The sequence below is a fragment of the Macaca fascicularis genome, chromosome 1 (genome assembly GCF_037993035.2).
Source record: "Macaca fascicularis isolate 582-1 chromosome 1, T2T-MFA8v1.1".
Lineage (NCBI taxonomy): Eukaryota > Metazoa > Chordata > Mammalia > Primates > Cercopithecidae > Macaca > Macaca fascicularis.
Window position 1 is genome coordinate 152330997 of NC_088375.1, and position 144179 is coordinate 152475175.

The window sequence follows — 144179 nt, forward strand, 5'->3', positions numbered from 1 at the left end:
TAACATATACAAACGCCCATGAAAACGAAGAGGAAAATTTCTTAATTACATAAGAGCATTTAAATAAGAAAAACTATCATATAAAGAGTTTGTTAAAAATGTAACCACCAGAAAAGTGCATAATAAAATTCCTTCCTACTAATTCTAGTAGTAGATGTAGTAGCCAGTGATGTTGCTATGGGATGAAATGTACGCCCAAAATGCATATGCTGAAGTCTAACACTCAGTAACTCTAAATATGGCTATATTTGAAGAGAAGGACTTTAAACATTTGATTAAATTAAAATGAGGCCATTGAGGTGGGTCCTAAGCCCATCTGACTGCGGTTCTTATAGGAAGACAAAATTTGGACAAACAAATAAAGACCAGGGATGTACACACACAGAAGAGCATGTGAGGATACAATGAACAGACAGCCATCTACATGGCAAGGAAAGAGGCCTCTGGAGAAAACAAACCTGCTGAATCCTTGATCTTGGACTTCCAGGCTCCAGAACTGTGAGAAAATATACTTCTGTAGTTTAAACTACCCAGTCTATAATTTCTTCTTATGGCAGCCCAAGCAGACTATAATAGGTGATTATGAGATGACAGGTCTGATTCAAAACTTAAGGTTTCAAAGCCAAATAGGCACCATAAAGTATTTACTAAAAGACTTAAAAGTATTTTTGCAATTAAAAAGGCCAGTAAACAACTGAGTATCATCAAAAGAGCTGTAACACAACAATTCATTTGGACATAATGCTAGAAATTTTTACAATATTGCTGAAATTATATATTTTAAAAATTTATAGCCTATTTAGAATACAGAATGCAAATTCTTATAGAAAAAGTAATATTAGGGAGTTCATAATACAAAATGTTTCATTTACCAGGAAGCTAAAAAGTTTATTAATTTGTATTCACCTAAATGCATAAATACATATATGTAATGCAAAATATGACATAAGTGAAAGAAGAAATCACAAACATGAACACATAATTATAAAAGAAGATTTTAATACATCTCTCTCAATACTTGATAAGAAAAACACACAAAGTCATTGAAATCACAGATCTGCAAAATATGACTCACAAACTTGAACTAATTGCTATCTATAGAACACTGCATCCTGCAATTACAGAACATTTTCAGCATTGATCATACACCAGGATATAAAGCAAGTTTAACACATTTCAAATAATTGAGACTATACATATTTTGTTTTGAACACAATGACATTAAGCTAGAAAACAATTTTTAAAATGTAGAAAAGCCCCAGATGTTTGGAAATTAAGAACTATAATTCCAAATAGCTCATGAGTCAAAGAAGAAATCTCAATGAAAAATTAGATATTTGTAACGAAATTAAAATCTAAAGTAATTTAAATCTGAAATATACATATTTAAATAAAAAATGGTTGATAATAAATTATTTATGTCAATATTTTCATTCATTTTGTGTTGCTATAACAGAATACCAAAGACTGGTTAATTAATAAGTGAAAGAAATGTATTTTTTAGAGTTCTGGAGACTGGAAAATCCAAGGTTAAGAGGCCTATATCTGCTGAGGGCCTTGTGGTTGTGTCATCCCATGATGGAAGGTGGAAGGGCAAGAGAACACAAGAAAGCCCAAGAGAGACCAAATTCTCTCATATAATGAATCCATCTCATGATGACAAACCCACTCCTGCAGTAATAGCAAGAGCCTATGCATGAGGGTAGCCCATTCACAAGGGTAGATTCCTCATGACTTAATCACCTCTTAAAGATCCTGTTAAGGTTGCTGCAGTGGGAATTAACTTTCCAACACACAGACTTTGAGTAAAACATTCAAACCATGGCAGTATCCATTTCCAGAAGGTTAGTGAATAAACAGTTAGTTAAGCCCAAAGATAACAGAATGAAGGAAATTAAGAAGGAAAAAAATGTGGAAATTAATTAAAAAAAAAAATCTCAATAGAAAAAAAAAAAAAAGGGAAACCAAAAGTTTGCCTTTGAAAGGGCAAATTACCCTAGCAAAACCTTAGCAAAAAAAAAAGCGAGATTGAAATATTAATAAATAATAAGATACAAATGATAAATACTAGGAATAAAAAAGAGGCATCACTTCAGAATTTATAGAGATTTTAAAAAATAGCCATTATAAACAACTATATGCCAAAATATGTGCAAATTCGGATGACAAGACAGGTAACTACAACAACGTAACTTAGCAAAACTGATGAGAAAAAAACAGAAATCTAAATAGTCTTATGTGTTTAAGACATTAAACTTGGGATGAAAACCTGCTTCATTAGCCACAGACAAATATGAATTAAAACTAAAATAAGTGCTATCCACATCCACTAGAACTGTTAAAGTTAAATATAGAAAATAATAAGGATTGTCGTGATGTGAAACTACTGGAATGTTCATATACCCCGTGACTACAAATTGGTGCAACCGCTTCATACATGAAAAAACAGGGAATCTCATATGTAAGGTTGAACAGAAGAGGAATGACACAAAATTCACACCATATGATTCAATTTATACTATGTTCAGAAATAAGCAAAACTAATCTATATTCCCTTGTGGAGAAGAGGTGTGGTAGGTAGTAGGATGTTTGAAAGAGACTCTTAGGGTGCATATACAGTCATCCCTCAGTATCCGCTGGGGATTGGTTCCAGGACCCCTGCAAATACCAAAATCCACAACTGTTCAAGTCTCTTTTATAAAATGACATAGCATTTGCATATAACCTAGGTACTTCTTCCAGTACACTTTATCATCCCTAAAATACTTACAATATCTAATACTATGTAAATACTATATAAATAGTCATTATACTGTACTTTTTATATATTACACTGAATATTTTCAATTCATGGTCGGTTGAATCTGTGAATGCAGAATTTGCAGACATGGAGGGCTGACTGTAATGTTCAATTCACTGACCTGACTGATGATAGAGGTGGTATGTTCATTTTTATCACACTAATTACTTATTTTTTGTGTACTTCAATAAAATGTCTATAAAACCATCACAGATATGATAATTATTCAACATGTACTGGGCTCCATTATGAAATTCTCCAGTCTCTTTATTATAAAGTAAACAAGGTATAATTACCTGGATAGAACAAGGCCATTGTGAATTAATCACAAACACATGAAACACTAAAATAGCCAAAACAACAACAAAAAAGAAGCTCACAATTTCAGCTGAAGAAAACTTATTTCAAGTTTATTCCAAAAACAGAAAAAAATATATATATATTTATACATATGTATTTAACAGAGAAAGAAACAGGGAAGAAAAAACAGAAGCAAATATTGAAGAAGATGTTTTGCACAACTAACATAAAAACTGTGCAGAATTTGATTCCTCTAAAAGACGGTAAGAATAGAACTTGTAAATTTGAAAAAATGATTTGAGACATTGTTGTTCTTGCTAATTAACAAAAAGTGTTGATGTGACATTTAACACTTAGATTCTGACTACTGAACAGATGAAAATAAACTGGGAAAGCCTGGCCCCAAACTGTAAAGACTGTAGGAAACATGTAGATACAATAATTTATCGTTCTGCCACATTGCCCATCTGGGCGACTTAACCAACCACTTCCAGCCCCAAGCTCAGATCTCATTTAGCTATTTAGACTGGGGCCAGATCCAGGAAGTAAGTTTTGATTAGTTCAATGTAATAATGGACAGTAGTTTGATTCTCCTGGCTAGTAAATAGGTTTAGAAAAGATTGTGTTGCCTAATTTTCACCAGTGAGAGTGCTTCATAGAAAGGTACAGAAAATAAGGAGGATTCAGCCTTTCTTTTTCCTCCTCACTCTGAACACTGTTGCCCTCTGTGATGCTACAAACAGCTTGCTCTATGCGGAGAGAGAAACCCTATTTCTGAGAATAAAGAATGATGTGAGTATTGAAATAGAAAATTAACCAGCCATTGAAACATCCTACCACCCTTCACTGGAAGATAATAAATCTCTAAATTGTTTATTCCAGTAATTCTCAACGTGTGCCTTCCAGATCAGCAGCAGCGCCATCACCTGGGAACTTGTCAGGAATGCAAATTCTCAGACACCACCCCAATACTACAGAATGAGAAACTCTGGGCAGGGGATCTTGATGGCCCCATAAAGTTTGAGGACCACTGGAAAGAGTCATTTTGAATTGGGTTCTGTTACTTTTGGCCAAAACTTTTTATTTGAAACCATAAATGGTAAGGAGTAAGATAAGATAAAAGTAAATGGTGATTATGAAAAAAAAAAAAAAAGACAGAGAGAAACAAATTTGGAAAACCAACAGATAATACAAAGCTAGAACCTGGTACATTTTCTCGCTTATAAATTATAACTCAATAAAGAAGAACGTACTCACATACACCAAAGGCTAAGATTGAGTTTATTTTTCAAATTCTATGCTGCATACCTTAAGCATCTCTGTATTTGATAGCAGTTTCATAAACTACGAATACCTCAGGGTCTCAGCATCCCCCGTGTTAATCTTTGTATTAGTTAAGATTCATCATACTTCCTTAGCCCTCCCGTATTAAGAAGCCAAAGAATACAGCAGAGTACTTACAGCTCTGTCTTTCTGCCCATAAAAATCCCTCAAAAACACTAACTGAAGAAATAGAAATACAAATTATTTTACCTTTCCAAAATTACAGGGCACTCTAACCCTAAACCTCAAAATTTATGGAAGAACTGCAAAATGTAGCAAAGACTAGACAGGTGTGGGAAAACGTCAAATGTGAAAACCTGTAGATCTCAAGCAAAGCCAGCAGAACATAGTCATCCTTAAGTAGGCATTGCATCCTCAGAAGCCAAAGAAATAACAGTTTTTGTTTAAAATATTTTCTGTTTAAAACAAAGGAAATAGAACACCCAGGCTGGTGGAAAAAGCTCCACGAGATGTCATTTGGTACCATGGTGTATCAGGAATTCCACAAGGAAACAGACATACATGACATTATTGAAGAGACTCGAGACAGATTGGAGTGGAAAAACTGAGGAGGAGTTTGGAGCCTCTTATAGCTGTTCACCTCTCCTGGCCATGTAAAAGTCATGGTTTAAATAAATAAATAAATAAATAAATAAATAAATAAATGGTGTCATCCAAGGTGACACCTTGAGTAGCCTCCAAGATGAATTCCTACTAGCTGACATGCACTTCCTTGATCTCTCACACAAACCTTTTGCACAGAGCCAGTCCAGGAAGAGCTCATCTTATTTAAACAATCAAACTTAACCAGTCCCGGATCTCCCCCTAAATACTACAAAGTAAAAGATGAAGGCTACAAAGAACAACAGAAACAATTACAATATCAAATCTATTATTATGAAATTTTAAAAATTTAGTAAAATAGCCAAAGGGTTCAAAGCAAATACACAGCGCTTGAGGAAATACATAATAGTGCAAAGAAATAGAAGCTTAGGGAAACTATTGAGTAGAAAACAAAAGAGTTATTGAAGCTTCACTGATGACAATGCTAAGGAAAACCCACTGCTAAAAACACGAAACAAGTAAATGGAGGTCAAGTATGAGGCAAAAAATGAGCAATGCTCATTCAAACAATGAGTTTTAAAAGCAGTGACCATAATTAGAATGGAAACATTTTCAAATATGTAAATCAAAATTATTTTCTAGAAATATAACTCAGCTACAGAATAAAAGAGAAAATTGTCCGGGAAAAGTGTCCAGGAAAAATTGATACAGAATGATCAGCCTAAAATATACATGGGTAGGGTTAGCGGTCTTCTAAAAACAAAACAAAAGAAAAAAACTCTGTTTGGCATCAAGTTCACAAAGATAAAGTCACCATTGGAGGAAGATTCAGGCTAGCCTTGGAGACTTCTGTTCAGAACTTTCTAACAGTAGAATGGATTGGATTGCCAAATGCCTACAATATTTTCAGAGAAAGAAATCGTAACACGAAAAGCTTTATAATCAGGAATCTAGATGCAAACCAAAGCAGAAGACAGACATTTTCACATGTGTAGGAATTCTAATTCCCATAAGCCTTTTTTAAGAAAACTAATAGAGCCAACCAAAAGACAAATAGAGAAACTGTAAGGGATTGGTTAGAGTATTGAATTCATTTAACTCCAAGACTGAGACCAAAGTGCTGATAAACTTATGGTTAGAAAATCAAAAGAAAATATTGCAAACCATAAAAATAAGTCAAAAACATATTACCCAAAATGTGGATACAAAAGGAAGAGAAAAATGGAAAGTGGTATAAGTACTGTATTTCCTCATCTTGAGTAGCTAGTGATTAAAATATATTTTTAAAGACTGATATAAATGTAATAGAGATACCATTTTTAAAAAGTGTATAATGGAACAAAGTAGTAAAGCTAAGAAAAAGACTGTGTTCATCTGTAATTTCATGGTAGAAATAAAAAGAAAAGATTGGGAAATTATAACAATTTTGTTATTGCACAAAATGGAGATTTAATAGTTACTGCCTAATGACGAAGAGTAGTAGTCAGTATATTACATAAAATTATGATATAAATGTAATCACTGAAAGAACCAAAGAGGCAAACTTCCAAATTATCTGAAAACATCCACGCACACAGGAGAAAACTAAGAAAAGAACCCATAATAATGCGAGAAAGAAAATCAAAGAAAAGGGGTCTCAGGCTGAACAAAGCAAAAGTCTACTTTTTTAAACTTGCTATAAAAAGACACAAAGTCGAAACAAACAAACAAAAAAAGCTAGGGAAAGGTATACAAGACACATATAAACAAAAAGAAGGCAAGATTAGGAATCTTAATAGCAGACAATGTTGGATTCATGCCAAAAAGAAAAAGAGAGTAAGTGTGACTATACAAAATACAAAAATTTTTTAAATGGCAAAATAAGCAAAGATACTAAAAAACCTAAGATATTCCCAAGATATGAATTTAATCAACTCACAGAAAGTCAATTTGAAAATCTAGGTGAAATTAATGATTTATTTTTAGAAAAAGTCATATGTAGTTTTGGAATTATTAATCAAAGTAATTGTTTATTTAAAAAGAGATATGCAATGTTAAGTTTATAATGCTAAAATCACAAATGTTAATGCAGACAAAAGTTTTATCTATGTACCAAATACCATAGCAACTACCTTCATAAAGCAAAAACTACAAGATATTCAGGGAACAATAGGCAGAAACATACTAATAGGAGACTTTAACAAACAAGTATCTGATCAAATTTGGTCAAGTGAACAAAGATATGTATGAAGATACAGATGGACTAAACAACATAATCCTAATGAAGTATATCACATGAATACCTTATGTAATGTTGCACTCTGATAATAGAAAACATACTTGATTGTAGATAAAACATGAAGCATACACAAAAATGTTCTGCGTAATCACTAGGCACAAAGAAAGTCTCAATAATTTTAGCATATTCCATAAGCGAGATTCTCTGATCACTAGGCAATGAAAGTAGAAAGTAACAAACAAACAAACAAAAATTAAGACCTGTCCACCTGGAAATTTTTTAAGTTTCTATTACACAAATCTTAGGTAAAAGAGTAAATACAACTTAAATTGTGGTATTTCTCAAAAAGTAGTAATAAAAACACTGCCTTGAAGAATTCATGGAATACATTTAAAGCAATAATTAGAAGACATTCCATGTATTTAATGCCCAATAAAAATGCTTCCATAAGAAGGTAAATGAATGGGATAAAATGCAATTGACATAAAGGACAAAATATAAAATAGGAAAACAATAAAACTGACAAATACATGAAAATATTGGTTCTTTGAAAAAGTAAACAAAAATGAACAAATCATTAGCTGACCTAATTCAGAAAAAACACTGAAAAAGCTAAGATACACAAAATAAGAATTTTTCTCCTCCAGTTACTATTTCATTAATATAAAATTTAAAAGGGGAAATTGTAAAACCCCAAAGAGATTACTTCATATTGTTCTATGTAATAAAACTGAAAACCTAGATGACATCAACATTTTCCTCAAAAAATCATTTTACCAGAATTCACCTCAGTTGAAACAGCAAGTTGAAACAGACAGATGTGCCAGGTGCGGTGGCTGACGCCTGTAATCCCAGCATTTTGGGAGGATGAGGAAAGCTGATCACCTGAGGTCAGGAGTTCGAGGCCAACCTGGCCAACATGGTGAAACCCCGTCTCTACTAAAAATACAAAAATTAGCCAGATGTGGTGGCACGTGCCTGTTATCCCAGATACTAAGGAGGCTGAGGCAGGTGAATCGCTTGAACCTGGGAGGCAGAGGCAGAGGTTGCAGTGAGCCGAGATCATGCCACCACACTCCAGTGACTCAGTCTCAAATGAAAACAAAACAGAAAAACAGACATATGTCCACAGAAGAAATACAAGTATTTACAAAAGGACTATCACACATCTAAAAATAAAAAATAAACAGTAAAATCAATGGGCCAAGATGGAGTCACAGATAAATTTTACCAAACCTGTAAGGCCATGTAACACCAACACTACATAAATTGTTCCAGGGCATACAGAAAAGAAAGAGAAAAAGCTTGCAAACTTTGTATCAAGTGTAACAATAGAACATAAACATGACAAAGTACAAGAAAAACTAAAAACACAATCTCATATCAAAGCAAATATTCTAAATAAAATGTTAGCATATAGAATTCAATACCAAATTAAGAAAATAATACATCATAACCAGGTGGGAATTGATTTAGGAATAAAAGGATAATTTGATAACAGGAAATCATTAAAGAACTATTACATAATTTTTAAAAAATTTATGATTTTGGCAGGGCGCAGTGGCTCAAGCCTGTAATCCCAGCACTTTGGGAGGCCAAGACGGGAGGATCACGAGGTCAGGAGATCCAGACCATCCTGGCTAACACGGTGAAACCCCGTCTCTACTAAAAAAAATACAAAAAACTAGCCAGGCGAGGTGGTGGGCGCCTGTAGTCCCAGCTACTCGGGAGGCTGAGGCAGGAGAATGGCGTAAACCCGGGAGGCGGAGCTTGCAGTGAGCTGAGATCCGGCCACTGCACTCCAGCCTGGGTGACAAAGCAAGACTCCGTCTCAAAAAAAAAAATTTATGATTTCCCCTCGATGCTGAAAATGTTTTGACAAAATACCCATTCCTGATAAAATACTCAATCAAAATAGGCTGCTATATTAATAGATACTTTCTCAGCATGATTACCAAGATAGATGAGTAATTCAGATAGATTAGATAGATAGATTGATAGGTAGATAGATCAATATCTCTCTGTATGTATCCATTGTATATCGCAATCAGCTATCTATCTAGACATATATAGAAAAATACATTATTTAACCCTAAAGCCAACATTCTTGTTAAATAGTTTAATAATAATAAAGACATTCTCACTAATGTTATGAACAAGATAAGAATTCCAAAAAGTCATCACTATTCTTTAACATTTTACTTCAGGCAAGAACCAATGCAATAAGAAAACTGAAAACTATTGGAATCATACGAACTAGAAAAACTCATAAATTTTCTCTATTAACAAGTGATACGACAGTATCCCTAGAAAACCCATGAGAGCAATAATGAAAGTAGGTCAGAGAAGAAAATAATTTATTAAGATGATAAGATTAAAATCAATATGTGACTATTATACATTAACAGACATTAGTAATGAATAGAATAACCAATCAAAGATACAGTGAAAGAGAAAACCCATTTATAATAACAACACACACACACACACACACACAAAAATTTAGGAGTCAGCTTAATAAGAAATGTGGAAAAAGAGGAAACTTTAAAAACATTCCTGAAAGATACAAAAGTAGATTTGGACAGATAAAAAGCATTTTCACCTGGAAAAGATTACTCCTGATATTCGTTTTCTCAAAAGAATATAAATTTAATATGATCTCAAAAATATATCAACAGCTATTTTTCTGGAGCTAGACAAATTTATTATAAAAATCATACAAGAAAAAATGCAAGAAATTCTAGTAAAAATAAAACCTAATGAAGAAGAATCCTACTGCTACTTCACTTTCACTAGATGAGCTAAAATTAAAAACGACTTACAACGTCAAAGTTGAAGCAACTGGAACTTGCATTTATTAGATAAAAGAATGGTAGTTCCCTATTGAACTAAACATTCACCTACCCTGTACCCCAATAATTCTACTTTTAGATATTTACCCAAGAAAAATGAAAACATACATCCACAAAATAGTTATTCAAGTGTGTTCATAACAGCTTAATGCATAATAGACCCTAACTGGAAACAGCTCAAGTGTCCATCAGTAAGCAATAAAGTATAGTTTATTTATACAACGGAATACCACTCAGCAATTAAGAGAAATGACACACACACACGACATGGATGACTATAAAAACGTACTACTAACCGAATGAAAGAAACTTTACACAAGAGTGTACTTACCTAGTGTATGACTCCATTTACATGAAGTCCTAAAACAAGTCAAACTAATTTATGATAAGAAAAACAAATGAAAACAGCATTTGCCTTTGGACAGGAGTATAAGTGAAGATTTACTGGGAAAAAGAACTTTACTGGAGTCAGAGAGTGTTCAGATTTCTCAAAACTCATTGAATACTACATTTAAGATTTGTGAGTTTCATTACAAACAAATTTATCCCAAGAAAATAGAGAATGCTAACAAATGTTTAACTCTATTTGATGTTACGCATACTGAAGTATTTGGGAGGGCGATAGTGATGTCCTCAATTTACTTTAAAATGTATCCAAAAATGAGATGAACTGAGGGAGGGATGGATAGATGGATGAGTATTCACTGTAAAAAAAAGAAAAGCAGTAAAAGAGCATTAGCCCTACTAGAAGTGAAAACATATTTTAATACTCCTAAAATTTAACAAGAAATGTGTGATTATTGGAAGAATACATAAGCCAGTGAAACAGAATAGAGTGTCCAGAAATTGACTCATATACAGATGAAAATTTTGTGTATCATAAAGATGACCTCTCATATCACTGAGAAGATAGAGACTCTTTATTATTATTATTATTATTATTATTATTATTATTATTATTGAGATGGATCTCTCTCTATTGCCCAGGCTGGAGTGCAGTGGCTCAATCTGAGCTCACTGCAACCTCCACCTCCCGGGTTCAAGTGACTGCCCCGCCTCAGCCTCCTGAGTAGCTGGGCTACAGGCGCACGCCACCACGCCTGGCTAATTTTTGTATTATTAGTAGAGACGGGGTTTCACCATATTGGCCAGACTGGTCTCGAACTCCTGACCTTGTGATCCGCCTACCTCAGCCTCCCAAAGTTCTGGGATTGCCCAGCCAGAGATAGACATTTTAATAAGTAGTGTTGACACACTGAATACCCTTTTGGATTACAGGTAAAATGGGATTCATACCTCACACCATGCATGAAAACAAATTCCAAATGGATAAGGTATGCATATCAGTCAGGGTTCTCCAGAAAAACAGAACCAACTGAATATGTATATACAAATATAGAGAGGTTTGTTTTAAGGAATTGGATCATGCAATTGTGGAGGCTTACCAAGTCCAAAATCTGATGAGGTAGTCTGGCAGGTTGGAGCCTCAGGAAGAGTTTCAGTTTGAGTTAAAAGGCAACCTACTGGTAGAATTCCTTCTTGCTAAGAGAAGTTCAGTTTTTGCTCTATTAAAGCCTTCAAATGATTGCATGAGGCCCATTTGTATCATGTTGGGTAACCTGCTTTACTCAAAGTCTATTGATTTAAGTGTTAATCTCACCCAAAAAACACCTTCACAGAAACTTCCAGAAAAATGTTTGACCTAATATCTGGGCACAATAGCTCAGCCAAATTGATGCATAAAATTAATCATCACAATATATAAGTGTACCAAAAAACTGAAATCACATACCTGAAGAAAATTTGATTGAATTCATTTATACTCAAAATCCAAATGTAATACGAGTAAACTGTTAATAATTTTGACTATTTAAAAATCTTGCAGAGCAAAACAAGACATTATAACAAATTCAAAAGGCAAAGGACCAACAGAAATGAACATTTGCAATGTGTATAGCAAATATTCAATGTTTATATATCAATAAAGTATCTGATACATAAATAGCTTCTAAAAGTTGAGGAGAAAAAAGCTAAAACCCAAAAGAAAATGGATGAACTTACATGCCTTCTGATGCAATGCACCGAGGACACAGCATCACGTATGTAGTATTATTCCCCCAAATGTTGCTTATGAACCTAATCATGAAGAAACAAGCAGGCAAATCCAGATTATATGACATTCCACAAAACAACTGTCCTGAACTATTAAAAATGTCAGTATCGCACATGATTTTTTCTTTCCAAAAAAGGTGGAGAAATTGATGTAGATTGAAGAAGACTAAAGAGACAAATGTAGTATTTGATTTATTGATGAATTTTCAGTGGGGGGGAATCAGCCATAAAAGGCATTGGGATAACTGGGAATATTAACATATGAGTTAATATGTAAGATGATTGTATATTATCAATGCTCTATCCCTTGAGAGTCACAATATTACTGTGACTATGCAGGAGAACATCCTCATTTTTAGAAAATACATGCTTATGTATTTCAGAGTGGTGCATCACAATGCCTGAAATTAAAAGTTTTGCAATGCACAGATGTGCACATACAGAGACAGACACAGCACAGATGATAACCGGGTGAATTTAAGTGAAGGTTATATTTTCTCTTATCTCTTCACAGACCACCCTAGAACTACATGGCCCTTCAAAATTACCCCAAATTGAGCTGAGGTGGCCATGCCATTATGTCCCTCCACTCGCATTGATCAGTCATCTGATGCTGGCTGCTGCCTGGAAAGCTTGCCCTTGGGCAGGACCACTCTCTGAAGCTAAGGCAATCCTGGAAGAGGCTGACAGCCAAAAGCTTTCCTCTACAGCACTCCCAGCAGCTGGACCAACACGTGATCCTTATAGACGCATCTAGGCAGCACATCACAATGTCCACTATAGGATACTTCAAGATGCATAAAGACATTTCAGAAGTTATTGCTAGAGAGGACATTATTTCTCCAGTCAGAGAAAAACAAATAAGACGGCAGATGTCCCACGTCAATGCAGCTCTTGATAAGCACACCACATTCTATCCTACTATTGTTATTGCTGCTAAGGATTTATTTTTGTGGCTTTTTAAACCAACTCATGTTTAAGTGACTCTGAAAAAAACGGCTCTTTTCACCCTGAAATTATGTGCCTGATTTAGCTGAAAGAAATACGGTAATACATAATCTTAACTGAAACACAGTATAGCAATTTCCCTGAGAAGGTCAGGGTTAACCTTCAATGCCCTTACTCATAAGGGAAACATCTTTAACTTGAATCAGCATATTTTCATTAAGTTCGCATTGCCCTTCAAGGTGCAAAAATGGCTTTCATCTCCAAGCAGGCAACAACTAATTAGAAATAAAGTTGCAAGGAAGGCACGGATTAAGCTGTGAGAATGGCACAGCCATTGCAGGCAAGGCATTCCAAAGAATCCAAAAATCACTTAGAAGTGCAAAATAGAAACCAGAAACGGGGCTGTTTGACATAAGACATTTCAAGGGTGCAATGGGCCTTTAAGTCAGAATTCTAACATTCATAAAGCTGTAAGCGTATACATACACATGCTAATCTAAAGGACATTGTTCCCGGTGGCTCACAGGAAGGCAGTCCAGAAATTTCAGCTTGTGTAGGAAAGTCACAATTGCAACTGTTTTATCCTTTTATTCTGTAGCATCAACTATTATTCTTTCTGGAAATTCCAAGTTTGATATTCAGAATACAACTATCACAGAGTATCTGTAACCTGAAAATTAACTGATTTGTAGTTCATTGCATATTTAAAGGTTGGAAATTATAAGTGACATACAGGAAAATGCAAGACTATGGCAACTGTACAATGATCCAGTGTGAGCCTGTGTCCAGTTTTGTTTTAATTTAGAAAAACAGCACAATGCCTGACACATGATAGGCACATAATATGTATTCATTGTGTAAATTTTAATGTTTTCCCAACAGAGAAAACCTGTCATCTTTTAGGTAACAGAAATAATAGTACCTATTTAACTGTTCTATATGTTCTGAGCAATTTTAATGGGTAGAATCTCTTAAAGATAACTTTATTTAACTACTGATGTGTCATTTTTCATACGATCTGCCAAAAAAAAATTGCCTAGTTTTTGGGAAAATATTGTCGACATTTGCTTAGCAAAATATAGTTTCTAAAACTCAACAAGCACATTGCCTGCTTCATATTTTGGTTCAGTGAGTTTGTGTGCTATTTTCTTATCAGGAGACCCATTTAGGAGATGCAGTACCTACTAATATATTTTTCCCTAATTCTTTTTCCTGAAAAACCCATGGGGGCAGGAGGAAAGTTTTCTGATTATTTTTCAGCCCGATATCAAGTATACATAAGATCACACTTAGGAGTTGTTAAATTAAATCAATTTGCCCAGTTAACCTTAAAATAGCGATTTATATAAATTGAATAAATGTGTCCACATAGGAATAAAAAGGATAAAAGGTAGAAAAAGTCAACTGATTGGAAAATTCCTAGTCATCCATGTCTTAAAATGAGTTACAAAAGCTATTGAAAGATGGCCAGGAACGGTGGCTCATGTCTGTAATCACAGCATTCTGGGAGGTCGAGGCGGGCGGATCAACTGGGGTCAGGAGCTCGAGACCAGCCTGGCCAACATGGTGAAATCTTGTCTCTACTAAAAATACAAAAATTAGCTGGGTGTGGTGGCACACGCCTGTAATCCTAGCTGCTTGGGAGGCTGAGCCAGGAGAATCACTTGAACCCGGGAGGCGGAGGTTGTGTTGAGCTGAGGTCACACCACTGGACTCCAGCCTGGACGACAGAGCAAGACTCCATTTCAAAAAAAAAAAAAAGCTGTTGAAAGGTTGGTATTTGTGGGGTGGCTACACTTTCAATCATGCTTTCTAGAACTACTGAGGTTGACGAAACAGCCTGAGAGCAATTTGAGTTATTACTATTTAATTTTTAAATTTATCTGTAGTAGTCTTGACAAGAAATAAAAGATGAGTTGTTTGAGCTTGAATACAAAAGTCTGTTTCCTATCAATTAAATTTGCTCCTTTTCCCACACTTAAAGTATTTCCCAATATGATACTTGTGCTGGTGTGCTTGATTTTATTTTGAAATGAGTTTTTTGTAACTTCTGTTTTGTTTTCTTTCCTTTCTGAGATATTCATTCTGAATCTCTGTGTCAGGAAACAGAAATGTTATCTCTAAATGAGAAGTGTATGCAAGAAACTCTGCCATTATTGAATTTCAATGAACTTGGTGGTTCTAATGACATGAAACTCTGTCAAATGTTAACAGAAATTATAGGTAGAATTCTTCAGGAAGCTTTCAAATCATAGCCTCTTCTGTCAGCATTTCATAATAACCTACCATCTATAATCTACCAAGGTACTGAAGTATCCCTGAGGAAAAATCATGACTTTCTTAGGCCAATTTAATAACAAAATGCATTTCCAATTTCAAGTACTTCTAGATCTTCTAATTGTGTTTTTCGGATCTACTGCTTGGCAGATAGAAAACATAATGGCCAATGAAAACATTCATTCATTTGATACTTGGGACTATTTCTGATTAAAATGATTGTGTAGTCATTTAACAGCTCTCTCTTTTCCCATTTTAACCAAAGAATGAGTATGAAAAATTGTATAGGCCTTTCTTTTTCCAAATGTTCTAAATGGAGGCATAATAAATATTATTTAGCAGATCAACCAAAGCATTAGATACAATTTTTAAAGTCCTTTCCATTTTTTCTGTCCACATTATTACATTTTTCTAAAGACAAGAATGTGACGTAGATAATGTTGCTTGCCTTAAGTTAGTCTACACTTTTTTTTTAAATGATGCAAAAGTCTATGGAAATCAAGAGGCAAGGGGCAGTGGAGATCTTGGAATTCTTACCACAGTTGATGTGTCCAAAGGGATGTCACTTTTAAATTAACTAATACTACCTCCCATTTGCTGTCTTCCTGCTTCAACTAATATCGCCTACATTCCTGAATATTCGAAGCTGGAGAGGTATACCTATGAACAGAGATTTGGAAACAATACCAATCCAAAGAGAACCCTAGACCTACCTTTCTTCCTACCTTTTTGGGCCTGATAACAATTGATTGCATGATGGCTGATCTTGGTCCAGGCCAATACTTACCCCACTGTAAGACAAGATTTGGGACACAGAGTAGCTACCTTCAACAAGACACCATGCAGATGATGGAATTAACAAATTGAGTTACAATGGCTTCTTCTACACACACAGCTGCAAGCAAAAGGTCTTGTCCTCGTAGTGTAGGGAAAAAGTTTGTGGAGCGGTAGTTTTAGGCATGTTCATGAAATATATATGCTGGCAAGGAATATCCGAAGGAAATGAAAACACTGTTTCAGAGAGATATCTGCACTCCCATGTTCATTGCAGCATTATTCACAGTAACCAAGACATAGAAACAACTGAAGTGTCTGTCAACAGATGAATAAAGAAACTATGATACACACACACACACACACATATCTTACACTATATATATTTATGTCTATATACATATAGAGAGATATGTATGTACACACACCCAACGGAGTATTATTCAGCCTTAAAAAAGCAGAAAATCCTGCTACTTAGGACAGCATGAATGGAAGTGTAGAATATTACACTAAGTGAAATAAGCCAGACACAGAAAGACAAATGCTATATCACCTCACTTAAATGTGAAATCTAAAATATAAAATTCATAAGAATGGCAATGGTGGTTACCAGGGGCCTGAGGTGGCAGAAATGGGGAGATGGTAGTCAAAGGCTACAAACTTTCCGTTGTGAGATGAATGTGTTCTGGACAGCAATATGTGGTGCAGTGGTCATAATTAGTAAGGATGCATTGTATACTTAAAATGTGCTAAGAGAATAGATGTTGTATTTTCACACACACACACACAAAAGTGTGTGAGATGAGGTAACGGATATGTTAATTAGCTTTATTGTGGTAATCATTTTGTAATGTACAGCAAATCCTTACCTTTTATACCTTAAATATACAATATACAATATTTAAGGTATAAAAATGTACAAAAATATACAATTTTTTTATTTGTTAATCATGCCTCAATGAAGCTGGGGAGACAAAACCAAAGTAGATAGACTGTAAGCTGAGGAAGGACAGGCTCGTGTCACTTCTGTTCATGGCTGTTTTCTATATTCACTGCACTTAGCACAGCCTTTGAAATGGAAGATAGATGCTCAAAGATACAGTAGATATACGCTCAAAGAATGAATTTGCCAAAGCTCGAGAATCAATATTAACCAGCTATATGGGTTTCCCCTTCCTTGATAGCCTTGCCAATTCCCTGGAGCCAACCATAATAAGTATACTTACCTAAGGTAGATATAACCATGTGTGTGTGTGTGTGTGTGTGTGTGTGTGTGTGTGTGTGTGTGTGTGTTAGTACTGTGAATGAGATACAAGTGCGATGAATATCTTCACCAAGAATAGGAACTAACATTTTTTGATAATGCTTTACAACATAGCTGTTAAAATTATGCCATTTGAATTCAAAAGCAGAAAATAATGTCACGTTTAGAAAGTCAAGTTTTGCCAGATTTGAGTTATTACTGGGGTAATTCAAAATTTGTAAACTCCATTGCTAGTTAACAGAGATTTAGGCTTTAGTCTTAGACTAACTGGAACACTTGGAAAATTAAGGGAGCCAAAATAATAATTAGATTTTAAAAGACTTTAAGTTGAAAATCAAATCATAAATTAAAATTTAAATCAGAGAGAATAAAAATATATAAATACAACAGAAACAAATCTTTTTAATACAATGTATTTGGTAAATCACAATATAAATATAATTTGTTCTTTATTGAGGGCATTGACTCAAATTCACAAATAGAGTTATATTTGAATTACATTTCATATATCTACCAATAAGAGGAAGAAATTGTCTTCCTCTCTTCTTATTTTTAATGGCAATACTTCTGACTTACTATTGGTAGTTTTTCCAATGTCTTCTTACTTTGTATTAATAGAGATAATTTAATTTACTCTCATAGCTCTAACTGCAAACTTGCTCATGTTCTAAATAATTTTAAACTGCCAAGATGTCTTTTCTGAGATTCAGGCTTATATCTCATATATATATTATATCGATTCAAACATGCCCATTTAGATATTCTACCAGCCCCAAGTTCACCATGTCAAAGCTGGTCATATCATCTCCTGTCTAATTCCTAATTTCCAGTATTTTTTCCTTATTGCTTATCTCACTTGGTTACTCTAAATAGCAAAATCTTAACATCAATAATTTCCCGGTCTTTATTCTCTTTACACAACTAATCAATTCTTATCAATTCTACCTCCTGCAATTCTTCCAGATCTATCCACTTCTGATGCAAGCCACCAATGTCACTGGCCTGGCCAACTGCCACACTCTTACTCTTTCTGTGTCTGATCTTGCCTCTGTCACTGACCCCACCTCTATTCATCCTTCACCCTGCAACCAGAATGATCCTGATGAAGTGCAAATTTGATCACAGTAGGCCATTGGACAGACCCTTAAATGACTCACCAGTGCCCTATGATTTATTAACTTTAGATAGATAGCTTGACATTCAAGTGTTTCACAAATTTCTCTTCCTTTATTCACTGACTAGACTTAAATGATGTCGAACTGCTGAAATAAGCTCATTACTTTCTGTTATGGACTGAACTATTTCCTCTTCAAATACATATGTTGAAGTCCTAACCACCACCCCCCCACCCCCCGCCCATGTAACTGTTTGCAGATAGAGCTTTTAAAGAGATAAGGAAAGTTAAATGAAGTCATAAAAGTGGGGCCTTACTCCCCTCATTTGAAGGCCTTACTCCCCTTATAAGGGCTGGTGTCCTTACAAGAAAAGTCAGAGACACCAGGAGTGCATGGACACGGTAGAAAGACCCTCTGAGGATACAGCAAGAAAGTAGCCATCTGCAAGGCAAGAAAAGAGGTCTCACCAGAAACAATCTGCTAGCACCTTGATCTTGGCCTTCCAGCCTCCAAAACTGTGAAAAAATACATTTCTGTTGTTTAAGCCACTAAGTCTTTCATAATCTGTCATAGCAGCCATAGAAAACGAATACATCTTCCTTCCATTCCAAGCCTAGGAATACATCACCCCTCTCTTTTTTCATACCTTTCTCACTCCTCCATTGGATGAACTAATTCCTGCTGGTCTTTGATGCCTCAACCAAATTATGAGTACCTCTAACAACTCAACCCCTCCTACAAGCAATACTGGATTAGTTGCTCCTCATAGGAGACAGACCCTATAGCCCCTTGTTATCATATTTTAATGGTCTAGATTTTAAATTCCACATCATTATAAATTATTTGGGGGCAGGGACTATATCTTATACAGTCTTTTATTCCCAGAGGTAGGACAGGCACTCAAGTAATATTTGTTGAACAAATGAACAAAGAGTATCTGATACACAGTAGATGTTCAGTAACTGATAAATAACAGGTAGAAAGCTATGCTAAAAGCTTTTACTAAAATTGAGGAGAATTCAATGGATGATAATTAAAGAGCTAGGAGTAACTGCAATAGTGCAGTAAAAGAGCAAGTCCAGGAAAACAAAGCACTTTAGTTTGATGTCAAGACCTATGAGTAGCACAGGATACATAAATAATAACAAGAAACATGGCAAAGCGCATATCAAATAGCATATTTGAAATAGATTTAGGCACAAGTAATTGTTCCACATCAAATAACCTTATGCATTTGTGTACAAGAGTACAAATTTCATCTCCTTGGTTTCTTTTTCCTCCACATATGCCTTTAGAAAAAATGGTTATAAAATAAACCTTTTAAGATTTCATGAGATATTTCATGTTTTGTCCCTCTAATGGTTCTATTAAGTCTCTTCAAACAGGCACTTTTCTACCAGAGCAAACTTGAAAGAACAGAACATTTATTCCAAAAGCAATTTCCTTCCCCAGTTATTTTCTGTATTCCCTTGGCAGTGTTTTTCGACAGTTTTACTTGAATAAGAGCTTATTTGGTCCCAAACCAGCTTCTCCTGCTGCTTGAACCTGCAGTCAAGTCTTAGACCTTTCCTGTGTGACCTCCCAATTTGCTACCATGGAAATGATTACAATCACACAAGTATATCTTTTATTGCACGATGAGTTCAGATGTTTATTTTTAAAAATTAAAGAAAACTCTTGCAAAACATATTTAGAAATACATTGTATGTCTTTCTTTAAATCCAGTCAAAGAAATTGAACAGGTTCCCAAATGGAACCTTTGATGTTTACAGGAAATTGTTGAAAATAAAGAGATAATGGCGATGATGATTATGATGATGATAATAAGCATTTCTTATAATTTCATACAATTGTAAAGTTTGCAACAGGCTAATGGTTTACAACCACCCGGGGGGAAAAAGGATGGATTTTAATATCCCCATTTTACAGACAAGAAAACAGTCTCGGAGAGGTTATTTTACTTAAAACTGTAAAGTTTTTCCAACCAGAAGAGGCATTATGGGTTATCTGTTGCCAGTACTCTTGTTTTGCAAATAAGGGATCTTAGGTAGGTTACTTTCCTGGGACGAATTTTCCACTAAGTGGTAAGCCTCTCACGACTGCTGTGTAGACAGTAGGAGACACAGCAGCTGAATTCTTCTGAGCACTAGCTCCATTCCAGGAATAAAGCCAGTGCCTCAGGACAAGTGTATGTGTTATTTTTTGGCTTCTATTTGTAAGAGTTGAATGTAAACAAGTGGCCCCAAGTAGCCCTAGGTATTAATAAAAAGAACCTTTCTGGGAAGTTTGAACAGCAATTAACAAAAATAATGTATATGGGATTGCGACCTTCGATGGCCTTTTGAGACCTATCTGGTGTCACTCCTACCTGATTGTCAACTCTCTCCTGCTCATCCATCTCCTGGGATGTCCCTCCAGGAGAGGAGCACATCTACTACCCATGAGTTTTCAATTGCACCAGCTTTGCCTCTTCACTGTCTCACTGCCTCATCACAGCTCCTACTGGAGATTCAGAAAAAGCTTGCTGGAAAAAATAAAAATAAAAATAAAAAACTGGACTCCTCATTAAAAATTGGTCATGGATTCATGGTATCAGAAGGTTGTTTGAGTGCAACTAAATTTGGCAAGCACCCACGGATTACAGAAGTATTTTAAACGATGCCACAGTAAGCCTGACAGAAAACAAGAAGTGTAATATTTTTTTCCAAGCAGGTAGCTATAAGATGGTTTATCTCTGTTTAAATCAAATTGCAAATTTGTTCTTGTAACCCTTTAGTTTTCTCTGATCTCCCACTCAAATCCTCTCCTCATTTTCAGAACTTGTGTTGAATCCCAAGCGTCTACCTTCAAATCAGGAATCTTCCATTGAGGGGGGCAAGAGTAATCACTGTAGCCCTTTCCTGGTACCTCCCTAGATAGTTAGATTACTTTATCAGCTTAACAAATTGTTTTCTCTCTTTCTAAACAACCACTTCTACCAAAGTACCTGGATCTCTTCAGGTGGGAAGAATGATCATTTTGTTCTCTTAATACACATTTCACGTACCACTCAGCAGATTCCACCTGCCCTGTAGTCATGAATTCTGGGGAGGAAATGAGGGCTTTTTCCATACTTCCAGCTCCTTGGTAATACTGTCTTTTAGGAAAGGACAACACAGGTACTTTTCACTACAAGATTCCTCATCCAAAGTCAGCCCCAGCCTTCACATCTTCTTCCTCAATTACTCTTCCTACCTTACCCTGCCCCTTTGCCCCACACCTCTGCACACTGCGTTGCCCTTTCTTCAGCCCTTTCCAACAGTGCTGAGAATATCTGTATTCTGAATGATGTTTTAAGGTTGCAGTCCCCAGATGTCTCCGCTAAAATTCCTAGGGCAGAGAACATTTATAGTTCAGTGCATGCTTTCATAGTCAATGGGAAAAAAATCCTCTTCTACTCCTAATGAACTTCTTCAGTAACACACTTCCCCTGGATGTGTGGGAGACTGACGTTGCCAGAATATTTCTTTTTTATGGCTTTTGTTGCTTTGACAGCTTTGATTTTATGGCAATTTTAATCATGTGTGTCCTATTCCTTCACCTCTGGCATTTTGCAAATATTCGATTTCTCTATCGCTACTACCATAATGGCCTTCAACAAACTGTGATTCATCAAGCTGTTTCCCCCAAGTTCTTCCGCCTCATCCACAGGCGAAACCCCAAAGGGAACTGCATCAGGCAAACAAGGCGATGCTAAATGCTCATGAGTGAGAAAATCTATTAATTAAAAAGGGGAGGAGAGAAGGAAGAGGAAGGAAGAAAAATTACACGTATAAGTTAATGCAGCCCCAAGACACCACTGGCAGTAACTTATGCACTGACACTTTAAACAGGCTTTATGAGTCTGTTTACTCTATTCACAATTATTCATGAAAAAATGTGCTATCAAATATAACAACACAAAGTACATGTGCTATCTTAAAGATACAGTGAGTCAATAAATCATGCCTGAGCTTTAACAATATTATATTTCCCTTTCTTGTATATTCATAGAACAATGGAAGTGGAAATAAAAAGGAGCTAGAGATGGAAAAGACCAAATGGGTTATCCATTTAATCTTGTTCTGACAGAGGATCGGTCTAGAGCAATACGTCTTAGGATTTGTCGTTTAGAAATTAGTGCCTCTTTTGTGTCATAGCTTTTGGTCACTTTTCTTCACAGTTTATTTCTGAATAGCCGAGTTCCAGTTCTTTTCCCTGAAAAGCAGAAGTAAAATTTGATTTTGCTAATTTGCTCACCTTTTTCCTCATTCTAATTCCCTAGACCCTGTATAAAAATTTCCTCTGCTGTGGATATTTATACTATTTTAATATGCCTTCAATTATTCTCTGGTTCCTATTACTCATCTAGAATAAATCCCATGGCCAGCTCCCTTTCTTTCCTGAGAGGCTGCCCTCAGGAAATATAGCACCTCTTCCCATGCAAAATGTTTTGTGTGCAATATTTCCCCAGGAGAGTGAGATTAGGATAATGTCCTGAAGAGCTTTGTAAACTAAAATGCCTCTCTTTAGCTATTCTTCTCCTAGCAATCTCTAAACTAAGGCGAGATTTGCCCGTAAGTCCTGCAGCCCTCTCTCTGCCTCAGCAGCCATTACTGCCTATTGTATACCTGTGTTTGTCTCACTTTACACTTAAATCTCACTAAGCTGCAAGCCCTATTCATGCTCCAACACCGTGTGGTCCCTTTTTTCTGTTTCTTCTTTTCTTACAAATAAAGACATTGTTTCCAAATTTCATTGAAACGCTATTTACTTTTTTACAGAGATTATTAAAGATTTTTTGTGTGAGTCATATTAATGCTACAGTTGACTAACTACCTCTCCAAATTGATCAATTTGTAGCCATTTTTTCAAAGCACTGTGATGCTTTGGTTACAAAAACTAAGTAGGTTTTCAATATTTTCACTTTGAGGCCACTCCTCACTCCCACTTTCCTACCAAAGAAAACAAGAAGATATGATGCTACCAAATATTTTATAGAAGTCATTATAATTATCAGAAATACACAAATGTCCCAAGAATGTGTACAGTTTGTAATATTGATGCAAAACAATATGGATTAAAGTGTCAATAGTTTATTCACTTTTTACCTCCAGATTACTTTTAGATCTGGCATAGATTGTCAATAAATATACAAACATTTGAAAGTGTATATTTAGACAATACATCATTTCCTCAGAACCAAAATATTTTAACTATGTTAATTTTGCTACACAAAAGACTTAGATTTAACTTACAAACACGAAATCAAGGGTTAGCAAATGTCTGTGTAGATGCCCAGAAGTTGTGTTGTGCATTTCACATGTATTTAGTCCAACCCTGAAAAGATTCCCACAAGTCAAAGGGACAGGCTAAAGTGCAGAGAGGTATTTTGCATAAAATCACACACACGAAAAAGATTAAGGAACTGTATCAGTCAGAGTTCTCCAGAGAAACAGAAGCAATAGGATATGTGTGTGTGTGTGTGTGTGTGTGTGTGTGTGTGTGTATTATATTTATTATGGTAATTGACTTACATGGTTATGGAGGACCAGAAGTCCCACAGGCTGGAGAATGAGGAAAGACAGTAGCATAATTCAGTCTGAGTGTGAAAGTCCAAGAATTAGGAACTTCAAAGTATGAGGACAAAAGATGCCTCAACTTAAGAAGAGAGAGAGAATTTGCCCTTCCTCTGCCTTTTTGTTCTCTTTGAGCCATCAATGAATTCAATGATACTCACCCACTCTGGTGGAGGTGGGTCTTTTTACTCAGTCTACTTATTCAAATGCTAATCTCTTCCAGACACACCCCCACTGAAATACCCAGAAATAATGTTTCACCAACTATCTGGGCATCCCTTAGCCCAGTCATGTTAATACACAAAATTAACCTTCACAGGGACTTAGAATTAGAACACAAGTGTATCGGCTGGGCGCAGTGGCTTACACCTGTAATCCCAGCACTTTGAGAGGCCAAGGTGGGCGGATCACTTGAGGTCATGAGTGATGAGAAGTTTGAGACCAACCTGGCCAACATGGTGAAACCCCGCCTCTACTAAAAATACAAAAATTAGCCGGGCATGGTGGCATGTGCATATAATCCCAGCCACTTGGGAGGCTGAGACAGGATAATCACTTGAACCCAGGAGAAGGAGGTTGCAGTGAGCTGAGATCCATCCAGCAGAGTGAGACATTGCCAAAAAAAAGAAAGAAGGAAGGAAGGAAGGAATGAAATGAAGGAAAGGAAGGAAAGGAAGGAAAGGAAGGAAAGGAAGGAAGGAAGGAAGGAAGGAAGGAAAGAAGGAAGGAAGGAAAGAAAAAAGAAAGGGAGGAAGGAAAGGAAGGAAGGAAGGAGAAAGAGAAAGAGAGAGAGAGAGAAAGGAAGAAAGAAAGAAAGAGAAAAAGAAAGAAAGAAAAAGAAAGAAAGAAAGAAAGAAAGAAAGAAAGAAAGAAAGAAAGAAAGAAAGAAAGAAAGAAAGAGAAAGAAAGAAAGAAAAGGAAGGAAGGAAGGAAGGAAGGAAGGAAGGAAGGAAGGAAGGAAGGAAGGAAGGAAGGAAGGAAGGAAGACAAGTATATCTCCACAACATCAGGCAGGATGTGCAAATATTGATTGAAAGAAGAAAAGACCAGAGCTGGGAATCAAATAAAGGAACTCTGTCTGTAGGATAGTTATGTACAATGGTACAGAAGCATGAAATAGTGTAAAATGTATTGGGAACTTGCTAAATTGAAGATGGATCTAAAAGGATTTGCAGTGATTACAATGGGGGAAGTCAGTTACAAATCAGCTCATAGGGACCTTGCTCTTGATTTGCTGCCAGAAAAGAGTTGAGATTTTATCCTATTGCAAGGCAGTCACTGAAGAACTTTAAGCGAAAACCCTCCTAGGATCTTTCTGGCTTCTGGCATCAATAACTGATTTGAAGACAACAAGGAGAGATAAGGAAACATGCTTAGAAGGACACTGCAACAGTCCAAGTAAAGAATGATGAGGCCCTGAACTAAGGCAAGCGCTGTGACAGTGGAAGTAACAAGTAAGGTTAATTAATTTCATAGTGGAGGAAAGATGAATAAAAAGGAGTTTAACTCACTGCCAAGTGAGTTTATGGTGATGCCCTCCATAGGTAAAAAATGTAGAGCCTGGAAACTGCTGTGGAAGATAACGTGGGTATGGGATGGGGACGCTGAAGACAAAGGGAGGAATAAGCTGGATGAGATTGGAAATCTTGAGTTCAGTTTGGAACATCTTGAGTATGATGATACATGGGCATCCAGTCCAGTAGGACACTGCTGGTGGTGAGACCGTGGGATGGGATGAAATTGCTCAGGAAAAATGTGAACAGTTGTGATCTCAACTGTAAGAATGTTCCAAAATATGCACACTCAAGCCTTGCCTTAGACATTTTCAGTAGTTCTGAGGTAAAAGTTGGGTTAATTATAAAAAGCCAACAAATAGGCCGGGCGCGGTGGCTCAAGCCTGTAATCCCAGCACTTTGGGAGGCCGAGACGGGCGGATCACGAGGTCAGGAGATCGAGACCATCCTGGCTAACACAATGAAACCCCGTCTCCACTAAAAATACAAAAAAATTAGCCGGGCGTGGTGGCGGCGCCTGTAGTCCCAGCTACTCGGGAGGCTGAGGCAGGAGAATGGCGGGAACCCGGGAGGCGGAGCTTGCAGTGAGCCGAGATCGCGCCGCCGCACTCCAGCCTGGGCGACAGAGCGAGACTCCTCCGCCTCAAACAAAAAAAAAAAAAAAAAAAAAGCCAACAAATAAATAAACACAGTGCTCAGGCCTAACAAAACACATCTGTCGGACTTCTGCTGGATGGACAGAACCCCAAGTCTCTAGATTGCCACTGTTTTCACTGATTTGTAGACTAGTGTTTTATAAGGTATGAATCATAGCCTATCGGTCATTTATAAAATTGATTTAGTAGGTTGTAACAGTGTTAAATATCACAGGTAATTTCACATAAAGCAGCATGTACTGTTTTCCTGTACTTTCATATCCATTTTATATGCATATATTTGTGTAGAGACAGGTGGCGTGTGTGTGTGTTTGTGAGAAAGAGAGTGTGTGTGTGAGTGTGTGTTTGTAGTGGTTCATAATATAAAGTTAAATTTTTCTTTCACAGTTAAAAAGTTTTAAAGCCACTGTTGTAGGTGACAAAAGAAACTAAGACAAAATGTTATAATGTATTTTTAATGTCAAAATGGTCAAATTCTAGAAAGAAAATCTGAGCCAGATATTTAAAAACATGATTCTATTTCTAGTTTCATTACCTTTACATTGTTTGTTCCTGTGCAAGTCAAGATCTCTAAATGGCTTTTTTTCTAAACAAGAAATGAATAGTGCTTATAAACTACTTCACTGACAGCAATTTAATGACCATTTATGTCAAGTGTTTTGAAATCTGAGAGAAATAGACTATAAACAAAAATATCACATGGATTTGTTTAACTTTTGGAAAAATATGTAAGGATAATTTGGAACAACTCCTGCTTGACTCATGAATTTCATTGTAGATCTTCCTCCCGCTTGTAAAGTAACAACTTTTGGATTATATTTTATACTTTATAATGAATATTTACATATATAATAATTTTGGCTCCCAAGGAAAGTCTTTGAGGTAGGCAGGGCAAGTTGCTTTATCTGCATTTTGCAAAAGAGGAAATCAGTCTCACAAAGGATACATGACTTATTCATGGTAACCACAACACTATCTTCTCAAATATTAACTGATATTTCTGATAAAACTATGACTGTTTCCATTTGTATACACAAAGCATATTGATCAGTTTCTAAGAAGCTAATAATCTGACATTTTTCATCCACCTATCATCCACTGAAACTAAAATTACAAACACACACTCTAAATAATCTTATTTTACTAAAAAACTTTTTTTCTTCATGTTTCTATTTAACTCTTGTAGGAGAGATTGATGGTTGCCTCCCTGTAATTTTTCTTTTCTTGCTCACTAAGGAAGCCCTAATTTTATCCATATATCTATACTTTATGGAATATAATTCTGTTTTTAGTTCAGGAGTAAATCCTGAATAGTTTAACTCTATTGGGTTAACTCATACTGTTTTTCAATAACTGGTTTATGGATGGAACTATGACCCATTCCGGTCATAGATCTAAGAAGCAGGTCTCGTGAGTCTAAGGACAGCAACTTAGAAAAAGAAGCACAAAGAAGAGATTGTCATTTTATTTCTCTGAAATCTGACATTTCTGGATGTAACTATGGAACTATGGTAGTCAGACTGCAATCTAAGGGAAGCTAACCTGAGGATCAAGACTAGCTTGATCCAAAATCATGGTAGTGGAAAGATGGAAGGAACTTTAATTCCTGGTGACACTTGAATCATCCTATATAGAAACTCTATATGAAACAATATACTTTTTCTAGAGTTAAGCCTTTTGAGTTGTGTTTTTTAATGTTTGCAACCAAAAATATAGCCAATAAAAATCTCCATTACATTTGGTTTATTGGTCAACCTTTGAGACTAAATAGTGTAAGTCACCATTTAACTGCTTGGTCAATAATCTGGGAAATACAGTCATGTATCACACAACATTTTCATCAATGACAGACCATGTATATGACTGTGGTCCCATGAGATTAGAATACTGTATTTTTACTGTATATTTTCTATTAGATATGTTTAGATACACAAATTCTTACCATTTTGTTACAATTCCCTATGGCATTCAGTACAGTAACATGCTGTACAAGTTGTAGCCTAAGAGCAATAGACTATACTGTACAGCCTAGGCATATACTAGGTTATACCAGTTAGATTTATGTAAATACATTCTATGATGTCCACACAACAAAATTGCCCAACAACAAATTCTCAGCATGTATCCCCATCATTAAGTGATGCATGCTTGTATTCTAATTTGGCCTGTTTTACATTCAGTTAATCTAAAATACTGTTTATATGCTTATCTTGTTTTTTCATTGAGAGACTATTTTCCAAACTTTCTAGATCTTTAGAGAATCCAGTGCTTTTATAAATCATTCAGAAACACACTGGATAAATAATGACATCACATATATTTTTTAAAATCACATGCTAACAATCTTTCACAAGTGTTTAACTTTGAAAAGTAACAACTCTTGGAGTGTATTCAATGCTTTAAAATGAACATTCACATATATAATAATTTTGGCTCCCAAGAAAAATCTATGAGGTGGGCAGGCAAGTTTAGTTAAACCATTTCACACTCTTCTAACTTGGTAGGCACCATATGTGTAACACACAAACAAAAAAAAAAGTGTCAGAAAAGGGGATACTAGCCCAGCCAACGGACATGACGAAAGTATGAACAATCTTGGGTTGGTATCTAATACCTTCTGAAATTTTATTCAAAATTGCTTATGTGTGTTTATGCATATTTTTCTGGATAGACCATCCATAGCTTTGATCAGAGCCTTAAAGGATTAAAAAACACTGTATATGATGAAAATAATCCTCTCTATTTATGTTCTTGAATGAGATTGGCACAAGTCAACATTGTTTATTCAGATAAAGAATGACTTGATCTCGGATTTGTCACTTCATACAAACCTAGCTCATGTACATAGTTTATATATAAAGCTACACTACTTGGTGAAGGCTGGAAAATACTAGAAGCATTAGATGCATTTTCAGAGAGGATGACATAAATTAGGCAATTGGATTTTTAGTTCTGCATCATTTCATCCACAGTAATATAGAGTGGTTTAATTTTCTTTCCAATACTAAAAAATATAAGCATATGAAAAATATAGGAAAAAAGTCTGTGGAATGGTTCAGTATTCACAAAGTGACACTGCTAAACTGTGGAAGACAGAGTCTAACACACTTACAGTGTCTACCATTCCAGGTTTATCTCTGAAAACCCTATCTCCACCTCTACTCCATCTATTCCTAAGCTGTAGTTATAATGGAAATACTTTTCTCTCTAAGATCAATATTTCCATTTCTCTCTGCCTCTGAATATATCATTTCCCTCCCACGATGTTCTCTCCTCTTGCCTTCACTTGTTGCCTGGCATATTTCCCATCTTTCAATACTAGTTCCAGAGTCACCTCCTCTGAGAAGAACCTCCTAAGAAGAGTGTGATGTTCCCTCCTCTGCTCTCATACAACCCCAGGCACTCTTTCAACAAATATTTATTCAATATCCCTAATCACTGGGAACGTATCAGTGATCAAAACAACATCCTCACTCTCATGGAGATAATATTCTAATGGGAATAGAGAAATAGTTTTAAAAAGCACTTAATATATGGCAGAGGTAATAAGTTTTACAAACAAGAAGAAATTAGGGTAAGCAAAGAGTGATGGGCGTGGTGAGCAGCTATTGCAGACGAGGAGGAAAATCCTCTATGACAGTGTACCATTTGAGCAAAATCCTTCATTGAGGGAGGAAGACATGTGACTGCTCCAGGAAAGCATATTCAAGGAAGAAGGAACAGCAAATCACAAGCTTCAAGGTGGAAGCATATTGTAATATTTGAAGAAAAGAAAAAGAAGAACAATAGGAGTTGGAGGAGGGTGGGAGGAGTAGGAGATGAGGTCAGAAAAGTAGCCTAGTGCCAACCTAAGCTCTTGTAAGCTCTGGCAAGGGCTTTTGACTTTTACATGAATATAGTGAAAGCACGGGAAATTTTAAGCAAAGAGTGACTTGACCTTATTTCTACTTTTAAAAACTCACTCTAGCTGCTTTGAGGAGCCTATAGGTGTGTCAGTGAAGAGGCAGGGAGACCACAGAGAAGTCGTTCAGGTGAAAACTGGTGGTGGCAGCTTGTCCTAAGGTGACTGCAGATGCAGGAAAGTGAAAATGATGAACACTGACAACGTGTTTAAGGGTGTGCGCTATAGAAGAGCGCAGAGAAGTGGTTAATTTACTGAGAAGGGCAGTGAAGTCAGAGAATATTACTAGGATACATCACAGCATATTTTACCCTAGTGGGAATGATCCAGTTAAGAGGGAAATGGTAATGATATAGGATTGAGGGAACCCAATGTCATGTCCTTTAATAGGTGATTGAAGGTGGGATACAGGTTGTAAAATGATGGGATGACATTATGGGTCAGGGACAGTTCAACTGTACAAGACAGGTATACAGAGTACTTGGGAGTAGATGCAAGTGAGGCAGTATCTGTGGTGGCTCAACATCTTATAGATGGGGAGAGGAAAGGGGAGGGATGTGGTAAGAAATCATCTCAGTGTGCAAGAGACAGCTGATGGAGCAGGGCCATATTTGGCTGGCTGGACAGGACTAAGGTGCAATATATATAGTGAGATATAATATGAGATAGTCAGCATGTTAGTGTATTTTATATCAGTCTCATTCGACTGCTAGGATGCCAGGATGAAGGAGAAAGAAGGTTGGATTTAACCACAATGGGGTCTTCTCAGGTGAGTTTGACAGCGGAAAAGAATGGCAGGGGAGCTGAGAGTGAATGCAAATGATGACTTACAGTGATGAACCACAAAGTGAACCAACAAAGGAAGAAAGTGAGGACATGAGTGGGAGCCACAGACAATAAAATGAGTAGGATCAGCCATTCTAGGGGTTATTGGAGTGGGAGAAATTGAAGCAGTGACCTGGAGGGAAAAGTGGCAATCAAAGAATGGGGACACTTGAAACGGGGTTTTGGTAATGGCACATTGTATGTGTGACCATGAGTGTATGCAGCTGCGGTGAGGTGGAAAACAAGATCATTGCAAGTGTTCTATTGGGTGTCCTATCACTGGTAAAAAGGGAAACACACTGTGAGATATAATGAGGCATTTCACAGGATCTTTAGGAAGGTCAAAGAATTATTGCAGGCTGTCCATCCAGGACAATACCCAAATTACATGGGAAGATTGCTAACAAGACACAGTTTTCCACTGCTGCTGCTGGGAACAGGCACCTTAGTTTTTCCTGCCTGTGTGGACTCCATGGTGCCACGGCCGGAACCCATGTAATACTGCCTCTCTCCCCGTCATTCTCACCAGGAAAGGATTCTGAAATGTGCCTTCTTCTTCCTACCATGTTTCCTAATCAAAATCTTGCTTGGAAATGTCTGATGGGAGAAACCTAAATCAAATTATTGGGCCCTGGTTGTTAAAAAAAAGGTTTGAAAATTAAGTTTCTGACATCTACCTTGAAGATACAGGTCTCATAAGAGGAGAAATTCTCCAAACACAAAGAAGGAGATGTTGGGCAGCCAACACTATGAAATATTAAACTGCAGATCTTTACCTGTTTGATGTTATACTCCCAGCACTTTTCACAACACACATAAGAAATTAGCATGCAACAAATGTCTGTTGAATAAATGGATAAACAAATGGATGAGTAATTTTTTAGGCACAGCCATTTGTTATCTATTTTGACACCTGGCTCCCACCTTAAACTCTACAAATAATGTAAATTAAACTGGGGGTATCCTAAAGCATTAACTTACTGCCTTAAACCTCTGATATTGTTCTGTACATGAAGGTTCCTTTGGGAAGTTGAGTCATTTAGGCTCCCATTTATTTCAGCACAACTGTCCTGAGAAGGTGCTCAATCTCCATTAATGCTTGAGAATATAGAACACAGTGAATATTTATTCATTCAACAGAGATTTATTGAGCCTCTAAAATAGCCAGACATTCTTCTAGTTGTTGGGCACAGAGCAGTGAAGAAAAGAGATAAAAACCTCTGCTCTGGCAGCACAAAGGCAGGCCTCCTAATTTACAATTATGTTTGAGTGATTATAAAGCCAAATTATGTTTATGGCAGATAAGTTTAAGAAGAAAATAAGATCACCTATGACAGCACCAACACACTAGCACAATTCTTGTGCCTTTTGATACGTATTCCTATAGTTTTTTGAAGTATATAAACAAATATTTTATTACAAATGCAGAATGTTACCTAAACATACAGCTTTTTGTTTTGCTTTTATTCACTTGACATTACAGATATTTATGAAAAATTTTTTATATTATTATGGAGTTTTTATAGCATTTGAAAACATGCCCATATTATTCTGTCTTATAACAGTATCATTACCAAGCCTGCTTTATTGACCAATTAGGCAGTTTCTAATTTTTCATTATTATAAACAATGCTGCAGTGAACATCCTTGTATATACATCTTTGCACATTTATCTGATTATGTCTCTAGAATTATTTTGTAACTGTGCAATTGTTAAGTCAAAGAGCAATCTGAACTTAAGACTGTATATATTCATGCTAAATGCCCCTTCATAAAAAGTTGAACCATTTCATCCTCTGCTGCAGTGTGTATGAGAGTGCCTATTTACTACATCCTAGCAGATTCTTCTTTTTTGACTATTAATCAACTTCTGATGATTCAGCCAGCAACTCTCCACAGTAGGGAGAAAGGTAGTTGAACGGCTGTTACTAGATGATAAGTCAACAGATTTCTTGATATGTACCATTTATCCACAAGAGTTACACTGTGCCCAGTAGGATCCTTACCTATTTCACGCTGATAGGAATGCTAAAGAAACTTCTGAAGGAAGAAAGGAAAAGAGGAAAGCAAATGCATCAGTAAAACTTCCTCCTATCATTATTACCCATCCATCTTCCATTAATAAGCAATGTTAATAGCATTGAAAAATATATTGAGACAATGTTGGTACTGACAAATAAAATTTAGCTCTATAAATACATTTGTACCCCGTACACAAAGTGATCAAAGGCAAATGGAAATGTAATTGAGATAACATATGAAGTAATAAACACTGAACAATGGGGAAAGTATGGTCCTTCTCTGGGAATGTCCACATCCTACCCAGGCCTAATCTGTAGAATTTTTAAAAAGCAAGAAAACACTTAAACTAGTAGTCATTGTTTTCATACGTTTATTCCACTTTCAAAATTTGTAATCATTAATACTTACCGATGTGCACCAAGTGTCAGAAACGTCATAATCCTAATAATAAGGTTTACTCAATCCTAATATAAGGTTAGGATCAATCTCCCTATTTTACTGTTAAAATTCAAATAAATTTACTAAGGTTGCAGCTAATATATGGTAGATTCTGGACTTGAAATAAGTTTTATCTGACACCAAAGCCAATACATAAGTTTGTCCTTTTTGGGAAACTGTTTCTTGGGATGTAGTCAATCACCACTTAATATTAGGGATAAAAACAAGTTCCAGTGAGGACCCATGGGTCATTTACTTATAATTCGGAATTAGTCTCCTCTAATTCAAAAATCTCTGTTACATAAGACCCTGCAGAAACGAGGAGAGCCAGGAGAGCCAGACAGCCTGCATGAACTGGGAAAACCACTCAGTGTTTATGCCTGTACTATTATTAGTGCTGGCAGGACCCTGTTTCTCTCTTTCTGCACAGCCTAAATCCACTAGCCTCAAACCTCCTCACACCAGGAGAGGTGTTCATAACTAAAACAAAGGTTAGAAAGTCCCATCCTCAATCATAAGTGACAACTCCGCATCTTTAGAGATCTACCCAACAGATGCAATTATGAGTTGCATTCAAGCTCTTAGTCCAAATCCTGTTATTTTCTTCCGACTATGCCTCACTGCCTGGCTTGAGGTTTTTCCCACTGAATCAGCCCTGCCTGGAATCTGCCTGTGGCTTCCACTTTGGCCTCAGCATATCCCATCCGTTTCCCAGAGACTACCCTTCCTTCAGATGTCTCAGCTGGTCCCCCACTGTCATACCAACTCTGCCTTAGTCTCAGCAAAGCCAGATCTTTATATATTCCTTAGAGAGTGGCTTCTTTACTCTTCCTCAGGATTCAGACTGAACATATTCCAGATGAGTGGATGGCGCTAAATTAATTTCTATAAATTGCCTTCTTGAATCTTCTTGACAATTATAAGAGATAACTACTATTAATTCTTTACATTACAGGTGAGAAAACTGAGATGGGCAGATTAAGTGACTGGTATGGTTTGAATGTTTGTGTCCCTCCAAAATTCATGTTGAAACAGAATTCCCAATGCAACCATATAAAGAGGTGAGGTTGTTAAAAGGTGATTAAACCTTGGGGACTCCATGCTTATGGAAGCGATTAGTGCCTTTATAAAAGGACGTCAGGAAGTGAGTTCTTTTCTTGTGCCCTTCCACTATATGAGGACATACCAACAGGGTGCCATATTGGAAACAAAGATCCCTCACCAGATGTCAAATCTTCCAGTGCCCCGATCTTGAACTTCCTGTCTTTCAGAATTGTGAGCAATAAATTTCTGTTTTTGTAAATGCCTAAGTTTTTTTTTTTTTTATAGCAACAGAAATAGACTAAGATAGTAACTTGCCTAGCTCTTACATAATGGAGCCGAGATTTGAATCCAGATCTCCTAAATTCAAACCAATGTTTTTCTACTTTAAAATATTGAAAAGAAACCACTCAGATGAGGTCTAAACGCCTTTTGAAAACAGAGGTGTTCCCTTTCTATGGTTATATTTAGTAAATTACAGTAGAACAAAATAATCCTATATTTTGCCCATATGGGTCTCTGGTCACTAGGCCAAAAGACAGACTCATGGTAGGTAGCCACTACTTTGTGCATTATCTACAATTTCAGATATGAAGCACAATCTAAAAATAGGGGAAGATCTGGACAAGCTTAGTTATGGGTGAGAGAGTTAATTGACTTATGCAAAACTTAAAATGCACATAGAAATCACAGAAGTGTAAAAAGTATCTCACTGCTTGTCTTATACTCCACATGGTCTCCCTCAGTGAGAGGTGTCATCCCAACATGAGTCCCTTGCAAAGGTATTCCAATTAGTAAGAGACCTTAGGCATCTCGACATGTAAAATAGCATTCAAAAGGATTGTGACTATAGAGGATGCCATATCTTTCCCCCAAAAATAGACAGAAAGAAAAATTATGACTTGTAGTTCTTGCCTAATTGCCCTCATAGACTAATCAGGAGAGAGAATGATGCTACCTCCTGTCTATAACCTTTAGATCTACTCCTACCAGGATTTATTTCATTTTCTCAAAATCACAGAAAGAATAAAACAAGGTGATCAAGGCTAAAATCATCCTCTTCATAGTCTTCCCGGACTTGACACCTTTTTTTATTGCTGAGACAAATCATGTAAGATATTTATTTAATAAATCAAAAGGTTACAACAGCTAATTGTTACAGAATTTCTTAGCAACATGCTCCTTAGGTTAAGCAATATTTTTCTTAAATGAATTGCAATGGTTATGTTAACTGATTACAACTAGAATTCCAATTTGCACCAAGGCATTATGACCTCTATGTAGACACAGAAGGAGTCTTGGAGTTGACATAGCTAGTTTATAGGAAAAGAAGAGTCTATTTCTGAGACAGTCCTTATGCCATGAAAATTTTACTGGAAATCCTATTAGGCTTTAAGTAGACATTCTGCTGTATTATGAATACCAATACTATTAATTCTAAAGCTTGCGCACAAATTATATAATCACTCAAGCCACTGCAGGAGTTACTTAGAAAACAAATGTGACAGCATTTATCACATTGCTCCTTGTCTATAAACAGAGAACTTATGTTGTTCCTCTGTGCAGCATTTTGTAAACGTCATTCAGTACAAACAAGAGAAACTGAAATATAACAGTTGCAGAATCAAGATTAGTATTTAGGTTGTTGCTAGGTATTTTAAGATGTAAAGGAGGCCAGCCATGGTGACTCACTCCGTAACTCCAGCATTTGGGGAGGGCTAAGCAGGAGGACTGATTGAGACCAGAGTTTAAGATCAGCCTGGGTGACATAGTGAGACCCTATCTCCACAAAATTTTTTTAATGTTTTTAATTCATAAAAAAAGATTTGAATGAAGTATTCTTTAGTCTTCGTCTTGGGAAATGGAAGAAGAGGAGACTTTACCAATGCTCATACTAATCTTAGTCTTAAAAAAATGCTATATTTGACTTCTCTCCTCTAACATCAGAGAATGGTCACTTGCTTACCTATTTTTCTCTGATGTAGTAATCTTTTCAACAGATTTGAATCAATGAGAATTACTATATTTGTAGAATTACAGAATTTTTTATGACTTGAGTGGACCTTGATGATTAGTGAATTGACATGTGATGAACTAAGTATCAGAGAGGCCAAATGTGACTGATTCTACCATTTCTTTACTATGTCCTTTATTTTCCTAATCTTACTAGCAGCCTATTCAAGATGTCTTCCCAAAACAAAAATAGAACAATAAATCATGAACATGGTCAATAATATTTTACTAATTTATTGTACTTGAATAAGAGGACTTAAGAATTGCTCTTCTTGTTACTGTCATTGGTTAGACTTCTCATTTCATAAAAGAGAAGAATGTCTTTTGTGTTATTTGTCCACAGTTCTCCATACCGGTATAGCTGCCCAACTTGAATCAGTTGTATAATTAGAATTAGAAGAGATGGATATATTTTAAATGGTCCCAAAATGTATTATGGCGCATGTAGATTTTTCTTCTTCCTTGATTCCACACTTCTATTTGTATTAGAAATTACCAGAAGTCACACCAAGATTTTAGAATTATTTCATCATCTTTCCACAGCATGGCTCCAATCCATAATAACCTCTGTGAATATTTTTTGCATTCCCAGCTTCAACCAGAACATTGCTTCTTTATTATCTTGAATAAATAAAACATGTTTTTGTGTCAGGATGATTCTCTGTTCTCTCATTTTTCCCTTCAAAGACAGTTTCTCTCTTACTCTCCTAAGTTACTCCATTTACCTGTACTATAAAACTTACTCATTCCCACTTTCTATGATAATTTAACCCCATGGGCCTCTCCCTAGCTTCTTCAATTCCCCTGTTCTTACTGGCTCTTATGTTTCCATCTTCAAAAAGTCTCAGATTACTCCTGTTTTAAATAAACTTCTACCAATTATGTTCAGTTAATTTAGTAATAACCTCTTTCCGGTCATTCTAAATGGCACTTTCTGACTGATCTTGACCTATTTCTTTCTTGAGATTCTTTTCTGCCTTGATTTCAGTGATAACGAACCATCTTAAATTGTTTTGCTACTTTTCTCTCATTGATTTACGTTCTATCTTTTGCATTCTCCAATTGTGTGTCTCAGGACTCTGTCCTTAGTTCTCTATTCTTTAATCTTTTGAGTTTTTCAGTGATTTAAATCACTATCTTCAACTACACCTTCTCTATGTATGATGTCTGTGTTATTCATGAAAGGCCAATTGCTAAGCTTTTGGATTGCTCATGTGGTGATCCCACCCATGTGTTCCTTATCAGTTGCCTCCTGGGGCAACTCTTCTGCAATTGCCCCATTCGAACCATGAGAACCTCAGGATCCTTCACTAGATCTTCTGTGTTCTGGTTAATAGATGATAAAGAGAAAGAGAGAGTGAGCATAAAACTTATGCGGAGTTTTGTGTCTCTTTTGGTTTTCATTTTTGTTTCTAGGACCCAGTCTGAAAGTTGCAGCCATCACTTTGATCCTACATTACATTGGCCATAACTCAGTGATACGATTACACTTAACTGGAAGGGATACTGAAGTATGAGGTCAAGATATACCAAGGAGGAAATGGAAATGGATTTCAGAGAATACATCACAGTCTCCACCATGGCTCTCAACTCTCCATCTCCAGCTCTGACTTATACTTCAGCAAACCTTGCATTCACTAACGCTACAGAATATCCATGCATGACTTTCCCATGTTTTCCTCCAACCCAACAAGTTCAAAACTGACTTAATAACACATGTGTAAGCTTCATAAAATCCAAGCCTCATAATTAGCATCAGAGTCAGCATCAGAGTGATTAAATGAGTGCTGAAGGCCATCCAGATAGTTACGGTAAAGTACTACGCCAGAAATCTAGTCTTGTAATTTCCGCCCTATGCAGCACTGCATTTATCCATCCCCTTTCTCACCCTTCCTGTCAGTCAAACACTCTTTTCTCACACTCCCTCCTCCTCACTCTTTTTTTCCAGTTTTCTTAGCCTCTTCCTATTATTGTCCATATTTTCTCTCTCTTTTCCAGAATGACTTTCCATATCTAAAAATCTTTGGCATCTTACTAATTCCACTAATTCTCTAATATCTCAAGCTAAAATCTCACAGTAATGTTTACCTGCTTCTTCTTTTTCATCCTGATGACAATTCCCATCCTTTCATTCTTCAATTTTTATAGCATTTTAATTTTTTTATTTGTCATCAATCTGCCGTTTTATTATTTTAATGTTTTTCTACTGGGACATCAAACTTTATATTCTCTCAATTTCATTATACACTCCACTGCCATATCATCTTCAAAATATCATGTCTACCTAACATGAATACTTATGGTTTTAAAAAATTATGTGATTTCAAGGACTTCTGAAAGCAGCCCTTACACTGTGTCTCTAAGACTACTTCCTCATACTTTCATACACAGATCCCCTCCACAGTTTTACCAGTAAAATAGATGCATAGTCTTTGGTGTTTATTCATTTAATGTAGTACCCCATGCACTGTGAGGGTACGTGGTCTTTATTGTCTGTGTACCTATAATAAAACTGACAAACATTCATGAAAATGACCTCTCTTGTAGAAATGGTAGGTACAAGACACAAAAGGCAGAAAGGAAAGACTCAAAACAATTGTCTGGGGAAATTAGAACCCTATGCTTGATTGAATTCATCTGAGACCAAAAATGTGAACAGCTTTATAAGTATAGATTAAAGATGCAGAGATATGTAAAATATATACTCTATTTAAGGAATTGTTAGTGGTTCTGTGCAATTAAATATCAGATTCAATGTTAAATAAGCCTGTGGAGGTATGTGGGGGGCCAGATCATGAACAAGCCATTTATCAAAAACTCGTTAACCTAAAGTACATGAGGAATCAATAATTTCTTTAACTAATGGAATAATATGCTCTAACTTGAGGTTAGAAAATTAAAGCTGGTAGTGACAAGAAAGTTGAACTGGACAGGTTGTAGTGGTAGAAGAGAAGCAAAGTAGGAAACTACAGTAAGAGTACAGAGAAAAGATTCTAAAAGCCTATACTAAAGAACAAAGAGGTATGTACCAAAACAAGATATAGTTGAGACAATAAATCAACAGGGCCTAATTACTGACCATATATAGATATATGAGGCAGGAGAGAGAAGACTCTAAAGTAACTACTATATATATATCTAGCTTGGAGGATGGTCCAGTGCCCAAAACTTAGAGTACATTAGGAGAGATTTTTCTGAAGCAAAGATAAATAAAGCAAATTTGGAACACTTTGAGTATGAATGTCAAAATCATATAAATTTTAATTGAAATATTGGGAGAAGAAATTACCTACAGTGAACTAGTAAAAGGAGAAGAATAGCTACCTGTAGAAAGAACTCACAAAAGACTCAAATAAATTGTCAGTGAATTAGACGAAAATCAGATGAGTTTCAAAACTGAAGAAACAATGATCTGCTCAAATACCACAGGCAAGTTAATTAAAATGAGAAATGCAGAGTGCCACTGCAATTGATGGTTAAAAATACCACTGGCCTTTGTTGTTGCAATTTCCTTTGAATTATGCATATGGAAGCCCTATTGCAAAGCACTGAAGAAAGAGTGAGAGGCAAGAACATGGAGGCAGCATGCACTATTCTTTCAAGCAGCTTGCTGTAAAGAGAAAGGAGAGATTCAGTACCAAATATCAAGAGATGAATGAAGTGTCTGCTGCCCACAGGAAGCTTCCTCTTCCTTCTGGAAATTCACATTATAGTCAGAATCCAACCAATCCTTTCCTAAACCAATTTATCATATGCAACAACAACATATTGCCCATATAGTGGTCAGTCCCTGTGCACACAGTAACCCGCAATTTAGTACTTGACTTTGAGCTAAATACTTCATGGACTTTATGTCTCCTTAATTAAATATGATTAGTCTCATAAAGACAGAAACTGTATATTCAGTCACTCATTCATTCAGTCATGCAACTGATATTTATTGAATATTTAATATGTGCCAGACATTATTCTAGGTGCTGGTGCAATGGAACGGAACAAAACTGGCACAAATCCTGCCTTCATAGAGCTTACATTCTAGTTGAGGAGACAGAAAATCCAAAAATTTAAAAAGTAACATGTATGCAATGTTTGCATGGTGAGAGGCTGCCTAACATGTTAGTTAAAAGCACAACCTACAGAGCCTGAATCCATCTTGACATTGGGCAAGTCACTTAACCTCTCTGGGTTTCATTTTTCTCATCTGTAAAATGGGACTAATGATGTTGAGTTCAAAGCATTGTTATTGTTATTTAAAAAGTGAATATTTCATCAGCATTTAGGACAGTGACTTGCTCTTAGAAAATGCTAAGTCTTGTTAAATAGAAATGAGCTAAGGGGAAAAAATGGAAGAGGGAGAAGGAGAAATGGGAAGTTTTAGAATTTTAGATCAAGTAGTGAGATGGTTTGGCTGTGTCCCCACCCAAATCTCATCTTGAATTGTAGCTCCCATAATTCTCAGGTGTCATGGGAGGGACCTGGTGGGAGGTAATTGAATCATGGAGGCGAGTATTTCCTATGTTGTTCTCGTGATAGCAAATAAGTTTCATGAGATCTGAGGGTTTTATAAAGGGGAGTTCCCCTGCACACACTACCTTGCCTGCCACCATGTAAGACGTGACTTTGTTTTTTTGTTGTTTTTTTTTTTTTTGTCTCAGCCATGATTGTGAAGCTCCCTAGCCATGTGAAACTGTGAGTCTATTAAACCTTTCCTTTATAAGTTACCCAGTCTTGGGTATGTCTTCATTAGTGGTGTGAGAACTGACTAATACAGGTAACCAGGGGATGCCTCACTGGGAAGGTGAAGTTGAAGAAGTCAGACAGTGAATTATTTGGGTTTCTTAAAGAAGAACATTCTAGGCAAAGGAAACTGTAAGTACCAAAGCACTGAGGCAAGAGTTTACCTGGTATGTTTGAAGAACCCTAATGAGGCCAGACTGAGGCCAAGAGGCACAGTGAGGGCAAGAGTCATGTTAGACAAAACCAGAAGGGGAACTGGAGGGATAGAAAAAGTGCTATTGGGCGGTTTGGGGCACAGGATATTAGGCCTTTTGATTGTCATTTGTACAGGCTCACTCAGCTGCTATACTGAATATAGTTCAAAATAAGCCAAGAAACCATTTATAAGGCCATTGCAATGTGTTAGATAGAAGACGTTGGGAGCTTTGGCCAGAAAAGAGAGTGGAGGGATGGTAAAAGTTGTCATGCTTGAGATATTTTTGGTAAGTACAGCCAATAGGTTTTGCGGTAAGGTTAAATGTGGGTTGTGAGAAGAAGAAGTAGGTCAAAGATTATTCAACAACTTTAACCTAAGCAACTAGAAGAACAGAATTACCATTAACTGACATGAAAAGTATTGCAGGAAGAGCAAGGTGAAAAGATATATTAGACATGTGGTTTTGGATATATTAGGTGTGAGATGTCAATTGCCTGTCCGAGTTGAAATGTAAAGTGCACAATTGAGTCTACAGTCAAAAGAGATACTCAATCTGAAAACATACACTTGGGAATTATCCATGATAAATACTAATTACAGCCACAAGAGTAGATAAGGTAAACTAGGAAGTGAGTATAGTGTAATGAGAGAGGGAGAAAGAGAAAGAAAAAACATATCTAAGGCCGGTTCCAATAACCAACATAGAAAACTGGGAAGAAGCAGCCAATTAAATTGAAGGAAAACAAAGGAATGTGGAGTCCTAGAAGTCAAGTGAAAAATAATCATTTTAAGGAAGAGGGAGTGATCAATTTCATCATGATGCCAATAAGCCAGTTAAGAGGAGGACCAAGAATTATGAGTTAAATGTAGTAACTTAGAGATCTTTGGTGAAGTCGAAAGATGAGTTTCAATGGAGTCATAGGAGCAAAATCTTGGGATCAAGGGACAATGGAAAAGAGGAAGTAGAGAAAATGAGTAAAATTTTTTCAAGGAGTTTTGCTATAAAGATAAAGAAAGAAATGGAATAGTAGATGGACAGTTAAGTAGGTAAAGAAAAGTTAGGTATTTTTATGAAAAAAATTTCATGCCAATTGCAAAGATCCAGCAGAGGAAAAATAACAAGGCCAGAAAGTAGTAACATTTACTTCCAGTTGGATCCTGTAGCTCATTCTTTCCCTTTGAATTATAATTTCCATGCTTCTCCTGACCACCTATGAATTTGCTCAGTTCAATAGTCAGAAATCCAAACCCAAAGTAAGTTTTTCTCTGGTATTTCTTCCACCAGTTTTATAATACTAACATCCCCATTTGTTTTATGAGAAACTTGGAAATTATGTGATTATTATCCTAGAACATTACCTGTGTTCCTAGTCTCAGGATCATGTTCTGGTCCTGAGGTTCCTGGTCTCAGGACCAACACTCACGGTCTCAGGCTCACCTTGATCATGGTTCAATGTTGCTTCATTTATCAACTACTGTCTGAGACCTCTGGGACAATTATTTGATCCATATTGTTGTCATGAGGAGCTTAAATTTTCTTCTCTTCTTCGTTGCACTGCCTTGCCTACAGCAATGCACCTGCTGACCAGACCCTTAATAAATATATGGCTTCCAGTCTCAGCTAAACCTTCAATATTATTCAAAAATCATTCTACTTCTTATTCAATGACTTTTCCCATAGTCCACAGCAGCTACTTAAATCTCTCAGGCGCTTATTTTCACATCTTTCTGTCATTATAAGATTATCTAGTTCACTCATTAAACACTTACTGAGACCCTACTATGTGTTGAATCCTATACATGGCACTAGTTGTACCAAGGTCTCATCTACAAGTATCTTGTAGCCTCACAAAAGGAAAAGAGTGGAATTAAAGAATAAGTTAAAAAGAAATAATGAAACAGATAAAACCATACACAGAACCAAACCATTTAAAAAGACTTTTAATACAATTTGGTTCATGTTTTAATATAGGTAGTAGTAAATTAAGTAAGCCCAGAAGAATAAATAATTGCACCAAAAGAGGCCTGGCACGGTGGCTTACACCTGTAATCCCAGCACTTTGGGAGGCGGAGGTGGGCAGATCATCTCAGGTCAGGAGTTCGAGACCAGCCTGGCCAACATGTTGAAACACTCTCTCTACTAAAAATGCAAAAGTTAGTCGGGCATGGTGGGCACCTGGAATCCCAGCTACTCGGGAGACTGAGGCAGGAGAATAGCTTGCACCGGGGAGGTGGAGGTTGCAGTGAACCAAGATTGTGCCATTGCACTCCAGCCTGGCTGATAGAGCGAGACTCCATCTCAAATAATAATAGTAATTGCACAAAAGAGTCAGAAAAGTCTGACAGAAGATGTGGTATTTGATTGGGGAATTAAAGCATAACCAGAAGTTTTATAAGTTCCATGAGAAGAAATTGGACAGAAGATAATCGTAAACAGGGAATTTCTTGAGTAAAAAAAGGAGGCATAAAATCATGTCTTCCTCAGGGAATAACCACTAAATCCAGTGTTTTTGGTGGATACGGTACAAGATAAGGAGTTTGAACCACTTGTTTAGAAACTTGGGAACAATGTAAAGATTTTGAGGAGAATAGGTGGGGACATGTATGTATCAGTTTAAGAACTATTACTGAGAGTTATGTGGAATACAGATTAGAGAAGAGGACAGCCTCAATGCAGTTAAGTGGAAACTATGGCATTATCTGGAAAATAAATGATAAAGATCCCACCTAGAGCAATATTGTCAGAAAAAGAAAGAAAGGAAGTGGGCTTAGTAAAATATTTGGGAAATATAATTGGAAAGTTTTTCTGATGGGAGATAATGAACACAGGGAGCTCCAAAACAGAAGGACCAGGAAGCAACAAAGAGGTTGAGTTTGAGATGCCTGTAAAGCATCTGGAGGCACATGTCCAGTAGACATTTGGAAATTCACATCTAGAACTTCTGGGAGATATTGGGGCTGGAAATATTTATTTAGATGTCATCAGGATGTAGGTGGAAATTAAAGTTGGAAGAGTGGACTAAATCCTCTGAGAGACTGTCAAGTAAGAAAAAAGAACATTCTAGGAAAGAATCATAAAAAAGATATACACTTTGAAGGCTCTTAGGGTTGTACCTAGAATATAGTCTCTTTACCATCTGTACTTGCCACCTATTTCCTCAATCTTATTAACCAATAAAAACTGACAAGGCTTAGCTCCTAAACTTAAATCTTAAAAAGTACTGGTCCCCAGCTCTTTGTTCTCCTAGCTTACTTCTTTTTTTTTTTTCTTTTTTTATAATTTATTTATGTTCTCAAAGAGTGTCACATGATTTCTTCAGTTTCTCTTCCATAACTGCTGGCAGAACTGTCCTAGTGGTTGCACATTAGAGAATTCTTTCATCATTTGCTCATGGTAACACTATTTCATACGAAGATTCCATGGTTTTAGTTCATTTTCACCCATGTTATGCTTCTGATGAACACAAGTACTTTACTCTCAGAAGTTAGCTCTGGCATGGGGTGGATATTACAGGGCTTACTTACTCTCAGCAAGTGGTTCTTTTACATTCCAGCACATTAAAAATTCCATGTTGCCTCCTGACATCTTCAGACACCCAGTAACTTGTGCAGTTTTTGTCTTATAAGTTTTCTGGATATATTCACCTATGTCACAAAGTACATAATCAGAAAAACCTTTTTTTCATCAAGATATACTAATTCTACACCCTCAAATAAAGTGTACAGTTACACTAGACACAGTATGGCTTCATTTCAGCAATAAATTATAAACTAAAGGAAAAAGGCAAGATAACAACCCACTGCAGTCTTGAACTGGGATATTTCTAGACTTCCATTTAGGCACATGCAGGTGAGAAACCATCCTTGTTAATGGATTAGGCAGTTAATTGATATGTATTATACCTGAAAGTGGCCAGAGAAAAATGGAAAATGAGCATGCATTTTGTGCCCCACTCATGTATTTAAGCTCTCCCTATGTGCTTTTAACTTACACCATCAGCACTTAATATACAGATAACTCATTTTAAAAATGAAATGGTTAGAGTGTTATAATTTTTATAATTTCTCCACACTAATGCTTTATATAGTACATTTAAAGCACCCAATAAAATACATCCCAAGGATTTCTGCACCTCACAAACTTTATAGAAATCTCTTGACTGGTGGCTAAAATGCTGGCCTACTTGAGATTGAATATAATAACTACTGAATGGAGCAAGCAATGAAATTATTCTTACTTATATGCACTCTCATGTCAAGGGTTTTAAAGCTCTTTACGTATGTTAAGAATTTGAAAAATATTCTTTAAATCTGAAATTAGGTTCTGAGTTTTTATTCATCTTCACTCTAAATAACCTTGTATCACTAGCAGAGTTTGCAATCCTTTCCATCACAGGTCATGAATATACCAAAGCTCTCTACTCAGAGTTTAGTCCTTTGGGTATCCATTTACCCTTCATCATACAGAAAATGGCCCATAGATGCTTATTCTTTGTGTTTTCTTCTATAAACAGTTTTTAATCCCCAGTAGTCCTCTCTGATCTTTTATGTATTAATCTTTTAAAGGCTTTATGAAAATTCTGTTAAAGTTTTCAGCAATTATATCCTGTAACTTTTTTTTCCACTTAAAGCACTTCAAAGTAATCCTGCAGGTTAATGAAGCAAAATTATTTAGGGCAGGTCTGTGCTTCCTTACTTGTGGATGGTTATGCAGAGCCACGTTTGATAACCAAAGGTGTCTCCTTGTGGCACTGTAGTTTTGCAAACATATCTGTGAGGGATAGGAAGAACCATTGTTGGGTTGATTATAGAAGAACACAAACTCTATGAAGACTCAAACCTACTTCTATACTATTTTCAGGATCAGTAATTTCAAAATCATATGATCTGAATTTCCTTCCTGCCAGGATCTGGCTTTCCTTTCCGAAGATACTGTTTCTCCACCCACACTAAACAGCATTCCCTTCCTTCATCAACAGCTGTACATCTTTTGGTTCTTGCATTGGATGTCACAGGCCTCCACCACGTGCCTCCCACTCTTCCTGCAGTTGCCTGGTAAATGTGGATGAGAACATATTTCTCTTAGTCATTCATAAGAGCTCAAATGACAAATGAATTTTTCTACCCCTGCTGCTCTCTAAACTTTAGGAAGTATCAAGTGAACCATTATCTATTTCATGATATTCAACTTGGGTGACCATGCTGGGAACACTTGCAATTTAATGCCTTTTTAAATGTATGGTTATGGGCTATATCGTATCTAGTCCTATTACATTTTTCTACAATATTCTCATTTTATTGTGCCATTAATAATTTATTATCTTTATTTTTATTATCAGATTATCCATTATTGTTTTCTTATTTGTTTTTACAATGGTTGTAAAAATAATAAAATCTTTGAAGCTATCTTGGGAGGTCACTAGGGTCCCCGAATTGCCCTCTGCCAACTTGTCATTATGCATACCCTTGCTTGGGTCCTACATGAGCAACTCCTAAATATACACCATAGACAATGTATTATTTATTCATTTTTTTAAAATTTGTGAATTGTGCATAATATATAAAACTAGAGATCAGATCATGGCATTTAGAAATGAAACCATTTTTCTGGCAACATAGAAAGACTATAATTCCTAGCAAAAATGCAAGTAAGTATGAAAACTAAGTGCCTCTAAGATATTACTGAATGACATCCAAATTAAGATCAAATGCAATAATTTGTAGGTTATAATAACTTAACAGTATAGTTAAAATATATCCCTAAAATTACAAAATGAGGATCAGAGAAAGTTTAACTTTTATTTTATTTTTATTTATTTATTTATTTATTTATTTATTTATTTATTTATTTTTGGAGATGGAGTTTCTCTCTTGTTACCCAGGCTAGAGTGCACTGGTGTGATCTCGGCTCACCGCAACCTCCACCTCGGAGATTCAAGTGATTCTCCTTCCTCAGCCTTCCAAGTAACTGGGATTACAAGCGTGTGCCACCACACCTGGCTAATTTTATATTTTTAGTAGTGACAGGGTTTCTCCATGTTGGTCTTGAACTCCTGACCTCAGGTGATCCACCTGCCTCGGCCTCCCAAAGTCCTTCCTCCCAAAGGATTACAGGCATGAGCCACCGTGCTGGGCCCAGTTTAACTTTTATTTAACATTAAAAGTAGGAATGAGAAAAAGGTATCTTGAGATCTAATATTTGGATTTATGTGAGATTAGTTATTTTCTAAACTAAGAGAAAATCCACTGATTTCAAAATGCCTCGATTAACAATATTTCATTCATTTTCCTATTTATGTTTCTAAATAGTCCTAAATTCTAGTGTTCTTTCTGGAGAAAATTATTCAAATATATAACAAATGTGTAATTGCATGTAATGTCCATGAGGACAGAGACCATGTCTCTCAACAAATATTCCCTGAGTAAATCAATAAATAGAATATATATGTGTGTACATATATACACATTCACACATACACATACATATTTGTAATACATCATGTATTATATATGTTACATAAATGTAACATATAATTAACACAACTATCGTTACATTTACAGTACTATACTTGGAATAAAATAGCATTTGGACAAACTGGAATTTTCACAGAAAGTTTTTTATAATGATGTTATTTGGCATCATACAAGCAGAAATAGACAGTTCTTTGTGCACCAGAAAGTTAAATTCGGTTTTCACATTTATGTTTCCCAGAGAATACTTACAAACCAAAGTAATCTTTTTAAAAATTCTCTAGAAACATAGAAAAATATTTAGTTTTTGATTTTTGAGTGCACATATCAAGGCATGTCAGATATTTTTCTGATCCAATATCTAGTACCCTATTGGCTACAAACTGAGGAACTACCAATACTAATTAGCAACTATAGCACACATCTAATAGTACTCCTAAAATATGTGCTGTACACGTATGTTTATTGCAGCACTATTCACAATAGCAAAGACTTGGAATCAACCCAAATGTCCATCAGTGACAGATTGGATTAAGAAAATGTGGCACATATACACCATGGAATACTATGCAGCCATAAAAAAGGATGAGTTTGAGTCCTTTGTAGGGACTTGGATGCAGCTGGAATCCATCATTCTTAGCAAACTATCACAAGAACAGAAAACCAAACACCGCATGTTCTCACTCATAGGTGGGAACTGAACAATGAGATCACTCGGACTCAGGAAGGGGAACATCACACACCGGGGCCTATCATGGGGAGGGGGGAGGGGGGAGGGATTGCATTGGGAGTTATACCTGATGTAAATGACGAGTTGATGGGTGCAGCACAGCAACATGGCACAAGTATACATATGTAACAAACCTGCACGTTATGCACATGTACCCTACAACTTAAAGTATAATAATAATAAATAAATTAAAAAAAATAAATAAAAAAAAATAAAAATAAAAATAAAATAAAATAAAATAAAATATGTGCTGTAGTGTAACACAGAACTCTGAATTTTAACAGAGCACCCAAAAATAAGAGAAAATATTAAGTCAGTCTCATAATTGACCATTATGTCACTTACATTTTCTTATGCCATGCTTGTAAAGTATTTGCTAAAGTCCATTTGATTTTTCTCAAATGTGAAAAACAGATTTAATCTTTAAAAGATATTTCACGTCTTCCTTGTTGTTGTGTTTGTTTTGTTTTGTTTTGTTTTGTTTGTTTGTTTTGAGACGGGGTCTCGCTCTGTCACCCGGGCTAGAGTGCAGTGGCATGATCTCAGCTCACTGCAACCTCCGCCTCCCAGGTTCAAGCAATTCTCCTGCCTCGGCACTCCCTAGTAGCAGGGATTACAGGCACGTACCACCAGGCCGGGCTACTTTTTGTATTTTTAGTAAAGACGGAGTTTCATCATGTTGGCCAGGGTGGTCTCGAACTCCTGACCTCAGATGATCCACCTGCCTTGGCCTCCCAAAGTGCTGGGATTACAGGCATGAACCACTGCGCCCGGCCTAAAAGATATTTCATTTCTTTTTTTAAATTTCAACTTTTATTTTAGATACAGGGGTATCTGTGTAGGTTTGTTACATGGATATATTGTGTGATGCTGAGGTTTGGAGTATGGATTCCGTCACCCAGGTAGTGAGTACCCAATAGGTAGTTGTTCAACTCATGCCTTCACTTATAATTAAGAATATGTGATATTTGGTTTTCTATTCTTGCACTGATTCGCTTATGATTATGGTCTCCAGCTGCATCTATATTGCTGCAGAGGACATTATTTCATTCTTTTTTATGGCTGCATAGTATTCCATTGTGTATATATACCACATTTTCTTTATCCAGTTCATCATTGATGGGCACCTAGGTGGATTCCACGTCTTTGCTATTGTGAATAGTGCAGCAATGAACATATGTGTGCATATGTCTTTTTGGTGGAATGACTTATTTTCCTCTGGGTATATATCTAATAATGGGATTACTGGGTCAAATGGTAGCTATGTTTTTAGTTCTAAAAAGGACATTTAATTTCTAACAAACATCCTTTCTTTGTATGTTTTATATGATTGAATACATTTCTACTCAGCTCTTAATTTCAAATCTTTAGAATTTTAAGTAATAAAAATTTTCAATAGTAGCTATTTCATTTACAACGTACTAAAATAACCTATCGTTTTATCTAGTGTCTGGGTTAGTGATGTAAGTTTACTGTATATTTAAATATATATACACAGAACATAAAACCTCACCATAATTCTATCCCAGAGATTTATACCTGGAAGCATCTTATTTATAAAGTTAATTGACAATCAGTCACTATTTTCCAAACAAGAAATCATGAAAGGAAGTAATCTTACATAAAATTTTACAACATATATTATATCATTAGCCAGGTTCTAGCTTTTATACTAACATGAAAAAATGTACATACAGATTAGAAACTCATCCACTGGGGCACCTAATAATTGGATCAGTGAAACCTTGAAACCAGAGCAATGTATACTGAGATATGTTTAAATGTTCTTTGATTTTTCTTATCAATTTGAAGCTTTCTGAATGTAAGATACATGCTTATTTAAATATAGAAAAATGACATTCAAGAATGGTTGAATCCAAATGTAAAGGCAGTATGCTGTCTCAGGATTTTAGCTGGAAAGAGATAGCATGGTTTAAATTGGGTAATTAGAGGAGGTTTTAAAAGGCAGCTACTTATTAAGGTCTTGGGTTAGTAACAGTGAGAAGCCAGCACTAGGTCTGATGGGAAGTGGAGCCGGGTTGTTAACCCTAATAAGGAGACAGAGAAGACCACCTTGCCAACGCAGCCAGCCCAAGGTGACCCTATAGGAGGGGAGCTGATGAAATACATTCCTCATATTCAGTGTTTTGCCTTTCTGCATTAGTCAAACCCATCCAGAAGCCAGAAAGCATGGAGCCACTGATAGAGTCCTTAAAGCAGAGCAGAGTAGAGAAGGTAGTAAATGGACCTGAAGGAGCAAATAGAAGATATTGAGCACAGAAGGGAGCTGAAAAGGACAATTCATCACAGGACCAAGAAAGTAGACAAAGGAAATGTACAATGCCAAGGGAAAAGCAATAGGTTATCAACTGAACTATGTAGGCAAGAAAAATGAATGAGAAGTCATCCTTCTCTCAACAAAATGTCACAGTTGGATTTATAAGCAAGAACGTATCTAAAAGAATAGTGGAAAAAAATACTGAAAAAATAAGTGAAGGGAAAGGAATTAGCAATTGTAGTTATGACTACTACCTACCAAACTTTGGACTAGGTAGTTTTTTAAACAAGTGATAGCTTTTAATTTTATAACTCAGCAGTGACAAAGTTTTGATTATAACAATTTTAATGATATGGAAACTGCAACCTACAGGGGAACCTGCCCCCTTGACCCCACTATAAGTGCACCTGTATATTACCACTTAGTCTCTACCAAACAGTTTAACTACCAAAGTACAGGCTTCCCTTTCGGGCGAGCATAGTCTAGTGATGAATCATCGCTCTGGCCTCAAGATTTTCTGGCCTACGAAGACTGGATGGAAACTCGCGTCCCCTTTCCAGCAATGTCTGCAGCTTCTTGTCTCACCAGGATCTCCTGAGAGAATGATTAGACAGATTGTGCTGCTTAGTATGCCAAGTCACCTTCTACTAGATCTCCCACCCTTTCCCCTACAATGGAGCTGGGGAAAGGACGCCAGGCATATAGTCTTACACCATGTATGGAATCGATTAGGCAATTCTACTTGGACCTAAAAAATAATAACCTTACTTTTCTTCCAACTTAAAATTGGTTGTTACGATCCCACACTCTTAAAGCTATTTCCAGCAAGTTTACATTGTAGCCATTGCAGCATTTATTTGTCTTATCAAATCCCTTTTATCTACAAAACTAATTTTATATTCTCTTGGTCGGGCTTTACAGTTTTCCTTAGAGCTCTCCCATATATAACCACAACACACTCTTGAGATTTAATAATAATAACAGCTAACATTTACAGAGGGTCATGCCCTGGACTGGGATCAAGACACAGTTTATCTCATGCAGTCTTCCCAATGGGTCTATGAGGTAGATGCTATTATTAGCCCCATTTTAGATCTGAGTAACTGAGACTTAGCTTAGATTAAGCAGTTTGCTATTGTTGACACAGCGAAAAGTGTCAAAGATAAGATTCAAGCCCGGAAATTCTGGCTCCACAATCTGAGTGTTTAACCATTGCTCTTTGTTGCTTCTCAATATATTAAAAATAAATCCTGTTTTCCACTCCACCACCCTAATTCTCCCAAGCAAATGACAGAGATAGAAAATTTGGTTTACATTTTCTTTTTCAGATAGTCACATTTTTATTTATTCTTAGTTTTTTACTCATTACTTTCCCTTATGTCTGGTTACAAAAAAACATCTTATTTTCCCCTCAATTTGTTTGTTTGTTTGACACAGTCTCACTTTGTTGCCCAGGCTGGAGTGCAGTGGTGTGATCTTGGCTCACTGCAACCTCTGGTTCAAAAGATTCTCCTGCCTCAGCCTCCCAAGTAGCTGGTACTATAGGCGTCCACCACCACACAGGGCTAATTTTTCTATTTTTGTAGAGATGGGATTTTACCATGTTGGCCAGGCTGGTCTTGAACTCCTGATCTCAGGTGATCCACCCGCCTCAGCCTCCCAAAGGGCTGGGATTACAGGTGTGAGCCACCACACCTGGTCTTCCCCTCTACTTTGATTAAAGCATCATCCAGCATACCAAAATTCTCTACAACTTTCCAAGTGATGCCAATTAAGCAATGGACATTATCAAGCCATCACTTTGTGTTCAGATCAGTGTAACAAAAACACATTCAGCCAAATTGTCCATGCAGGCAAATAGTGTTAAGCGCTACCTCATGGAGGACTTTTCCACTTCTGGTCAGGTAATCACCAAGCAGGGAAATAGTGAATAACAAAGTGTACAAACTCTGATGACTACATTAGTGGCACGTAATTAAAACCAAAAATATTTGCATCCTTTAAGTATTAAGGAGACTGGTTTCAATATGGCAAAAATCAAACCTTCTTTACTAATAATTAAAGAATTCTGAGTGGAATCTGAGACCTACAGGCAAAATCATTTTACTTGAGTTTTCAATATAATAACGTTTTCAGTATAATAATGTTTGAAATACTGGCTAACCAAAGTCAGATGTGAGAAAAATAGCTTCAGAAATGCCAGACAAAAGAAAAAGAAAGATTTTCAACATTCTCCAGAGAAGACACCAAAATTTAATATTTTTACTTTGGTATATAGCGCAACATAAAACTTCTATCTATATATATTTTCTTTACATCCATGATAATATGCCCAGGAGTTTTTTTTTTTTTTTTTTTTTTTTTGTCCTATATTGGCTTTGGCTAGGAGTATTGTTTTCGATTCTGCAGTTTTATAATTTTGTCTTTTTTGTCTTTTATCTCAGTCAGCTAGCATAAAATTATTGTTTTCGCTCATTTCTTATGTTTTATCATATGTAATTGGGATAGGTACTCCCGGGACTGTGGAACAGCTGGAGTTACTATGAAGCTGGCGACATCAATTTTGCAGCCAGCCTGACATTGATTTAAAATGCATTTCAGACTGATGAAAGGTGGTGGATTCACAGTCCCTGAGACTGAAGTTCTCTGGTTCCTCACGGAACAAAGAGCGCCCGGGGAACTGCAGTGCCCCATAAACTTGCTTCAGCTGTGAGGTGACATTCACCAGAAAGAGGCATGTTGGGTAGCTACAGCTGAAAGAACTGGATTATCGGTAAGCCACATATCACTTAGTCTGAAAAGATTAGTTTAATTGTTCCTGTTGTTAGATGAATCAAATTAGAGTATCTTCACTATAGTTCATTTAGCAATAATTTTCAGTTTCTTATCATGTTTTTTTCCTCAAAATGCCTAGATTTTTCCAACATGTGAGATTTCCTGGAGATTTAAATTTGTTCTTATTCAGAACTTTTCACTAACTTCCTATGCAAAATAAGGCAAGCTCTTTGGTCTCTCTATGATTCAGTTAATATCTCTGTTAAAAGGTGGTTAAATTAGCTGGTTTATAAAACACCTTCCAATTCTAAAATCTGGATATATGATCCCAGTTTATCACAAGAGAATAATTTACCCTAAAATTCCATAGAGATACCTTGGAAAAGTAGTTCATTATGCTCTATCATATTTTCTGGATTCTAAAATATGATAGACTTCTAGAATTCAGAATAAGGGCAATCTTCTGTGATTTTTAACAACAATTTGTGGAAGTGCATCTGGAAAGATTTTATTTGTTCCCATTTACATGGTGAATGGCAATTCTAGCCATTTCCTGTCTCTTGCCTGCATAATTTCAGTTAAACAAAACAAAACCTAAGACAACTAGTCCATCTTCCCAATGGCAAGATAAACACTTTAAGACTGAGCTATAAGGAACAAGCTCAGAAAAGAAGCTTATTGGAATTTGCTATAACCAACCTGGTTCTCCATCATTCAGAAATAGTCTTATGGTGTGGGTCATGCTATTTGCCTCAAAACAGAGTTTTCTAGTTACACAGACCTCATATTGAAATGAAACTGGAGGGGAAAAAACATAGCTCCCTAGAGTTGTCTTGTTACCCAACAGATTTAAAACAGAGCTAATGGAATAAAGGGAGAATGATAAGCTGTAGGAGACATACAAAGTGTGTGCTCCACTGGATTCTGATCAAAATCAGGGCTTAGGGTTTTGGAGCATCTAGACTGTTTGTGTGTGCCATTGTATCTTTTATTCTTTCTTCCATTCTCAATGTCTAGCAACTCCAATTCACCTAATCTCACTCCCACAACACACACAGGCACACATTCACACATAAAACACGAACATACCAACATCTAACTCAATCTACCTGCTTAGTTCCTATATGTTTACATCGTTGTAACCAACAGTCATCTGTCAGCATGTTATATGATCAAAGACAACATACTCAGGTTGCAGGGAATGTCAGCCATCTCCTTGTGTCTCTCAAAAGATAATGCTGGCTCTGTTTGGTGTTGTAAAAAAAGTTTATAAGAAAGTTGCCGTTGGGGCTCAGAAAACTATACCCCAAAGTATAATGCTTTGGAATGTTGAGTACTTTGAACCAAAGGAGATTGGAAGGCCTCAGAAGCCACCTCTCTCTGGCCTTCTCCTGCCCTGTGATCTCCTGCCCTTATGTCTCACCTAAAGCACATCACAAAAGGCAGAATTCCTATTCCGTAAGACAGGTCATAGAAACTAGAACTCTTCTTCTCCAAAGCAAGCTATAAAACCTAAAACTATTATTCTAACCTTCCTCTACTTTTCTGTGTAGGAGCTGGCCATAAAGAAATTCCGTGACCCACCTTGTCGGATAGTAGGTCATAAGACCCTCCTTCCAGAGGGGTCCTACCTGTACCCAGGAGGCAGGAATGCTACATAGAGCAGCCAAGAAGAAACTGGGCAGGCTATTCCGGGTTTCCCACTCAGTCTATTACAATTAGATCATACCCTGTTGCCCAATCACATTTCTACATAGCTGTCTATTCTTCACTGAAACTAAGCATAAAAATAGTTTTCCTCACGTCTTTGAGTCTTCATTGCTGAAGGCTCCTATGTCACATAAAATTTTGATTAAATAAGTTTGCTATGCTTTTCTCTTGTCAACCTGTCTTTTGTTATAGAAGTGTCAGCCACGACCCTTACATTGGGCAAGGAAAGGTATCATGCCTTTCCAATCCTACTCTATCTACCTTCCCCTTTATAATCCAACATTTGGAAAAAAAAAAAATGTATGTTTTCTTCAACCAGTGCTATTTAATTTCTATGTCAAGGAAGAGAAATTCAAATGGCTTATTAACATTGTTACTAAGGACCTAATGCTAGTTAATTTCAATAGATAGATGCAGAAAAAATCATCTGTATTTTCACTCTCAAGGCTAATCATTTTGCTTTTTCAGAGACATTAAAATAAATACATAAAGGAAATAATACATTTACCCACTAGAGAGGTCAGGCTTAACTGCTTATCTACCAATAAAAGTCTACTCAATGAGGAGAGAAAAGGAAAAATAATGGATAATGAGGAGTGATTATTTTGAATAGAAGAATGAAGAATAAAGCCAGTTTTAGCACCAAGTCCTTGGTATGTAACAGCGTATATGTTATCAGCAGCACTAATGCTGACCTCAACACCATGGTTATGCTTTTGAGTCAACTTTCTGAGCCAAGAAGGGCCATGAACCAAGTATCACAGGCCTCATGTCTGATTAACAGGAAGCGTGGGTAACAACTGTGCTGTCTGTTTCCTCTGGCATACTTAGCAGTGTGTTATGTACATGATAGGTGACTCCATATCTTTAATAAAAAAGATACTCTAAATTATGCTTCCTTCATATCTAGATGGGAAACTACATGGCTGAGAAGCAGCCTGGAGAGGTGGAAATCACTGTGGACCTTTCATCATGTACAAGAAAGCTTCTAACTAATTCTGAGTTTCAATTTCTTTAAAAGAAATGATAATAATAATGCCTTTCTTGCCTGTTTCACAGATTTGTTATGAGCATCTAATTAAATAATATGATAGCATTAATAGCATCTTCCATCACTGTACCCTTACATAATAAACAGAAGCAAAAGACTTCATGAGCATGATCTCCATTAGCCATTAAAATAAATCTGTGAAATGGGTAATATGGACCCAGTTTTGCCACTGAAAACAGTTAGGCCCAGAGAGTTAAAGTTCCATAGATTATAAATGAGAAAGCAATGAGGCTCAATCCAAGGATTTCAGGTGACATCTTGTGTAAGGGATATCAATGAGACTTTACCCATTCACTAAATACCAACAAGGAGCATATTCTGTTCTCCTGGCTTCTCCTGGCCTATTTTCAGGTGATGGAGGTTTGGTGATAATAACTGCACTTCAGCTGATAAGAAAAATTTCCAGTCAAGTTCTAAATTAATAGGATACCAAATCACCAAAGTTAAAGTTAAGTAGAAAACTTGATGAAAATTTAGAAAAATGTACTTTGTCTTCAAAGGTGAAATCTAAATTTTCACTGACTTTTTGCCTTCTGCAGTCTGGGAGAAGGGTCTTGCTGCTTTTCTTTCTCCTCTGTCCTTGAATGCTGCTCACAATTGCCTTCTGCCCACGATACTGTACCATCATTTACCTAGAGCTGGAACATTTTACAAATTAAATTCTAAACTAGAAAAAGTGATGTGAGACCATCTAAGGTCTCTTTCTGCCTTTCAAAATTCAGTTAAGGGCATTTAATCTCTTGAGTTCAGGAAAGGATGCAAATAATCCTTTGGACCAAACTGCTATCTAATTAGACCAAAAGCACTAAAATTCACTCCCTTTTACTCAATCCAGCTTTGAAAGACACAAAAGTCTGTCTGTTTTGGATTATTTTTTTCTTAGGTAGATAATTGAAATTATTCTAGTTTGGCTTCTCAAGCACTAAAGTGTCATAGTGATGAGTGTCATAAGATAAATATAGGGATATCTCCTTACAAATATTTCCTTTTGCAATCTGGTATTGCATATGGATGCCTGGAATAGGTAATGTAAATTGGTCTCCTCTAATTTACATTTAAACAGGGGCTTAAGAAGGATCAGGGAGCACCACTCTGCCTTGAAAAGCTATAGCCTAATAAGAGTGACAGGAATTGCCATCAGTATTATAATCATTACCAAGTTCCAAAACAAACAAACAAACAAAAACCTTGTTAGGAATAGATCCATCTCTGCAGATATCCAAGACTGCAGCGCTGGGATAAAATATGAATCAAAGACTAATGCCAAAAAACCAAAATTACATTTTTAAAAGAGGATGTTACATTAAAATAGTGATAAGCCAGGTAATTATAGAGAATTCATGTACCTTTCAGCATAATTAATGACATTAAGTACCAAAGTTTGAAATTTAAAATCCATCTACCTTAAATTATGTTTTTGAATTTACATATATCATTAGAATGAAAATAAATGTAGAATGGTTAGATTAATAAGTATAAACTAAACATGGATTAGATATTCATCCATTGTGAATATTACAAAAGAAAGCAAGAATTGCTTCTCATATTAAGTAGATTCTCGTTAACTGCAGGGCATTTACTAAAACTAATATTAATATTATCTTAGTTAACTTTTCATATATAACAAGATCTGGGTAAATAAACCCTGTATGAAATCTGGAATGCAATTTATAATGAATTTGTACTAATGATATCTAATGTGCCTAGTTAAAATGGAAGTTTTATAGAGAATAAATGTTGCTCATTTACTTCAAAGGGAGTTACCAAACATGTATAATTTGATGATAATTTAAGAAATAAAACAATGTTAGCTAATATAAGTACGATTTACAAATTTCCTTATGAAAATGCAGCACACATGTTATGTATTTTTTTTAATTTTTTACTAGTTTATTTAAAAACTTTTTAGACTCTATGAATACTCCAAAGATTCAAACAAATAACTATTTGGGAATATATCCTTGTGGTACGTAGGAAAATACCCCCTCCCCAAGATTTCCATGCTGGAATCCCCAGAACCTGTGAATATGTAACATTGTTACTTGGCAAAGGGACTTTACAGATGTAATTAAGGTCATGGACCTTAATATAGAAAGATTATTATCATCTGGATTATCCAGATACACCTGATCTAATAAACAAGCCTTTAAAAGTAGAGGACTCTTTCCAGATGAAGTCAAAGAAATGTGGGCTAGGAAACAAGAAAGATGAGGCAGAAGGTGGGGGCACAGAGAAGTATAGCAGGTAATTCGCATAGTCTCTAGAAGCCTAAGGATGCCTGGCCAAAAGCCAGCAAGGAAGTGGTAACTTCAGTCCTACAACTGCATGGAACTGAATCCTGCTAAGAAATCGAATGAGCCTGGAAGTAGATTCTGCCCCAGAACCTCCCACATGGAATGCAGCTAGACTGACATGTTGGTTTTAGTCCAGTGACACCCATGTCAGCCTTCTAAACTACAGAACTGTGAGATACATTTATTTTAAGCCACAATGTTTGTGGCTACTTGTTAAGGCATTAAGAGAAAACTCATACCATACTGCATTTATATATATATGTGTGTATATATATATACACACACACATATAATATAAACACTTATTAGTAAGTGAACACTAGGATGATCAAAATTCACTTTCATGGTAGAACCTCATGGCATCAATATGAATGAGAATTTTGAAATTCTAAAGTTTTAGAGAATAATTTCTTTAAGAATTGACATCTTAAATCACGATATAAAGCAAAACAGACAGACAGACAAAACTGCATTTAAAAAATAGAACTAGGTGTTTGGATAGTCAACATTAGCTAGGGATTTCGTGGTTTGAGTTTTTATTTAATTTTTTTTTCAGTTTCCTAACTAAAGATTGTGTAATATTGCTGCCTCTTTTTTATATCCTCCAGTGAATTTTATCATTTTAGTAAAACTACTGTTTATTATTACAGCTATTCTTTGTCAAACAATGATATATATTTTTGAATGAATTTTCAGAAATACAAATTTTATTAGCATTTTTAAAACTTGCATTATTTATTTTTTTGTTTGCATAAACTCCAAATTATTAAATAAGAAAGTATTTTTTGCCTAATTTCTTTTGTTGTTTTATGAAAAATGAAGTATAGCTCTCACACATTCAGAAGAAACTTCATTCAATTCTTTAGTGTTAACTTGCTGCATCATCCTGCTGTGGGGGACATGCTTGTACGTTTGCCTCTAGATTCCCTAGAGCAGGGATCCTCAGCCTCTAACCATGGATGGTACAGCAGGAGCCGGGCTGCACAGAGGGAGGTGAGCAGCAGGTGAGCAAAGCAAAGCTTCATCTGTATTTACAGCTGCTCCCCATCACTTGCATTCCCACCTAAGCTCCGCCTCCCATCAGATCAGCAGCAGCATTAGATTCTCATAGGAGCACAAACCCTATTGTGAACTGTGCACGCACGGGATCTCGGTTGCACGCTCCTTATGAGAATCCAATGCCTAATGGTCTGTCACTGTCTTCCATCAGCCCCAGATGAGACCATCTAGTTGCAGGAAAACAAGCTCAGAGCTCCCACTGGTTCTACATTATGGTGAGTTGTATAATTATTTCATTATATATTACAATGGAACAATAACAGGAATAAAATGCACAACGAATGTAATGCACTTGAATCATTCCCAAATCATCTCCCTCCACCATCTGGTCCGTGGAAAAAAAATTGTCTTCCACAAAACCAGCCCCTGGTGCCAAAGAGGTTGGGGGCCACTGCCCTAGAGGAAATTCTTCTCTCACAGAAGGAACAGAGCATGGAGTGAACACTGCCCCCACTCCACCCCTCTGCTTACTTCCCTCAGGGAAGACAGAATAACTATCTGCTTGGTAAGATCCATTAAGGGTCCAATATCTGTTGTCTGCACTGTCTATCAGAAATGCTTGCTTTTCCTAATTATAGTTTTGTATCTGAAAATCAGCATTGAATATTGTATAGTGAAGTGCAGAAGAGTTGTTGTTGTTATTTTAACTTTTATTTTAGGTTCAGGGGTACATGTGCAGGTTTGTGATATAGGTAAACTCATGTCACAGGTATTTGTTGTACTGATTATTTCATCACACAGGTACTAAGCCTAGTACCCAACAGTTATTTTTTCTGATTCTCTCCCTCCTCCTGCCCTCCACCTCCAAGTCAGCCCCAGCATTGGTTGTTCCCTTCTTTGTGTTCATTTATTCTCATCATTTAGCTCTGATTTGTAAGTGAGAATATGCAGTGTTTGTTTTTCTGTTCCTGTGTTAGTTTGCTAAGGATGGTGGCCTCAGAGTTTTGACAAAATAATGAAGCATAAAGATAAAGCACTCAGATATAGAAATGTTGTGCTTTCAGTGAGTCACCACCTGATTTTTTGGAGAAAAGCGAAAGAACATAATCTCAACATTATTTTTGGTCTATTTTGACAGTGAGTTCAAAAAACCAGCAATTTCCCAAAATCTGTAAAGGAAATACCCAGGGACCCTCAGACTGTTTACAAACATACTCTCTCCTGGGTTCTCATAGCAATTTGCTCCCATTTCCTCAGTAAGACTTATTATCCTGAATTATAATTGTTTGTACTTGCATTTCCTGACCTTTCACCTCTTCCTTCACCTCTTAGAGCTTTCCTGCTTCTCCTGACACCTTCCTCTCCGTTACATTCTACTTCCAGTTTGTCTCCAAGTCCTACAGATTTCACTTCCCAAACACTTTAAAATCTGTCCTCTCCACTGTCATCATCCGCATCCAAGCTACCGTTACCTAGCCTTGTAGCATGGCCATTGCCTCCTAACTGGCTTCTCTATCTAATCTTGTCTCTGTCAAATCTTTTTTCTACTTTGCAGACGTGGTGATCTTTCCAAAATGGAAATCTGATAAGCTCTCATGCACTCGGCTACTTCTCAGCCTACTTTTCCAGCACTCTTACCCTCTATGATAGCAGATACAGATGCTCCTTTACTTACAACGGGATTACATCCCGATAAACACATCATAAGATGAAAATATTGTAAGCCAAAAATGCATTTAATACATCTAACCTACTGAACGTCATAGACTAGCCTACCTTAAATGTGCTCAGAGCACTTACACTAGCCCATAGTTGGGCAAAATCATCTAACACACAGGTTATTTTACAATAAATTATTGACTGTCTCATGTAATTTATTGAATACTGTGTTGAAAGTGAAAAACGGAATGGTTGTATGGATACGGAAAATACAGTTTCTACTGAATGTTTATTGCTTTCTCACCATCTAGTTGAAAAATAGTAAGTTGAACCAGCATAAGTCAGAGACTGTCCGTAGACATTGAACACTTAATGCATGCTGAACACATTGTGCTGACTGCTCTTAATATAATATTTAACTCAGTCCTCACAGCCCACGTTGAGATTGCTATGTCATCCCCTTAAGCAGTTGAGGAAACTGATGCAGAGTGTGTTTAAACAATTTACCCAAAGAGCCACAGCTAATTATTAGTAGGTCTCTGTTTGAAGCCACATAATTTGAATCCAGAGCCTATTTTCTGAACCTCCATTCCACACTTAACTTTTCTTTTCAGTTTCTTAAAGGCTACGTGTTCCTCCCTGCCTTTCTTTTTTTAATTTTTTAATTTTTTTTGGAGACGGAGTTTCACTCTTGCTGTCCAGGCTGGAGTGTAATGGCATGATCTCGGCTCACTGCAACCTCAGTCTCCCGGGTTCAAGTGATTCTCCTGCCTCAGCTTCCCGAGTAGCTGGGATCAGAGGTGTCCGCCACCATGCCTGGCTAATTTTTGTATTTTTAGTAGAGACGGGGTTTCACCATATTGGCCAGGCTGGTGTCAAACTCCTGACCTCAGGTGATCCTCCCGCGTTGGCCTCCCAAAGTGCTGGGATTACAGGCATGAACCACTACACCCAGCCAATGCCTGGATTCTTTCTCCATGTTTCTCCCCCATACCTGATTCACCTTTCTCTCCATCTTTACCTAGATAGCTACTTCTGATTCTTTCTATCAGCTCCAGTGTGACTTACTCCCAGAAGACTTCTCTGACTCCCTAGGCTACATCTGCTTTCTTCTGTAGAAGATGTCATGGACTTTTATCGCTCCCTTCACAGCACTTACTGTGCAGTCAGTCACTCTTGGTTGTGTTTATTCCGTAACACTGATCTCCAACACCAGCTGATGAACCCCAGAAACAGGACTCTTGTCTGGTGCTGCTCACCGTTGTGTCCTCAGTGCCTATAGCTATATCTAGAAAAGAGGTGCTTAATAAACACAGGATGAAAGACTGAAGCAATGCTTCTTTCTGCCTTTAACCATATTCTCTCTCTGAGCCCTTCACATGCTACTATACAAGCTCCCTATAGTGTTTAAGTGTGACATATTTTAGCTCCACCCTCTGAGATTCAATAAAGCTCTTTCTCCATTTCTAGTCTGAAAACTTCTAGGCTGGATGCAGTGGCTCACCCTTGTAATCTCAGCACTTAGAGAGGCTGAGGCGGGCGGATCACCTGAGGTCGGGAGTTCAAGACCAACCTGAACAACATGGAGAAACCCCATCTCTACTAAAAAATACAAAATTAGCCAGGCATGGTGGCACATGCCTGTAATCCCAGCTACTCGGGAGCCTGAGGCAAGAAAAATGCTTGAACCTGGGAGGCAATGTTGCAGAGAGCTGGGATTGAGTCATTGTACTCCAGCCTGGGCAACAAGAGTGAGAATCCATCTCAAAAGAAAGAAAGAAAACAAAGAAAAAGAAAAAAGAAAAGAAAAGAAAAAAGAAAACTTCTAGAGAAGGACCTTGACTGGCATGGTTAGGGTCAGGTTCTACTCCTAGACCTGTTGACTCTGATCAAAGAGGCCATATTACTATGTACATCTGACTATCCCCACCTTTCTCAGAAAGAGGGAGATCATACTGTTCTAAAAAGACACTCCAATTGGTGTCCACTACAACATCCAAGTGAATGTTAGTCCAGTTGAACTTAATTAAAATAATGGCAGTATAGTAACCACTTACCATAAGCAAAGCATGTTGCTCAATGTGTTACCTATGTTATTTCATTTTATATTTATGATAACCCTATGATGTAGATTTTCCTATTTGTATTGTTATCCCTATATCACAGAGGAGAAATTAAGACTTAGAGAGTTTATCACACAGCTGGAAAATGGCAGAGTAAACCCTAACTGCAAAGTTTGCGCTCAGAATTGCTACACATTCTGCCTTCTTAAGGTAAAGCTATTTGAGTATACAGATAACCAAAATTTTACTAGATGATTAGTTGCATCCATGTACAGATGTAAAGGAAAGAATCCTCCAAGTAATTACACACAGAGTCTGTAATACAAAGTGACGAATTGGGAGTAGGAGGAAAAATAAGATGTATATAAAATACAGCAAGGGTTATCTCTGTCTAATGATAGTGAAATAGTAAATGTAAATACATAAGATTATGTGAAGTTGTGTTAACCATAACTGCGCACACACAGACATACACAAGCAAACACAAAATAAGTAAGCAAGGATTTGAATCCATCCCAGTACTGCTCATTGTACATGACCTAACCTGGGGTTGAAAAAAGCCCTCTCTCAAGAGAGCACAAAAATATAAGCGCACATATTGATCAGAAAATCATGTTTCAATACACTCATTTTCATTTTCAAAGTTGAAATTTTTATTAGATCCTCAAAAGTATTGTATTCAAATTCACTCGAGAATAATCTTTATAAGAGAAAATATAAATTGAGTTTCACATACTGACACCTATTTCAGGGATTTGGGAATAAAAGATAAAATAAAATAATTTTCTATAAATCCTGGTATATTATCAAAGTGGTACATTAATTTTTATACTAAATTATTTAACTATTAGCATATTATAAAATTAAAAATGACAGTTCTGTTTTATACAATTACAAAGCATTAAATTTGAATATGATTCAATAATAATATGTAAAATGCACTATCATATGAAGTTGATCTGATTAACTTCATAATACTATATACTTATAAAATATTATTAAAAATGTATTAACATGGTTCCCTTTAAAACATTCTTTCCTCTGATATGACTATGCCCAATGCTTTAATGCATATGATCAAATGCTTTAATTTATTCCCTAAACATTTTCTTGACACTATTGGTTTCTATAATTGTTTTCTAGATAATTTAACTATAAAACATTTCAATATTTCAGTTTTATCATGTATGTGATGCACCATTAAATTCTATTGTATAAATCTGTTAGATATCATAAAATGTTCCTATTATTAAACCAGAGAAGTACATATGAATTGGATCCTGTTCTAATTGTCATTTATTCCAATTTTGATCTGTTTAAAAATTGAGCTGAAAGTAGATGTTAAAATCTGAGAAACTTAAAGGAAATGGTGTATTTATGGATCAGGTTTTTAACATCTATGAAAAAATATTCAAAAACAGGCATTTTCTTTCAAAATACAATTATAATAACATCATAGATTTTTAACATAACAAATTTGATAAAAACATTTTTGTTTGTACTTTCAATAAATCAGTTGGCACATATGTGTTAACTACCTTCTATGTGACAGAAATATTTCTGTGTACAGGGAAAGCTGGAAGAATACAATATTCAGTTAGGTATTTGTTCAATTGACATCTGACTCAAAAAGGATTTCAAAATAAATTAAAATAGGTTTGTATTTAAGTAAAATGGTAATAGGTGTTAAGGAAATTAAAGCAACACCAATACAGAGGAGCTGTTGGACCAGTGGACTCAAACGCTCCATGACCCTCAGTCAAACAATTGGGTATAGCTCTTCAGCTCTGTTTGCCTCTCATGCTGCAAAAACCCCTTTGCTTCCCCACTTCTGAATAACTCTCATGCTATGCTCATTAATAACTCAGCACCCCCACAGGCATCTTACACCCAGCAAACACTACAATGAGGCTTATTTTAAACATCCTACCTGGCCAACTGCATTCAATTCATGTTTATATGTGTCGGTGATGTGAATTTATCTCACCAAACCTAAAATTCTGAATACTAGACCGCTTGGATATCCTACAGGCACTTTTTAGTTAACATCCTAAAAACTCAATTCATACCATTTCTACTCCCTAATCTATACTTGTGTCTCCACTTACATCCCCTGGCACCAGTTCTACCTGTTGCTCAGGACACAAATTTGGGAACTATTCTAGATGCTTTCCTTTCCTCATTCTACATCCCTCGTCTCTGGCCTGGGATCAACTGCCACATGCTGGCCTGCTTTACTTCAGATTCATGACTGCTAAACTTCAGTGTGCCCATATCAGTCCTACAGCCTCTCTCAGTCAATTCACTCTCTCTCCTAAATGACTATTTCACAATTTTTCCTTCTCCTCAAATTCCCAGTATCTCTTCCTGGTCTTCATCCTCGGTGGATGACTTTCCATATTATCTCACTGAGAAATAGAAGCAATCTCCAAAAGACCTTCTAAGAGCCCATGTCCCACATCTGTCTCCTGGGCATCCAGACCTTCTTATACCGGGTCTCCTAGAACCAGCCACTCCATATACTCCAGTCTCCATTTGCCTCTCAAGATGAGGAGTCAATCTTATCATGGTCAATTTCCCCTCTCTTGACTCTTTCCTGTAATATACATACTTGCTATTAAAAATGAATAATAACTACTGACAACTTCATCGTGAACTTCTAGCTTCCAGAATTGTGAGAAAATAAATTTCTGTTCTTTAAGCCACCCAGTCTGTGGCATTTTGTTTTGAAAGCCCAAGCGAACTAATACAATAGTACACTTATACTGTTGAGTTTTCACGTTTAGGCAATCTATATTAACTTCCTTCTAGAGAAGATGAGAATTTACATTATTTTCACCACTCCCCACCGACACTCACATACGTGGGCAGCCATGCCTCCCATTATAGATACTATATTTGATCAATCTAAGAGACCATTGATTTTAAGGTGTACTGTCATTTTATGTACTAAGAAAAATTATGCGAATTAACTATGATACAAAACTTTCTCATCACATAGACTTTTTACTGAAAAAGATTTTTTAGAATTAATCATATATAAATTTCATAATGTATCATTCTTACTCAACATAAAAATATGAGCAAAGTAAATTGTTAAAGGTATACCTAGTATTTTTTTCAAATTCAGAATCTGATGTTCAAATCACTTATTTGACTAAGTCTTACAATCAATGTTATTCCACACTATCATCCTTTGTACCATCAAAAATGTTGACAATGTAGTTTTTATAGAAGAATTCTTAAAATACCAAAAGACTTTGATGTTGGTCTTCAATTGAGTTTTGCATTATGCACAGCTATCTAGATTTTTTTCTCCCTCTTCGAGAATATTATCAGCTACACTTACTTTACTACTTCACTTTATTCCCACACCATTGATGCCTTATTTATGTATATAACCATGTAGCTGCCACCAAACTAATTATAGGACACCTCCAATACAGCATGCTGCAGTTTTTTATGTTCTTGCTTTCTATTTGTATTTTATTTGTTTGTTTATTTTGAGGTAGGGTCTTGCTCTGTCTCCCAGACTAGAGCATAGTGGTGCAATCACAGCTCACTGCAGCCTCAATCTCCCAGGCTCAAATGATCCTCCCAATGCAGTTTCCTAAGCAGCTAGAAATACAGGTGTGCGCCACCAAGTCTGGCTAATTATTTTGATATTTTTAAAATAGAAATTAGGTCTCACTACATTTTTCAGGCTGGTCTTGAACTCCTGAGCTCAAGCAATTCTCCTGACTCAGCCAACCAAAGTGATAGGATTACAGGCGTGAGCCACCAAGCCCAGCCCATGCTGTCTTGCATAGGTGATGACAACCTTACTATGAATTGCTGCCTGGCCAACAGTATTTGTAAGATATCATTTATTATATCATAATCTCTATTTTTAAGTATATTAAAAAGCACATGCAAGAATTAATGAAATTAAAAATATCATTTTGATTAGACCAATATTCCATGTTTACTTATCAGAGGCATGTAAATGCTCATCATTGCACATATGAATTTACTTTCAAGTTAATGAAGTTTCAGGGCCCCTCACTGACATGACTATCTTCCAAATCCTTAGGAGAGGACCTAAAGATATGTTCACAGGATCACACTTCCTTTTAAATTGCAAAAGTAAGATATTTTAATAGCAACTTGTTAAGGTCACTAACCCCCTTCAACTCTGACTTTACGTTTATCATCTATCATGTTACTCCTCATGACTGGGGCTGTGATTAGAATGCTTGTGTCTGCTCCAAAATTCGTGTGAGAACTTAATCTCTAAATAACAGTATTGAGGGGTCTTTACAGGATGTTTAGGCTATGAGGGCTCCACTTCATTTATGGATTAATGCCATATAAAGTGTCTTGAGGGGGCAAGTAAATTGGATGCAGTTATTGAAAGAGTTATAATGCCCAGGGGGCCTAATGAAGGAAAAAAAATATCTTTATGGATTTTTCAAAATAAGAGGAAACAATCTGCAAACAGGTTATGTCCAGAGAGGGCAGATGGTTCAAGATCAATGTGATGATGAAGTCTAGAAAGTGGTCATATTGGTGGGGACTAACCCAAAGATAGTGGAGTGTCTAAAGAATCACATCAACAGCATAGCGTCACATGGACCATGAGGTCAAAATTGCTGAGATCCACTGTAGGAGATGATGTCGAGAGAAAATGTCTTAAGCAGGTGCTAAAATAATCAGACTCAATGAAAGCAGATTCATGAAAGTAGTAGACACGTGCATTAGGATTTGGAAGGTCCTGAGGTGTTGGGCTTCACTTGAAGGAAAGTTGAGTGACAAGAGCTGGCTAGTGGTATAGAATCTGTCAGCCAGAGACAAGGACAAGGAACAGGCTCACTACACCCCACTCACACTCAAGAAGAAGAGAATGAGCAGATTACATGCAGTAAGGAATGAAAGGCTCATCTCAGAGAACACAGTTTGATTTTTAAACATAAGTATTATAGTGGTCCACATAATACATTTTCTGCCCATATTTCACAGTGTTTCTATGATTTTCTGTGAATTACCTTCTTCAAAAATAAATAAGAAGGAGTCAGGAGGTTAAAAAGGAGGAAAACGAATAAGGAGAAGAGAAAGAGAAATTAAGGAAGAAACACTAGTGAGAAAAAGTTGCCCTCTTCAGTGCCTGGACAATCTCTCATCTGCAAGGTGGCCCCTGCTTGCATGTGGAGCTGAGTGAAAACAAGAGGACTTCCTAGCTACTGAATGACAGTTGTCCTCTACCTATGGCTTTGTTTCTCTACTCAGTAATTCATAAACACGTTGTGCATTAGAATGTGCAGGAAATCTTTACAAAATTACATGGATTCCTGAGTTTCCCCTATCCCCCCACCTTCTCTATCATCTTCCCATCCCAACCCAGCCCTATTAAAGATGAATTATTGGATATAAACTTTAGGGCTTTGTATTTAGAAACCTCCCAGATCATTATGTTACTAGATGAAGTCCTCGTTTGAGAGCTTCTACTCTAGGTTATGCCAATCCTAGGCAACTAGAAAGTTCTAATGACATGCTTCCCCCAAATCCTGAACCCTCTCCACCTGGTGGAACTCCCCAAGACTGGTGGGGAGAAAGTTATTCTGTGGAGATCCTAAGAAACTACAGTCACCCAAAGAAATTTTTCAACTCATGACTCCACAAAAACATGTTTAAAAAAGACAAACTGAAAGAATGCTACTACGGAACACAATTTTTCTCTCTTTGTGCTTTCCTTTTTTCTTCCATTAGAGTCAGTCGGTTAACAAGTCTCAATGAAGTAAAGCCACACATGTTACAGCAGTCAGGAACCTGGTTTTTTTGTTTGTTTGTTTTTTAACTCACTGTGCATCCTATTCCACTCCTCTCCACAACTCTTATCCTATTAGAGTGGCCAAAATGTGAGGAATTTATTTCCACAAAAATGCTCCTAAATTAAAATAACTTCACAGAAAAATATGACCCAAAAGAGATATATCAAATGCAGAATGCTGAACAGAAAAAGAAAACTATAGTGTCCCTGAGGAGTCTGAGAATAAAGTCTGAGTACTACAAGATGGAACCTTCCACCAGATTGCTGTTCAATTTAATTATGGTTTAAAATGTGCATATGTGAAATTAACATTTAGGATCCTGGTGATTTAAAAAGCAGCAATAGGCCACCATTTGAATTCACAGACTTGTAATCCATCTTGTCCCATGGAACAACTAAGTACAATATGATATCAGTGCTCAGATTTCTGGGGAGAGAAAACAGTGGCCCTATTTTTAAAAATAAAACTATGCATATGTAACATGAACACAAAAAAAGGGGAATTATGCTAATACCAAGGGGGAACTACAAAGCTTCCATCCTTTTAGTCTCAAACCAAGTAGAAATCCCTACTTCGCTCTCTAGGTCTATTAGGAATGTCATTGCACACAGACCAATGTTACATTCTTAAAACGTTCTCTGAGCCTCAGACTATGCCCATGTCTTTCACAGTTTGAATGATCAGAGGAGGAGCTACTAAGTGAAGGATGAGACCTAGACTAGTGTGACTGAAGGTGCACTGATAGTATCTTTCTACCTGCAACTCCACCCCATGGTTTTGTTTTTTGTTGTTTGTCTGTTTGTTAAGATGGAGTCTTATAGTGGAAAGACTCCGAGCCTAGACTCCATTCCTCATTCATGACCTTGTAGCCTGGGGCAAGTTACTTAACTTTTCTGGAACTGTTTTTTATTGATATTTTTGTTTTTTTGTTGTCAGTAATTACAGCTGCATTTTAGGTACAGGATTGGGACCATGAGTGAAAAAGAATGGTTAAAATACCTGTTACTGGGATACCATATAACACCTAGTTAGCAAATTTGGCATGGAACGACTTCACCAAAAACAAATGAAGCCGACACCTCTGAGGTTGTGTTGTGCTGATGGAGCCCATCAGGGCAGTTGACTGGGTGGACCTGCTTCTGCTACCATGGCAAGATCTGACTGCTTCAGCCTCTTGACCCTCATCATAGATGTGCAGCCCTCACCCACTGCCCTGCTCCAGTCACACTGCCTCCCGTAAGTTGGAACAGTCTAGGCTCTGACTTTCATCAGGTTCCTGTTGATACCTTTCTCCTGGCTTTTCACAGGACTCATCTCCTTAGTTCTCATTTCAAATGTCACCTCCTCAGAAAAGCTTTTTTATAACTATCCCTATCTAAAGGAAGACCTTCTTTGTATTTTTAAATATATTCCCTCCTGTTTGTTTGGTTTTTTTTTCTAATTGCACACCCTAATCTGTAATGACCTTATTTATTTGGTTGTGTAATATAACCTAATGCCGCTGAGTGCCTTTCTACCCCTTCTGCCTAGGAAAGTGCCTTGTGCATAGGAGATGTGCTGTGAATAAGATATTTGTTAAACGAATGAATGAATGAATGAATGATGAATGAAGGAACAAGTTATTGTTTCACCACTGTCTCAATTTTGAAGCTGTTTGGACTGAATTCTCATTCAGAGAAAGCCCTAGGGGTCTTGAAGAAAGACATTGAGAAAAATCAAATAAAATGTTGTCACTATGATGGTCTCCTAATGAAAACTTGATATATACTAATTATTGGTGGAGACATTTTTGTTATTGAAGGACAGTAGCCTCAATAGAGCATATAGTACCTTCACTTCCATTTGTCTGGGTTCCTTCAACTGTAAAATGAGGAAACGATTCATATGCACATTATGTGTGCTGTGAAGGTTAAATGAGTTTATATATGTGAATGCTTAAAATAGTACCTGGATCTTAGTCAATGCTAAAAATGGCATTTCCAGAAGTTCTGTTTACTTCAGTCTATGGCAAAGACAATTTGAGTCAACAGGTTAATTCATCTCACTGAGACTGCAGATATGGGAGGAAAGGCAGAATCTGTGCAGCTTTGGTCAACAGGACCTTGATGACATACACAGGGTTAAAGAAAAGCCTGTAATTCCTATTAGGTGAGAATTAGTATAATTTGATGCTGATATAACCTGACAAGATGAAAATGCTGTTCCACTAAAATCCGTGGAGAGATTATATCCTCAAAGTTTTGAAGCAAACTATTTTCACTAACAACATGTGATTATTGAAAAGTTATTTTAAATCCTTGCTGACCAAACTGATCAGAGATAACAAAATATTTAAGGATCTTCTGGTCAAATGGACACCAAAGCTTGTTGGATAAAATACAGGGCAGTTGGATTTATGGTAACACATAAGTCAGCAAGTCCCTGGATTTGTCTGTTATACTTTCTGCTATGTATTATCAGGACCCTTGAATAAAGATCCATTTCAGTTCAAAACTAGTAAGATTTTAAGATTTACCATAAATTCAGAGTTTTGAACTGATGATACACTTAGTGTGTCAGTTTATAAAGATAAAAAGTTTTTTTTTTTTAAATCCATGTTAGTAGGAAACTAAAAATAGCAAATGGTCCCATATTTATATCTCAGTAGTCAGAATACAAACAAACATCCTTGGTGAAAACACATCAGTGCTTCCAATTAAGGCAATATAATTGCATGCTTTGAAGTGGAACAATGGAAAAATCTGACAAACCATTGTATTAATTTGAGACACAGACTTTAGAGACATATAAAAAATAACACTTAATCTTTGTATGGCATCTGCTTCTATACACTTTTTGCATAACATTTATGTATTGTGTGTAAACACACACATTAGATAGATAAATAGATAGCTGGATAGATAAACATATGTTAAAGAGCTAGATGAAATCTGGTGCAACCCACTAATTCACTTTAGTAAGCCATTTCACTGTTACTGCTGCAAGTTCTATTGTCTTCTACAGTTTCATTGTTTTCAAAATTATAGAAAGCTTCACACCTTTATGCTCAGTCTGTTAATTTACTTACCTGGCAGATCTCAAATGACCAGACACGAGGATAGAGGACATAGTCTCAAATAAATCAGAGAGTGCTGTAAAAGCTGAGAGTAGTGCTTTTTATCCTATGTGTGTATTTAAATGTTTCATTTCATTTATAATGGAAAGTGCATTGGGGAAAAAATAGCAGTTCAATTAATAATCTCTTATGAACAACTGTTAGAGCACAAAGTTGTTTTCTAAACTCTTCATGAGATTACACAAGACAATTATTTAGTGATCAGTTTTCAACGGTCACTCTCTCCTTTCTTTGCCTTCTAAAATGACCTAACCAAAACTATCCATTATTTGTAAACGTATTTGTTAAGAATCTTGGTTTCTGGGCCACTGACTCTGCCTACACCAGTACTTGATTATATAAGATTTAAGAAAAAATACCACTTAGATTTCCTTATCAAGAAAGACCTAAACATCTCAGAAGGGGGCATTTAATCTAAGCAATTAGGTGAATGAATAATTAATTATCCTATACTGATTATTGTAAATGGCTATTGTCATTCATAAGCCTTTAGAAACCCCTTTGCAAGATAGATTGTAGGTCAACAGTTATATAATACAGCAGAGAAGCATCATTAGTACATTTTGGTCTATATCTGGAAATCATAGAAGGAAGCAGGCAGCCAGTCTAGAAGAGAGGAAATAATTCATCACTGTTGTCTTACACCCATCATAAACAGAGCAGTTACAATTAGGGCAGTTTTGTTTTAATTCTAGTCTTCCAACCTCCACCATAATCACGACAAATTCTCTTCCAACTTTTTTTCTGAGATTTTTTTTAACTTTAAAAATACCTTTACCTATTTTGTAAGGCATCATATTAATTATCTAAAACACTGAACTATTTTCCAGTAGAATTGAACGCTCTAAAATGCAAACATGCTATAGTACTCCAGATTGGAGCAACTTTCTGTAATGTAAACTGTTATGACATGAAATTCATTTATTCATAACTTACACTGATTTTGTTGTAAGATATTCAATGTTGTAAATGTAGACTCTTTAGTAAAATGCATTGCATTGAACGCAATAATGTACTTTATCTAGCAGTGTCTAGAACATTATCAAGGTAACTTTGAAACTCCTTCTGGTACTTATGATCAAAATTTCAGACTGACAGTCCTGAGTATGAAATCAAAATATCCATCAGCGCAACTGATGCCAAAGGTGTGCTTTCAGCTCATAGCCAAGTGTGCAATCTCTGCATTGCCAGGACCATTATGGTAACTAGACACTCTGGGTCTTATTGTCCCTTTCATCAATGTGTAACATCATAGCATAAAGCCATCAATACATTTCAGGCACAAGTTTGGAAAAATTGAATTTAAAGATGTAATTGATCAATAATTAGGATGTACCATCCAAGAAACTAAGTCGAGATTTAGAAAATTAAGGGCATTAAATTAAAATCTAAACAAACATTTTTAAAAAGTAATAAATAGTTTAGGGTTGAGCTATACTGTTTCTACTCTGACTGTACCTAGCATACTCTACCATACTGAGTTTAGGTGTCTCTTCAACACAGGTGGTTTGGCTCCTACCCATATATAGCCTGGGGGGAAGTAATCATGATTTTTAACAATTTCTTTAAATTAGTGATTTTTTGTTTCTTTGAGATGGAGTCTCTCTCTGTTGCCCAGGCTGGAGTGCAGTGGTACGATCTCAGCTCACTGCAAGCTCCGTCTCCCAAGTTCATGCCATTCTCCCGCCTCAGCCTCCCGAGTAGCTGGGAATACAAGCACCCACCACCTTGCCCGGATAATTTTTTGTATTTTTAGTAGAGATGGGGTTTCCCCATGTTAGCTAGGATGGGCTCGATCTCCTGACCTTGTGATCCGCCCACCTCGGCCTCCCAAAGTGCTAGTATTACAAGCGTGAGCCACCGCGCCTGGCCTAAATTGGTGATTTTTTAGTGTCATGTGTAGACAGAGATAAATAATAAAGAAAGAGAATTTGTAATCATCTAACAGATTTTTCCTGCCTGCTGCACAGACAAAATGAATTCACTGAGACCATGGCATTGCAGTCGAGAAAGAATTTAACTAGTGCGAGGCCAGCACACATGGGAAAAACTGGAGTTATTCAAATCAGTCTCCCTAAAGGCTCAAAGGTTAGGGTTTTTATGGACAATTTGATGACTGGGGGACTAGGGAATGGGCGCTGCTGATTGGTTGGGGATGAAATAATAGGGTGTGGAGAATGGTCCTCTTGTATTGAAGCTGCCTCTGGGTAGGGCAACAGGACCAGTTGAATCATGAGTCACAGGTCCTGGCAGAGCCAATCTGTTGTAAAAATGTCTGAAAAAAATCTCAAAAGATCAAGCTTAGGTTCTACAATGGTGATGTCATCCATAGGCGCAACTGAGGAAGTCACAAATCCTGTCACCTCTGGATACATGACTCCTGAGCAGTAAGGAATTATAGAAATGTTGTCTACTTCTTATCAGAATTCAGAGCCCTCTCACAATCCTAACTTTGTGGCCTTTCATTAGTTTTACAAAGGTGATCTAGTTTGGGAAGGAGCTATTATTGTCCTTGCTTTAAGGTTAAACTATAAACTAAATTCCTCCCCAAATTAGCTTAGCCTATGCCCAGGATTGACAAAGGACAGCATGAAGCTTAGAAGCAACATGGAGTCAACTGTGTCAGATTTCTCTTGCTGTCATAATTTTGCAAAGGTGGTTTCATATTTAGCCATTCTTTCTTAAGCAGGAAAGATAAAGAAGTTAAAGTTTACTGAAAAGGGTATGAGGTGAATCCACAAGTAATCTAGGAGAAGCCATCATTTTTCACATGGCATTATCATGCCAGGAAAAGTCACCATTTACCATTCTGCCCATGATTCTCCTATATAGCTATTCACAGGTTAAAGCTTTGTATTTCAGACTCTGTAACATTGGGAAAATCACTGGTTCATTTATGAGTCTTTGTGAATTCAGAGAGGAATTTAAAGTGTTGTGTCAGGTTTAGAGTCAGGTATTTGAAAGCTTTGGCACTCCTGGGTTAAGCCATCTCAAATATAAGATGGAATTAAAGCAAGGGAAAAATAATAACACATTAACTTTTAGTTCATTGTTGTCTTAGAGCCTGAAGGCCTCTAAGAGGTTTAACAAAAGACCATGAAGAATAACATGCTTGAAATACACTCCAAAGAAGAAGAAAGTAAACAATGAACTTCAAATAGTTCAAGGCAATGCACACTAACAGTATGTAGGACCAAAAATAAAAGTCTAAAGAGAAACTAAAAAGCTTTGAGACTGGCCTTTAGGATGGTGCATATGAGAAGGGGAAGAATTTCTAGTTAAAGCCTTTCAAGATCCAACAGATTATACTTTTTGATGGCCAATAGTATCATTCTGACCTTGACTGCTGCTGTAGGAAATAGCGGGGCATTCAAATATGGCCATGCATTTGCTCCACGTCAGTTAGACACTGAGAATAATGATGGCCCAAGAATAGAGGTCCTTTTGCTATAGTCTTTGTTCTCTGTGGGAGAAAAATCTGAGAAAGATTTTCTATTATACCCCAAATAGCATTTGTTCTGGCAGCTCATAATGGTGGGGAAAGGGAAGCAGATTATTAAACGAGGGGAAAGGTTTACCTAGGGAAACTTCCATTTATTGCATGCCAATATAACCTGGGTTTGTACTAGGTACTTCATCTGTGTTAACTCATTTAATCCTAAAAACACTCAGAGATGGGAATTGTGATTTCTATTTTATAGACACAAAAACAAAGATGGAGAGTGATAAGCCATTTGCCCAAAGCCATTCAGTGGCTGAATGATAGAGGTAAAATTTGCACTGAAATATGTTGAGTCCAAAGTTCTCAGTCTTTAATCACGATGCTTTTCTACCCATTACTAAATTTCAAGACTTGTGAGATCATCTCTAGTAAGTCTTATCATTTTATCCATCTACTTTAGGCAGATATTATCCAGAACACCCTAAGATCCACTGCACTCTATAAGGAAAAAGCTGACCTCTAGGTTTTTGCTTGAATCCATCTGCGGGGAGCAGCCAAGATGTAGAATAGAAACAGCTCTGGTCTGTAGCACAAGATGGTCAAATAGAAACAGCGCCACTCTGTGGCTCCCATAGAGAAGAATGAAAATAGCAAGAGAATTTTGCATCTTCAATTGAGATACCCAGATTCTCTCATTGGGACTGACTAGGTGGTGGGCATGACTCATGGAGAGTGAAGCAAAACAGTGTGGAGCGAGGGCCCACCAGGAGCTGCACAGGGCAAAGGGAGCTCCCTTCCCCAGTCAAGGAAGGTGGTGAGGGATTGTGCTACCCAACCCTGAAAACCACACTCTTCCCACTGGTCTTTGCAACTTGCAGATCAGCAGGTCCCCTCATGAGCCCATTCTGCCAAGGCTTTGGGTCCCAAGCACAGAGCTAACAAACTCACTGCAGTTGCTTGGGTGGGTGGCCACTCGGGCAGGCACTGAGACACAGGAATTTTCACATACTCCAGCTCCAGAACTTCAGTGATGCAGAAGATCCATCTACTCCCATGGGAAGAGGATTGAAGCAAGGGAGCCAAGCAGTCTCAATCAGCAGGTCCCACTCCCACAGAACCCCAAAAGCTAAAGCTAAAGCCCACTCACTTGGAATCCATGCCAGCCAGCACAGCCAGCTAGAAACTCCCTAAGAAGCCTGAGTTTTGAGGTGGGGAGGGCTGCCGCCATCACTGTGACTCCAGTCGGCCATTTTCCCTTGCCACAACTGCCAGCAAGACCAGGCGGTTTGGACTGGGAGAAGTTCCCCACAGCACACCACAGTGGCTCTGACAGTTCATGGCCGGGATGCTTCTTTAAGCAGGACCCCAACCTATTCCTCCTCACTGGGTGGGGTTTCCCTGAGGGATTATCAGCATTTCCAGCCAGGGGTTTATGGATAGAATTCTGATCTCCCTTATAGAAGCCCCTAGAAGGAAGGACAGCTGTGGTATTGTGGATCAATGGTCTTAGTCTTTTCTGCCTGCTGGCTCTGGAGAGTCAGGGCAGCCCAGATGAGGGGGATTCCCCCCCAGGGCAGCACACCTACTTTGCCAAGGGGCAGCTAGACTGTTTATTTAAGTGGATCTCAGATTCCATTCCTCCTGTCTGGGTGAGACATCCTGACAGGGATCTTCAGACACTTCATACAGGAGCATTTTGGCTGGCATCAGGTAGGTGCCTCTCTGGAACAGAGCTCCCAGAGGAAGGATAGAATGCCATGTTTGCTGTTCTGCAGCCTCCACTGGTGATACCCCAAAGTGCCAGCTGCAAGAGGGACACAGGCAAATAGGGTCTGGAATGGACACCTGGCACACCACAGCAGTCCCACAGAAGATGGGCCTGACTGCTAAAAGAAACAAACAGAAAGCAACAACAACAGCATCAAAAAAAAAAAAAAAAAAAAAAGACCCCACAAACACTACATCCAAATGTCAACATCCTCACAGATCAAAGGTAGATAAACCCATGAATGTGAGAAAGTATCAAAGCAAAAACATTGAAAACTCAAAAAGCCAAGTGCCTCTTCTCCTCCAAATGATCTTAACACTTACACAGCAAGGGCACAGAACTGGGCTTAGGTGGAGATGAATTGACAGAAGAAGGCTTCAGAAGATGGGTAATAATGAATTTCACTGAGCTAAAGAAATATATTTTAACCCATTGCAATGAAGCTAAGAACCACGATAAAATATTACAAGAGCTGTTAACCAGAATAACCAGTTTTGAGAGAAACATAAGTTACTTTATGGAACTGAAAAACACAACATGAGAACTTCACAATGCAAGCACAAGTATCAGTAGCCAAATAGACCAAGTGAAAGAAAGGATATCAGAGCTTGAGGACTATCTTGCTGAAATAAGGCAGGCAGACAAGATTGGAGAAAAAGAATGAAAAGGAACAAACAAAACCTTCAAGAACTATGGGATTATGTAAAAAGACTGAACCTATGACTGATTGGGGTACCTAAAGAGATGGGGAAAACAGAACCGAGTTGAAAAACACACTTCAGGATATCATTCAGGAGAACTTTCCCAACCTAGTAAGACAGGCCAACATTCAAACTCAGGAAATCCAGAGAACCCCAGTAAGATACTCCACAAGAAGTTCAACCCCAAGACACATAATCATCAGATTCTCCAGGGTTGAAATGAAGGGGAAAAAATGTTAAGGGCAGCCAGAGAGAAAGGCCAGGTCACCTATAAAGGCAAACCCATCAAACTAATAGCACACCTCTCAGTGGAAACACTACAAGCCGGAAGAGATTGGAAGCCAATATTCAACATTCTTAAAGGAAAGAATTTCAACCTAAAATTTCTTATCTGGCTGTTTTTTCAGACAAGCAAATGCTGAGGGAATTTGTCACCAAGAGGCCTGCCTTGCAAGAGCTCCTGAAGGAAGCACTAAATATGGAAAGGAAAAAACATTACTAGTCATTAAAAAAAAAAAAAAAAACTGAAGTACACAGATCAATGACACTATGAAGCAACTACATAAGTCTGCAGAATAACCAGTTGGTATCATGATGACAGGATCAAATTCACACATAATAATATTAATCTTAAATGTAAATGGACTAAATGACCCAATTAAAAGACACAGAATGGCAAACTGGATAAAGAGTCAAGATCTATCAGTGTGCTGTATTCAAGAGACCCATCTCACATACAAAGACACACATAGACCCAAAATAAAGGGATACATGAATATTTACCAAGCAAATGGAAAGTAAAAAAAAAAAAAAAAAAAAAAAAAAGGGGTAGTAATCCTAGTTTCTGACAAAACAGATTTTTTTTTTTTTTTTTTTTGAGACAGAGTCTCACTTTGTTGCCCAGGATGGAGTGCAGTGGCGCGATCTCGGCTCACTGCAAACTCCGCCTCCCAGGTTCACAGCCTTCTCCTGCCTCAGCCTCCCGAGTAGCAGGGACTACAGGTGCATGCCACCACACCTGGCTAATTTTTTTGTATTTTTAGTAGAGATGGGGTTTCTCCGTGTTAGCCAGGATGGTCTCGATCTCCCGACCTCGTGATCCATCCGCCTCGGCCTCCCAAAGTGCTTGGATTACAGGCGTGAGCCACCGCACCTGGCCAACAAAACAGATTTTAAACCAACAAAGGTCATAAAAGACAAAAAAGGGCATTACATAATGCTAAAGGGGCAATTCAACAAGAAGGGCTAACTATCATAAATATATATGCACCAACACAGGAGCACCCAGATTCATAAAACATGTTCTTAGAGACCTACAAAGATACTTAGACTCCAACACAATAAGAGTGAGAGACTTTAACACCCCACTGTCAATATTAGACAAATCATCAAGACAGAAAATTAACAAAGATATTCAGGACTTGAACTCAGCTCTAGATCAAGTGGACCTAAGAGATATCTACAGAACTCTGCACCCCAAAACAACAGAATATACATTCTTCTTGGCACAACATTGCACTTACTCTAAAATTGATCACATAATTGGAAGTAAATCGTTGCTCAGCAAATGTGAAAGAACTGAAATCATAACAGTCTCTCCGAACACAGTGCAATCAAATTAGAACTCAAGATTAAGAAATTCACTCAAAACCACACAACTATGTGGAAATTGAACAACTTGCTCCTGAATGGCTCCTGGGTAAATAATGAAATTGAGGCAGAAATCAAGAAGTTCTTTGGCACTAAGGAGAACAAAGTGACAACATACCAGAATCTCTGGGACACAGCTAAAGCAGTTAAGAGGTAAATTTATAACACTAAATGCCCACATCAAAAAGCTAGAAAGATCTCATATCAGCACCCTAATATCACAACTAAAAAGAGCTAGGGAACCAAGAGCAAACAAACCCCAAAGCTGGCAGAAGACAAGAAATAACCAAGGTCAGAGCAGAACTGAAGGAGATAGAGACACACAAAACCCTTCAAAAAATCTGTGAATCCAGGAGCTGGTTTTTTGAAAAAAAAAAAAAAATAATAAAATAGATGGACCATTAGCTAGACTAATAAAGAAGAAAAAGAGAAGAATAAAAAAGACACAATAAAAAATGACAAAGTGGATATCACCACTGACCCCACACAAAGGCAAACAACCATCAGAGAATACTGTAAACACCTTCATGCAAATAAACTAGAAAATCTAGAATAAATGGATAAATGCTTGGACATATACACCCTCCCAAGAATGAACTAGAAAGAAATTGAATCCCTGAATAGACCAATATCAAGTACTGAAATTGAGACAGTAGTAAGTAGCCTAGCAACCAAAAAAAATCCCAGGACCAGATAGATTTACAGCTGAACTCTACCAGAGGTACAAACAGAAACTGATACCCTTTCTTCTGAAACTATTCTAAACAATTGCAAAAGAGTGACTCTTCCCTAACTCATTTTCTGAGGCCAGCAACATCCTGATACCAAAACTTGGCAGAGATATAACAACAACAACAACAACAACGACAACAAAAGTACTTCAGGCCAATATCACTGATGAACATTGATGCAAAAATTCCTGATACAATACTGGCAAATCAAATCCAGCAGCACATCAAAAAGCTTATCCACCATGATCAAGCTGCCTTCATCCCTGGGCTGCAAGGCTGGTTCAACATATGCAAATCAATAAACATAATTCATCGCATAAACAGATCTAAAGAAAAAACCATGTGATTATCTCAATAGATGCAGAAAAGGTCTTTGATAAAATTCAACATCACTTCATGTGAAAAACTCTCAATAAATTAGGTTTTGAGGGAACATATCTCAAAATAATAAGAAACATTTATGACAAACCCACAAACCCACAACCAATATCGTACTCAATGGGCAAAAGCTGGAAGCATTCCCCTTGAAACCCAGGACAAGACAAGCATGCTCTTGCTCACCACTCCTATCCAACACACTATTGGAAGTTCAGGCCAGGGAGATAAGGCAAGAGAAAGAAATAAAGCATATTCAAATAGGAAGACAGGAAGTCAAATTTTCTTTTTTTGCAGATGACGTGATCCTGTATCTAGAAAACCCCATCATCTCAGCCCCAAAGCTTCTTAAGCTGAAAAGCAACTTCAGCAAAGTCCCAGGATACAAAATCAATGTGCAAAATTCACAAGCATTCCTATACACCAACAACAGACAAGCAGAGAGCCAAATCATAAATAAACTCCAATTTACAATTGCTACAAAGAGAATAAAATACCTAAGAGTACAGCAAACAAGGAAAGTGAAGGACCTCTTCAAGGAGAACTACGAAACACTCCTCAAGGAAATAAGAGAGGACACAAACAAATGGAAAACCATTCCATGCTCATGGATAGGAAGAATCAATACCCTGAAAATGGCCATACTGCCCAAACTAATTTATAGATTCAATTCTATTCCCATTAAACTACCATTGACATTCTTCACAGAATTAGAAGAAACTATTTAAAAGTTCATATGAAACCAAAAAGGACCTCATATAGCCAAAACAATTCTAAGCAAAAAGAACAAAGCTGGAGGCATCACACTATCCTACTTCAAACTATACTACCAGGCTATAGTAACCAAAATAGCATGGTACAGGTCTAAAAACAGACACAAAGACCAATGGAACAGAATCGATAATTCAGAAATAAGACTACACATCTACAACCATCTGATCTTTGACAAACCTGACAAAAACAAGCAATGGGGAAATGATTCCCTATTTAATAAATGGTGCTGGGAGAACTGGCTAGCCATATGCAGAAAATTGAAAGTGGATCATTCCTTACACCTTATACATAAATTAACTCAAGGTGGATTACAAAACCCAAAACTATAAAAGCCCTATAAGAAAATCTAGGCAAGGCCAGGTGCAGTGGCTCACGCCTGTGATTCCAGCACCTTGGGAGGCTGAGGCAGGTGAATCACAAAGTCAAGAGATCAAAAGCATCCTGGCTAACATGGTGAAACCTTGTCTCTACTAAAAATACAAAAAATTAGCTGGGCATGGTGGCATGTACCTGTGGTCCCAGCTACTTGGGAGGCTGAGGCAGGAGAATTGCTTGAACCTGGGAGGCGGAGGTTGCAGTGAGCCGAGATCATGCCACTGCACTCCAGCCCCTGGGCAACAGAGCGAGACTTTGTCTCAAAAATAAATAAATAAAATAAAAATAAAACGAAGAAATTCTAGACAATGCTATTCAGGACATAGGCATGGGCAAAGGTTTTATGACTAAATCACCAAAAGCAATTGCAACAAAAGCAAAAATTGACAAATGGTATCAAATTAAAATAAAGAGCTTCTGCACAGCAAAATAAACTATCATCAGAGTAAACAGGCAACCTACAGAGTGGGAGAAAATTTTTACAATCTGTCCATCTGACAAATGTCTAATATCCAGAATCTACAAGGAACTTAAACAAATTTACAGGGGAAAAAAAAACATTAAAAATGGGCAAAGGATATGAACAGACATTGTTAAAAGGTGTCATTTGTGTGGCCAATAAACATATGAAAAAAGCCCAAGATCATTACATCACTGATCATTAGAGAAATGCAAATCAAAACCTCAATAAGATATGACCTCACGCCAGTCAGACTGGCAGTTATTAAAAGGTCAAGAAACAACAGATACTGGCAAGGTTTCAGAGAAATAGGAAGAGTTTTACACTGTTGGTAGGAATGTAAATTATTTCAAACATCGTAGAAGATGGTGTGGCGATTCCTCAAAGACCTAGAACCGGAGATACCATTTGACCCAGCCATTCCATTATTGAGTATATACCCAGAGAAATATAAATCATTCAATTACAAAGACACATGCACCTGTGTGTTCATTGCAGCACTATTCACAATAGCAAAAACATGGAATCAACCTAAATGCCCATCAATGGTAAGAGTGGATAAAGAAAATGTGGTACATATACACCATGGAATACTATGCAGCCATAAAAAGGAACAAGATCATGTCATTTGCAAGGACATGGGTGGAGCTGAAAGCCATTATCCTCAGCAAACTAATGCAGGAACAGGAAACCAAACATTGCATGTTCTCACTTATAAGCAGGAGCTGAACAGTGAGAGCACATGGACAAAGGGAGGGGAGCAACACACACTGGGGCCTGTCAGGGATTGGCTGGGGAGGGAGAGCATTAGGGAGAATAGCTAATGCATGCTGGGCTTAATATCTAGGTGATTGGTTGATAGGCACAGCAAACCACCATGGCACACATTTATCTGTGTAACAAACGTGAACATCCTGCACACGTACCCTGGAACTTACCATAAAAATTAAAAATTTTTTAAAAACCAGGACATAATAAAGCTTTTTGGCACAAAGCTTGTTTCTAGCATTTAGGGCTAGATATTTGCAAAATTCTAAAAGGTCCCAATAAATTCTGAAATGTCCCTTCTTAGCTTCTAAGAAATGTGTGCTTAAAACCTATTGAATTAAAACACGGGGTCGATTTAGTGACAGAAAACTGCACATCATAAAGGTTTTTGGCACAAAGCTTCTTTTTAGCTTTTAGGGCTGGAAAAAAAAGAATCCTTCTATGAAAGGCACTCCCTATCAGGGTTGCACCCAGTCCTTCTGTCAATTAGGTTTCAAAGGACCCAAGAGATAACTCATTTCATTAAAATGGCAAAAATCCTGACTCCGTCAACCTGATGAAGAGAATCAGACACAGCAAGTCACCCAGCATCTGAAACATCTTACATTCATTAAAGCATTGCCATAAAAGAAGAACTCCTCCATAATCCTACCTGAGAATATCCCACTGATGCAATTTTGAAAGACGACCATCTCTCTGAAAGGTCAAACTTTTTTCAGAGATTGTTTTAATGCTGAAATTAACCAAAACGGCTAAAGAAGCACACACTTACAATGATCAAGTAAAATGAAATAAATGCTAATTAACTTTCTACTCATTTTATGCATTATTTCAAATGTTGACAGCAAATATTTCTGTCCTCAAAATAGATTCAATGATCTGGTAGTGAGACCACATCTTAAATCACATTTTTTTATATATATATATATATTATATATTTTTTTTTTTTTTGCAAAATGAGACAATACCATCATATAAAACACCTCCTTCCATAATACTAATAGTATTATGAATAATGTGTGCCTAAAGTAGATGGATAAAACTATAGGACTTACTAGAGGTGACCCCAAAAGTGTTGAAATTTAGTGATGGGTAGAAAATCGTAGTGGTTAAAGACTGGGGGATTTGGACTCAACAGATTTCAGTGCAAAAACTTTCACTTTCACTTTCAGTGATAAAATTTAGCCACTGAATGGCCTTAAGTATGATTTTTGAAAATCGAATACTAAGTATACTACCCAAAGTGATCTACAAATTCAAAGCAATCTCTATAAAAATACCAGTGACATTCTTCACAAAAATAGAAAAAACAATCCTAAAATGTGTATGAAATCACAAAAGATCTAGAAAGCCAAAGGAGTCTTGAACAAAAAGAATGAAGAATCACGTTACCTGACTTCAAAATACACACAAATCTCTAACAACCAAAACAACATCATACTGGCATAAAAGCAGATGTATCGACCGATGGAACAGAATAGAGAGTCCAGAAATAAATTTACATACAGCCAAATGATTTTTGGCAAAGGTGCCAAGAACACACATTAGGGAAAGGACAGTCTCTTCCATAAATGGTTTTAGGAACACTAGATACTCACATGCAGAAATATGAAATTAGACCTTTATCTTTCACCACATACAAAAATCAAGTCAAAATAGGTTAAGACTTAAACTTTAAACAATAAAACTACTAGAATAAAACAGGGGGAAATGTTCATGACCTTAGTCTGGGTAATTTTTTTTTTATAAGACCTCAAAAGCACAAGCAACAAAAGCAAAGATAAACAAATGGGACTATATCAAACTAAGAAATTTCTGCACAGCAAAGGAAATAATCAACAGAGAAAAGAGACAACCTATAGAATGGAAGAACATATTTGCAAACTATACATCTGACAAGGGGCTAATACCCAAAATACATAAGGAGCTCAAGCACCTCAATCACAAAAACAATCCAATTTAAAAATGGTCAACAAACCTGAATAGACATTTATTAAAAGAAGACATATACATGACCAATATGTTTATGAATAAACACTCAACATCACTAGTCATCAGAGAAATGCAGATTAAAACCCCAATCAGATACCAGCGCACTCCAGTGAAAATGGCTATTACCAAACACACAAAAGATGAAAAATGTTGATGTGAATGTGGACAAAAGGAAACCCACTGTCAGTGATGAGGTAAATTAGTATAGCCACTGTGAAAATCATTATAGAGTTTCCTCAAAAAAATTGAAAATAAAACTACCATATGATCCAGCAATCTCACTACTGGGTGTATATCCAAAGGAAATGAAATCAGTATGTTAAAGAGACATCTGCCCTCCCATGTTTATTAAAGAACTATTCACAATAGCCAAGATATGGAATCAACTATCTATGTCTATCAACAGATAAGTGCATAAAGAAAATGTGAGACATATATATATATACACATATACATATATAGATGGAAATATTACTCAGTCATAAAAAAAGAATAAAATCCTGTCATTTGTGACGACATGTATGAACCTGGAGGGCATTATATTAAGCGAATAGGCCAGGCACAGAAGGACAAATATCTCTTGATCTAACTCATACGAAGAAAATAAAAACGTTGATCTCATAGAAGCTGAGGGTAGAATAGTAGCTATTAGAGGTTGTGGAGGGTAGGGGGGAATGGACAGATGGGAACAGGTTGGTCAGTGGCTATTATGTTACAATTAATATAGGAGGAACAAGTTCTGGTGTTCTATTGTACTGTAGAATAGCTATCCTACATGTTAACGATAATGTAGGACACACTTCAAAAGAGCTAGAAGAGAGGATTTTGAATGATTTCACCAAAAAGAAATGACAAATGTTTAAGGTGATAGATATGCTAATTAACTTGATTTGCTCATTACTTAATGTATACATGTATCAAAGCAACACATTGTACCCCTTAAATATGTACAATTATTGTTCCAATCAAAAAGAACACTTTCAAAAATAAAATTAAAAATTGAGTCTTAAATATCCCAGATTTCAAAACTAAAAGGATATACAAAAAAATTCTGAGAAAGTCTTGATTTGAATTCAGTAAGATTAACCATTCACGATAGAAAGCCATTTCCATGCAGCATTTGAAGAGGATCATCCATCACAGAGACTAGCACATTCTCCATGCTAGGCTGAAGCTTGGAACTTAATGAGAAGTTACTGACAGCTTTCGTCTTCACAGCTGCCCCTGGAATTTGTTAATAAGTCAGTTCTCCTGACAGGCAGATACTAGAAGTCACTCCACCATATTTCAATGAATACAATACAAGCAATGCATCCCTCTAAAAACTTATTCTTCCAATTATTTGAACTAAGTAAATGTTCCTTTTAGAGGTCATCGACCAAGTATATTTAACAAAACTAGCCTTATGGTTTTTAATCACCTTTAATATAACTGTTTCTAACAAACAAATAGTGAAAAGAAAAGAATGTGTCAGAATTTCCCAATTCTTGTTCTTTTCTAAATTGCAATTCTCACATTCTAGCTTGATCCTCAATTATGTCACAGTAGCCTATTAAATTGTACATGAGTTTAATACCATATACTGTCTTTATTAACTCTCAAACAATCCTCAATGAAAGGTACCATTTATACTTTTCTACAGATAGGTAAACTGAGGCTCTGAGAATGTGATGCCTAGATTACATTGCTAGATAGGGTAGAATTTTTTTCCACTTCAGTAAAAAATCTACTTTTCCTGGAGAAAGAAAACTAGCCTTAGAATTAAATAGAGAATATCTGTTTCCACTTTAATGTAAATTAATGTCAATGTCTTTTTAAAATTACATGTACTGGAGTAAAAGAGTTAAAACTAAGTTTTTCACAGGCATTTTTAGCTTAGGTCCTTCACAAATTTATCTCAATAGATTGATTGATTGATTGATTGATTGATAATGAGGAAATCATTGCTCCACAGATTTCCACCAGCAGCCATAGTTTGGCATGAAAGACTCTTGTTAAAACTGATATGTTATCATGTGAAGAGGGGGGTATATCACATTAAATAATTATAAGCCATTAATATCATTCTACAATTCTGTTTAACCAATTAACTATAATCATCTAGCAAATCTTGAAGAACCAGATCACGCAGAAGAAGAACAGGTATGTTTGATATTTCAGGATGGAGAAGGGAAAGGCTAATAGTGTTTATAGTCTTGGTACTTTTAAAAAACACATTTGAATTTATTCTGCAAGGTTCTTCTCAAAGCTGATGGAAATAGTCATTGAATGCGTTAATGCACACAGCATTGTCAGACAGATTTTCACATTCCACAGCATATGCAATAGCTTGTCCTCAGCAGAGCCACGCCTCCCCACAATAACACTAGCCTTTTCAGACTTACAGAGCTACCCCTCATGGTGCCAACCACACGTACAATTTCAGAGCACATTTTCTGTCACCTCTGCTTCCTTCAAGATCTATCTGTTGTTGTTCTTCTTTCTTAGAGTGAAAGGCAAAATGAGGCAGAAGTCGCAGCTAAAGATATATTTTTCAATTATAAACAATAATTGCATATTTGTGGGCAGACAATCACCTAAATATCAAGGACAGATCCAGGACTGGTGCCAGGCATAATGGCATAGCTCATACCTCAACATGTCCTGGAGTTACAAAGCTCCTATCACAGACTCCTCTGAAAACTCCTCCTGGTCCACCCTATGTTTAAAAAGAATATGAAAAAAATAAAGAGTAGTTATTTGGAAAATGCATTATTTAAAATGCATTTTAATAACAATTCCATGTTTGGTGGGTTAAATTTCTCAATACAGTTTTCTCTAAGTTTGTTCATTAATGGCAATATCTCTTTAAAATTATATGTATGGAGTAAAATAATTAAAACTAAGTTTTCTCACAGGCATTTTTATCTTAACTCCTTCATAAATGTATCTCAATAGATTGATTGATTGTTAACCAACCAATTAATTTTCTCATACATCTACTTTCCAATGTCAATAAATACAGGATCTCTCAGTGATCTTAAACAATATTTCCTCTAAGAACATGACTGAGGCCATGAAATCACCTACTGGGTCTTCGCAGGTCTGATGAAACCATGACAATTCAATTCTTTACAGATTGAAAATGTCTTAATATTAATTCTTCACTAAAAAAGTAAGCATTTTGTATAGTTTGATCCTTTAAAAACTACCACTCTCAAATGGTTAATATCCTTATTAACCAGAGATGTCATATAAAGAACTTGAAAAATACTGAGGATGCAATAAGTAGATGAGCAAAAAACTCACCACCAAAACAAAGAAGTTCAACTACAATGGAAACAAAGGAAAGCTGTTCAGAGTTTTTATTAATAAAAGAAATACCAAATAAGCCAAAGAGAAATAGTCTTTAACCTATAACTTTTTAATTACATAAAATAAAATAGTGATTGGCAGTATAAACTGGCACAAGGCTTTTGGAAAGTAATTTAGCGATACATGTCAAGAGTATAAAAAAGAGGCTTTGGCCTCAAGGAAATAGACATAAATGTGAGGGGGCAAAGCATGTAATGAAATTGGTTTATCACAGTCTTTGTCCTAATATTGCAAAATTAGAAATAATCTAATATCCAGCAATAGAAGATGAGTTATGTAAATGGTGTTATAGCTATTACATTGTAATATTCTCAAGGTTTAACAACGAGGAGATGAAACAACAGTGGGCAAATGGGGGTAACTGTAGAAGTAGAGTGAGAGGTATATGAGTGTCTTACACTCTCCTTTCAAAAATAAAAAAGGACATTCTTAAGTTATAGTGTTAAAAGAAAAGGAAATGCATCTATATTGGAAGAAAAAAATATAGAGAGAGAAAGAAGTACAAAAAAAAATTAGTTGTGAATAGCTTTTCAATTTGTTTAGGAATTGATATTTAAAATGAAAGTTAATTGTCTTTAAATAAACGCTACCCTCTTCCCAAAATCCATAGAAACCATGAAGATTCCTCCATGAAAGCAAAGAAAGTATTTGTAAAATAAAGCCTCCAGGAAGATTCAACGACAAAACACTAGAACAGCAAAATCGTTTTTAAGGAAATACTATACGTGTGGAAGTGGTTTCTTTTCACAAACAGAGCTCTTTCGAAACAAATATTTGCCTTTGGCAATGAAATGCCTTGGCAGGCTGACTTGGAATTAAGACCAGGTTATGGACAAGGAAGAGGGAGAAGAACAAAGGGGAGGAAGAACCGGGTAGCTATTCACTAAATGAATCTTTCCAGAAAAAAAACTAAGAATGCTTTTATACACAAAGTTAGAGCAAGCGAGAGAGAGAGAAACACATGTAGGTCTATAAGACTTTCCTGGGATGACTTTATAATATTTCCAATCTGCAGAAATGCTCTGGTTACTTCTAATCTGAAAGGACTTCTATTGTTTTCCAGCTTTTCAGTATACGTTGGAAAGGAACCATGACCTGAGGTATTGTTGTCTTTGGAGATTAAGAGAAATGCAATTCTCTGCTATCGTTCTTCAGATGCTCTCCAATTATAACCAGTTGCAGGCAGTTATGTGTGGCCTTTGCAGCTTGGTGACTACTAAATAATTGGAGTTGAGATGTCAAATATTTCCCTAATGAGCTCAAGGTCCAAAGTAAACCATGAACTGAAATCACAATAGTGACACATTTCAATGCGTCTGCTTCTCGAGATGGGTGAGAGCTGTTATGTCCCCAAAAGCATGGGCATGATTGCTTCGGGGCCGGGGGTGGGGGGGAAGAAAGAAAGAAAAAATAAGGATAAAGAAGAAAGGAATCTTTCTCTGTAACACATTAAGAGGATTATCATTTTTAAATTGTTATTTCTTTCACTTAGGTTTAGAAATTCAGCCCTAGAATTACTGATTCTAAACATTCATAATTCTATTCAAATCAAAATAAATGTAGAAAGCTGGAGAAAAAAGGATTCTTTGGAAAACAAAACAATACTATAAGCCATCATCAGAAATGACTAGCATATTGGTGGAAGCGTTGCTATTTTTGACAAAGGGATATCTGGCACCTCGAATCACAGATAAACACAGGTGTTGCTTATACACACAGCCAAGTTCCATCCTCCAGTGAATGCTCCGGGTTGCTGCCTGCTCTGTCATGCTGAGGTGAAGGTGAACCCAAGAGTGCCACAACTCCCAGGGTGAATGGCTCCGACTGCAGAAAACTTCTCTTCTAAATAAGTAGTTAGACCTGAACAAAGATATTGATGGTGCTTGCTACCCTAAAATTTTTTAAAATACTACAGTGATTAAGGTCTGTCATTATCAGAAAGGAACCAGAGTCTCACAGCTTCGGTTAAAGGTCTATTTTGAGAGTTCAGTGGAGGGGGAAGTCAACTTTCTACTGCTTGACATTATCTTCGAATCATGCCACCACAATAGCAAGAATGTGGGCATTTTAAATTCTCATATTATGTTAGAAAATAACTTTACACGTTTGCCCTTTATGAAATAATCATTATCAGCAAACTGTTATACTGTGAACACCGCTATGTGAATTATGTTTTACTAAACAAAAATCTTCCAGTCCTTTGAAACAATATGTTGGCCTGGGAGCAGATTCTGCCTCACTATTTGGACTGTGGACATGTTTGTGCTTGTCTCTTCTATTGCTTTGGGGATTTCCCCAATGTAAATCCTCTTGGGAGTCAACTCTCCAGCTCTGTACAGATGTACTGTAACTGACTCTTTGTTTAAGATCCTGCATCCAGTTTTCAATTTTTTTTTTTTTTAAACAGGAGTAGAAAGATAAGACGCACTTCTAAGGGACCTATTGTGCATTGTGAGCACTGCGTGCTTAATTGCAACAAGGAAAAACAAAAAAAAAAAACCAACAACCCAGCTGCTTAATTTATGGATATCAGCGACAGGGCCAGCAATTTCGACATGGAAAGGGGGAGCTGTCATTATTCATAAAGTTGGCAAGAGTTTCTTCTGAATTTCAGACTGAACAAGAATCTCTTTGTTTTTCTCCAATTACTTTTTCAAACAAGCAAATTGAGTGCTCGTGGAAGGTGCTTGTTTTCCTAAATGAAGTCCTCTATTTCACCAATGAACAGGTGCAGCAGAGGGAGTGGCATTTAAGGTGTTAAAAACTTCCCCAAATTCCACTAGTATGCCTTAAGCTTAATCCAGATGCCCTATTTCTAGGGATCAATAAAGGTGAGGCTCTGTGGCCCTATCACTCTTGGTCTATTTTAGAACACTACCAGTAAAACCACCAATTTCAGTGGTGATTTTTCAGAATCAGCTGGGCCTGGAAATACACACATGACTTCTCCAATGTATTGCCTCATATAATTTTGACTCATTTCCCTCTTTACTTGGCCCAGAGCCATTAATATCGTACAGACTGCTCAATGCCCTCCAACTAAAACAGAAAGTGTGCATTGTGGATGGTGTGACAAAGTCAACGCCAAGAGCTCTCGTCTTGGTCTTGCCTTAATTTTCTCCCAGTTCTCTTTCTGACCTCTCCTTTGACAGAACACACCCTTTGCCCACATAACAGTAAATCTTTTGTGGGATGGCCCAGGGATACCACAGAACCAAAATGAGCTCTATCTTGTGCCACACAGTCTTTCTAGAACATTATGAGAATTCAGTGGCAGTTTTTTATGATGCTGTCTTCAGAGTCCCAAGACTTGGGGACCTCCTTGAAATAAGACTGCAGTGGAATAAGAAGTAATTGCTGTCTCAGAAATTAAGTTCTCTTGGGTGGGATCCAAAAAGGATTTGCTTTAATTATGAAAGTATTTTCAGAGGCAAATAGTCTTAAGTGAAGTTTCAATGGACTGCAAACAGATTATCTTTAGCATGAAACATCTTAAGAAGAGGGAGTCATGAGAAGTAAAAGGAGTCAAAAGAAAATATATACACACGAGACCGGGCATGGAGGCTCATGCCTGTAATCCCAGCACTTTTGGAGTCTGAGGCAGGTAGATCACTTGAGGTTGGGAGTTCGAGACCAGCCTGGCCAAAATGGTGAAAGCCACCTCTACTGAAAATACAAAAATTAGCTGGTCTTGGTGGCACGTAGCTGTAATCCTAGCTACTAGAGAGGCTGAGGCAGGAGAATTGCTTGGACCCTGGAGGTGGAGGTTGTTGCAGTGAGCCGAGAGTTTGCCACTGCCCTCCAGCCTGGGTGACAGAGTGAGTGAGACACCGTCTCAAAAAAAGAAGAAGACATATGCACATGAAAAAATCGTTTAAAAATAAAAATGTCAGTGCACAATGATCCACTAAACAGAGGCATTCCATCCTAAATTATTCTGTCAGAGCTTCTAAAATTCCAAATGCAATAGATTTTTGGTTACTAGTAATTATGTCTGGGTTCATGCCCCTAAACTGAAAATAACATGCTACCATATCCCATTACTACTTCCTTTAACAAAGCTTCCCTTTAATATTTTTCACTTTGTAACCCTTTTGGTTACTGAAATTACATTCACCAGAGTAGATTCATAGAAGGCATTGCGTTCTTATTTCTGTCCTAGCATTTGGTATGTGTCTGTTTTAACAGGATGTCCTGATTGTTACTGCCCCTTGTTTTAGCAAAAATCCAGTTTTGAATAGTCATATTTAGATGTGTGATGAGAGGATAACATACTTCTGTAAAAATAAAGATGTATATTAATTGACAACCTGACTGTGTATCCAGAAACCCTCTTGAGGAGTTTCCATTCACTCAGTTAGATAAGCCAGAACCTAAAGTGAAGACATAAGACAATGGAACTGACTTCAATGGAGATATAGTACAGATTTGATCCTCCTGGACTGCTCACAGAGTAGATTCTAAGTTTGGATACTCCTATGTACATAATCAAAAAAATAATGACTACCACGAGGCTAGGATTGTGCATCCTATTCTAGCTCTATCACCAGACTGACAGAACTAGAAGCTTTAGCTTTAGAAGCTAAACCAACATACAACTTCCCTGCTGATTTATTGCTTTCTCATGCACAAGATAATGATAACTGAATTAGATTCCTCTCATGGCCCATGTGAAGATTAAATGCTACCATGCAAGTGAAAGGATTTTAATGAAAAGCATCATCCAACCACACAAGACCATGGGCTGGGTGCTGTAGCTTACACCTGTAATTTCAGCTCTTTGAAGGGCTGAGGCAGGAAAATCACTTGAGGCCAGGAGTGCAAGACCAGCCTGGGCAACATAGTGAGACCCCGTCTCTATAAAGAAATGAAGAAAAAAAAATAGCTTGGCATTGTGGCACATGCCTATAGTCCCAGCTACTTGAGAGGTTAAGGTAGGAGGATTGTTTGAGTCCAGGAGTTTGAGGTTACAGTGAGTTATGACCATGCCACTGCACTCCATCAGCCTGGGTGACACAGCAAGACCCTATCTCCAAAACAATAAATAAATAAAATAAATAAATAAATCCCAAATACATGAGGCCATTATTTATGCCAAGAAAACATCTGATTGTTGGATCATCAGTCCAATGTCCATGAGATTTAAACTGGAAACATATACTAGGATGTTAGAAATGCAACCTTTTTATTTGATCTTAAGGAGAAATTAGTGGGAAGGCTTCTGGTTTTGACATTTATTCATGTAACAAATCTTTACTGAACTCCCGTCATTTTTTATTCATTGGTTAGTTGCTTGTTACAAAGTGATCCTTAAGACATATATAAACTTTCCAAATAGAGTTTAGAGTCTGATAAGAGGAGCTGGATATTAAGCATATCATCACTCTAATAATTATATAATTGAAATCATTACGAAGTATTATATAGGAAGAATATGTTTGGAGAATGTAAAACAAGGCCTAAACTATATTTCAAATTTTGGTGAAGTTCTCTATAAATGGCACTAATAAGAGACCTAAAGAACAGGTAGGAGTTACCCAGATAAGCACAAAGAGAGAGACTGCAAGCAGAGAAAGTAGCATGGATGAGACCCTGACACATAGAAAATGAGGAGCAGAATGAAGCTGGGTGATATTAGAAATGCAGGGAGAAGTAAGATCACACAGAAACCTAGACATCAGGGATTTGGAATTGATGGGCAGAAGGAAATCCAGAATTGTAGCTATAAACTCAGGATTTCTTTTTATCTGAGTACAAAATTATGAATGTATGATTGCAGCCCTTTAATACTAGCCTCTTTGGCCCTGGATCAGTGATTGTCACACCTAGCTCTCTGGAGTCCAAGACTCCTGCAAAGCTGCTTCATTTGGTGCAAGGAGGAGGGCAGGGAGGGCCCTAGCCCAGAGATATCACATTGCTTCCCTTCCAGACCACCCTGCCCCCTGCTAGGATGCCAGAGAAAATACAATCTCACTTTACATGCTGGGCTTCTACATGAGAATCATTGGAAGAAAGGACTCCAACACCAAAGGAGGGAGAGAGATTGAAAGGGAGGGAAGACGGGAGACTCAGAAAGAGAACGGAGGAGTCGAAAGGAGGGGGAGAGAAACAGAAAAGTACTATCTTCCATGAGCAATAAGGTTATTGATATATGGCCTTCATTCCCATTTTCCTCTTTTTTGCCTAGAGGAGTTTGTGTTTTGTTTTCTGAGAGCTTATCGTTGTTTTCTCTGCTGAATGATGCCCATGGATCACCATATTATATCAGATCATTTGTCTTAAAATGGGGCCTAACTCGTTAGTCCACAGGGCCTCGGGAAATCTGTGATGCCTCAAGAGGCACGCTGGTGAATATCCTTTTATGGAAGGGAGAGCCTTTCTTTTCCACTGGGTGATGCTAATTTGCCTTGACTGTGTGGTACTCCCTCGGGCTTTCCTTTCTGAGGTTTGAAAACCTTTTTATTGCAGCTTCCAGGGCTTTGTTCAGGATGGTTGATGGTGTTCTGAGACCTGGGGAGAGTTAGGGATAGTAACCATTACACGTATCGTATGCTAGAAAAATCTGGATCTGGAATCTCCAGACTGGAAAAACAGTACAGGTTGCTACCAGCTGGCAGAGTGGAAGTTAGAGGGGCACAGCTGGCCCCTCCCCGACCTATCCCATGCTCTGCCCCTCAGGCTGGCTGAATGAAGGCCAACCTTGATGCACAATGGATGCAGTCTTGGCAAACCTATAAATGGTAACAAAGGGAGGTAAAGTGTAAGGCTTCAATCCCAGAGTCTCCAGAAGGAGCCAGTCTTGCTGATCCTTTTCTTATTCAATTTTTCTTCTCCCTGGTGGAATGCTACATTTAGCTTATCTCTACCCAGGCCAGCAAGCTGGTCATCCCATGCCAACAGAGTGAGACTCCATCTCCAAACGCATCTATGAAGCTGCCAAATGTTACTTTACATTCTCTGTGTAAAAATTTTCCAAAAATGACCATGCCTTGGCTTAACGTGTTACGAAGTCAAAGGCATCACTGCAAGGAGGGCAAGAACAACCTAATTCAGAGAAGCTTCTGCATGAGAATTGTCAGTCCCTCCATGATCCTCTGGTTTACAACAGTCTAAGACCAGTTGTAAAGTCCAATGCATATGATATAGATTCAAGATCTCAGCAAGCAAAATGACTTAGTTCACTTATGCAGCAGAGAGAGTAGTGCTCGCCAAATATTGCCCAGATGCACCTGCATTTTCCAGCCTCCCTTTGAAGGAAGATTAGGGCCATTGACTCTCAGCCAATGGGCTGTGAGCTTCAGAGACACTCTGGTCTGACATGGTTAGGAGTGTGTCTGAGTTCCCCGCAATCTCTCTTCTGCTGCCTTGCCAATCCAAAGCCACTGGCATGCTGAGAGGTTGCACGATGCAGACTGCCTTATGTCACCCTCCTGCAGTGACTACTTGAAAGGGTCACATTCTTATGGTACCCAGTGGGATTCCACCCAGTGGGAATTTCCAGCCTGTATCAACTAATACAAAATACAAAACAAATTTAAGGCAAATTCTTATGTAAATATCTTGCCCCTTCAAGCTCTCCATCCACTCACTGCCATATTTCTCCAAGCTGTGGTTTTCCTGTGTCATGTGATTAACTTCCATCCTCTTCACCCTACTGAGCCTTGCATTTTCCAGGATCACCAATGAGTGATCTGTGAATACCAAACTATTTCCTCTCAGTCTATTTCGTCTTTTTCCTCCCTACAACACATGGCATTTGGCATCAAAAACCACCTCGAAATCTCTTTTCCCTGTGTTTTTGTAACACCGTTAAATCAATTAACCACCAAGTATTTGTTGAATGACTGCTTATACTAAACCTGTCTTATTACGTACCTTCAACTCTGTTTCTTCTACAACTTTCCACTGAGGTATCTTGAGTTATATCCATAGATTCCTTAAGCTTTAGTTTCCTAATCTGTCAAATGGGAAGAATAATATCCTCCCTTTCGGTTGTTAAGAGGATTAAACGGGAGAAAATGTATGAAAGAACCTACGACTGAGCATGAAATATGGGATTTTTTTCCTTTACTGCTGTTGTGAAGTGACAACTAATCAGGCAACTTCCAGATCACTATCCGAAGTGCACAACTTTTCAGAAATTTCCAGTTTTACATTTTTAATTTCTAAGGGACCTTTCAAGTGGGATGTTTACATTTACCTCACATCCAGGAACTCAGCTGACAATTTCTCATAGGCTCTACTAGAGCCTTCTACCCCAACAGAGTCTCTATTTCTACCTGTGGTACCATGACTAACCCAATTATCAAGGCTTGAAACTTGAGATTCAGTTAAATTCGTGGAAGTCTCCTGCTGATATCAGCCCAATAAAATAGTTATTGAACAAGAACACTACAGGCCGAGTGCAGTGGCCCATGCCTGTAATCCCAGCACTCTGGGAGGCCGAGGCAGGCAGATTACTTGAGGCTAGGAATTTGAGACCAGCCTGGCCAACATGGTGAAACCCCCATCTCTACTAAAAAACAATACAAAAATTAGATGAACGTGGTGACGTGTGCTTGTAATCCTAGCTACTGGGGAGACTGAGGCAGGTGAATCACTTGAACCTGGAAGGTGGAGGTGGTTGTGAGCCAAGATTGCACCCTGCACTCCCACCTGGGCAACACAGTGAAACTCCATCTCAAAAAGAATAAAAATAAAAAAGAACACTATGATTGGCAATATTTTCTGTCAACTCAGAATTGAGTGAGATACAACCTGGACACAGATAGGAGTCATGCTGGAGAGGAGGGCCATGAGGTGATGCCAACTGCCTCAATAAGGAGGTACAGTGACTGGAATGCAGCAGGTGATAATCAGAGGCTCATCCAGATGCTGTAATCCTCAGGGTATTTTGTATAAAGGTGGCATAGTCTGAAAGAGGCAGTGCGGGCTCTGGGCTAGTGAACTCTGTGGAGGAGTTCCAGACCTTCACCTTTTTGTAATGGCCATAGCTCTGGAACCTGGCCACCCACTGCACTCAAGTCATGTAGGATTAAAAATTGAATGGGTCCTTTCAAGGAAGATAGTTGCTGAAGGAACTGAGCCATCTCATTTTAAGAGCTTCTCATATAGAAGGAGGATTTCAGCATGGATTTCAAAGGCATATTAGAGACAGTCTCAGTAAATTTGTGAGATATTAAAATTATTTACCTTAAATAAATCTCTGGAGTCTTCCTCATCGCTTCTAACTTACACAGGTCACTAACCAAGGCTAACAGAGACCACCCACAAAGAAAGCTAAAAATTTTATTGGCTCCAACTTAGTCGTATGGATAGCATCCAAAGATTTCCAGCCCCCCCAGATTTCATAGGATTGTGAATTTATGTAAACCACCAACATTCTGAGGTTAGTGGTGCAAGGAATAAAAAGAGAGCTGAGCAGATCCTTCAAGCTGTGTAGCAATTTGGAAAAAGTAGTTCTCTCTCAGATTAATAAAATAGAAATTGTGCTTCTAGAACTATGTTACTTCCTGTTACTGCCAAATCTCTTTTGCATTTGTATGATCAAAACCTCATAATCCTATTGAATGCACACAAAATTGGATAATAAACTTCTCTGAGTGTTATTGTTAGTATCTGCTCACCAATACCAACACAGAGGGAAGCCTGCGTGCATATAAGATATTACCATATTATAAGCTTCTAAGTCTTTTCAATATTTTCTTTTCATTGTTTAAAATATGTATCCAAATTAAGAATTAAAAAGTCATTTCTGTCAGGTAAAGTAGGCATATCTACCACATAAAATAGTAATGTGATTAGCTATCAAATGCATGGCAAAAGTAGAATTGCTACAATTTGTGTTTTCTGCATCAAGAACTGAAGACAAGTTTGGCCACAAAACCAATAGTTGTTCTGTAATTGCATTTTTTTTCTTTTCCTTCACATGATTACATTTGGGCTGTGAAGCAAAGTGTGATCATATACAAATGCCATAAAAGGAGAAGATTGTATGGATGAGGATATGACAGGGGGAAGGACTGAGGCCGATGATGATTAACAGAAATTGATAATACAATATCGATTCTCATTTCCCTTCTCATCCCCAAATTGCCATAAGACAGACCACAAACAAAATCCCATAAGATAGCAAAAGTTATGAACATACACTCTTTCATTGAATCCAAATGCAGCATATTAGAAGAATCTCAAGGGCAAATGTTTCCTCTAGAACACTAAATTGGTATAATACCAAGTGTATTTTTTTAATAATACCTTGAAACAAGATGACTCATAGAAAGTCTCTGAAGTATGAAGTAAGTCAGGAGAGAGAAATCCTCTCCAAATTCAACTTTATCTGAATTTCAAAATCGTTTCCCTAAAAGAGGGGGTAAATTTGTCTCTTAAATAGGGAATACAGTACTTTACAAATGAAATAACAAGTTTTCTGTTTTATTTGGTTTTGTTTTGCTCTTGAGTTATAACAGAATTTGAGGAGTTTCTTAAATTCCACGTTGAACGTGCCTACTCAGTGTATGTCAGGCTGGCTTTGGATAGTGCAGATGGGGAGGGGCGAGGGTCAGGTGGGATGTGGGGAATGGCATTTTGTAGTGTACCCCCTGTTCAGCATTCCTGAATTATTTATGTGCCAGTTGCTCGCCACATGTTTATCATATAGATTATGTTTATACCGGTTAGACAACGAAGAAAAACAGATATCATTTCTTTTTTATCTCACTCTGGAGATGAAAGAAGATTTGTAATCATTAAAGACAGGTAACTGTGTCCTAAAATAACTTAGGTAATGTTAAATCAAGGAAGCCAGCATGTCTGAGGCTGGTATTTACACTATTCTGTACACTTTTATTTTCACGCCTTTATTCATTTAATCCTTTCCAAAAATCACTGCCATTTTGCTTTTGTGTAGACAGAGTATTCATCACCCAGGTTAGTTTTTTTCTTTTAATGCCAGAATATAGATAGGAAAGCTTCAGTTTGTTTTGTTTGTTTCTTTTGTTTTGTTTTGTGTTTTTTTGTTTTGAGGTGGAGTCTCGTTCTGTCACCCAGGCTGGAGTGCAGTGGCGTGATCTTGGCCCACTGCAACCTCCTCCTCCCAGGTTCAAGAGATTCTCCTGCCTCAGCCTCCCGAGTAGCTGGGATTACAGGCACACACCACCATGCCCGGCTAATTTTTGTATTTTTAGTAGAGACGGGGTTTCACCATGTTGGTCAGGCTGGTCTCGAACTCCTGACCTCGTGACCCACCTGCCTTGGCCTCCCAAAGTGCTGGGATTACAGGCATGAGCCACTGTGCCCAGTCTGGAAAACTTCAGTTTTAAGAAATCCATCACAGAGAGATAATCAATTTACAAAAGAAAAAGGGTGAAATTCCTTAAAAATTTTTAAAACGAAGCAGATTTTCACCATGGAGAAAGAAAATGGAGAAAACAATGAGGCCACATGAAAGGGAAAGTGGAGAGGAATAGAGAGGCCTGGAATGATATAATATCCTACAGTATTAAATTTTTAATCTCTTACCAGGCCAGGCAATTCCTCTCTGTCGGACAGTGTCATCCTAATGCAACCTCCCAATATCCTGATGACTTAGTGTGACCCACAGAGCTTCTCTTGGTTATGTACATAGTTTTTTTAGAAGTCTGAGCCCTTGGTGAGAAATCACTACACAATGCATTTCTTGGTGTCAAGCAAAGGCTAGGTAATTAATTTCTTGGTATTTGTTTTCTTCCCCCCTGCCTTATGATCTATCCTTTCTCCCTTCCTTCAAAATTATAGCTTCTAACATACCCGCTAAATAAATCCACCAATAAAATATGCTTTATCAGGAGAGACAATAATGTCTATCAGTTTTACATCCGTTAAGGTCAGCAGAAAGCCTCAATTACATATAAAATTATTTTGATGTTTGTTCTAACAGTTTCCAAAATTTCCCATGTTTTTCATGTAGGAAATTTGAGGGGTAAAAAAGAGAATACTAAAGAGTAACAGAAGACAGGCTCCAACAATATTTAGGAGACTACAGTTATTAAAACTCTCCGTTAGTGTTCAGAAACCCCACTGGCTTTAAGTGAGGTTCCTTGTGCAATTGGGACTGTGGTACTAATACACAAGGGCCTAGGAGAAAGTGATTAAATAATACTGTGTATGCTCTAATGCACATGCAAGCGTTTGGCTAAGGATATGTATGCTTTTCTGACATGAGAGTGTGATATTCCATAGACCTACCATACGGCTCCATTATGTAGAAGGATCCACTAGAGAACTCCTGTTATGTAGCAAAGCTGAAATATCTGCCTCTTTTATGCAGGCAATATTCCATTTTAAAATGTTTTCCAATCTGGCTCAGAATAACCCCCTCTGTGAACCAAATGTGTTCGTTACCAAATATTCTCGATGGTTTTTCTCCAAGGACTGAGACAGCCTCCAGGTGTTAGTAATGACCCAATCATACAAAAGCCAGCCTATTTATCTTCTCTTACCCCAAGAAAATGTGGATATGCTTCTTTCTTACTCTACTTTGCCTCAACAGCCTTCATACATCTGCTGGTTATATATTTGTAAATCTCTCCTTTTATCTCCCCAACAGATGCGTGCTGTGATGAGAAATTCCGAAGCACACATTAGAAGCAATGATGGTTATCAGCCTAGCAGAGGCTGATGGGCTTCCTCGGATCCCGCCATGGCACCAAAGGAATGCCAGAAAATGATTGGCTGGGGAGCTCTTCCACATTGTCAGGAGCACTGGAAAAAAGGCTGCAAGAGAATGATGAGGAAAAACCTGGAGAATGGCAAATGCTTCACTGAAGCAATCTGTTACATTCCTCCTTGCAGAGTGGGACGCCTGGACTGAGATGAGAGAAGTAATAGGACTGAGAGGAAGTGAAAGAAATAAAACCCTAAGAGAGCAGGACAGAAAGAAAAGATTTATAGCATGGATTGTAACCACTCTAATATTTTGGGCTCCTCCTGAACTTAATCCAACTTCCACGTTACTGAAAATTTATTATTTCCCTTATGGATTTGTAGAAAATAGATACTAAATGAGTAAGAAAAATGGAAAGAGACCCCCCTCGAAAAAAAAGAGACAAAAAAACGGAGAGGACTATGAGTCCAATTCCTGTTTCTCCTGCTTTTGTCAGACCAAGTAAAACATTTAAAATCATCAGTGGATATTGGCTGATCCTTGCCATCTTGAAAGTGGCTATTCAAACCTTTTAGAGACGGAGCTGGTCATTGCCTCAGTTATTGGCCAAGGTGTGACATGAACTAATAGCACTTCAGGGACAACGGCCTTTCAATGACCAGTGCTTCTAAATTGGCCAATTTTGCGTGTCAGGAGGCCAGAAGACATACCATCACATAAGAAAAACACTTTAATCCAGTCATTATAAAGTAGGAGCAAAACAGTGGCTGTGGTGTTTATAGCTATAGCTGTAATCTCAGTCTAGGTCCATTCAGTCAAGAAGATTGTTTCCAGTCTAATAGAAAACACTTCCAATAAGCCTGAATTACAACCCCAATATCATTTTAGTTTTTTAAATTAACATGTGAAATAAAGGGTTTTTCCTCAGTCACAGTCACTTTTACTGCCAAAAACCCAATGAATATCTTTCCCTCTAGAATCAAATACACTGTTTAATTTTAATCTCTTAGCTGACTGACATAGGAACAAAACTGTTTTTGCATTTTCCCTTTTCATTTACTTTTCTGCAATTGATCACTGGCCTTAAAAAGATGAGAAGATATATTTCAGTTGCCATTTTCTGTACTGGTTTTCATTCATTAGTTTTCCTTCTCCTCCTTCCTTCACCCTGCAATCTCCTTCTCTGCTATCACATCAGTTTTATCTCTTGCCACAAGCTCACATAATTTCTATCGTGTGTCTTTGTAACGTCTCATTTGTTATGATGTATTATGCATGCAAATGTAATTGCAGAGGAGGAGTTAAGCAGAATGACAGCTTAAAGAGGCATGTTTTTTTGACTCTGTCACTCCCAGAAAACAGCATAAAGAGATCTGGGACAACTAGATGTCATGATGAAAACATTAGAACGCCAGGATATCAAATTAAACAAAAGAACTGTCCTACTGAAACCCCATCATCTCCCACATGGAATGAGAGCCAGGAACATAGAAGAGAGCTACATGAAGTTGAGACAATTATTTGTCCTAAAATCTGCCTTTAATTTTTACACTGTGAAAAATAAAATGAAAATTGTGACTTCAGCACAACACTTTTGGGTGAGAAATGTATAATTCTCCTTTGTCACACTGTATAATTAGTTGTTTACAGACCACTAGGTTTGTGAAAATTCATATTAACAAAAATAGTAACCTGGAAGCTAACTGAATAAATTCTAATGGCACTAATCAGTCTTAAAAATTAAGGGATTTTACTTTGATCCTATATCCAAAGAAGAAAAGTACAATGATATAGGAAGTAACTTACCCCTGTCTTACAAATCAAGTATTGTCTAACACAATATATCCATTGAAAGATGATAAAGAAAATTTGTTTCTTAAAATATAGTGCTAGAAAAATAATCTGGAATTATTTGTTTAAACTGCTAACAGGAAATCTAAAATATGGTCTCAAATGGAATTATTTTGCATATGATAGATTTCAGGCAATAAATGTTAACCCCAGAAATAAATTCATTTGACTCAGTGTTTACACAGTAAAAAGTGAAGTAGGACTTTCTCTAAATAACACTTGAGCTAGAGCACCTTTCGTGGTAAACCAGTCCTTTCTCTTTTTCAGACACACCATTATATGTGCTCATTATTTCTGGAGACCCAGAAAAGTTTGGAAGATACTCGCAGAAAGGGATTTATATGTGTGGAGGAATCTCCTATACCTCTCTAACCCAAAGAGACTGAAATTAGGAAATAAGCCCAATTGACAACAAATATTAGCTACATAGGCTCGGTCCACTATCCTGAAAGTTTGTTCCTATTCAGTCATAATTTAGATACTTAGGGAAATTCCAAGAGGAAGAAAAATGCTCTCTCAACATACGGCAGAAGACGGCAATGAGAACAGCAGCTTAGGATGGATGGGAAAGCAGAAATGCAGGCCCAGAACTGGAGCTTCTCAGAATTCTGAGAAGCTGAGATGAAGGCTGGAGACTTTGTTCCTTCCTCTGTTTCTTTCTTTCTTTAAAAATATGTTATTAATTTATATTTTCAGACCAGAAGGCAATCTTATTTTCTTTACCAGCTTTGAATCCAGACTGGCACAGCACTGTTATATTTGGGAAAATACAAATGGATATAGAATCATTGGGGAAGATGTAGACAAGCTTGACATTGTACAATTCCTTTTCACTATGCACATCCCTGCTTAGCCTGGGAAGAGCCTCTGTACATGAGGATGAACATGAATACCAAATGAACACCAACTGATGTACTGACCACAGACCTCTCAACATTACTGCTGCTGTTATGTCTATGAAAGAGTTCACGTGGCCTTCCGCTTCTTTGCTACATGAACTCCCAAATACCCATTTTCAATTTTTTATTCTTATTCTCTTTTATGAAGTAAAGCTGCCCCAAAACACCACCACTAAGGGAGAATGACTTTGCAACTAGTGACAAGATTAAATAATGTTGGAACTTTGTAGCCCAAGTTAGCACTGAGGAAAAGCTAGTTCAGACAATAAATGTATCAGCGCTATGTGACCCTTGTCAGCATATGAAGGAAGTAATGCAATAATAATAAATTGTACTGGATTGGGATGGGCTATAGTCACAAATGGAAATTGTGCCTTCAGCACAATACTGTTGGGAGAAAAAAATGTATAAATCTCCTTTATCACACTGTATAATTAGTTATTTCAGACCAAATAAGTAGAAAAATAAGTAGTCTCTTGAATGGTTTGACGGCTAAAGTGTCAGACATCGCTTTGTATGACCCTAAAACTCTGCCAGCTAATCTTCCGGTTGTCTAATAATCTTGTCTCCTGTCCTAATTTCAGGTCAACCTTTGACCTGAATTAAAGTGGGTCTGGGCATCAAAATCTAAACTACAGACATAGCTGTTGAAACCTTAGAAATGATCACTCTTCTGGGCAGAAGGATGGCTCATCAGAATGCATCACTGAGAGAAAACACAGCTGGACGGGGTTGTCAAAGGGCCTTTATTTCCCTCTTTGGTTCCCTTTTCAGTGGTCTACCACTCTGCTCCCAGTTCTGTTCATAGCAGCCCCTACCTGAAGCTTTTGTTCATCTCCTGCAAGCTCATTCTTGAATTACTCACGTGTAAAAAACAAAAGGACCATCAGAAAGGTTAAGATCTGATAACATGCCAGTGACAACATCCAAAATCCTCCCCATAATAAGTGCCCCTGTATCCTGGCCTATACCTATACCTCCAGGTTTATCTTCTGGTTCTCTATGCTCCCCTCTCTAGTCTTCTGTAATGACTAATTGACTATGCTATTTAACAGCTTTGAGACTGGTTATGGTATTTCCTCTGCCTGAAGCACCATCACTCTTCACCTACCTCCATCTCCTTCCACTTGGCCAAATCACTTCCAAGATATTTTCCCTGACTCTCCAATAAGGGTTCACTGGCCCATCAGTGATTTGCTACATGAGCCTCCGCAGAGCATCTACCACACTACCTTGAAACTGCTGACTCGCTCCTCCTATAGACAGACATCTCCCAGGAACACAGATCATGTCCTATTCATTTCACATCCCCAACAACTAGCAGACTGTCTGGCACAAAGGTGGCATTAAAGAGATGTTTTTAAACTAAGCCAGAGTTTCTTCTCTCAGCATTATTGACATTTTTGGACCAGATAATTCTTTGTTGTAGGGGCTGTTTTGCACATTGTAAGATGTTTAATAGCATCTCTGATTTCTGCCCACCAGATGTTAATAGAGCACCCAGTCCACAGATGTGACAATCAAAATGTCTCCAAACAGTGCCAAATATTGCAGCGGTGAGGAGGGGTGTAAACAACTGAGGACCACTCACCTCAACTATTGTCCACTGCTGACAATAATCCTGGAACAGATTATGCCTATTTGCTATCAATAAGACGGCTAAGGTGTCAGAATTCAAACATAGCAAAGCCAGAAAGCAGTTAACATTTTTCTACAACTCCCTTTATATCACTGACAGTAGGTTAGTGTCCCCAAACACCGAAATCTGTTTCTCAGTAGACCATAGTCTTCTGTATCTGGGGGTTTAGACAGGGAAAAAAGTTGTTTCCTTGTTTTTGATGATTTTGATTCATGCTAGAAATGGCATTAGTCAAAGGCAAAAATTTGTCTTCCCAGATGCCCCTAACATAGTACCTTTCATTCCCAGACTAACAGTAGGGTTGGGGGATACCCTGAGAAGTAAAGCAAGTATTCATATCCCACAGTGCCATGGGCCCACCTGGTGAAATTGGACAAGTTACTGAATATCTGAAAGGGTTGTGGGATTAAATAACAGCATGCTTGTAAAGGGACTGGCACATAATAGGTATTCAATAAATAGCATTTGATAGAATTAAAGTGACTCTCAGAGAAGCCAAATGAATTGTCCAAGGCCTCAAAGTACATCACGCAAGTAACACTAGAATCTGAGACTCCTGACTCTTGTCCAGAGTTCTCTCTATTACACCAGATTTTTCTAGTTGCAAATCATGACCCCGGGAATAAGACAGAGGGAAAATGTCTTAGTCCATTTTGTGTTGCTATAAAGGAACAGTGGAGTCTGGGTAATTTATAAAGAAAGGAGGTTTCTTTAGCTGATAGTTCTGATGATTGTACAAGGAGCATGGCACTGGCTTCTGTCTTTTAATGACGGTTTTTGTGCTGCATCAGAACATGAGAGAGAAAGTCAAAGGAAAAGTGATCACATGCAAGCAGGGGCCCAACCCCGGAGGTGTCCTGGCATTATAACAACCCACTCTTGGGGAAACTAATTTATGTCCTCAAGAACCAACTGATTCTCATGAGAGTGAGAACTCACTCACTGCCGCCAGAATACCACCAGGCCGTTCATGAGGCATCACCCTCCACAACCCAAACACCTCCCACTAGGCCCCACTTCCTAACACCATGACACTGGGGATTAAATGTCAACATGATATTTGGAGGGGATAAATACCCAAACTATAGCAGAGCGGAAAAGGACACAGGAAAACATTGTTAAACCTAGTTCCAACTGCTTGTGAATGGGGAGAAAAGTAAAGGCCAAAAGTGTTTTTAAAAAAGTATCTGTCCCATTAGTCCACAGATAAGTGATTCAAAACTTATAATTCTAAATGACACTGCCTAGGGTTGGTGAGGAGTCCAAGAAATCTAAAACTCTATGAGAATATTGGTGGCTTCTGATATTTCACACATGTTTAAGTTAGAAGGGTTTTGCCATTAGTATTAGTTTTTTAAAGGCTCTTTCTTCTAATAAACAGTAGTTGGACATCCATTTGAACAGGGTGAACCATCGGCTGCCTTTAAGAATATTCATCACCTGTCTTGTTAGACTTAGACGCCATCCTATGCTGGGAGGCAAACTGGTGAACTCTGTGACTTCTGTAAGTCCTTTTTAGCCCTCTGATTTTAGTTCTTTGATTTTCTATTTATGATCTTCCAGGGAAAAGGAATGGAGTTGACTTATTCACATTAAGTCCATTGATATATTTTGAATAAGGTATAGAGGAGGATTTTTGAGTGACTCCTCACTCCTCTGAAGGTCTGTGACCTATGAACTGCCTTAAGGCTTTCTCTTCAACCTCTCTTTGGGGTATTCCCAATCTATTTGAGCTATTAAGCTCTCCACTCTTTGAATAAAGATTTTATTTTAAGTATTTATGAAATGAGTTTACTAGTTACCAAACATGTGTCTACTTCTCGAGTGAATAGTTATATCTAATAAATAAGCAAATAAAGTCATAAGGACAGAGCTTCATCAAGAATATCTTGATGTTCATTGAACATCTGTGATCTCAGTGTGTAAAGTGCATAGCTTCAGGTAATACTACCCTCTGAACTGAATTAGCTTGCATTTTTTTCAGAGCCCATCTGTAACTTGTCAAGCAAGGACTCCATTCAACAATTTGCTGCCAAAGAGGGGCTTTATCTCCATCTTTGAGCGGCCATTTCACACCTCCCTCTCTAAACTCCAGACCCAACTATCCACATACATTCCTTTTTCATTCCTTAAAGCAATAGCAATTCTTCTATGATTGAAGTAATTTCTCTAGAAAGGCTATTTCTTGCAATTTGATAAAAGCCTCCTTTTTTCCTCCTCTGAGGTGTGTGTTGAATTTAGAAGCTGTGGTTATACCACATGCGAGGTGGAGCAAGTGTCTGGTGGAGGTGATGTCACAAAAATAGAATGCCATGGGATGGACTTTTTGACAATTACCAGTTAGTTGGACGGTAAAACCAAACAACTACATTTCTTCTATATTCATGCAGTCAGGTTTGTTTCAGTAAATCCTGCAGAGTAGAGCCAGTTAATAGTTTCTTTAGAAATAACACCCACAAATTGAAATGAAATATCACTATTCATGAAAATAATCCTTTTACAAGATGATTTTGCAGTGAAGAAGAATATTTTGTTTTGTAATTTGTTTTTGAAAACATAATTCGGAATTGTATAATGGAATTTTGATCAAAAGTGTGAATAAGTTTTCTGCAAGTAACTACAAATCCTTATATACGCTCTATTTCAATAGTAATTATTTCCCTCAATCCCAATGTTATATTTTTATTCTTGCAGATAATAGAGAAAGCTACTGTAAGACAATTGTATTGACAAAACTTCTAAAATTTACTTTTAATTTTATCAGAATGAAATGCTAATTGAAAGAAATAATAGGATAGTCTCTTTTTTGTTGCTGTATTCCAAAAAGGAAAGGAAAAAAACAAGTCAATAAACTTAAAAAGCATTTATTAAGTATCTATTGTGAGTCTGGCACCAGAGTAACATGTATAAAAAGAGCTCAAAAAAGACACTTTGGAAAAGACATTGCCATCTTAAGGGTCACCTTTATCACCACCATTAATGCCGTAAAAATTAACAATGATATTAGTTATGGTAATATAATGCTGTCGCAAACTATTCACCAAATTTCATGTCTTGTTCCAATAAAATTAAATCATGACTACACAACAGTTTAGTTGTGTAGCTAAACAGGCAGCTTTTCACATTTCAATATATAAAGACATTTTTACATTGTGGCTCTGCCATTTTATAAGGTCTTAGAGGAGTCCTCACTCAGCCAGACAATGAGGAAAGACAAGAAGGGTACAACAGGTGTTTATGGGCCAGGTCTGAAAGTGGTACCTATCACTTCAGTTTATATGCCATTAGCTAGAACTCAGTCACATGGCCACATCTAACTGCAAGGGAGGATGGAAAATAAAGTATGCACAGAAGAAAAGGAAAAGGATTTGGTGAGCTGTTCACCATATAATGACTTAGTGGGAAGAAAACAAGATGGAAATTAAGGGTCAGAATGTTGGACTTTGTGATACTACTAAGTAGAATATGATGTAACACAAATCTATTAATATTCTGGGGCCACAACTTTTGTATAAGAGAAGGTAGCCATGATATTCTGATCCTGAATCCAAAAAGTGTTAATAGGAGAACACATTTATGGAAGCACAGTAAAGTTGTAAGGAAATGAAAAATACACTTGTTTCAAACAAGGAGGTGCTATATAATAAATGTCTGCTTTAAAAATATTTTCCCAACAGCTTTATTAAGGTACGATTCACATACAACAAATTGCACCTATTTAATGACTACAGTTTGATGTTTATATATACACACACTCATGAAACCATCACATCAAGATAAACTCATCCAACACCCCCAAAGCTTCCTCCTGTCACATTGCCATCTCCCAAACCCTACCCATCCAGCCCCTATTTCTAGGCAACCATCAATTTACTTTTTTGTCACTACAGATTAGTTTGCCTCATCTAGAATTTTATGCAAATAAAAACATATCCCTTTCTGACCAACTTTTTCACTCATTATGATTATTTTGAGATCCATTTAAATTGTTATATATCAATTATGGCTTCCTCTTGACTGCTGAAAAAATATTCCACAATTTGCTTATCCAGTAATCTGTGGTGGATATTCAGGTTGTTTCCCGGTTTTTATAATTACAAATAAAACGTCTATGAACCTTTACATACAAATATTTCAATAAACATGTTTTCATTTTGCTTTGATAAATACCTAGGAGTGGAACATCTCAATAATATTTTTCTTTGTTTCTCTTTTCTGCTTTCTTTTGGGTTAGTTGATCAATTTTAATGATTTCATTTTGCCTCTTATATTAAATTATTATTTGTACCTTTTAAAATTCTTAGTGGTTGCCATAGGGTTTTCCAATATACTCTAAGCATACATAATGTTTTTGGTATTTTTGATTTAACAGTATCTTTTAGAGCTATTAAATTCTAAGAAAATATAAATTGCATTTTACCTTTATTTAGTTTTCTACACCCTTTATTTCTTCTGATAAAGATTATAGTACTTATGCCTGAAAAAAAAAAAAAAAAAAAAAAACTCCCTTAAAATGCTATGTAAAGTGGGGCTGCCAAGAATGAATTCTCTCCATTTTTCTGTGTCTGAGAAAGTATTGCTTCTACTCCGCTTTTAGAGAATATTTTTACTGGGCATAGAATCCTAGCTTGACAGATTTTGTTTTTGTTTTCGATTTTCTTTCATCATTCTAAAGGTGCTCCTCACTTGTCTTCTTGATCACATGGTTTCTGGTAAGTCGCTGTAATTAGCATCTTGTTCCTTCATAGGTAATGTATCTTTCCTCTGGCTACCTTCAAAATCATCTCTTAATATTTCAGCAGTCTAAATATAAAATTTCTAGGTGTGGTTTACATGGTATTGATTCTGCTTGGTGTTCTCTCATTTTTTTGGACTAATTCGCTTATATCTCTCAATCATTTTAGAAAATTTCAGCTTTTATTTCTTCAAATATTTCTACCACCCATTCCTGTTCTCCTGAAAGAAATTCAACTATGGCTATGTTAAACCACTCAATGTTCTCCCACAGCTCCTGAAGACTGTGTTCTGTTTTTCTTTTCTTCCTTCACCCTGCCGCCACCCGCCTCCACTCTTTGCATGTTATGTTTTACTTTGTGCAGTCTACTGGCCTCTCTTCAATTCACTGATTCTTTCTGTGGCTAAGTCAAATCTACGAATGATTCCATGAAAAACATTCTTCATCTGTGTTACCATGTTTTTCATTTCTAGCATTTCTATTTAAGACTTCCTAGTTTGTCTCTCTGCTGAAACTACTCATCTGATCTTACATGCAATCTAACTTTTCCATTGGGGCTTTTAAGGTATTAATCACGGTTATTATAAATTTTCTGTCAAATAGTTCCAACATGAGTGTCATATCTGAGTCTACTTTTGATGATCACCTTATCTCCTTCAGAATATATTTTTCCTTGCCATTTTATATGCCTTATAATTTTTTGTTGAAAACCAGACATCTTGCATAGGACAGCACAGACTGAGGTAAGTATTTCTATGCTTGGGTATGAACACACCTCTTTTTCTGGTAGCCCATTAGTGAGGGGTTTACTTTGATCTAGTCCAGAGTTGGGCTCTGTTTGAGATTTGTTGTTGCTATGGCTAGCCTCAGCTCACCACAGGCTTCAAATTCCTCTAGTAGTATCTTGAGCTGAGGGTGTGGGATGGTTGACTAAGGTAATTTTTTAAATGTTTGCTTCCCCTTTGGTATTTTTCCACTGCACTGCTCCTCAGAGAGAGTCTGTTTCTTGCAGATCTTCCAACTGTACTCCACTGTTACCTTTATTCAACAGCTGTTAGCCTAGTGGCAGAGGAGGAAAAGGAGGTATTCTCTACTGTTTTAAATAAGTCTCAATCTTAGGCTACTACAGTGCCTGTGAGTCCAACAAAGCAGTGTCCTTCACAAATGCTCTTGCCTCTCTTCTTGCTGTAGTATTGAGCCTGAAACTTATTCTTGCTCCTCCTCAAGGGTAGTGCTTTTATAAAAATTTCCTTCCCCAAATTGCAGTGGGTTTCTACCAGTGCCCTAAAGCAATGTCGTTTTGTTACTCTTCACCACCACCACTCACCCTCAAAGATTAAGGCATTTTATCTGAAAGGGAGACAGAAAAAATAATTAGGGGTAATGTTTTGGTAGCTGCTCTTCCCTTCCTGCGTCAAGCACCATGAGAAAATATATCACAGCATTTTTTCCCATCATCCCATTGGAGCCTTGTGCGTCAAGGTTTTTCTAAAAGAATGTTAGAATATGAAAATGTTATTATTTCTGAAGTCTCCAGAGGCTTTGCACTCTCATACCAGCCCACACATTCTATTTTTAGCGATTTTTAGTTCTGTCTTCTCACTGGCTTTTATAGTAGCCAGTGGTGTCTGCCTCGGTAAGCAAATGCTTGGATCCTGTTTCTCTCTCAGATGCCTCACTATCCCAAGATTTCCCATTGCAACTCTCTGATAAGTTCAAGAAAAGTCATTAATTTGCAGTTTGTCCAGCATTTTCCTTGTTGCAGTGTTTTTTCCAGGCCTTTCCATCTTGAAGCTGAAATAGAAACTCATCTGGTTACAGAATTACATGTTGACAGTTTTTCTTATTTCAGTACTATGAAACTGCTGCTCCACTGTCTTCTCACTTGCATTGTTTCTAGCAAGAAATCTGCCATTCTCATTTTCAGTCCTCCGTAGACAACATGTCTTTTTATCTCCTTTTAAGATTTCCATTGTATCATTCATTTTGAGTAAATAAATTATTTTGTGCCTGTGTATAGTTTTCAATTTGGTGTCTATTAAGCTTCTTCGGTCCATCTGTGGGTTTATAGTTTTCTGTTGTTTTTTCAAATATTTCTATCCCCACTCCTTTGGGGATTCCAATTACACACATATTAGAAAGTGTGTGTGTGTGTGTGTGTGTGTGTATCTGATGGTCTTTGTATTCTTTTTAAGATACAAAACCTTTTTTAATGTAAATTCTTAATACTGGAATTGCTGGGTGGAATGGTAGTTCTATTTTTGGTTCTTTGTGAAATCTCCATACAGTTTTCCATCCATAGGGTGTTGAACTAATTTACATTCCCACAAATAGTGTATAAGCATTCTCTTTCCTCTGCATCCTCGCCAACATTTGTTATTTTTTTTACTTTTTAGTAATAGCCATTCTGATGGGTGTGAGGTGATATCTCATTGCAGTTTTAGTTTGCTTTTTTATTAGTGATGTCGAGCTAGCCATATGCAGAAGAATGAAACCTGACCCCTACCTCTCGCCCTATATAAAATTTAACTCAACATGGATTAAAGAATTAAAGGTAAATTCTCAAACTATAAAAATCCCAAAAGAAAACCCAGGAAAAACCTCCCCAAGACATGAGCTTGGGCAAAGAATTTATGACTAAGACCTCAAAAGCAAACGCTACAAAAACAAAAATTAACAAATTGGACTTAATTAACTAAAAAGCTTCTGCATAGTAAAAGAAACAATCAACAGAGTAAACAGACAACCTACAAAATGGTAGAGAATATTTACAGACTAGGCATCTGACAAGGGACTAATGTCCAGAATCTATAAGGAACTTAAACAAATCAATGAGAAAAAAATAACTCCATTAAAAAGTGAGCAAAGGACATGAATATGCACTTCTCAAAAGAAGACATACAAACAGCAAGCAAACATATGTTGTTGTATTGCTTAAGTCTTTTCCCCCTCTGTTTTTTATTTTGCATATTTTCTACTACTCAATCTTAAAGTTTAGCAAACTTTTCTTCTGCAATATCTAATCTACCATTAATTCCACTCAGTGTATTTTTAATCTCAAACATTATAATTTTAACCTCTAGAAGTTTGATTTTGGTCTTTTTTTTTAATTCCTCATGTCTCTATTTAACATTTTCAGTCTTTTCTTTAGATTTTGAATATATGGAGTACAGTCATAATAACTCTTTTAATGTCTTTGTCTATTAAGTCTAACATCTGTTTTAGATCTGAGTTGGTTTCAATTGATTAATTTTTCTCCTTATTATGAATTTCATTTTCTTGCTTCTTTTCATGCCTACTAATTTGTTGATTGCATGCCAGAAATTTTGAATCATACATTGTGGGATATTGGATATTTTATATTCCTCTAAAATTCTTGAACATTGTTCTGGGACTCTGTTAAGTAACTTGGAAATGGTTTGATTCTTTTGGGTCTTGCTTTTAAGATTTGTTAGGCTGAAGAAAAACAGTGGTCTACGTCTAATTTTTCCCCTCTGTTGAGGCAAGACGCTTCTGAGTATTTACCCAATTCACTGTAAATTACACGATTTCCCAGTCTGGCTGGAGAATAAGCAATATCCTTAGCCCTGTGTGAGCTCTGAATAAGGCTGCTCTCAATTCTATGAAGTAGTTCTTAAGATTTCTGGCCTCCAGTAATTTCCTCAGACGTATTGTCGGAGCATGCTTTGATGATTACTTGAGGAGGAACCCTTGCAGATACCTGGAGGTTTTGTTTTCTGTTTTGTTGTATACCTCCCTTCTTTCCAGTACTCTGCAATGTGAACTCTAGCTATGGTCATCTCCCTAAAATCTCAGCTCCTTCTCTTAGGAAGCCCTAGGAAGTCATCTGGGCACTTCCCCCTTCATATACTGCAGTCTGAAAATCCTTTAAGGCAATAAACTGGGACAATTTTAGGGCTTACTTTGTTTTCTGACTTCAGGATCACCATCCTTCATTCTCTAATGTTCAATGTCTTGAAAACTCTGCTTTAGTATATTTTGTCCACTGTTTTTAGTTATTTCAAGTCAGGCAGTAAATATCATGCCGTGTTACTCCATTTTGACAGAAAGTAAAAGTCTTAAAACATATTTGAGTACACATACTTTTCTGAATATTTCCTGAGTATATAACCTCTTCATTGGAAGCACTCATATCAAGATGAAATGGACATAGTATAGTTTTAGCACTTATACTAGGTAGTTAATTTTTTTTTTATCACTTACAACTCAGCATTTATTTCTGCTTTTTGTATGAGATAAAACCAAAATTATTTTGGGGAACCAGCCTTCCTGACTAGTCCATGTAGTTTATTTGGGGGTCCACTCCTGGCTTAGATAATTGAAAAACGCTATTTCAGTGTAGTTTGAATTTGCATTTTTCTTATTATGAGTGAGATTAAGTGAAGCTTCATATGCTTAAGAACAATTTATATGTGCTTTTTAGTTAGCTGTCAATTCATATCCTGGCTTCATTTTGAGAGGGGATTATGTGTACCACTCTTAAAATTTCCTATGAGCTCTCTGTGCAGTTAATAGAGTGACCCATTTGTCTCATATATTGGTTGAATTGAGCATTTATTTGATCATTTAATTATAGCCTTGCTTAAAGTGTTTTTACTCAGTAGATATTTATTTTTGTATAGTAAAATGTTTCATTTTTTGACTTCTAAATTTTTAATTATGGTTAAACCCTTCCTAATTCTATAAATATAAAGGATTTCCCCAGTGTCTTCTTTTAGTACTCTTATTGTTTTATTTATATAACGTCTTACAAATTAGTTACCAGCATTTATTAGTGTTCTTCCCGAATACTCCAGTCACAATGACTTGTTTCTGAATTCTTATAGCACAGATTGAGCCACATCATTTATTATAATTATTTGCTTTTGTAATAATGTTATATTATATTGTTTCGTGTATCTCATGATCCCTAGCTGAACTATGAGCTCAATGACAAACTGGATCACATTTTCTTTTATTATTTACACAAAGTCCTAGCACAATGCTGAACACAGAATACAACCTGCTAAGGACTAGATGTTCACACCTAAATACAAAGGAAGGCATTGTGTTATCGGTCTTATTCATTACTCGGCATATTTTAAGTGGTATGCTTCTAATAATGCTCAGTTAATATTAAAATATACTGACTGTATGCATAATAATTAAGACAAAGATATGTTTTCATTGTGCATAAACGCATGCTATACATGATATGAATAAAATGATACATATATAATGTTTTACAACAACAGTGAACTGCCATAAAACACTACATATATAATAACCATCATAATTTGATAGCTTTTATATGATTTAAGTACAACTTTCACAGTGGCTTTCACAGTGTTTTTTCCTATATCATATTCTGGTTTCTTCAAGTCATATAACATGATCTCATTTGATGCCAATGGTTTACAAAACATTTAACTCATATTTTCTGAACTCCTGGCTTTGTAAATACTATGTATCTTGGACAAACATAACTTTCCCAAAACTATTTCTCCACTTGTAAAATGGAAATAATAGGAAATAACAAGATCTTTGTTCAAGACTCAAGAGTTAAAAAAAAAAAAATACCATAACTAAAATGCCTGGGATAAAGCCTGACATGCAGTCAGTTTTAATAAAATGGTGTCATCATTTTCATTATTTTCTTCAACATCCTTATTCTAAGTTGTTATTTCTTTTGTTTCTTTTTTAACCTGTCTAGTGTGTGCAATTTCTTTCTTTTTTCTGCCTTTCCTTCCTTCTTTTTATTGTTTTTATTATTTTTTTCTTTTCTTTACTATGCATGTTAGTTGCGCCAATCTTGCTTTAACTTCACTCTTCTAATCCTGGGTACAGTTTGCACTTTACTAGAGATCTTGAGATATTTGGAAACATAGTGTTTTTACTTAAATGCCCAGTTTTAACTTAGTTTTTCTCCATTAGGTAGGCATCCCAACCCATGTAGGCACCCCAGCAGAAGCGCTGAGCCGAGAGGCGAGAAATGCAGTTCTCTTCCCCTTCTCCCACCTCCCATCTCTTCTCTGCCATAGCCCCTTTCTACCTTTACTAATGTAAGCAGAGAACCTTTCTCCTAGTGTGAAAGGGACCGTAAAAGCCCCCCTCCTCATCTGCCATGTCACAACCTGCACACAGAGCTCCATGCTATCTTGCTGGGCCTTGTTGACCACCTCTGAAATATCAGATTGAACGATGAATCATAACATAACTAAAATATATTGGGTGTTGCTATTTGCCAAGCAATATGTTGAAACTTTTATGGGCATTATCTTATGGAATCTTGGATAACACATTGAGGTAGATATTATGACCTATTTACAGATGAGAAAACCAAGGTTTAAGTTGTTAAACAATTTGCCCGAGGTCACATAGCTGGGAAGTAGCAGGCACAAGACTTGAACCCAGGTGTGCTTGACTTCAAAATACATGTATTATACCTTAAAAACCAATTCTATCCTCTAAGAAAAGGAGATACATTCAACATGTAATTTGATACTTTTCCTCTCAAAACAAAAACCGACCAAGAATGAGAATAGTCAAGAATTGGCTTTGAACATGAAAATTGCCTAAGAAATAGCCAATCAAATGACCTCTGAGCCACAGATGAATACCACAGAGCAAGTTCAAAAACAAATGTCTCAATGAAACAAAATTTCCAGGGAGAATTGAAAATGCTCTTTGGATCTACCACAATATTTTCCTAAGGGTAACTTATATTTTCCTTTCGATTTTCAAGTAGGGGAAATGCCAGTTTTGCTTTCCTTGTTTTTCTTAGTTCAGAATGGCCAAATAATGAACTTTGGACCCTCTCAACTATTAGGGTTACAATATCTCTTGAACTCCTTTTGTAGTGTGAACAAAATGAATTTATATTGTCTGTTGTTTGTTCTAAAACTCCTGCCTTTTTTTAACTCTGTTTTTAAATTAGTAATTTTCACTACCTCATGCAATCTTCTAAATTACTTTTTAGAGTGCTGGCTATTAATATTTTAGGTGGCTTTGATGTTTTACTTTATAGTCTTCAATTTTATTTTACATTTCACAGGTTCCTAGTTGCAAATAATCCTACAGGCAATTTTCTCACACTGCAACTATTCCTTGAAAGATATGCTAATGCAGCATGACACTTGCAATACTGGGGGTTAAGTTAATCACCCAAAATGAGTTGTATTACTGTCAGTGGTGTATAAAGACATCCCATAGTGAATTACAAGGAAGGCTAGCTTTAAAGCTGAATTTCAAAAAATACCCAAAGCTGGAGATGAACAAAAATAAGCATTTATTTCAAAGTCCATTGAGCTAAAGAATCAAACATTTGTTATTTCTGGTCTCAAAGTTACCCAGTATAAATAAAGGAATTCGCATCCTTTAGAAAATTTAATTACTGGGAAAACCCTTATAGATCACACATTCCTTCTCTGGGCAAGGCAAACACTGCATAGCAGTTTCTGTCTTCATATTTATTGTAAGAAAAGGAAGAAATCACTGTCTTGCTCTCTGTTTTGCTGAACCACATGACAGTTCTAAAAACCTGGGGAGCAGATTGCCACCCTCTGCTCCCTCTGTGAAAGTGATGCTCATGGCAGTATCACAATCTAAATATGCCTTTGCCAGAAATCAAGAGGCAATATACTGACGGATTCATCTCTCTCTCCACTACTCAGCTTTTACTTATGTTTTAACTAATGGCTTAGGCAGGAGATTCAGGAACCTGTCAATTATATGACCCTTTGTAATCTCTGATACTTAAGTCACTTGTACTACTGCTTTGTATCAACCTCATGGACAGTGAAGGCACACCCAACAACCCTGATTATTTTAATATTATTCCTCACTTTTTTGTTGGGAGAAATTAACAATACCATGCTCCTATGCCCAAACGTGGAGCCACACTGCGGCTCCATTTTCTGTATGCATTTACACATAGAGGGCTAACAGCAGCCATCACTGGCAGCTCTGATTCTTATTGGCAGCATCATATGCATTGCCACAGTGCTTTTCCGTATGGGCAGCAGATTAAGGACTTTCAGGAAGGCTTAATCCTTTTTGTCAGAAGGATACTTCTCAATAGACTGGTTGCTCAGAGGCAAACTGAGGTAGACTTCAGAGCTGCATTTTAAAATAGCAGCAGTCTGCACTTACAATGATCTAGAATTCTCTTTCCTGTCTTGCAAAACTATTGAAATAAGATTTAGTTACAATGTTGTGATATCCATTTTTATGAGAGAAGAAATAGATTGTGAAAAGTGTGTTACTTCACTTGAGAAGATCAAGAGAGTGGGGAAAGAATAAAGGTTTACCAGGAACATAGTATTTATTTGCCATGCATATTTGATATGAGTTCATTAAATACGCAATAGAAGTGTCAACATAAAGTGCTGTTTAGATCAAGCTATGAAAACAAACTGCCCTGGTATTAACATTGGAATATACTAAGCTATGGTTAAATACAAGCCTTATTTACTATACGGTGGAGAAATATTTTATTGACTGTTGTTAAATAACCATCTACTTAGCCTAATTGAATATGCCTTTTATCTATAAAGACTGATGGGTTGAATACCGTGACAGTGTGGTTGCTACTTTCGCATACCATCTATTTGCCTTTGCATGCATTTTTCCTCACCCGGCAACATTCAATAATTAACAATTATCACCAGCCCATGCCTAATTTGAGAGTATTTTCTCAGTCTCACTGGACCATTGCCAAAGCTATATCCAGGGAGGAAGCAAAGTACAGAAGCATCTTTTTAAGGAACACTTGCTGTAGAGTTTAGTGCATCTGACTGCACCACAGCATGAAAATCCACTCACTGGCACAATGAAGTGTTTCAAAAGACAGAGCAGACTCAATGGGATCTCTTTTGGGAGATTAAATTTAAACATAGATATTTTGGATTAAAACACAGATACCTCCGGCAGAAGTAGAAGACTGTGTAGTCTTCCTGGCACATTGCCTTACTGACGATCATTAATATAACACAAAAGTACGAAGGTAGGAGACTATTATTATCATCGTGTCTCATGCAATATGCAGGAAAACCAAAGCTGCTATAATTAATACTGACCCTCTCTTTACTGGTAGCTCTCCTGGCAATTTTTAGGGAAGAATATCAGGAGAACAATGCATAGTTGAAAGTTTTATAACCCAGGCTTTTGCCTTACAAATGATTTCTGCCTCTGCTCTGACCTTAATACTTCAGGGTAGGGGAAATAAAGGCCATGAATACAGATGTTGCCATCAGGATACACAAACATTTAACAAACATAAGGAAGACATTAGTACTTATTCAAACTCATTTCTAAAATGTTTGAGCCATCTATTCAAATGCCATTTCCCTAATTAAAGTTAATAATGAAAATTAGGTTTATCAAATATTTTCATTTAATGGTAGTCTATAATCTCTTGATTCCCTCTCCTCGGCCATGTAGACCAAAGTGTTTAAATGGATAACTACTTTTAAGGTTTAAGAATCAAAATAAATAGGTATAAACTCAAAAATTAACTCCCAAATATATTGATGGAATAGTGAATTCAAACTACATAGTTTCATTTATCAATTCTTCTTTAATTATTTTCTGCAAATTTCCAACTGCTATGTAGACTAATTCCAGGTAAGACATTTCATATCATAGTTGCACTGTAAAGAGGCCATGAGGACTAAAATATAAAATTTCTCTTTCTAGAAAAAAAGACAAGGCTTTTAGCCTGAAAAACTAGACCATACTACTTTCCCCGGTGGTTTCATCCAAGCCATCCATTACTTTCCGCAAATTTATCTTTCAATAAATGTATACCACAAAAAAACCCACTTTGTTTACAATCTCTTCAGAACAATCTACCACTTAAAATCTTAGCTAAGTGATACCAGTAATCAGCTAAGTTGGCCCTGAATTAGGCAGTTTCTGGTAAAATTTGGTTTTTCATTTATATTTTAGTTGACGCAACACTAAATATAGAAATTATTTTTACTAATGAGAAATTAGTCATGTGTTACAGAATTCTCAGAGGTGTTGTTGTATATGTTAAGAATATCAGGATTGGCAGATGCTAAGGAGCTATAAGGATTCATTACCACAATGTTGGCCAACCCACCTCTTTCTCCTTCCTTTCTTTATATGTAATTCCTTTTCTGAGGCTGCCTTTTTCTTTTAATGGCATCATCATTAATTCGATCAACCGAGCTACAAACTCTGAAGTCATCTTTGACAACTCTCCCTCCCTTGCCTCCTTTCCACTGCCTACAATGTCCCTACTCTTCAGTCCATCCTCATTTTTGTTTCCATAATTATTTTGCTAAAATAAGGTCCAACTGCAGCTGCAAGGAAAGGTGGTACTATGGGAAAAGGATAGAATATTAGGGTGATGATACTAATGATCATTTGGTTACTTATGCTGTTAATATTACATTGTCTATTTGGCTTGAAGCAAAAACAGGTTAAGGGGTCAAAAGCTATGACTTTGAGTGCAACACTTACAAGCAGGTGACCTTATGCAAATTACTTGACTTTCCTAAGCATTAGTTTCCTCATTTATAAGATGCTTATAAATTGGAAATCCTTGAAACAAAACTCAGTTTTCTAAGATTTCTTATCAACCAAGACTCTTAAATGAGTAATCTGTATTCATTTTTCTACACTATTTCATATAATCAATCCATTATAATCTAGCTTCCATTTCTAGTCTCACAACTAAAACTACTCTTGCCCATGTTATCCATAAATTCTAATCACAGACTCAACAGACACATTTTAGCCCACATCTTAGTGACTTTATTGATGGGATTTATCTCTAATGGCTTCTCAATGAGTAATCAAATATTCTATTCCCTCTCGGTTCTACCTGAAAGTTTATTCTTTATATCCTTCATGGGCTTCTATTTTATTCAGATCCTGATTCTTTCTTCAGGGTTCCATTCTTGATAACTGGCTCTTTCTTTACACTTTCTCTTTGGGCAATCCACTCCAGTGATTTTGAAAATCACCCATACACTGATGATTCCCATTGCTAAGTCCTTGATTTTACCTCTAAATTTCAGATTTGCATATGTACCTGACAGCTGTATATATGATGCCACCTTTCTCCTGGTCATTTTTAAATCAGCACATCCTAAATAGGTCTTATCTTAACTCATAGAAGTGCTCACGCTCCTTGTAGATATTAGAATAAAAATCTCTTCAATCTCCAAAGAAACCTGTATCCCAGAGCCTTGCGGGGCCAAGGCTGGAGGATTGCTAAAGTCTAGGAGTTCAAGACTAGTGTGGGCAACATAGTAAGACCCGTTTCTAAAAAAAAAAAATTTAAAATTAGCCAGGCACGGTGGTGCACAACTATAGTCAGAAACTGAGGTGAGAGGATCACTTGAGCCCCAGAGGTCGAGGCTGCAGTTAGCCATGATTACACCACTGCATTCCAGCCTGGATGACAGAGAAAGACCATATCTCAAAACAAACAAAAAAGCAAACAAAAACCCTGTCTTTCTAACTCCATCTGATACTTAGATTTTTATCTCCTGACTATTTCTTGTATCTGTCACCTGCTTCCTATTCTTGTCACCCCTCTAGGTCAGTTTCTCCTGGGTTCCTGGACAAAAGCAATAGCTTTCTAATTTGTCTCCCTCCATGCTCTCCTACTTCCTGCTGCATACTCCCCACAAAACCTGAAGTGCGAAATCTGCAATCAAGTGTGACCATCAATTCCTCTACGAAAAATGTGTCAGTAGTTTCCTACTGCCCACAGCTTCTTAGCACGGTATGCAGGGCTCAACGTAACCTTGTCCATATCTACCCCTCCACCTTCATATTTCACTTTAATGCCTTTATACATTATATTATTGTGTTATACATTGTTGTTAAACAAATGTTCATACCACACTTCAATTCTTAAACTTTGTAATTCATCTATGTCTTTGCTTTGATTGTTCTCTTTGCTTGATATAGTCTTTCTGCTTTTTAACTTCAAGATTCACCCTTCAATTCTCAGTACAGGGAATTTTTCAGTAGCCCTTTAATCTAAAAGGACTTTTTCTTCTATATCATTCTTAACACTGATCACAAGAAGTGAAATTAAAATTTTGTGTCAGTTTCCTCTACGCGATAGAAACTACTCAAGGGCAGGATCTGTACCTTAATCAACTTTGCACTCTGGGCATTATAGTACTATACACATAGAGATCACTCTATGATGATGCCCAGTTTCTGTCTTGGGCATCTACGTAGATGAAGGTACCATTCATTGACACATAGATTATGTGTTTGAGACGCCAAGGGACAACTAGATAGAAGTTTGAAGTAGTTAGAGGAATATATGAATCTGAGTCAGGCATCAGTAGATATCTGGCTAGAGATAAAGGTTGATAAGTGATAATTATATAAATGGTAATCAGGCAACAAGGAATTTCATGAATTGTTTTCTGTTTAAACTTCCATGCCGAAAGCTAATTATTTAGACCTTCTGCTTTAATCAGAGTTGCTACTACCAAAAATCATTTTAATTAACTCAAATACTCAAGAATCTGGATGCCTGCAACATCCCTTGGTCTAGATTAAGTAACACAGTTTTGATTTCAACCAGACTGTTATGTTATTGTGTTGAAAATGAGAATTACCCTCATGAAGCTATTAAACCATCGTGAAAAAACATATAAATTAAACTTTGAATTAAACATTACTGAGCTTTAAAAGGCATGATACCAAAGAATAAGTGCTGCTTTGTGGTATTAGAAGTGGACAAATGTCTGTATTTCTAATACACTTACGACTTTCCAACCCATGTTAGCAGAGGCGATACTAAAAGATTAATTCATTTGTGTATGCACAGGCAGTAAAAACTGTTCAGCTAGGTAACAAAAAGGTCAAGGGCATAAACTAGATATGCATTTCTTTTCTAGTCCCTAAACCATGAACAAGATGTGCAAAACCTATAATGAACATATAATTCATTATTCCTTAACACTCTGCAAATGGTTTTGAGTACCTACTATATGTCATCTTTGTGCTGGAAACTGGAAATGAGAAGTAAAGAAAACAAGAAAAATTTCCTTTTCTCATTAAGTTTATGGTCTAGTGAGGAAGACAAGAAATAAAATACATAAGTAAAATAGAGGGTGTGCAGGATGCTGATAAGTCCTATGTAGTAAACTGAGGCAGGAAAAGGCAATATGGAATATTGCGGGAGTGGGCAATTAATTTGAAATAGGGTGGAGAGCAAGGTTATGCATTTTAGCAACAATCTGAAGACAGTTCAAGAGTGAGCATTATAAGTATGTGGAGGAAGAAAATTCCTGGCAAAAGCAAAGACTACGAAATGAAAAAATCCCTAGGGTGTTCAAGGAACAGCCAAAAGACTTTGTGCGAGAGTAAAGAAAGCGAAAGGAAAGTGGCCAGACAGGTAACAGGTGCTCCTATCATGTCAAACTCTTACACTTTTGAGGACTTTGGCTTTTATGCATTTTTTTTTTTTTCTGAGTGGGAGCCACTGAAGAGATTTGAGCACAAGAATGTCACCATTGAACCTGGTTTTTATACTTCTACAGTGGCACTATGGCTTCTGTGCTAACAGTAGACTGTGGGTACAAGGACTGAGCGGGGAGACCAGTTAAAAGACACTTGCAACAATCCAGGCAAGAGAAGATGTGGCAGCATACGATGATAGCATAAGATATAGTGAGAAGTGGTTAGATTCAGGATATATTTCAAAGTCAAAGCCACTGAATTTGCTAATAGTTCAAATGTGAATTATAAGAAAAAGTAAAGCTTCAAGAATGATGGCAATGTTTTTGGATTAATCAATTGGAATAATGAAGTTGCTATTAACTGAGTTTTGGAATACTAGAGGAGCAGCAGGTTTGGAGCAGGATGCTGGAGGAAATCAACTCATTTGGGACTCACTGAAGGTACTCGTTAAACTTTCCAATAAGGATGGTGGGAGGCCATCAGATGAGAGTCAAGTTTAGGCATGAGATCTGGCCTAGAGATACAAATTTGAGAGTTATCATTATATAGATAATGAGGGAAAAACTAAAAGATATCAAATAATGTTCTATGAAAGTCAGGTAGTAAATGGACTGAAAAAAATTTAGTGATTGTCTGGCAGCAAAAAGGGCCCACTTAATCTGTTTGATAAATTTAAAGTGAGACCAGACAGCAATGCACAGATGTAGGTATGGAATAGACAAGGTTGTACTTTTGCCAGCTGTGCCAGCTATTGATTTGGAATGTGGAGTATCAAAGAATTATTGGAGAGGTATGCCTCCAAAATGAAAGAGGAAGAAGCCAGCAGACAGCAATGCTGACTGGCAAATGCCACCCCTGGATCAGGAAGCCCATTAGAAATGTAGCTATTAGCTGGCAATGGCTACATCTCAGTGCTGGGGTCTTGCTTAGTCATCAGCTGGGACCATTCCAAGGATTTGACAGCAGACTCAAAGGTGTTAAAAGCTGGAGGCTGTCAGCTAACTATACTCCTCAGTGGTGGATAACTTTTTTAAAGGGGGATGTGAGACATCTCCCCAGAACTACCAGACCAACTCTTTCATAATCAACTGAGAGCGTTGAAAATGAACGGTATGATAGGATGTTATTAACGAAACATAAAATCTTAGCTGTCTGAGGAGAGAAGTGAAAACATGATATGTGCAAAGGACAGTGAAAATGGGAGAATCCATGAACGTAGTTTCCAGCAGGACTTAAATATCGTTGAAATCAAGCTGAAAAAAAAAATAATAAGAGGTGCTGGTCATTGTATAGGATGCATGCAATTGTGGTAATGGAGAGACTTCTGGTAATGAGAAGGTTTAAGGTGTGACCCTGGGAGTAAGTGAGTGGCGGCAGTCTGATAGGAAACATTATCATTGGAGGCAGAGGTCAAGGAACTGAGAGCCTGTCATATAGGAAGGATCACGTATGAGAATACTAAAATCACCGAGAGTTATGACAGTATTAGATTGAGATGCAATGAGCCTGGAGAAAAATCTTTAAGTAAGGAAGAGGAGTGACCCAGACATTAGTAGGTGATTGCAACAAGGAGGATGATGGTAAAGATAGATGACTGGAGATTCAAAGCTAAGATGATTTACGGAGAAAGATGAGAAAATGAAGTTGAAACAGTAACAAGAAACAAGGTGGACCCTACCGTACTTCTAACACTGATAATGAAGTAGAGTGGAAATAATGCCCAATGGAGAGGGCTGCAGAGGTATGCTCAGAGCCAGGCTTCCAGTTAGAGCAAGAAGGTGAGGCAATTGTTCAGAGAAGGTGCTGACCGTACGGAGTATTTTGTAAACAATTGCCTGTGATTTCCAGAGGGTCCTATGTCAGGATATTCTGAACTGATATAAGGAAATTAGAGTGCGGGAGACGAAGAATAGCATGGGTTTCTGGGGCTTTTTATGAAGATAAACAGAAACAGAAATAAAAAGTATAACATAGATTGATCTGTGAGTCTCCCATAATGGTGGTGAGGCAGGAGCAATGAAGAGTTGACAAACGGGCAGGCAGCCGGTTGTCTTTTTCAGCCCTGCCAATGGATACATGGAACATGGGGAGAAGCATTGAAGCCCCTCACCCATATGTACACAGGTTTGGTGTCCTTGATCACAGAATCATATTATACGCATTGCATGTATTAATACATTCTTTTACACAATAATCAATGCACAATACTGATTTTCAGAAGGAATGAAGCAAAGGCAATTTTGAGTGCTTAGTACATCTGAGACATGGAGTTAACTGTTTTCACATACCTCAACCAAGTTCTCAACACATAAGAAAGGTATTTACTAGTTTTTTATGCATAAGAAAACTGAAACTCAGAAAGGTCAAGTGACTTGTCTAAGATCATAGCTAATTCACAGCAGAACTAGGATTTTTTTATTAGATCTCTCTGACTTGAAGCCTAGATTAGGCTCACTATATCACACCTTAATACCCATCTTAATGGATGCATCTAATCAGAGTGCTGTTAATATTTTATTTTTATAAAAGTGGGTGTTAAATTTTTGAGGTATAATATTATATATGTTTCTGACATATGTAATATTCTTATTTTATAAGAATAGTATTGTTATATGATATCCTTATATTATAGGGATAATATTGTTATATATTATACCTTCTAATCATTTTTAATAAATTAGTTTATAATTCCACAGAAAAATTCTAAATTCTGTATGCATTTGTTTTCCAGAGTGAAGCCAATATGTCAGGTCCATTGGCCATCTTAAAGTTATAGATGTAGGCAGCAAATTACATGGGATTAAATGGAGAATTTTGAAGGCAAAATCACTCACAACGCAGATTTCCATCAAGAATGAAAAGAAACTCCACAAAGTAAGAACTGTGGATCTGAAACCAATAAGCAATGGTGAAACCAAAGACCCAGATTTCCTACAAACTATGCATTTTTCATCCATATAAAACTTTTCTGTTAAAAATACATGTACTCCCATAATTTTTGAGATTGGCTGTGAGATAACAGATATGTTAAAACATTATGTTGTTTTCTAAAATTATAATAAAGAATTGATTTTAATAGTAATATGACACTCCAAATAACTACACAAATATCTCATTATAATCATAAATATTTTCTACATAAACAATATGTTTATTTTTATCAAATATATAACATCAATAATTATAAGTTATATTCTATCCTCCAACACAATAAAATAGTTACATTCAGTTATACTTAATAAAAGACATTATTACACTGTCTTTTAAAAAATAAAATTATTCTAATGTAGCATTAGAATAGCTGTTTTTGAAAGGATGTGAATTTTTTGGCTCTGCCAACAAAGACATCCAAATATATTTGTCAAAGCTTGTTCCCTAAGCCTTCTTATCCTTGTAAGTGCCAATCAGCCCATTAGCCTGGTGATGAGGAGGGAAGAAGGAATTTGAATCACATAGCATATTCAGCCCCCTAAGAGAACGAATACTTGAGGATTAATATTTACCATATTTCTTCAAGTCTGTAATGTACATTTTTTGAAATCTGGATGTCTTTTAAAAATCTTTTTATAATCAAAGACACTATAGATTTGATACAATTTATTAAATTAACTTAATTGTGCTTTAATCTATCCAGCATGACAGAGCAATTCCTACTGGATAAAATTCTCCACATCTTCCAGACAGATCTGCTGGCTGACAATGGTAGAATGAGCTGCAGAGAATCTTAACATAAGAACTATCTGAGTAGAAACTTCAAATATGTATATCCTTTATCCAAAGCAAGTCCATATCCACAATGATACCAGTAAGTCTGAGTGTCAAAAAAGGAGAGTTGCAAAGTATATATACAAAACTAAGCACACCTTTTTTTTAGCCTTAACTAATATTAAGTTCTTATTGATAGCAAATATGGTTCTGACCAATTTTACATGTACTATCTCACTTAATTCTAACAACACCATGAAGTACTGTATTCTTACCCAATCTATATGTATAATAACTGAAGTCCAAGAGGTTAAATTACTTATTCAAAAAAAAACCATATTTGGGGTGACTAGTTAGAATTTGAATCTAATCTCAGTGTGCCTTTCACTTCCCCAGAACTCCCTTCCACTGCCAGCAAGATGGCTTATTGCAGACTCATGAGCCAAAACGGGCTCAGAAGTTGTAGTTGTAGGATTTGAATTCAAAATTTGAAAATAAAAAACAAAAATGGCCAGGTGAGGTGGCTCACGGCTGTAAGCCCAGCACTTTGGGAGGCCGAGGCAGGCAGATCACTAGAGGTCAGGAGTTTGAGACCAGCCTGGCCAACATGGTGAAAGCCCGTTTCTATTAAAATTACAAAAATTAGCCAGGCCTGGTGGCGTGCACCTGTAATCCCAACTACTGGAAAGCCTGAGGCAGGAGAATCACTTGAACCCAGGAGGCGGAGGTTGCAGTGAGCCAAGATCATGCCACTGCGCTCCAGCCTGGGCAACAGAGCAAGATCGCCACATACACACACACACACACACACACATACACACACACACAAACCATACAGGCAACATGCCTATGCACATTCCCTTAGAGACCTCTCAGGTCCCTTTTAATCCCATTATCTTTGTGCATATGCTGTGATAAATTGTGATTTCCACATTTCAAGTAGAAAACACCTATATCAAAAATTAAACTGGGAAAGTAAAGTAAAATAACGTGTCCAACAACAACAACAACAATAAAAAGCCTGCTATTTTTGAACAGAATCTCTGGCACCTTTTCAGTGATAAACCAACACCTTATTAATATCTTACATTTCATGAGTATTTATTATGTCTGATATACTTTCCATATAATATCTCACTTAATCCTCATGGCAATGAGATTGATACTATCATTATCTTCATTTTTACAGATGACAAAATGAAGGAAGAGAGACACTCAGTAATTTGCCTAAAATGAATTGACCAGCATTTCTAAATCAGTCTTTCAAACCTCAAAATCCACTTTGTTAACCATTATGCTATACTCCCTCTTGGCCCCTCTAAATTGCCATAATGTAATTTGAAGATGGAAAGTCAGTGGCCGTCTAAAGCCCTGCGCTGAGGGTGAAGTATGTAGGAATCCTTATAATCGGCTAAGTCTGACTCCTCCAAATTCTTCAAATGGTATTTTACATACACTGAGGGAAAATTGCGTATTGCCAGAAATTAGTCCATAAAAGGCAAGAGTATTATGGAAAAAAAGAAGTATTCACATAGGGAGGTGAGATTTTTAAAAATAGCTTAGGCAACTTAATTTTTCAATTCCTTGAGTCTTACAGTGAAGATTTAAATAAGAGTTATAACATTCAATGTTCTGAGGTTTTAAAGAACAGAATTACTTTTTAAATTCCTTTGAAAGACATGAAAGATTGTAGTGGATTAATATTTTTAACGACACTGAACAGATCTCACTAGGAAATTTAACAACTTTACCAAAAAAATTTCCTAGTATGAAATACTTGAGAAAATCTCACTGTCTTTTTTCTGGTGTTAATAATAAATTTTAGCACCAAAACGTTTTGCAGCTGGGTGGGCAAGGAAGAAAACATTTTCTTTTTTTTTTTTTTTAATTTATAAATAATATAAATTTATTTCTCACAATTCTGAAGACTGAGAAGTCCAAGATCAAGGTGCCAGGAGATTCAGTGTCTAGTAAAGGCAAACCTTCTGTTTCCAAGAAGGTGCATTGTAGCTTTGTTCTCCATAGGAAAAGAATGCTGTTTCCTCACAAGGTGGAAAGGACAGAAGGGCAAAAGGGAACTCCAGAGCTCATTAAAGCCTCCTTTAAAAGGGCATTAATCCCATTCATCAGGGTTCAACCCTCATGACCCAATAATTTCCCATTTATTGCATTGAGGATTAAGTCTCAACATGAATTTTGGAGGAACACAAACATTCAACCCATAGCAGATGGCTACTATTAAAAATATGAAGAAAATAAGTCAGTCTTGATGAGAATGTGGAGAAATTGGAACCATTGTCCACTGTTGGTGGGATTGTAAAATGATGTAGCCACTATGGAAAGCAGTATGAGAGTTCCTCAAAAAGACACCACAAGAAAAGGAAACTATAGGTCAATCTCTCTGATGACACAGATGCAAAAATTCTCAATAAAATATAAGCAAACTGAACTCAACAATACATCAAAAAGGTTATACATCATGACCAAGTACGGTATATCCCTGAATGGAAGATTAATATATGCCATATCACTTAGCACTTAACTCCTAAAAAGTGTAATCCATACTTATTTTCATCATGACCCAGCCATCCCATTACTGGGTATATACCCAAAGGATTATAAATTATGCTGCTATAAAGACACATGCACACATATGTTTATTGCAGCACTATTCACAATAGCAAAGACTTGGAATCAACCCAAATGTCCATCAGTGACAGATTGGATTAAGAAAATGTGGCACATATACACCATGGAATACTATGCAGCCATCAAAAAGGATGAGTTTGCATCCTTTGTAGGGACATGGATGCAGCTGGAAACCATCATTCTTAGCAAACTATCACAAGAACAGAAAACCAAACACCGAATGTTCTCACTCATAGGTGGGAGCTGAACAATGAGATCACTTGGACTCAGGAAGGGGAACATCACACACCGGGGCCTATCATGGGGAGGGGGGAGGGGGGAGGGATTGCATTGGGAGTTATACCTGATGTAAATGATGAGTTGATGGGTGCAGCACACCAACATGGCACAAGTATACATATGTAACAAACCTGCACGTTATGCACATGTACCCTACAACTTAAAGTACAATAATAATAAATAAATTAAAAAAAAAAAAAAGGAATTTGGCAAGGTGAAAATTCTTTCAGTGGAATGAAAGAAGTATAAATCTAATGGTGTTTGAGGTGAGAAAATGATGGAAGAAAACATTTTCAAATTTATAGGCAAAAATCAGCATAACATTCCAATCGTGTTAGGTTATATGTGCTTGTGTGTGAGCATAGATAAAATGATGAAAGACAAAGAGAAAAGAAAGATGTGAAAGAAGAATAGTACCTTTACGCACAGATAACTTGAGACACACAAATGATAACTGAGATAGTTGTGAATTTCCAACATGTGCACATAAGGCTTCAATTTGAAAATAATGTCCTCAAAATAAATGAATCTGTAATTTTTAAAGTGTAGTTCTCATAGATAACTATCAAAGGCTTGAAATAATGGAGATCAAATTTTGATGATATAATATTCTGAGCAAACTAAGCTAGAAATTTTGACAACCCCCAAAAATGCCATGAATAGGAAATTAGACAACATTTGACCAAGATCAGATCCTCATCAAGAGCTAGTCCTGAGCCAACTCTTAGTTGCTTTTTTTTTCTTCCAGCTTTGTTTCATATAAGAAAAGTGAACACTTATCTGAGTTTTCAATAACTGAAAATTGTCGGGAGTAACAGAATGACATAAAATCCAAATACACCTAAATAGAATCTTCTAAAGAAAAATTACAAACTTTTTCCAAATGTTGCCTCCATTCCTTGGTGCAGATTCCTCCTTTTAGCACTTTTCCACTTTCCACCTCATCCTGCTAGAACCATTTCAAATAATCTAGCAAGATGTTCAGAGCAGCATTGATGTCACGCTGTTGCTGCTGATTTAAAAGAATTATTCTGCCTCCTACCTTTGCCAGATAGACTCTCACCTAAGACAGGGGCTACAAGAGAGGTTATTATAATTCTGGGGACAATCTCAAATTATTGGGAAAAGAATGAAGTTGAAAATAACCAAGTTTTATTCTGTACATATTTCCCCAATTACAATTACAAACAAAAGTTGAATATTAAAAAGCCTTTTCCAACTTGTTGGGAGTCTATTACTTTCTTGTAACAGCCCACTCCCTGTCTCTACAAAATTGCAGCTTGTAAGGGACGTGATGGTGAAAACAAGGGACAGACTCAAAGCTGCCTTAATTGATCACAACTTGTTTTGTTCTGTGGTGCAGAATTCGGGAAGGGGCAGGAGGCCAAGAGAAAGCCACACTGAAGAGGGAACCCAGTCAAAGAGCCAAAACCCACACCAGTTCTCCTGCCCAGGACCCCGGGCTTGTTAACAAATGTATTCTTCATTTTTCTTTTCCCAAAGCAGATTGAAATGGGGGCAGAGGGGAGAGAGAGAAAGCTGGACATTTCATCTCCAGCAGTTTTTCTGCCCAGCAATTTAGGAATGGTGCTAAAATGAAATCCAACCCATCCAAAGTATCTTAACCTACTGCAAAAAATTTTATCTCTGCAGCCTCCTGCACACCAGTCAACATCTATGTCATCATTTTACGAAGGCATCACTCCACCAGCTGTAAGAGTGCTGGAGGTGACTGATAATAATTAATATATCTTTTCAATTACAGCCTCTGACAATATTACTGATAGGCATGTCATGAGTAACATTACAATACAAAAGATACGTTGAAAATTTTGTTGTATGACTATTCCATCACTTATATTTCCTGCACCAGCTACTCCCCTTTCTTCTACGAGGATTGATGTAACTGCTTCCAGTGGCATTTTCAAAAGTCCAGTTGTACCTCTAGGACCAAATTTTCAGTGCTAGATTTGCCTGCAGAAATCCATATTCGCAGTTTTGAGAGAAGATGGATTCGACTCAAGTAAAATTATCACCCAACATGGCATGTAGCTGTTATGCTTTCTTTAGTGCAGCCTGGGATTAAGGGAGTCTGAATTATGAATCCATATTTTTCATATGAGAGAAAGTCAACTCTGTGCTTTTTTAACATTTTAGCTCTTAATGTACATTTGGCTCTCGAGGGGAAACTCAGGCATCACTGTGTATTTCCTAAATTAATCCAATTATAATGATTTCTATATTTAACGATGAGCCACAAATGTTTTTAATCACGCCTTGTTCCCTATGGTACAGCTTACACAATACCATGCATGCATGCTAAAGAATAGCACAAAAATATCCTGTACGCTAATGGAATACCTGGCAACAGAGGGAATTCATCCTCAAAGCTCAAACCACTCTCTGAAAGGGCAGAAGCCGCAGATTTGGAACCAAATGAAAGTCTGTCGCACTTGTGTTTTCTTTGGCTTTCTCTACCCGACCAAACTGGATCATTCCAATAAAAACTATCCACCTCAGAGCCTAAAATTATACCCTTAAAATTAACAGGATAATTACCCACTCTGAATTTCTCTTTTGCTCTGAAGACACAACCTTTATCTTATGGCTTCAGGGGAGAAATGCTAAGTAATAGAGGGGGAAAATATCAGGGTTGGGAACTCCCTTCATTGCCTTGAGGCATGTGTCCAAGGTTTTGGGGTCAACAGAAGAAAGCCAGATCCACAACCGGGGTCTTGCCCTGAAAAAACAGCAGAAGCCATTTGATGATACTTTTCCATTGTGATTTATATATACTTGTGTATGACTGCCATTCGAAATGAACTTGTTTCCAGAGGTGGGTAGAAATATGTAGAATTAGTTCAGTATGTTCAATAAGATGTTTGGCAAGGGCTACCTAGGAAATACAGGGCCACTTGGGGTGAAAGTTTCGTCATACATGCTCAGTGGAAGCCTTGGCTCTTACATTTTCAAATGAAAACATTGAATTAAAGTTACATTCATTTCCTGGGGTGGCCATAACAAACTGCCATAAACTGGGTAGCTTAAAACCAGAAGTGGGGCGGGCGCGGGAGCTCACACCTGTAATCCCAGGACTTTGGGAGGCCGAGATGGGCAGATCACGAAGTCAGGAGATAGAGACCATCCTGGCCAACATGGTGAAACCTGTCTCTAAAAATACAAAAAATTAGCTAGATGTGGTGGTGCACGCCTGTAGTCCCAGCTACTTGGGAGGCTGAGGCAGGGGAATCGCTTGAACCCAGGAGGCAGAGGTTGCAGTGAACTGAGAGCGCACCACTGCACTCCAGTCTGGTGAAAAACAAAGCAAAACAAAACAAAGAACAGAAGTATATTGTCTCCCAGTTATGGAGTCTAGAAGTCAAAAATCTAGTTGTCAGCAGGATTCGTTCCTTCAGAGGGCTGTGAGGGAGAATGTATTCTATGTTGGTCTCCTAGCTTCTGATGCTCTCCTGGCTTCTGATGCTCTCCTGGCTTCTACAGGCATTTCTTGGCCTGTAGATGGTGTTTTCACATTGTGCATCTTCACATTGTCTTCCCTCTGTAACAATCTATCTCTGCATCTTTTTAATAAGGACACTAGTCATATTAGATTAGGACCCACCCTCATGATATCAACTTAACTTGGTCATCTGCAAAGACCCTATTTCCATATGTCATTTTTAGAGACATTTTGGGGAACAAATAATTTAACCCCTAACAGGGATAAAACTATGTCCAAAAACAATGATCTATTTAAAATAGAAGTATGTTTTCTAGAAAAATCTTTTATTTTTACTATGCAGTATCACTGGCCCTTAATTGAATAGCATATGGATGAATCAGTGATTCTTAACTAGCTGAGGTAGGGGTGAGTGAATGAACAGGTTAGGGAAGAGTTGGTGGGGGAGAACTAAATATCTGCTAGAGGTAAGTATCAAAATCAGAGTCAAAGGAGGCATGTGTGTGTGTGTGTGTTTTTCACTGTGTTACACATTAGAATTTTGTATTTGAAGTATGAAAAAGAAACTCTCTGTAATACTTTCTGTTTTTAGTATTACAAAATCTTTAGAAAGTTTTTAGTATTTAGTACCTCATCAAGGTACTGTTAGCTGGTAGAAATGAGTAAAAGATATTTCTGTTCCTCCTCCCTCTTTCATGCCCTTCCTCCAGGAGTATTAAAATATGGGTTGGGGGTAAGAGTAGGGTAAGAATCAACATGGCCATGTGTTATCAAAAGGAGAGCTTTCCAACACTAAAATACCACTAGTAAGATAACAATTCACTCACACTACACACAGACATGCAAAGAGAATAGATTCTTCATTTTCCTATTGCTTACATTAACTTTCTCATAAGCTACCAACTTCTCTCCATTACCCTCTCCCTCCTGGGTAGCAAGGGGTAGAGAGCTAAATGTAATGCAATTTGATACCCTCTGGGTAGCTTAAAGGTCTGTTTAGTAAATGCTGAGTTTTTGATAACCTCCTCTTCCTCTGCTTCTCTGCAGGATGATGCCTGGGTGTAGTGACCAAGAAAGCTGCTATCGTCCGTATGTGTCCCCTAAAACACATATATTAATAATTCATTGCCCATGTGATAGTACTAAGAGGTGGGGCCTTTAGGAGGTGATTAAGTCATAAGGGCTCCACCCTCGTGAATGGGATTAATGTCCTTATAAAAGAGACTTCACATGTTACTCCTTTTGCCTTTCTGTCTTCCACCATGTGAGGGCACAGCGTTTAAAGTGCCATCTTGGAAGCTCAGACTGGGCCCTCACCAAACTCCAAATCTGCTGGCACCTTGATTTTGGACTCTCACCCTCCAAAACTATAAGCAATACATTTCTACGTTTTTATAAATCAACCATTTTCGTGGCATTTTGTCATAGCAGCAGGTGTGGACAACACAGAGGTGATTACGTTTACATGATTTCAAAGCTCAGCACCTGAAGGAGACCTCAGTGGTATCCTCGGGACCCTTTGCAATGACTCGCTGCTCACTCTGGTCTTTTGGGTACTATTGCCTGAAACATACTCTGGTGTTGTGGAGGTTGCATGTTGGACCCAGCCATTAGTTTTCAATCACCATTTGCGCAAAAACAATGGTCTGTCTGTCTTAATCCCAGTCCTCTAGTGCTCTACCAGCTCTCATGGCAACCTTGTATACTCACACAGATGTCCTGCAACTGGTTGGAAATACCCAAATCTGAGGCATCTCCTAGAACACCAGTTGGCAATTCACGCTCTGTGAGCCAAATCCAGCCTGCTACTTGATTTTGCAAATGAAATTATATTAAAACACAGCTACAGCCATTTATGTACATATTATCTGTGGCTGCATTTGTGCTTCAAAAGCAGAACTGAGTAGTTGCAACAGAATCCACACGGCCCACAAAGCCTAAAATAGGGGTGTCCAATCTTTTGGCTTCCCTGGGCCACATTGGAAGAAGAATTGTCTTGGGCCACACATAACATACTCTAATGATAGCTAATGAGCAAAAAAAAAAAAAAAACCACAAAAAACTCATAATGTTTTAAGAAAGTTTATGAATTTTTGTTGGGCTGCATTCAAAGCCATCCTGGGCTCCATGCAGCCTGTGGGCCACGGGTTAAACAAGCTTGGCTTAAAATATTTACTATATGACTCCTACAAGAAAAATTTGCTAATCCCTATCGTAGAGTTTTGTAATCTTTACTTGTATGACCAGAGAAGTTTTGCTGGTACACACACACACACTTTCATTATTTTATGGCTCTATCATATTCTATGTTGTACAGTGATCTCTGACTACATCTATCCTTAGCCATGTTCCTGGACTCCTTCATACTACGTTGATATTTCTTTGGCACTCTTTTCTTGAACTTTCACTTCAAAAATAGGACCAAAAAACCACAAAGTTTAATTAGTTGCTTTACCTTAGTCTCACTTTAAATCTATCTATAGATTCTAAATGGCACTTTACAGATTGTTTCCATCTGTTTGTGTCTGTTAATTGACTAATTTTGTTTCAGAATTGTTTGTCAAACTTCTTAAGGATTAAGACAATATCTAATATTTCTTACTTATTTCTCATGGCATCCCTTGGAAGGTGCTGGTGGTTAATAAATATTTGTTGGTTGATTTTTAGGTTTAGAACTTTTACACTACTATGAATAGCTACACCACAGCTATTACATGTGCTGTGGGTTTTTTTACTGTTGTTGTTTCTTTTTGTTTTTGCACTTTTTCTTCCCGTGTGCTCACTGCCTTAATTCTAAAGTCTGCTCATTGCTCATTCCAAGTTTCTCCAGAAGGTCTGCTCCATTGCCAAGAGTCTGTAGGAAAAGAAGAATTTGCAGATTCAGGACAGAACCACCATGTTGTTAAAAACAAAACTATATCATTTTTTAAAATTAACAATTGTATTTTGTTACTAAAGGAGTACAGGCTTCATACAATCAGGGGCCTTGTCTGGTTTGTTCATCCTTAAATCCCTAGAACCTAGAACATTGTTTGTACATAATAGATGTTCAATGAATACAAATGAAAGACAGTATAGTTATAAAAATGAAAGGAAAAAAAAGAAATAAAATCTTGAACAGATGCTCTAATATAAAAAATATACATGGCTGGGCACGTGTAACCCTAATACTTTGGGAGGCCAAGATAGGAGGATCTGTTGAGCTCAGGAGTTCAAGAACAGCCTGGGGAACATCATGAGACCCCAGGTCCACAAATTTTTTAATTAGCTGGGCATGGTGGTGCACACCTTTAGTCTTACCTACTCTGAAGGCTGAGGCAGGAGGATCTCTTGAGCCTGGGAGGTCGAGGCTACAGTGGGCCCTGATTGTGCCACTTCACTCCAGCCTAGACAAAAGAGCAAGGCCCTGTCTCAAAAATAAATGAATAAATTAAAATTAAAACTAAAAAATAAACAAGTGTATGTTTCAGTAAGCATCTATAATTTTAAATTCATAACATTTACTCAAAAAGTCAATAAATAAAATTATTAAACTGTAAATGAAACTTTGAAACCAGGTGCTATAACTGATGGTTTTAATCTGATTTCAGCATAAATATTCAATTTATCTCTGCATTTGTTTCATTTGCATAGGATAGAGAAAATCCCGATTTACACAGATGACTTGCTAATTTTTTTTTTTTTTTCAGACGGAGTCTCGCTCTGTCACCCAGGCTCTAGAGCAGTGGCTCATCTCAGCTCACCGCGAGCTCCGCCTCCCAGGTTCACACCATTCTCCTGCCTCAGCCTCCAGAGTAGCTGGGAATACAGGTCCCCGCCACCTCGCCTGGCTAATTTTTTGTATTTTTAGTAGAGACAGGGTTTCACCGTGTTAGCCAGGATGGTCTCAATCTCCTGACCTGGTGATCCACCCGCCTCGGCCTCCCAAAGTGCTGAGATTACAGGCGTGAGCCACTGCGCCCGGCTGACTTGTTAAATTTTTTAACATTTCACTTTGCCATCTCAGAAGTCTTCATTTAAACACATCCGGAAACTTGGAAGAAGAGTAGCATAAAATTTATTTGCAATTTGAACAGCTATCAGTATCTCAGAATTATATTTGATGAACAGTTTTCTCAGTAAATCTAAATATTTATTAATATATATAAATATATATACCTATATATAAGATATGCATATCTTGAAATATTTAATATCATTAAGGTATCTTATTATCTCAATACCCATCTCTCTATATATATACATATATATATTCACTCAGAGTTTCATAAAAATTGTATTTATTTTATTTTGCATATTGAATCCAAAGTTTGTTTCGATTTTTTTTGCTAGAAATTTCTGTGCAGCTGTAAACAAGATTAACATGGCAGGCTAGTATTGTCATATTGAGTCCCTTCAGATTATTAATAATGTCAGCAAGAGATGAAAGCAAGCACAATCATGTTTTAAGAGAGGTTTGGCTAATGGTGGTACTATCGGGAGGAAAAAAGAAAAGTTTTCTTCATCTTCAATCTTACCTTCATCGTCAATCTTCATGTTCAAATCTTATCGCATTTGAAAGATTTGTGTCACGAATTCGCCTTGGCAGAACCAACTGTCCTCAACTGAAAAGCGAATATTGGAATTCATCATCTATATAACCACAAACAATGCTAAAAATTCTGCATTCTTTGGCTGGCCGGGCGCGGTGGCTCAAGCCTGTAATCCCAGCACTTTGGGAGGCCGAGATGGGCGGATCACGAGGTCAGAAGATGGAGACCATCCTGGCTAATACGGTGAAACCCCGTCTCTACTAAAAAATGCAAAAAACTAGCCAGGCGAGGCGGCGGGCGCCTGTAGTCCCAGCTACTCGGGAGGCTGAGGCAGGAGAATGGCGTAAGCCCGGGAGGCGGAGCTTGCAGTGAGCTGAGATCCGGCCACTGCACTCCAGCCTGGGCGACAGAGCGAGACTCTGTCTCAAAAAAGAAAAGAAAAAAAAGAAAAAAGATTTGGCAATTCCTATCACAAACCCAAACACTGTTTTGAAAGATGCTCATTAATCTTCTTAATAGGGAGTAGTTGTCTACAAAACATACCACAATTCTTTAAACCCATTTTGGCAACCGCTCTCAAATGAATCACAGCTCTTATAGTTTTTCCAGTCATTACTTTCTCAATCCCAATTTCAACACTCATACATTCTTGACAACTTATTTGATGCCATTTTTAAAAAATTAGCATAAAGCTTAAGCATTTTTCCTATTGTATGTGCTTAAATGGTTTGACCCGGTAGTTTACATTCTATATATTTACTTATATGGTCCGTTCTTATAAAAACCAACAAATTGGTGTAATGCACAGTATTTACAACTTGCAACTGTTCAATTGCAAAAGCTTCACTTTTTAAAATAAACAATTCTTCATGAGCAGCTTCTTAATGTTCTTTTCACATAGAATTTTAAAATGATGGCAATAAGTGCATGTTCATTGCTTGCTCATCTACCATGACTGTCGCAAAATCAATAACAGGGGGTTGAATGAATATTTTCCTGATATCTTGTGCTTTTCCCTTACTTACAACATGATAGCTTCAAATGGCACTATTGACATTGACATTTACATTTTTAAGTATACGTTTTCGAGAACATTGAGTAGTTCAAATTGTACTAACAGATGCTGAGAGATGTATATTCAAGGTCAAGATTTTATTTCAGAACCTCAGAACTTGTCAGGATTCACAGAAAAAAAAATTTTGCAAATTTTAATTTCACAAACACAATGAGGAGTTTGTGCAGAGAGCACTATATAACTTGACTTGTGTCATCTGCTCCTGATCATTTTTATGATATCTACCATGAAATTTTATTTTGTTTTGAAATTTCCTGTTTTTAATTAGCCATCAGATTCTGGTTTGAATAGCAATTATTTCACCTCAATTTTAACAGTTACAGTTATGAGTATATTTAAGTTAGGCAATTAACATCTGACACTATCTTTAGTACAATATGGTCATGATACAATGTGTAGAGTTCACTCCTTATTGCACAATTGTCTAATAAGCCATGATAAGAGCATGAGCTGAGCAGATGTGCCTGAGCTTTGCCTGGCATTTAGCTGAGCACAGTAGACATGTGCTGAACTAGTGAATTCACTTGTATAATTTTACATGAGTGGACGTGTGCAGGCTTGAATTCAAAGAAAGACCAGAGCAAAACCCTCTTCTTCCTAATCAATTACACATTTGTAGAAAGGTCACATACATGTATAAATAAACAAAAGGAGCCACAGACTGAAATCTGCATAAAGCCAGTTAAACCCAGTGCACATGGGTGCTTAATCGTCCCTAAAGTGCTGAAAATGGGCAACTATCGCATATTAGTGTTTGCTGCTGTTGTTGGGTCTTGGGGGTTTGTTTTTGCTTCTGCTTTTGTTTGGTTTGGGTTGCAGCTTTTAAAATTAATATAAAATATTTTAAAATTTTTATTTAAAATTTAAATAAACTTGAAGAGAAACCTGAAGTTTCACAGAAAGCAGGTGAAAGTGCACATATATCTCAAAAATGCCTAGCCTAACATAAGACATACTCAGTCTGGTTTGTCACTTCCTAAATGAAATCACTTCTTGAGTACAGGAGTAAAGGGAATGGAAAGGAAAAGGGATGGGATAGAAGGGAAAGGCAGAGAGGAGAGGGGAGGAAAAGGGAAGGAAGGAAGGAAGGAAGGAAGGAAGGAAGGAAGGAAGGAAGGAAGGAAGGAAGGAAGGAAGGAAGGAAGGAAGGAAGGAAGGAAGGGGAAGGAAGGAAGGAAGGAAAGAAGGAAGGAAGAGAGGGAGGGAGGGAGGGAGGGAGGGAGGGAGGGAGAAGGAAGGGGAACCATCTTGAGCTAATGCTTTGTGATCAGTGATGTTTCCATACTCTTAAATCTCTATTTCTCCTACCTCTGAAGTCATCCACCTTCCACCCAGGCCTGCTCCTTGGCAAAGCCTTACCACCAGTGACTTATTGAAATTCCCTTTCCCATAACTCTTAGCAGCTTGATCAAGTATAATGTATCTTTACTCCCAGAGGATTCTACAGAAGAAAGCATAATGATGTGTTCATTGGTGGGTTTTTAAAGGGACTAACAGTTTTTATGCAGTTTTAATTAGTCATACCAGTAATAAACATGACTTTTTTGTTTCCTGAACCTATGACTATAGAGAATATTAATAAAACAAATGCTTCTTCTTCTTAAGCACCTACTATGTGAGAGTAAGTTTTTAAAATGCTTATAATGACCATGTATCGTGCACTCTGATCCAGGCATTGTGTTAAATGCATTCTATACATAATCTTTTTCAATTTCACAACACCAGGAGATAGGAAATATAATCTTCTTTTTCCATATCAGAAAATTATGGCTCAAAAACTTTAATAGCCCAAGGTCAAACAGTTGCTGAGGGGATAGGGAAAGATTTCAAACTGTATCTGTCTGATTCTAAAATCTATGTTATTAACCCTTAAACGCTATATCTCTTCCTTCAGACTTACTCTCATAACCTCAAGTTCAATGTATCTCTGACCAATTCATTGCTCAGGACTTAAATTGCTAACTGATTTGGTCCATTGTTACAGGTTATACTTTTTAAAAGATATTTCCCTGTATTATTACTGTAAGTTTATATTTTACTTGCCTAATGTAGTACAAAGAATGCAGAAATATAGCTTTTTTAAAAGGTTGACGGATTTAAAACCGTATTCCTAAAAGTCAGGATTTTAGTCTTATAATAATCTGAACGTAACAGGAAACTTTTATCTTCATCTTTGTTTCACCGGCAAGAAGTATCAAACTTTTTTCAATTCTGAATATTCATGTGAAACTTCAGCTAAGAAATATTGAGAAAGCGAGGAACCATAGATTGGTTAAAGCTCTTTATCTTTCAAATGAGAACATGGAATGCATATATGTGCACAGAAACATGGCTGCCTGCATATGAACATACATGCACACACATGCACAACTTTACACTCTGCTTTCTTTTCCCTTACTTGCTTTCTTTATCATAGATTCCTTCCTTCTTTCTTCTTTAATCTGGGAACAGCTTTCTAAATGACCTCCTCACAGTATAGCACTGCCAAGGTTAGCCAATTGATTGAAATACTCTCCATTAGCTCCACATAGCCAGCAGTCACAGACACTCTGAGTCACTTTTTCCTTCTCAAACATCTTTTACACAATCATTGTAAGCATTTTCCATAATGCTTCCTGTTAGGTAGAAATCGACCTCTTGAAACTGATCAGCAGAAGTAGTCAACCTTCAGAGCTGCAGTTAATTAACCATGCATCTCCTTTAGTTCAAATCATATTTTATTATCAAAATATGATATTTTAAAACTATGGGTAGATTTTTTCTGACCCCCTTATTTCACAGATGAAGAAACTATGGTTCATTATGGCCCAAAAAGATAAAATTAGGGATGATCAAAATGGCACAGTGAAGATGGTGGAACACAATCCAGACCACAGGCAGAACTAATATAAAAGTCAACTTCTCCATACACTTTGTAGTGCCTGCGGCATACCACCTGCAAGGCTGAAGTGCCGTCTTTACCATCAATACAAATGTCTACAACCTGACTCTGTGTACAGTATTAGTTCTTTTATCAGACAACCACTGGCAGCTACTTGAGTGAATGCATTCTGTGTCTCACTTTGCAAAATGATTTTATCCTTCCTTTATTATTCTATGATGGATATTCTTTCACATTCATATTACTTTGGCATGAGACATTCATGCTGTTTTTTGAAAAAAAATCCATACTTTAGAATAGACTATTATACAATCTTGATATAACCAATGTCACCTCATATAATGAATGAGTTAATAAAATACATAAAACGGTTGCTTCTCTTCCCCACTTTCTTTATATCCTAGTTGAGGCCACTGCAAGTGCATGCAATACAATAATTATTATTATGTTCAATTGTCAAAATATATTGAAAGCTTAACAACTACTGATGAACAAATCTCAATGGGGTTTGAACTGAAAATTCCTTAGTTTCCCCCCAAAATTCTGCTAGACGTCTCATAAAATCCTGAGGGCTCCATAGTCTCCACTGAGAGAAAAATTCTATAATTATATAGAATTTTCTTTCCATATTCTGACACATGTACTTTGGATCTTAGCCCAGGCTATAAGTTATTGACTGAAATTCTATTATTTCCCACCCTTCATTGTTAAAATTTGTGCTTCAATCAACAGTTCTAATACTGCCTCTTGGTCTTTAACCTTTCAGAATAATCCTATTTTTTGATACTCAGACCAGTATTTTTCTGGCTTATATCCCAACTTTTTATGGCCTGTGTTTCAGACCTGGAACAAAATGTTTTCTTTCATCTTTTAATGTAGTCTTCCTTAAATCCTGTGAAAGATAATTTATGTTATTTTTCAGCAACCACTAATCCACATGCAAGTAGAAACATATTCTGAACTAGTTAGCCTATATGCAACAGGAATGGGAAATTATTTTCTGAAGAGTTGAATCTTGGCCGGTCCTAATTTAATTTTATTCCATTTCTGGATCAAAGTTCAAGCAATAATATTGTTCTTTATGCCAAATGTTGTAAAAATGCAACATCATAATATGTCCTTTACAGGAATATTATAAAATATAATAAACTGGACATGGCACCCTATCAACGTCATCTATTTTCTCTTGTCCTTAGTATGCCTTTCTAAGTGCTTCTCTTTAGCATTTCTTCTGTGCTTCTTCTCATTCACTAACAAATATTTGTGGTCCCAAAGATATGCACACATACCTCACTCACACACACACACACACACACACACACACATACAATTCTCTCAGATTCAACTTGAGTCTATTCTCTGTAAAGATGAGTGCTCTGTAAAGATATTTGCTGCCGGAGAACTCAGCCATTTGCTCAGGGGACTCAGTACATTCCCTTGATGACTAAATCTTGAGAGATCTTTTGAGGTCTGGCTTCAAATCCTGTTGAAGATTCTGCCTGAGAAGTTTCCCTGAAACACAGCACTTCCATTCATTT

General features: G+C 37.0%; 1 long non-coding RNA gene across 1 annotated transcript; it reads left to right on the forward strand.

Annotated features, from left to right (window-relative positions):
* The first annotated feature begins 59923 nt into the window (after positions 1 to 59923).
* On the forward strand, positions 59924 to 104782 carry LOC135964830 (uncharacterized). The gene is made up of 2 exons (XR_010577515.2): positions 59924 to 60070; positions 101416 to 104782. It is a non-coding gene; the product is annotated as an uncharacterized lncRNA (long non-coding RNA).
* Positions 104783 to 144179: the final 39397 nt, after the last annotated feature.